This window comes from Aristolochia californica, unplaced genomic scaffold (genome assembly GCF_029961685.1).
Source record: "Aristolochia californica isolate CCGP_79_NKW_82.1479 unplaced genomic scaffold, dmAriCali1.0.hap1 SCAF_5, whole genome shotgun sequence".
Taxonomy (NCBI): Eukaryota; Viridiplantae; Streptophyta; class Magnoliopsida; order Piperales; family Aristolochiaceae; genus Aristolochia; species Aristolochia californica.
Window position 1 is genome coordinate 4,018,986 of NW_027182214.1, and position 143,867 is coordinate 4,162,852.

Consider the following 143,867-nt stretch of genomic DNA (forward strand, 5'->3'; position numbering starts at 1 on the left):
TGATAATTATTTAGATTTTGGAGTTTGTCAAGGTTACTAAAAAAATAAAAAAATAAAAATTCGAAAAGAAGAACATTATTGTGTTATAACATGCCCATGAGCATTTATAACTAGAGAATTTTAGTAAACTACCCAATTAAAAATCTTATTTAGGAAAATAATCAATGTTGAAACTTAATTAGGAAAGTACCCAACTTAGACTAGTCCATTATTGCGTTGGACAATCAAAAGTGATACATCGGCTTTGACTACCAACGTGTCGTCACGTCATCTGTCGTCACCTCATCTGTCATTTGCGACATCACCAATACACACCACATCATTGGACACATCACCGATGAATGCCATGTCAATTACTACATTATAATAAAAATAAATTTTATAATTATTATAAAAAATATTATTTTATTCTAATTCACACCTATCATTATCGATTTAAGATGTTTTTACTTTAAAATTTATTTTATTTTTTAAAAATATTATTTATTGGTACATATTTTATTACCTTCTATTTATTATAATAAAATATAAATTTATATATTAATTATTAAAATATTCTTATATTTAATTAACACTTTTTTTATTGATTTAATATATTCTATAATATAAAATTTATTTGTAAACAATTAATTTATTTTTTAAAATCTTATTTGTCGGTGCATGTTTTATTATCTTCTATTTATTATAATAAAAAATATTAAATATATTTTATTTCAGCTTCCGACGAAATCAGAACTCAGAGAAGTGATGGTAATGGATTTTATGTAGAATTTCCTACAACCGGTCGGAAGTCGGTCCTTGGAAAATACTAGATAAGGCGGCGGAAAATCGCTGTTCCGTGAAGAAACCTGAACATTGCTTTGTCTTTTACTTATCATACTTTCATGGAGGTTTCGTTGAAGTCTCTCCAGTATTGTCGTTAATAAAATCTGTCTTAGTCCTTGAAGCTGGACTTTTCTTCGTCAAGACTGTAAGATTTCTTTTTTTGGCAAAAATCAACCAGAAACACTGATTAGTCGATGATGATCAGAAAGTGCGGCTCCTCGACCTCTATATAAATCCTGGTTGGGGAGCATTAAGGCTATCATCAGCAAGGAAGAGTTGAGCCAGCTGTCTTCTTTCTTTCGAGTTGATAACAATGGCTCGGAGTCTTGCTCTTCTTCTCTTCCGCGTTGCATTCATGGCTTTTCTGCTTGGGAACCCATCTGCAGAGGCGGCCATGTCGTGTTCCCAGATGGCCTTGGCCGTGGTACCATGTTTCGGATACATCGTTGCAGGAGGAAACGTGCCCACCGAGTGCTGCTCTGGCCTGAAGGCCATCAAGGCGGCGTCCCCCACGACGGAGGAGTGCCGGAAAGCTTGTGCCTGCATGCAACAGACGGCCGCGTGGATTCCAGGCGTCAACTACGATCTCGTCAACATGCTCCCACAGAAATGCGCGATTTCCGTCCCTTTCAAACTCACCCCTTCCACCGATTGCTCCAAGTATCTCATTATACTTCTTCCCCCCTTAATTTTTCAACATCTTCGCAAGCTTCCACGTGATAATTGTGGCAAAATGCCTGACTTTTCGATATTTCCTCCATTGTTAATTTCTTACCAGCGCTTTCACTTTGGATCAATGCAGGGTGAACGGGCACTGAGGCTGCAATGGGAGAGAGATTCTGCAAGCTTGAAGCTTGGATAAGTGATCATCGACTGGACTGATAACGTACTTTTCTCTATATCAGTGCAACAACTGTTGCATTTTGCTGTAATAAATAAATATCCTCTCAATGTAGTTTTTGTCTTAAAAGAATGAAATAAAGGAAAGGCAGTGTGGTAGTTAAAGACCTTCCAGGCTTTAACTTAATAAAATGGATATGGATTCCCTCTCATGAAATGATAAGGTGTTGTGCTTATTTCACATGCAATTACTTAATCTTTACTTGATGCTTCCAATATGCTTAGTAAGCTCCTCTTTTTTCCTTTCTCTTCACTCATCTTTGTGATAAGCAAAAGGGTGGATTTATATGAACAAGAAAGAGTAGTAAAAAATACATTTTGTGGTTGACTCTCTCTTGCCCTTGAAAATGTTAAATGGATTGGAAAATGAATTTTCTAGTTCTCCAAGAGTAAACCATAGAAATATCTAAATTGGGAACTAAATTGGAAAGCATTAAAATGGTTCTTAGTCACTCACCTCTTACATCCTCCTCGTATTTTTATTTATAAAACCTTTTAATTTTTTCTATTGTAGACACAGTTACTATAATTTTTTTTCCATTGTTTCTTATGAAAGCACTAATACAAGAAAATCAAACAAATTAGAATATATTCTTATTAATAGGTACTTTTTTTCAATAAAAAAAATTATGTTAGGTGTGGTGAAGAACAATCTAGATGCAATTTTTGCTCCTAATTCACCTCCTTTGTTTACTCCCTATATGTTTGCATTTATACTTTCATTTAACTCAATGTGTAAGCCAATTTTACAATTTATTTTTGTGTACAAAGATCGAGGTACATGTGGAAATAATCACATACAAAGTATACACAAGATTTTTAGGTGACTCGCCATCCTTATGTGGATTGCTAGTCCAACTAAGATGTTTAAGTACCTTGAAGTTCCGCTAAGCTTGGGTTACCCCACGACATTGCCTCTAAGAAAAATTACAATCTACCCACATAGCAACTTAAGCCACTCAATTGATTACAACAACTAATTTATAATAACACACCTTCACTTAGATTAACAATTGCAAACTGGGCACATAGCCTAGATCCACAAAGGGATTTTCTAACAACTAAATAGGCTACACAAGCCTTGGGGTTTTTCAACAGCTCACTAGGCACACCAACTTTGACCCTCAAAGGGATTTTCAACACCACTTGCTTAAACAATGTCTTACGGCCTATAATAGCTTGTCAACTTCTACTGTTTACCTAAACCCATGTTTGTATTGGCTAAGTATCTGACTCGGAACTTCGTAGTTAAGCGAGCCTGGGCGAGAGTAATTCTAGGATGGGTGACTTCATGGGAAGTACTCTTGCCTAGGATTTTGACATGGTATCAGAGTTAGGCACGCCACGGCCCGCGTTCGTATCCCGCACCTTAAACGGCTAGTTTTTTCAGGTTGTATTGGCTAGGTATCTGACTCAGAACTCCAAAGTTAAGCAAGCTTGGGTAAGAGTAATTCTAGGATGGGTGACCTCCTGGGAAGTACTCTTGCCTAGGACTTTAACATGGTATCAGAGCTAGGCGCGCCACGGCCCGCGTTCGAATCCCGTGAGAAGCGGCTCCAGAATGGGCGGGGTGGGTATCATAGTGGTTTCGTCTACTCTTGTTAGAGTTTGTAGTTTGAGTTAGGTACTTGCTTTTCGCACCTTAAACGGCTAGTCTTTTCGGGTTGTATTGGCCAGGTATCTGACTCAGAACTTCGTAGTTAAGCGAGCCTGGGCGAGAGTAATCCTAGGATGGGTGACCTCTTGGGAAGTACTCTTGCATAGGACTTTGACAGGAGGGTTATGACATAAGTCTACAAACCTAATTCTCCTCCACACTTCTCTCCCCAACGTGATCTATTCTCTCCCTTCTCTCAACCGTCCTCTCTCCTCTCCTACTTCGCTTCTCCACTTATCTTCTCCTTTGTGAAATCCTGAAAATCAACATGTAGCTTTACTACAACAACTTTTGAGCATCTGCACCTAAGCTCAAACAACTTCTCTCATACAATTTTCAGCAGCTAATGCACCTTCTCAATCTCAATACTTCAGCGACCATAACTTCTTAACTTCTATAATTCACCCACAATAACTTTGCTACTTCTCCAACTTAGCCCCAATAACTTCTCTCAATTAATTCAATGTTAAAGATAGTCTTGCCTACCTAAGGTTTTGACCCAGTTTTCAAGGTTTACTTGTTTACAATATAACTCGATTTAAATTGCCTCTCAATAGGTAAATTTAACAATCTATGTTCAAGCAAATATGTACTCTATCTCCTAAGTACCAACTCAAGAAAGTCTTGCCTACCTAAGGTTTTGACCCAGTTTTCAAGGTTTACTTGTTTACAATATCACTCGATTTAAATTGCCTCTCAATAGGTAAATTTAATAATCTATGTTCAAGAAAATAGGTACTCTAGCTCCTAAGTACCCACTCAAGAAAGTCTTTAATAACTGTTGGATTTAGAATCACATGACAAGGTCATCAACAAGGTGGTGAGAGAGGAGAGAGAAGAAGAGGAGAAGAAAAAAAGAGGAAGAAGGAAGAAAGAAGAAAGGAGAGAGGCAACTGAAGAGATGGAGAGGGAGAGGGAGAGAGAGAGAGAGTTTGGGAGAAAAGTCTAAGGACAAATTTGAGAGAGAAGATGAGAGACTTAATGGTTTACCCCATGCCTTGAGCCTCTATTTATAATTAAGGAGGGAAGTTTACAATGACTACCATGCCCTTAGGGCTACCATCTCCTATAAAGAAAAGATATAAGTACATATACATCATCTTCTTTAATTACACCTTTGTGTCATCCTTATGAGGAAACATTTAAATTACATCTTTTATCACCTCCTTGACATGGGGAAGTATTTACATCGATGCCACTTTGAAATGTTTTCTAACACCCCCTCAAGCTAGGAAGAGAAAACATCATAGATACCTAGCTCATCGCATATAGTGGTTAAAATTTTGAATGTGACTAGTTTCGTAAGAATGTCTACTACTTGCCTTTGTGATAAAACATGTCTGAGAGATAAAATACCAACTTGAAATCTCTCCTATATAAAGTGGCAGAGTACCTCAATGTGTGTTGTCCTATCATGGAAGATAAAATTCAAAGTGATATGAATAATCTTCTAGTTGTCGCAATATAATTCCATAGAAACTCCGTTCTAGAATCTTAATTCTATAAGAAGATATTTGATCTATAGAAGTTCACTGACACTGTGGGTCATAGCTCTATACTTTTCTTGAGTTACCCTTAAAACGTAAGTAGTCTCTTTATTAAGCCTTAAAGTTATGAAGTTTTTTCGCCTTTAAAATTGAGCTTTAGACAATGACCATTTTGACAGGTGTATGGAGCTTTGTTATACAGCTAGAAGTGATTTTTTTTCTCCTACATTGTGTTTATTCCAAGGTGGATCTATATTCCTTTTTTATCCCCAGTTTGAGGGGGGAGAAGTAGATGAAGAAGTACAAGAAAAACGTATTTTATTCCACATGTTGTAGTAATTTTTATATGACCAAAATATCCAAAAATGGGGTGAACAGAAGAAGAATTTTGCATCTATGAAGAATTTGTTTAACAAAATAAGATTGAAGACCAAATTCTTTTTTCCTTGCAATCTAAAGTTATAAACTCCAACTTGAAGGGGAGGTTTGAATAACAGCTTTGGAAGAGTCTTACATGACTCTCATATTAAGAAGTCTCACAGAGCCAGAATTAATATAATAGAGTCTTACAGTAGTTTTTTATAGAAAGAGGTCTAATAGAAAAGTCTCAATCAAATATGTTTCAGTTATGTTAATCTTCTATTTATGTTTAGTTATTCAAATGTTCTAAGACTTATATTGTAGTGTTTTCCTGGGACAAAAATAGTTTAGTTATAATTGGATTCTACTTATTTCCTCCAAGGTTTTTTTCTTTTTCACTAACTTTTTAAGGAATAATAATGATCAAATTCTCCTTTTCACTAACTATTTCTATGAATAATAATGATCAAATTCTCCTCGTCTTTTCTGAGATTCCAAACAAACCCTAACATACAGGAGGTACGAGGACTACAACACAAGGACGCCGCCTACAATAAGAAGGTTCATCAAGAAGATGTTAGTTGTTCATTCAGCTACTGAAGAATGGATTAAATTTCATCTGGGATCAAGACTGAAGAAGCCTGCATAAAGCAGTATCTCGTTAATCTGCCAACGTTGGTTGCACCCAAAAAGGGAAGACCATTCAGACATAAAATTGTTATAAAAATCTCATTTCCTGTAATTGTAGATCACATAAGAAATTTTGACTGAATTGAATCTCCAAAACTTCATCTACATCACCTTTGGAATAACCCGTTTGATCAAATGCAGCCTGGTCAGACACCCTTCATGAGGTGTACCATCTCTTTTCTTCGATCCTTCAATTGAGCAGTCAAATTAACTTTATTCTCTCGTATCCATTCTGATGGAGCCAGCTCGCCCGCTCTTTGGTGAAGCTTCTCCTTTTTCTTCTCAAACCTTTATCTGTCAAGTATTTCAAATGTCTATGTGAATAGACCCAGTAGACGCTTTTCTTTCTCCTGTGTTTTTTTTAAAAATATATATATATATTAATAAAACAGGAAAAATTACAAAATTTGAGGGAGAATTTCCCTTACAACCAGCAATTGTAAGATAATTCCCTATGGCAAGTACATCTGCCGTCGAATTTGTAGATCTCGAAATGTGAGTCCAATAAAAAAAAACAATTGAGGTAATATCTAAAATTTCTTTAAAAGTATCCCAGTGTCTCCATGAAGAGAAGACACTTTCTCACACTATCCAATCACACTTTTGAATCCTTTTCATTTTGGAGGGGCCCACTATATCTATCTTGGAAAACACAAAGACCAGAGAGGAAAACCTATAACTCAGCAATCGTGTAGTCTGAAATACCAAGGGGGCCGGCTCTCCTGTTAGTTTAGATGGTAGCTATTCAGTCGAACAGCTTCAGCTTCTGTCTCTGTTACCTTCGTTAATCTACAGCAATCATTGCTTCCATATCAAGCAGTTTTGGTACCTGCTTCAGTTTATTCTGTAATTAACTAGGGTGACATTATATTGAAAGTTTGCATGTAAATCCTGTTGAAACAGGACCCAAGCACAAAACTTTCAAATGCTGAATCCAGGAATCTACCATTACTAGATTGAAAAAGAATACTTGCTAATAACAGTTGAGCAGATGCCTTAGACTAAAAAAATCCTTTTGACATGCCTCTGATTCGTCGTCTTCTTTTTGTCTTTCGTTTGAAAAAATGAAAGTCTCAACAATTCTCCCAGTAAGAACATCATTTCAACCCGTGCATCTCTCTATGCTTAAAAAGATGTTTCCCGTCTCCTCATGGAGTTCCATACTAAGTTGTTCTATGCTATGTTGGTGGTGGTGTTAGTAATCCATTCCACCCATGCCAGAAGCCATTGCGGGGGCATCTTCATCTTTGGGAAGTTCAACACCCACAGCCTCAGTTGTAGTCAACAGAGATGACACACTGCAAAACAACAAGAAACATACAATCAGCTCAAGTAGATTGTACCTCATGGAACGTTCCACAGCTTTAGTAAGGTTAATAAACACCTGGCTGCATCCGCCAGCGCGGTTCTAATCACCTTCAATGGGTCAATGATACCCGCTTTCACCATGTTGACATACTCACCTGATCAAACGAACCAAATTAAAATATCAAACTCGTTGCAGACAGACAGTATCAGTGAAACGAAACACAAATGTAATGAATCAATTAGGCGATCCTGATAGTGCACACGGAAGGATCACCTTTGGCAGCATCATATCCAAGATCAAAGTCATCTTGCTCCAATATTTGCCAACAACTACTGCCCCTTCCACTCCGGCATTAGATGCTATAGTGTGCACAGGTGTCTGTCACTCAATAAAACCATGCATCAGTATGTGTGTAAGAAACAACAGAGCACCTTTTAAAGTTTTGCAATCACATGATAAAGACAAGCCTTGAGAGCATTCTGGATAATTTGAACACCAATCTTCTGATCAAAGTTAGCAGTTTGCAACTTATCCAGCTCTTTTGATGCATAAAGAAGAGCTACACCACCACCAGGGACTATACCCCCCTCAACAGCCTCTTTTGTTACATTAAGTGCATCAGTAACTCTTATCTTTTTTCTCCCCTACTTCTGCTTCACTTGCTCCTCCAATCTGCAAAAATTCATCATGGAAGAATGAATTGAATTACTTCTACTATAGAACAAACCAAAGGATACCACTGCTAAGAAACATATGGCAAACATATATCAGACCTTGAGCACAGCAATCCCCCCTAAAAGCTTTGCTAATCTTTCTTGCAGCTTCTCCTTGTCATAGTCTGATGAGCTATTCTCAATAGCTGATCTCAGCTGCAAAATTTGTTGACATGCCAAAAATCAAAAGGTGATAACAACAAAATGCTATCCACATTTCCATAAATGAACAGGATGAACTTATACTTGCACTAGCATTTTATACCACATGAAAAACAACATTTTCTAAATGCCTTTTTAACTATTTAGACATTCTAAAAATATTTAATTATTTACGAGCCTGAACTACTCTATATGGACACCATTTTAACCACTAAGTCTAATATAAAAAAAGAATAAGTCAGTGAATGAGAGAGTAGGACAATACCTGCTCACACCTTTCTTCGATGGCTCTTTTCTCACCAGCTCCATCAAGAATTATAGTGTCATCTTTAGATACAGTAACCTGTCAGCAATTTAATTTCCAATCAGAAAGTCCCTTTTTTTCTCTCATATAGACGGCATCTATAACAAATGTTTCTAGCAGGCATTTTCAGGTAGCAACAAGTATTGACTAAGAAACACTCATGGCATAATATGGTCCTCACCTTTTTGCATGCACCCAGCATTTTGGCTTCCACTTTCTCAAGGTTCACGCCAAGCACTTCATTTATAAGCTAGAATAAAAAGGAAACAAGACAAGTCAATTAAATTCTGATATGCTGGCAGCAAACCTAAAAAAAAGGAAGAAGAAGAAGACATACCTCACCACCTGTAAGTATAGCAAGATCCTCTAGACTAGCTTTCCTGTTTTCTCCAAAACCAGGGACTTTAATGGCACAAACCTACAATAAGATGATGGTCTATTAAACATAGTTGTATCAGAAGACCAGTGACTGGCAAGCGAATGAAGCTCCATGAGTGGGAAGTACCTTAATTCCTGCACGAAGCTTATTCAAAATGAGAGTAGCCAGTGCTTCACTTTCAATGTCTTCTGCAACAATTAACAAAGGCCTTTGCTTCTGAGATCACAGAAGAAATGTCGGTTAGCTCAAACTTATGAAAAAGTAACCTCACTTATGTTGGATAGGGGGTCCATCAGTAAGATAAAATGAAGTTTGAGAAACACCATTACCTTCAAAGCCAACTCCAACACCTTCACCACTGCATGGAGATTTGAAATTTTCTTCTCATGAATGAGAATTAGTGGGTATTCCAACTCCTGCAAAAACAGGAGATTCATAAGTTCACCAGCGAGATTCATAAGAACTCCAGATGAATAAAAGCCCCAAGAATTCATAACATTACTTTAGCACATAGAGCAAGAGTATCGACAAAGAGAAAGCTAATCAGAAGACAAACATTTTTCATAAAAATTTAAGGGAAAAACTTACACATTTTTGGTTTTTCTGATTGGTGATGAAATAGGGAGAGATATACCCCCTATCCAATTTCATTCCCTCCACAATTTCTAGTTCATTGTCAAGAGTTTTCCCATCCTGAAAAGTTTTAGTTTAATCTTTTTTTATCAATCTTTCCTATCTACAAATGTTAAAAACCAAAATCAAAAGGCTAAAATTCAACAAAGCATAAATGCACTCTTTCTAGGAAAAAGAAGGATTATATGTCAATAGAAAATGTCAAGTAAAAAACTATAATGCTACTGACAGCAATAGTGATGACTCCCTCTTTGCCAACTTTCTCCATGGCTTTTGCTATCAGCTAACCTATCTCTCTTTCCCCATTTGCTGATAATGTACCAACCTGTTCCAAAGCCAGTCGATGAGAATCTACTTAAACCCTACAATTGAATTCAAAAGAAAAGACCAGACATAATAAGAATCACAGAGAAGCACCAGTAAGTACCATGAAGAAAGAAACAAAAGTTTAAATGATATAAACCTGTGCTATCTCTTCAGATGTGCTTATCGTTCGAGCTCTGCTTTTTAAGTTCGTCACTACTACATCAACAGCCATTCTGATTCCTCGCCTCAGATCCATTGCATTCATTCCGGCTGCTACAGACTTGCATCCTTCGGTAAATATAGCACGAGTAAGAACTGTTGCACATGTAGTACTTGAGAAGAAATCAACAACATGTTCGTTATTCAGTTGCAAAGGATTTACATGCCTGGGTGTTTTACAGTTCAAAAAAAAAGGATTTACATGCCTTGACAACAAGGAAAACCACTCGTTCAAGGAGACCTATACTCGCTTAAGAAAATAATTTCAGTAATTCTGCAATACATCAATACTTACCATCTCCTGCGACATCATCGGTTGCACTTGCTCCCACATTCTTAACTTTGTCCTTGAATTCAATACTCTTTGCTACTGTGACACCATCTTTTGTCACTTTGGGTCCTCCAAAACTTGATTCTATGACTACATTACAACCCTTCATGCCAATAAATCCAACTATCAGAATATAGCCAAAGCCAACTCACAAACCGCATGAAAAAGTGAGCAGCTGGGTGCAGCAAGATAATTAAAACAAGACAAAAAGGGTAAATTATCTTACTGAGAACCAAAGTTATCAAATGAAGACATACAACAGAGCTTTTGTCAGAGTAGAACCTAATACTGCTATTTCTGAAAATCTCAGGATCTCATATGGGATGGCAAACCAATGAGTTTCATAGTTAATGCAACTAAGAAAAAAATATTATATCAACGTGATAACATCAACAGCGAATGAATGTCAGACCCACAAAATAATTTAACTGATCCTTTGTAAGAGCCAACCACAGGAACTTAGTCTCCTTCCCAAAGTATCAATCATATGGATGCTATTAGCCAAAAGGGCACACAATCAAGTTCACCAAATTCGAACTACATAAAACTAAATGACAGAAAAAACACGAAGAATATAAGAACTGAAAAACTCCAGGTGTTATCCATCAGATGAAATAGATAAACATAACTATTGCAACACCGTTACTGTTGTATGAATAACGGAAAAATAGGAACAAACAAGGGTTATATAACAAGAGAATTACATAAATACTTACGGTGGTTCGGCTGAGCCTGCGTCCACCGGAGGGGATAAATCTTTCACTAATGATAATCAGGTTACATAATCCTTATTTTTTTAATATTAAACCCTAAAATTATTTGTATCAAAAAGACACAAATACCCCTATACAATTATACCCCCAAACCTTACATGATACGAGTCATATATTCAACACTTACCAAAAAGAGAACCATTGCTGAAAACTATCAGTACCTTCGGTCCCATAGTGACTTTTACAGCATCTGCGAGGTCTTCAACACCTTTGAGAATCAACGCACGCGCTTCCACGCCAAATTTAATTTCTTTAGCTGCATAATTCCTCTCCAAATTAAATGACTTCCCATCTAAGAACCAACATAAAGAAAACTTCTGAAATTCCAAAGTAAGCTAAAAAGATAAAGAAGGGGCTGAAAAATGAAACCACGAGAAAGTGCAAGACGGAGAAATAAATATTTACCTGCTGGGTACCATGTCTTACGCTCCTGAAAAATCACAAATTCAACCAAAAGGTGAGAAAACCAAGCAGGTTGAGGAAAAACTCCAATAGCAGAAATCTCAAACAAAGAGAAACGAGGGCAAAGCAGCCCGCATGTTGGTGGAGCCAAAAAATAAAAGCTCAATCACACTAAGAAAAAAAAACGAAAAAGAAATAACGACAAAACTTAGGATCATTCCTATACTAATGACAAAAGTTTTACGATCATACATGGCTTCTGATGCAAGGCTTGCCGCAGTACGATACATGACGCAAAGACTATGGTGCAGCACATGGAGATACTTCGGTTCGAAAACGAGAACAGAAAATGGACAGGAGAGTAAATAGGAGGGTCCGCCCAGAGAAAAAGAGAAGTCTAAGAGCGTGGGTTTAGGGTTTTAGCTATGGACATGGGATAAAGAAAGAGGTGCATCCTTCGTGGCCTTACAGGCCATTAAAGTGAGGCAGGAGCCTTTCTCCACACTGCAACATTTGTCGCTTGTAGTAAAATATTGATGCAGGAGAGGCGACACTCGTCTGGACCAGTCAACGCTAACCCAATGCGTAGCTAAAATGTTCTGTATTTTTGCTGGACCTAGACATGGAGGCAAGGGAGGGTATAGTCTGCTCTTCCAACAATGAAAACAAAAGGGAAGAAGATGAGCCATTGCACCTCCCCCTTCCCTCATTGCAGTGACAAGGGAAGGTAAAGGATTACTCCCCCGTTCTAGAAAAGATGGTGAGGGAGGGGCAGAGCTCCCCTCCTCCCTCATTCACAAATAGCAGAAACTTCCCCTTCACAATAAATTTTGTTTTGAGGTAGGTTCAATTAGACCCGATCACTACAAAGGATTGGTATTTATACCCTTCCCTTCATATTCATCTTCTAATTGAACTAATTTTGGTTTCATATTTTCCTACTTTTTAAGTTCTTCTAACATCAATTAAAGGAGGGTTTATTGCAATTACACATTCTTTCAATAAACTCATATCCTTGATGAATATTGGATCGTAACTCTTCACTTTAACTTGACTTTTTCCCCTACATTAACAAATATAAATATGAATAATTATTAAACTAAGATAAAAATAAACTCGACAAAATAATCTCATTAACTGATCCTAATCACAAATTGTGATGAGCAATATAAAATCATTAGGTCGTTTATGTTTTAATTTGTTCCTTTTTCGTATGTGACTATGCAAAAAAACTCCTATTAAGCACTTCATGTTTGACTCAAAACTTAAATTACCGCCTCTTACAAATTTGGAGTAATGTTCCCAAAATTTCTCCACTATTAGGACCGACAATCGCAAGAGAGAGTTAATAAAGAGTTTGATTGGTTGGAAACGGGTTATCTTCGTGAAAAGAGGACGAAAGAGGTTACTTGGTGTTGGAGCTCAAGTTTTCACAAGAAGGTAGACAAAGAGATAAAACAAAATGAGTTAGAAATTTTGGATGCCTACTAAACCCACTAATTTTCATTAAATAGATGCATTACAACCTTCTACTTATATTTCAACTCAAATACAACAACTTCTTATAGGCTCTTACTCAAACTAGGTGATTTCCTAATTGAGAGAGAATGGGATATTCTTTCTTATTCGCACGCCAACTACATTCCCTAAAGATGGTTCTACCGCTTAACCCACACATCACATTTGTTAAGAATAATTGCACATAGATATATGATAAGTGAGATCCTAAACTTATACATGGAAGAGGTCTTATAACTTCGCTAGTCATTTTTGGATAAATTTTGCCCCAACTTTTGGCTATCAAATACGAAGTCAAACAAAGTTTTGGGGATATGGTTTACATTAACAACATTTTTGGCTAATAGATTAATGGAAGCACAATATTCCAAGTTTACAAAAGAACAAATCCCAATCTTGGATTGTTGAGGTTTGAAAATATTAGCTAATTCTCAAACAATGTCCTCCTCGAGGACAAATCAAATAGAGCAGATTAACAGAGGGGTCAGATTTCTAAATATGAAGACACATTAAAGATCCATGAGTAAACCAATGTTTTGGCATAAAATTGGATGACGGTAAGTAGTGAATAGATGACTAATGAAAGAGCAACATAGACAAAAAAAAAAAAATGATTCCACAATGAAACTAGTGAAAATGTATCACATGTGTCTGCTTTTTTTATATAGGAGAAACAAAGAGCTCCCCCCCCCCCCCCCCCCCCCCCAATAGGTGTCCGTGGTCACGGAGCTATGTGCGAGCTAGGCACACATGTAATTGGGTTGGGTAGATTCAAATTCGAATTTTGCATAAGAATCAATTCCAATAGTTTTAAAGTGGATCTCTATAGATTATTTAAGGTAAGTGAGATAATGCCTAGTTTAAATTTAAATAAAGGGATTGACCCTATCGTTTATGTGGCGAGTATGTATTGGGTAGATGTAGATAAAGGATAAGAGTTAATCCTTTTATGGCTTTTAAATAAGCTTTGTAAACTCTTGTAATCCATCTAATTTTTGTGCAAAGGAATTCTCCTTATATTTCAGAGTTTTTTTCATCTTCTTGTTCCATAAGGCTAACTTGCCTACTATCGTCTGAAGTAAGCAAGGTAACACATTGAGGTTTTAGGAGTGATTCATAACTCAATCTAGCGGTGTGACACTAAGGGGGGGTTAGTCAACTTGAAGGGTAAGATGAAGATCAGTCGCATTATGTCGTTCATCAGTTTACGTCGTTAGTGGAGCGCCAGAGTTCATGTCATCTAGATGTTTGAGATGAAGCGGAACATCATCTCCACATTATAAAAAATGGAATCTGGTTTCCGACCCTTTTTGCCAATCATCTGGATGAAGGAAACGCGGGGGTTTGAACCCTTGACGTTTATTTTTTCCCCCTCTCTCTCCCCGCACCCCCCTCTCTCGTTCTCTTCTCATTTTCATTTTTTTCTCCCTCTCCCGTACCCCCTCTCTCGTCTCCATGCGCCCCCGACGTCTTTGCTCCCTCTCTTCTCTCAGACTCTCCTCTCCGGCCTCCGTCTCTCGGTCTTCTCTCAGACTCGCCCTCTCTCCTGCACCCTCTCTCTCTTCTCTCGGACTCGCTCTCCGTTGTTCTCTCTCGCTTCTCCCTCTCTCTTATCCCTCTCGGCCTCCCTTTCTTCTCTCTCTTCTCCCTCTCTTTTCCCTTTCTGCCTCCCACTCCCTTCTCTCTCTCTCTCGCTATTCTCTTTTCCCCCAAAATACCTTCCAATTTCGTTCGATTTCCCCCATTTTCGCCATTCCGATTTTGTTAAATTTAGGGTTTAGGCGATTTCCTCCATTTCCCCCATTCCGATTTTGTTAAATTTAGGGTTTAGGCGATTTCCCCCATTTCGATTTTCCCCAATTCCCCCATTTCGATTTTCCCCAATTTCCCCATTCCGATTTTGTTAAATTTTATTACTATATTAAACTTCATATTTAAGTCTCTAGTAAATAAAATATAATTAAAGTATGCATTTGATTAATTAATTATTTTTAATTTTGTGAAAATATATTATTAATTAATACCATGTAAAAAATCTATCTTATGTTATTAATATAATATTTATTTATTTATTAATCATATTTATTTTTATTTACTCTATTGTATTAGTGATTTAATAGTGTTAATTAAAATATTTTTAACTCAAGCACTTAGTTTAATTAACTCATGTTTATAATTAATAAAATCAAAGGTTTTAAATTTAATGGAAAAATATTTTTAATTAATAATATGTAAAAATTTATATTGTGTTAAAGTTAGTATTTGATAGATTTTTCCTGTTTAATCATGACTTTTTTATGTTAAAGAGCACCATATATTATCAATAAATTAATAACTAAATATATTATATTCATTTATGTTATTTTTAACGTTATTTATTTATTTTTTATGATTAATCATGGGCACAGTTAATTGACTCACGTAATTACTGTATTAATGTACAATAAACAGTAATCTTTAACTAATATAATATATAATTAAATTAATTAGTAAATTAATATATTTTAGTTATACATTAAATTAGTTATTTGTGTAGTAATGTTTATTTTACCTAACTTAATATTTAAGTATTATATTTTAATTAAGTATACTTTACAAGTTACTAATTCTCTTATTTTCTGCATTTTCCTCATTTGGGAGCACTAACATTGGAAATTGTTTTCTAGTGGACATGAACTTGTCCACACTAACACCCATTTCGAAGATTAAGTTCATGTAGATGTATGAAATGAAGATGAAGATCAAATTTTATGTTTGTTGACTAACCCCCCCTTAGCGTTTATTTCTTATTTTATTTTCTCTCAATGATTCTTTGTTGTTATCTTAGTTATGATGATTTCTTTCCTCAAATGATGTAACTCGAAGAGCAAAGAAAGAGAAAGAGAAAAAAAGGGAGAAATTTTTAGGAAGCTCTTTTCAAATTAGTTTCTCATGAATTGAGATTCTAAAAAAAGGAAAACTTCCAAAGTTTAAACACTTACTAGAATCATTCCACAACCTAAAGTAACTTCTAGATGGAAGCTCAATGTCCATAATTCTAAAAAAAAAAAAGATAACTTGAAACAGTTGAGTAAACAACCAACGGAAAGGATCAATCTATGTCCGCTACTCTTGACAATAACAGATGGTTTGCGTATGATGCAAAGTAGTGTTTTTGTTGTAGTCTTGATGTAAAAAAAATGAGGTAAATTTATCCAGCACTTTTCGGACTTATAAAATCAGCATCTTTAACGATCGGTTAATGAAGAAAAAGATGGCAATATGCATGGATTTGTATTATAGCTTAACGTTTGCATGGGGATTGAAGAAACCTTTGATTTTATCTTCATCCATGCTGGATTTGTGGGGAAAAGAGCACAACAACGTAGATATTTTTCAAGCCTCAAAGAGAGGAAAAAAACACAACCAAACCAGCAAAGATTCTTATCTATTGAGCAAGGAGAGAAAATGGATTAATGGAATCCTAAAAAATTACTTCTTTAATACCAAGTTAATTCGGAACTCCATGGCTGTAATGAGTATATTTTAAGGTAAAGAAAGAAGAAGAGAAGGAAGGAAGAAGAGAAGAAAGGACAACTGTTGAGAGATGGGAGATCAAGTGAGTGAAGAGGAGAGAGGATTAGGGTTCTTGAATGAATGCCTAATCCTCCCCTTGCTTTTATTTATATTAATCAAAGACTATTTATTACATGCATGTTCTTCACCCTAATTGGTGGAAGATAAAGACAAGAGATATTAACTTTTTACATCAATGTCACTCATAGAGATTCATGTCTTCTAACATTGCTCTTTTGTAAGAGGGCAACAACCATGTGTGAAGACTTGTTTGTGCTTCTTTCTTGTGGCACTTGGTCACTATGCACTTATTAAACAATAGTCTCACATGGATTAGTGAGAACAAAAATCTTGAGTTTATTAGTTATGAAAAAGGTTTCCTAAGATGGCTAGTCATTTTGGGATAGGGTTTGGATCCAACTTTACAACATTGCTCCTCTAGTGCCACCATTATTGGTTGTAGGTGGATCTTTACTACTAAACAATCCATAGATGGTGTTATGGAAAGGTATAAGGCCCACCTTGTCATCAAGAACTACACTCATACATTTAGGGTTGATTGTGGTGAGACATTCTCTCCTATTGCTCGCTTAAATTATGTTTGTATTTTAATCTCCAAGGCAACTAATAAATGATGACCTCTTCATCAATTGGACGTGAAAAACGCATTCTTGTATGGTGACTTGAATGAGAAGATATGCATGGAGTAACCTCTTGGATTTGTTGCTCCAAGGGATCTAGACAAGGTATGTCATCTACACAAAGTTATTTATGGATTAGAGCAAGGCCATTAGGCTTGGTTTAATAAGTTTAGTCATGTGGTGATTGATTATGGATTTAAGAGGATTGGTTTTAGTCAATCTATAATTAATTTACTAAGGTAGAAACTGGATGTGTGATATTGATTGTTTATGTAGATGAGATGGTCCTCTCAAGAAATGATGATTAATGGATTAACACTACAAAACATCAGTTAACTCTACATTTTTATATAAAGGATTTGAAATTTCTTCGCTATTTTCTTGTATTGGACGTAGCTCGAAGTAAAACATGTATTCTCCTTTCTCAAAGGAAGTACATCAATGATATGCTTAGTGAAACTGGCTTGTCGGGAGTTAATGGATCAGTTTTGGGGTTGAGTTAGATTGGAGGGCCGGGCAGGAGGTGAAGGCCAAACAGAAGAGAAGATCGCCCATACGGTAAGGAAGATGGGAAAAAGGTGTTGCCATCTATCTCAACCTATTTCCCAAAGCGTTCGAAATCCAAACCGGCTTAGAGAATCACTGGCTTGGTTTCCCCAAGCCTGTTGAAACTCCTTTGGAATCTAACCTAGACTTATTTGAGAAGTCCACACCAATGTTGAAGGACAATATATGTTTATGGAGGTTACATGGAAAATTGTTATATGTTAAAGTTACTAGACCCCACATTCTCTTTGGTGTGAGTATGGAGAGTAGGTTCACGGAGAACCCACCCTCAAAGCCTGACTCGTTGTTCATGGACAGGATATCTTTATTACATATAATTCAGTCTTTTATGAGGAGTTCAACGGTAAAATAAAAGTCCAACGGTAAAATGGATATCTATGCCATAAATAGTATCCATTCCACGTCAAACTCATCATTAGTGGGCCCACTAGGAGCTACCTTGCTCTATGGACCACAATGGAGCGTCCGAACACCAGTCGCGCCTCTTTTCCCTCCGTGCCACTGAGAGCGCCTCTCCATAGATCTGTTTTGTCCTTGAATCCTCCATTCTTTCTCAGGAGAAGGTTTTCTTTCTATCTCTGATCACTAGGGAAGGTTCCTGATCATGGTTCGAGAGAGAGTCAGAAGAGGTGTCTTGGCTCCTGCTCAAGAGGTAAGATGATAAAATTTTGAAATTGGATTGGTAGGGATTGATGTTGTAGTCGTTTCGTTTCGAAATTCAGGAAATCTTTGTAGAAAACATGAGTTTAAATTTGATAGTGCGCCTCTATTCGATTAGGAAGGGCCGTTTCTTTTTTCACTTTGTAGATTCCTCCATCAAATTTGTAGTAATTTTATGCGATGAGGGATTCTCAATGCATCTTCATTAACCAGTACATTTAACTTTTAATGAGACTGCATAAAAATTGTTCGCTTACTTTTGCTAGTCCTCGAGATCCACTCATATCCATATCTTTGTAGGTTAATCAGTGTTTTACGGTATGAGGAGAAAACGACAAAATTTTATTGGCATGGTTTGTTGGTTTGGCCGTTGTTGTGCCCCATTTCCAGTAGCTAGAATTGGGAGCATTCATGAATTGGAGTAGTGTCGGTTATCAATTTAATCATTAAATTATTGGGAGGGAGTTGGTCGCTAGTTTATTTGGTTCAAAATCCCTTCAGGGTATGAGGTTCAACATCCAAAACAAATAGTAATGCTTCTCGAGTTGCTTATATGACTTTGTTGTATACGCTTTTGTGAACATGGATTGACTTATGTAGGGCTTGGGCAGAGCAGAAGTTTTCAGTTTGTAGACTTCTCCAGTATTTTTGTGGTAATTTTATGTGATGGAAGATTCTTAATGCATCTGCAATAACAAGTAAATTTAACTTTTAAGATGGCTGCATCAAAATTGTTCCTTACTTTTGCTGGCCCTTGATAACCATCCATATCATTGCTGGTTAAGTGTTGATGGTATGAGGAGAAAGTAGAGAAATTTTATTGGCATCGTTTGCTGATTTTTCCATTATTATCCCCATTGTCCAGAACAACTAGAATTTGGAGACATATCCTATCATTTCCTGTTTGGTGATTGAAGGCATCCATGAAGAAGATTACTGTCGGTCATTAATTTCATCATTGAATAATTGGGCTTTGCCTCAATGGCCATATCGGGGGGGGGGGGGCTGGGGCTGGCGGCATTGGTCTCTATTGTGTTTGGTTCAAAGTCCCACCAGGATGTGAGGTTCAACATCCCAAAAGAATAGTAATGCCTCTCGAGTTTCTTATAGGGCCCTGTTTTATAAACTTTGTCAACATGGCTTGACTTATATTGGGCTTGGACAGCAAAGAAGAAGACATAAATCTCACATAATCATTTAAGTCTTCTTGTATCCAGATGATCAATTCCTTGGAGCAGCTAGTTGGTTAACGACGATTTGATTACTAAACAGAAGATGATCTAGAATATGTTGAATAGTCTTTGTGATGTCTACAGAATCCTTGCTCAGATGGCCAGACAGGAGCTTTGTCCAGTTGACCAATTTAGGTATCCAATTTGGTGGAACTTGATCCAAGATTTTCTAGCCACCTTTTTTGTGGCTCTGGGGCTTACGGTTTGATGGTAAAATCACATTTAACTCTACCTTTCCCTTTTTCTTCATGAAATCCTCTCTTTTCATTTTCATCAAAAATAGAAAAAAATGAATAAAGAATAACTAATGGCAAGATATTCACGGTGGTTCCACCTATTTGGCAAATTCTATGCGCTATCTGAAGCGCCTTTATTTGCGTATTTAGTTTCAGTCAGTCGCTACTTGTTCGGTCTCCTATGTGAGTCTTTCTAGTGTCAAGAATGGATATTTTGAGTGTGAATTCTGAAGAAATACCCAGAATGGGAAGTAGTTCTCTCTCCAACTTGGCACAAGCAGCTATCAGTCTTTTCCTGCTTTCTTTGATGATGCAATATAATTATTTCCATCATCATCATCATCATTATCTTTGCAACCTAGCTTCATCACACATGTTAGATTTTTTTCTAACATTCTAATCTATCATATACCAGATTATTGCTAGGTCATCCTTTTTAAATTCTCTTTATAACTTCTACTGTTGTCATTATTCACATATCTGTTTGGTAGTTATTTTTTCATGCAATCTATTTGCTTAATACTCTTGTTGTTCTTTGATACTATTGAGCTGTCTTATCCAGAACCAAGTTTAGAAGAAAGTGCTTTACAGTGCAGAACAGCTGTTTTTGGTGCATGCTTATATTTTATTTGTTGAAGTTGCAAATGATGTCTATACTTCCATTCAAAGACTGATCCCTATTTTTCAGTTGGTCTGCAGCATTATTCTACAAAAAGTACCTTACAGTATTAGTTCTTCAGAGCAACTTTGGAATGCATGTAATTCAAGGAGACCAATTTTGTACTTCCAGAAACATCCCTTTTGATTCCCTTACACTCTCTTATCTGCATGAGCTTGAATAATGTATTGTTTCTAGCATATAACATGAATTTTTTAATTCAGTAACTGTTGTAAATGGTATTCTCTCTTTCTCTCTCTCCTTTGAAACCTATATAAGTTGAGATGATTTTTGTTAAAAAAAAAAAGTTAGTCTTTGTTATGCAAATTGTCATCTGGTCCTGGTTTTCATTCCCTATTATTTATATATCCCCTCAATCAAGTGAGATGGAAAGGAGGCTGTTATGAAGATGCATGTATCATTTCATGTGGAGGGTGCCAATCTGGTTGAAGCAACTTACTTTTATGTGATTAACTTGTTAAGTTGGGTCCAAGGTGAGTACCTGCTTTGATACCATGTGAAATTGGGTCCAAGGTAAGCCCTCTTTTTGTGGCTCTACAAGTAGATAGTTTTTAGGTATAGGCCCACATATGAGTACCTACTCTGATACCATGTTAAATTGGGTCCAAGGTCGAAAGGGAAAAAACCTTTATTTTATGGGCCTGGGATGGGGCTTAGCCAACTGAGCTATTTTGCTAAGTTGGGTCCAAGGCCCTATCCCAAAATGACTAGTCGACTTAGGAAACCTCTTTCCCAACTATTAAACTCAAGATCTTTGTAGTTTTTTTTGAGTGTTTAACATACATCCGACGTTGGGATGCGACATTGGGAGCTGCGAGGGGAATCGTTCGTTCTCCAACCACAGACAACGACGACAAAGACGACGCCGGCGAAGCCGAAGGTAAGGTTGTCGATGGGGGAAAGCGTTCCCAATCTCTCACATCCTCTAGACCCCAATCGAGTGGAAGAAGATGGAGATCCCAACCAAGTGGAAGAAGATAGTGACGGAGAATGGCACACGGCAAGGGGCCGAAATTCCGGGAAAAAAGAAAAATGAAAGGAAGAAGAAATAGCGTGGGTCGTCGGAAATTCAGAAATCTCGCTGGAGCTCAAACCAAGGAGAACCGAAAAGGTGATACGAATTACAATGAAAAATGGAAATAAGCGATCTTTCGTCTCAATCCCGTTGGCTGCAGCCTTGGATTTCGCAGTTTGTCTCGTAGATGAAGAAGTGTTGCAAGTTCCTTGGCTTCGGGAGATTAGAGTCGGAAAGCTCTTTTTCTCCGTTTCGGGTTTTCGACAAAGAGGAACGAGGACGCTGAAAGTCGTCCAAAGCAAAGGTATGTTGATAATGGCCCGAGTGTACCTCCTCGAAAAATTTGGCACATCCTTCTGTTGGAAATTTTTGAGGGAAAAAATACTAAGCTTCATCCCATCGAAATCGCCCTTGAGACCCCCATCCATTCATCCCGTCCCTCCCAAAAAAGACGACCTTCAGTTCCCCCCTCTCTCATCTCAGAAATCCATCCCACCTTTGAATATTTTGATCCCGTCAGGCCAGAAATCCCCTCCCCACAAAAACCAAAATATTGCCATACATTTGCCCTCTGATCTCTTCTCGATCGGATGTAAAGCTTTCAAATCAGCCCTCAAGGTGAAGACCAAGTCCGTCGAATGGACAAATGAGACCCTTGCGTACTAGTTTCGGAATAAAATCCAAATCGACTACCTCCCGAAAATCTCCTGGCTGAGCACTCGGCAGTGGCTGGTCTTTCTTAACTCGTGGGAGGAGGTGAAGATAGCCCTTGACGAAAGCTTATGGGAGGCCGAAACTGAGATAACAGTGTCAGAATGGGAGGAAACCCCCAGAAATCTTCCCCTTGGACAATGGATATCCGTCAAGGGACTTCCAATAGAATTGTGGTCGGAGGAGGTCCTGCGACGAGTATTCTGTGCTTTTGGAACCATCATAAGATGGGACGACGACACGATGGAGAAAAAGAAATTGGACATCGCCAAGGCGTTCGTTGCCCCAAACATGGGTTGGCCTGAATCTCTCTTCATGGAGTTAATTTTTGGCGGCGATTTCGTATGGCTTGAGATGTCTTTCGGAGCCATGGAGATTTTGCGATTGCCGGAGCTTCGTCGGACTCAAAGGAGATGAACTACTCTGGAGCCCAACTCACCCCCAAGCCGAGTCAACACAGTCTTTAACTCATCGGATTTAGGTGAGTCAAGCTCTTTACCGAGTTCTGGATCAAACTCGGGCTCAAATTCAAATTCCTGGGGAAGTATTTCGAAATGAGATGACAACTCGCTTTTCGAAATACAAAAGGCATTTCAAATCCGGGGAATCATAGACCCGAGTCCCGATGACTCCAACAAGTGCTCGTCAATGGTACATCTCGAAAAATACTCCCGGTGTATGTGTCTTCCCGAAGACTCCTGCGCGAGCCTCCAGACACTGAAGAAGGTGCCTAAAATAAACGAAACATCCCTCTTTGAAGCGTCATCTGCCATCTCTAAATCAAAATCAAGGAATGACGATGAAAATCGGGAGGACGAAGTTCACACATCTTCCGGTTCGCAGTGCAAAGAAGGGAGTCTCCAAAAAGACGATCCAAAGCCCCATCCAGGTACGGCTTTCGAAAGTCTGACTCAATCAATTTCAAAAGAGTTTTCTTCGAATGGTGCAGATAGACCGTCTACAGGCTCAACGTTCAATGAAGGAGGGTGTGCACTTTTTTCAAGGCAATTTTCAAATTTTATAGCAGAAATTTCAAATATTGCTTCGGGAACCCCCATTTCAACTTTCTCGAACTCCCACACCTCTACCCTCTGTACACCTACCCCCATCTACTCGAGCCCAGAAATACCGCAAGCCACACTACTCTCCTCCTCTGCTTCCCTATCCCATGGCTCCAATTTCCAATTTCAAAAGAGTTTTCTTCGAATGGTGCAGATAGACCGTCTACAGGCTCAACGTTCAATGAAGGAGGGTGTGCACTTTTTTCAAGGCAATTTTCAAATTTTATAGCAGAAATTTCAAATATTGCTTCGGGAACCCCCATTTCAACTTTCTCGAACTCCCACACCTCTACCCTCTGTACACCTACCCCCATCTACTTGAGCCCAGAAATACCGCAAGCCACACTACTCTCCTCCTCTGCTTCCCTATCCCATGGCTCCAATTCCCAAGGAAACCACCCCTCAATTAGCGCAACCCTACCTCTCCCCCAGAAAAGTCTTCTCGATCCCCCATCCTCTTCCTCAACCCGCCATTGGAATCTTCTTTCTCGAGATCATAACCGCTCACAACACAATTTTAATTTTGATCTCGAGCATACACTCCAGAACATACAATCTAGCCAAGCTAGCCAATTCACTACTTCCGAAACTCTAACAGAAAATTGTCAAGTGACATCTCTCTTTCACGACCTTTCTACGAACACAGGTAAGGATTCGGATATCTCGGACTCCACCGGATTGGGAATAACAGAGCCTGCTCACTTACCCCCTCAACAAGAAACAAACACTAATGTCTCCAGAATTCCAACGCCGGCTAATCTCCACAATCAGGACAACCCAGTTACTCCCCAAACCCCTCTCTCTCTTGGTAGACCTGGCCGTGTGGTCAAGGCACTCCAAGTGGAAAGTCACAAATATGATGCGGAATCTTGGCAGCAAATGATGGCTTTGGCCTATCTTATGGGAGCAATTTTTAGAGGCCCGTTACCTGGAGACAGAAATGCATCCGAAGTCATCAAGTATGGTAATAAATGATCGTGCTTTCTTGGAATGTTTGAGGAATTGGGGCTTTCTGGAAGAAGGGAGTGATCTCTAATTTTATTTCTCAATTCAAGCCATCCATTGTGATCGTCCAAGAAACAAAGTGTCAAGATGTTATCGTATATAAGGGACGAGATTGTAAATATCTATATTTCTAAGGGTATTCTTGTAATTTCTGTTTTAAATCTCTATACCTATGTATCGAACAGAAAATCAATGATGGTTCTTCGATCCTTCGTTTCGAAAAATAAAACGGATTTTCGGAAACTTTGTCATGGTATCAGAGCTTCGTTCCGCGCCCTGATTTTTTGTTTTTTCAAGCTTTTTCGGTGCCTTCGGCGGTCTTGGTTCGGTGGTGGAGAAATCGGCTCGGCGTTGTGCTCTCAGAGGTGCGTTATCTTTCCCTCTTTCTCGGTTCTCGATTTGTAGTGGATTTCGGAGGGTCTTGTGGGTTTTTCTTTTGGATTTCAGAGGTTCCTCTCTCGGATTTAGCGAATTTCGGCAGCTCCTCTCTCGGGCATTTCGGTTTTTGGTGTTCGACAAGACCATCTTCGTTTTTGGCATTGGACGGTTCGTTTTTGGTGTTCGACGGGGTCATTGGCTTCGTTTTTTTTTTGGTGTGCGACGAGAGCAAAGGTCCACTCCAGGACGTTTCTTTTGCTCTGTACACGTGTTGCAGCGTCTGCCGCGACCCTTTTCTACCGCTGCAGCCACGAAAGAGTGGCTCATATTCACGTAGGGGCATCATGTCATCTGATAAGGTAGACCAGTTCCCTATCTGTTTCATGGGTAAAAATTACAGTGCCTGGAATTTCAGTTTCGTTTATTTGTCATGGGAAAGGAGTTATGGGGTGATATAGATGGGACTGATCCCGCACCTCGGGAGGCTGAGGCTTTGTCCAAGTGGACAGTCAAGGATGCTAGGGTCATGACCTGGATCCTTGGCTCCGTTGAGCCTCACTTTGTGTTCAATTTGCGGCCTTATAGAACTACGACTGACATGTGGAGTTATCTCGCCCAAGTTTATCATCAAGACAACTCGGCTCGGAGTTTTCAATTGGAGTATGAGATGGCTTATTTCACACAAGGCAGTCTATCCATCGAGGAATATTTTTCAGGTTTTCAAAACCTTTGGGGCTGACTATGCCGACATTGTTCATTCTACTGTTCCCGTTATAGCTCTCTCTGCTATTCAAGCAGTGCATGAAACAAGCAAGAGAGATCAATTCTTGATGAAGCTCCGTTCCGATTTTGGCATTGCACAGTCTAATTTGATGAATCGTCATCCTGTCCCCTCTTTAGCTGCTTGTTTCAGTGAACTCCTCCGTGAGGAGCAACGTCTAGCCACTCAGGCTGGCATCGAACATTGGGCTGACGTTAGTGCCCCTGTCACTGTGGCTTATGCAACCCAGGTGAGGAATAAGGGACGAGACATGCGTGTTGTTCATTGCTATTGTTGTAAAGCTTTTGGTCATGTTTACGGGATTGCCCTAGAAAGTTTTGTAGCTACTGCAGGAAACCCGGTCATATCATCACTACTTGCTCCATTCGAGCTGCGCGGAGGCCGAATACTGCTTATCCTGCCTACGCTGGTGCCTCTAGTTCTACGGCATTGCCTGCTGCCTCACCGGTTGTTCCTCTTGCATTGTCTGCTGCCTCGCCGGTTGTTCCTGCTACACCTACAACTTCCGCCCCACCGACCACACTCACTCCTGAGATGGTATAACAGATGATCATTTATGCTTTCTCTACTTTTGGGCTCTCAGGTAATCCTAAAGTTTCTTCTAAGCCATGGCATTTTGACTCCGGAGCTTCTAATCACATGACCAATACTGTTGTTTCTCTTTCCAATGTCCGTAATTATGATGGCCATAAGAAAATTAACACCGCTGATGGCAGTTCTCTGCCTATCAGTGCTGTTGGTGATCTTTCCTCTTGTTTAACTGATGTTTTTGTGTCTCCTGACCTCACCACAAATCTTATTTCTGTTGGTCAATTGGTCGATAATAATTGTAATGTCCATTTCTCTTGATCTGGTTGTGTTGTGCAGGATCAAGCATCCAGGACGATGATCACGAAGGGGCCTAAAGTGGAACGACTCTTTCCTCTTTAACCTAGTTTTCCTTTTCTTTCTTTTGCCTGTCATGTTGTTAATTTTGGACCTAAGATGTGGCATAAACGTCTAGGCCACCCCAACTCTGATGTACTTCGAAAATTATTTAATTCAGGTGTTTTGGGACATAATGTGTGTTCTTCTCTTGATCTTTCTTTTGAATGTCCGTCATGCAAACTTGGCAAAAGTAAAGTTTTACCTTTTCCTTATAATGCCTCTCATGCTTTACAATGTTTCGATCTTATTCATACTGATGTTTGAGGAATTGCTCTTGTTGTTTCTCATGCGCATTACAAGTACCTTGTCACCTTTATTGATGACTGTAGTCGGTTTACTTGGTTTTACTTTTTTCGGGCTAAGGCCGATGTTTTTTTAGCATTCAAGCGTTTTCTTGCGCTTCTATAGACTCAATTCTCTGCCAAAATCAAGGTCTTGCGCTCTGATTCTGGCGGCGAATACATGTCTCATGCGTTTCAAGACTTTCTTCAAAGCACAGGGATCGTCTCTCAACGCTCCTGTCCTTCGACACCGCAACAAAATGGTGTTGCTGAGAGGAAAAATCGTCATCTTCTTGATGTGGTCCGCACCCTTTTACTTGAATCCTCTGTTCCTTCTCGTTTTTGGTGTGAAGCGCTTTCTAATTCGGTTCATTTGATCAATCGTTTACCTTCTCCTACATTACATCATGTTTCTCCCTTCTTTAAGTTGTTTGGCCGTTCTCCTTCATATTCTGCTCTTCGGACATTTGGTTGTGTTCGTTTTGTGCATCTTCCTGCTCATGAACGACATAAACTTACAACCCAATCAGTTAAATGTGCTTTTCTTGGTTATGTTATCCCTCAAAAGGGTTATGTTTGTTATGATCCACTTGCTCGTCATCTACGTGTTCTCGGAATGTGGTTTTCTTTGAAAATCAATATTTTTTTCAATCTCATGTTGAGCAACCGTTTGCCTCTTTATCTCTTCTACCTTGCTTCTCTTCTACCTTGCTTTGATGATTCTCCGCCAGTTGTGAACTGTTCAAACCTAGTTTTATGTATGGCAAACGTAGTGGCCACGAGCTTGGTTCTACTTCCTCTGTGCCCCCTCCCGATCTTGTCCTGGCGCCTGATCCTCCTCCTGCTCCAGCTTCCACCGCTCTTCGCCAGTCTACTCGCCCTTCTCGGCCTCCTCATTGGTATGGTTTCTCCTCCACTGTATCTCCTGTCACTTCTTTATCATCTATCTCCATTCCCACTTGTTACAAACAGACTATGGTACATGAGTGTTAGCAGCATGCAATGCAAACAAAACTTTAAGCACTTGAGGAGAATCACACTTGGGATATTGTTCCTTGCCCTCCTCCGATTAAGCCTCTTGGCAGTAAATGGGTTTTCTCAATTAAACTTCGCTCTAATGACTCTTTGGATCGGTACAAAGCTCGGCTAGTAGCTCTGGCAAGAAACAAGAATATGGGATTGACTATGAGGAGACATTTGCGCCGGTTGCCAAGATGACCACGGTCCGTACTATATTCGCGATTGCAGCCTCTCAATCTTGGCCACTGCATCAGATGGATGTGCACAATGCCTTTCTCCACGGTGACCTCCAGGAAGATGTATACATGAAGCTCCCCTCGGGTATGCCTACTCCTCTCCTGATCAGGTTTGCAAGCTTCGTCGTCCTCTGTATGGGCTTAAGCAAGCCCCCCAGGCTTGGTTTGAGAAATTTTGTGGCACCCTGATTCTCCACCGGTTTACACAGAGTCAGTATGATTCATCTCTATTCTATCATAAGTCTACTGCGGGCATGGTCAATTCTCTTGGTTTATGTGGATGACATCATTATTACTGGCACTGACTCTGGACTGCTTACCAAGCTGCAACAGGTGTTACATGCCACTTTCCATATGAAAGATCTTGGCCAGCTCACGTACTTCTTAGGCCTGGAAGTCCATCATCGGGCCACTGGTATTTTCTTAAACCAACATAAGTATCTTCAAGATATTATTACCTTGGTTGGTTTAGAGGACACTTTTTCTGTTGCTACTCCTATGGAGGTCAATGTCAAGTACAGGAAAGATGAAGGGGACCTTCTAGATGACCCTACTGTCTATCGGTGCTTGGTTGGGAGTCTCATCTACTTGACCACTACTCGCCCCGACATCTCCTATGCCGTTCATCAGGTCAGTCAGTTTATGTCCTCTCCTCGTCATCTCCATATTGTTGCCGTTCGCCGTATCATCCGCTATCTTCGAGGTTCTCCTACTCGTGGGTTATTCTTTCCTACAGGCTCCTCCCTTAAACTTATTGGTTATAGTGATGCTGATTGGGCTGGGTGTCTGGATATCCGTCGCTCTACTACGGGTTGGTGTATGTTTTTAGGTGATGCCTTAATTTCTTCGCGATGTAAGAAACAAGATCTTGTTTCTAAATCTTCTACTGAAGCTGAGTATTGTGCCATGTCCACCGCTTGTTCTGAGATTGTATGGCTACGCGGTCTTCTTGCGGAGCTTGAGTTCCCTTAGACTACTTCTACCCCTTTTCATGCTGACAACACTAGTGCTATTCAGATTGCCACCAACCCTGTTCTCCATGAATGCACCAAGCATATTGAGGTTGATTGTCATTCTATCCGCGATAGCTTGGATAGTCGGGTGATTTCTCTTCCTTACATATCTTCGGATCTCCAAGTTGCCGCTGTCTTCACTAAAGCAATGACTCGGCAGCGACATCAATTTTTTGTTGGCAAATTGTTGTTGGTTGATTTCCCAGCATCAATTTAAGGGGGGATGTTATTGTATATAAGGGATGAGATTGTAAATATCTATATTTCTAAGGGTATTCTTGTAATTTCTGTTTTAAATCTCTATACCTATGTATCGAATAGAAAATTGATGATGGTTCTTCGATCCTTCGTTTCGGAAAATACAACGAATTTTCGAGGCCCGTTACCTAGAGACAGAAATGCATCCGGTGTCATCAAGTATGGTAATAATTGGTCATGCTTTCCTGGAATGTTCGAGGAATTGGGGCTTTCCGGAAGAGGGGAGTGATCTCTAATTTTATTTCTCAATTCAAGCCATCCATTGTGATCGTCCAAGAAACAAAGTGTCATGAGATGTCCGATGCTATTGTCAAAGAGCTTTGGTCCAATTCTTCTATTAAGTGGGTGACTGTCAATGTTGAGGGTAACTCGGGAAGTATCCTAGTCGCTTGGGACTCGACGCTATTGGCTTCCTTGCACGTGTTTGAAGGCCGTTTCTCTTTGGGTCTGCAGTTTAGAGACCTCTCCTTGGGCAAAATCTGGTGTGTAGGGGGTATAAACGGTCCGACCAGATGCCGTGAGCGTGGCTTATTTTGGGAAGAATTCAGTAATCTCTTCCAGTCTTGGAGACTTCCATGGCTCTTCGTTGGTGATTTCAATGCCATTCGATACTGCAGTGAGAAGAAACCGCCAGCCAATCGCATTTCTACTTCTATGCGAGGTTTCTTTGATTTCATTGGTGGGTGTGGGTTGGATGAGATCCCCCTCTCGGGAAAAAATTATACCTGGTCGAATAACCAACAACAACCTATTTTGTCCAAATTAGATCGGTTTTTGGCCTGTCTAGTGTGGCTGCAACTTTTTGGGAATGTCTCAGGTCGGGTTTTGAATAAGGTGGGATCAGACCATTGGCCAATCATGATGACCACTTCTTTTGAGAAATGGGGCCCCTCTCCTTTCCGGTTTGAGAATTCATGGTTATCTACCAAAAATTTTGAAGCTCGTATTGATGAATGGTGTGCCGAGGGACCAGACATGGGCAGGCGGGAGTGGACTTTTCCTCTAAAGCTTCGGTTTATAAAAAAGAAAATTAAAGAGTGGGCCACAGAGCATAGCACTTCTCTGGCTACTGAGAAGTCTTCCATTATCTCCCAAATTGCGGACCTTGACTTGGCGGAGGAGCAGAGGTATTTATCTCTAGCGGAGTTCTCTACCTGAATCTCTCTAAATTCAAATCATTTACTTCTCCATCAAGAGAAGGTTCGTTGGAAACAACGTGCCAAATTTAAATGGCTAAAGGAGGGAGATGGCAACACAATTTTTTTTCATGCAGTAGCTTCGGTTAAGCGGAGGTCCAACCGTATTACTTCATTATGCATTAATAATGAGGTAACATCGTGTAGGACTTCGATCACTAATGTGTTGCTCAAGTTTTTCATAGATTTATATTCGGAGGAATGTTATTATAGACCGAAACTTCAGAATATCAGGTTCTCTCGCCTATCTCCAGCAGTTGCCTCTTTTCTGGAGTTGCCATTTTCATTGGGAGAGGTCGAATGTGCTATTTTAGGCATGGAGGGTGATAGGGCACCAGACCCTAATGGCTTCAATGGGGATTTCTTAAAAAGTTTTTGGCCTCGTCTCAAGGGGGATATCATAGCCATGGTTAATGGATTTTTCAGCAATGGGATCACGTTTCATAGTATTGGTGCTTCTTTTATTGCATTGGTCCCGAAGAAGCAAAGTGTGGAGAAACCAGAGGATTTCAAGCCTATCAGTCTCATTTCTAGTGCTTATAAGATAATAGCTAGAATCTTGGCGCACCATCTCAAAGCTCTCCTTCCATCACTTATTCACAAAGGGCAAGGGGATTTTTTGAAGGGAAGGGAGATTCTGGACTCTACTATGGCTGCTCACGAACTTATTGATCATTTTCAGCGCAACAAGGATCCTAGAATTGCCCTAAAGTTAGATCTTGAAAAGGCTTTTGACAGAGTAAATTGGATCCTGTTAGATGAGATCATGGAAAAGATGGGTTTTGGCAACAGATGGAGATTCTGGATAAGAAGTTGTGTGGGTTCGGCTTCATACTCGCTCCTCATCAATGGCTCCGTATGTGGTTATTTCAAAGGGACCAGAGGTATTAGGCAGGGAGATCCCCTATCCCCTATCCCCGCTTTTATTCAATATGATTGGTGGATTTCTATTTGCTATGTTCTACTCGGCTGGTAATCTTGGGTGGCTCCTCCCTACTAGCTCCAGTTCAGCTTATAATATTCCCATCCTCCAGTATGCAGATGATACCATAATTATTCGGAGTCGGCACCACTGATTGTGCACGAAAGATTAAAGCAGTGTTGGGGCTTTTTGTGGTATCCTCTGGTCAAAAAGTAAATTGGGGAAAGACTTCCTTAATGGGCTTCAATGTTAACCTTGAGCTTCTCAGTGAGATGGCAAGTATATTTAGATGCACAATAAGTCACTTACTTGGAACATATCTTGGTTTATCTCTTTTCAATGGTCGTATTTGCAAGAGGCTTTGGAATCCGGTGGTGGAAACAATGGAATCTCGCCTGGCATCATGGAAGGGACGACTTCTTAGTAAAGCGGGGAGGCTCATCCTTCTCAAGTTCTGCATAGCCGGTATTCCCAATTATGCCCTATCTTTCATGTCTTGCCCTGTTGCAATTTGTAAGATTAATGGATAGGTTAACGAGACGTTTCCTATGGAGGGGATCGAGTGATACTTTCAAGTACCATCTGGTTAGCTGGGATGAAGTATGCATGCCAAAGTATATGGGTGGCCTGGGAATCCGGAAAACTAGAGATATGAATCAAGCTTTGTTGCTGAAATGGCTATGGAAGTTTAATTCTCACTCCTCAAATCTTTGGAAGGAAATGGTTCTCACAAAGGTGGGTGGGGATCCTCACTGGTGGATGTTTGGTGGGAATCGTAGAGCCCTCTCCCCAATATGGAGGGCATTATACCTTCTGCTTCCAAAATTCCATTCGGCTAGTAGATTCTATGTAGGCAATGGTAGATCGCTCAAGTTTTGGGATGATTTGTGGATTGGGCAAGAGCCCCTGCAGGCTGCATTTAGGAGTCTTTATCTTCTCACGACTCGTAGAGAGATATTAGTAGCAGAAGTTTTTGAGGGGGGATGTGAATCTACATCCTAGAAGAGGTCTCTCGGATAGTGAGGCTCTGGAGGCTAGTCGATTGATGGACCTTATTGCTTCGTTTAAAATTCGTCCTTTGGAGGCTGACAAGCTCATTTGATGGCCAGACAAAAAGGGTTCCTTCACGGTCTCATCAGCATATGGCTTTTTAAACAGCGGTAACTCAGCTTGGAGGGTGAATGAAATCAAATTTGTATGGCATTTATGTGCCCCTCCAAAGGTAAAGTTCTTCATGTGGAGTACCTGTCAAGGTAAAATTCTCTCGACAACTGTATTGAGAAGAAGAGGTCACCCCTCAGTGGATCTCATATGTCCATTATGCAACTCTGAAAATGAAACTACTAGCCATATTCTTCTCCATTGCAGCTTTTCTTGGAAGGTGTGGATCAGCCTTCTTGGAAAGTTTGGTTTTCAGTTCTGTATGGCGGTTGATCTGCTTTCGTTCAGTAAATCTCTCATGGGTACCCCTATGCCGAGTCTTGGAAAGATGATGCTCTCTGCATGTATTAGTTTTATCCCGTGGGGTCTTTGGAATGAGCGAAATAGACGACGTTTGATGCAAAAAGTGAATCTTTAGACCGAGTTGCGGACAGAGTGGTTGGACAAATATCAACTTGGCTATTAACCAAGAAAGCTTTCTCTCCTTATCTGGGTTCCTCTATTCGTGAAAATTGGAGAAGCTTGGCATTGATGCACATTGGGAAAAAGCCTCCGGTCATGAGAGAATGGTCTCCTCCTGATCCTGGTTTCCTAAAGTTAAATTTTGACGGTTCGTCTCTTGGCTACCCTTGTATTTCTGGTTTCAGAGGAGTTATTTCAAACCATTTCGGTAATCAACTCTTCACTTATGCCGGACCCCTTGGTATATCAGACTCTATGTCTGCTGAATGGCATGGTCTCCTCTCCGGTCTTCGTATCTTCAGAGATAAATGTAGGGGGCCTCTCCATGTTGAAGGTGACTCCAAAGTGGTGATAGGTTGGTGTGAGAACGCATCTTCTCCTCCGTGGAGGCATTGGGATACTTTTAAAGAAATTTTAGATATTACCTCAATTGTTCCTTGTATTTGGTCTCACATTCCGAGATCCGCTAATTCGGCAGCTGATGTGCTTGCTAGGCACGAAACTACCCTACAGTCATTGGTTGTAAGGGACGTGCTCCCTCAAATTTTGTAATTCTCTTTCGTTTTATTAATACATCTTCTTAAAAAAAAAAAAAAAACTCTAGATCTTTGTACTCACTAATCCATGTGGGATTATTCCTTAACACTCCCCCTCACGTGTAGACCATCTTTTGTGGCTCTAAAGTGGATAATTTAGGAGTAGGCAGTTTAGGTGTAGGCCCTCTTTTGTGGCTCTACAAGTGGAGAGTTTTAGGTGTAGGCCTTCTTTTGTGCTCTACAAGTAGATAGTTTTTTTAGGTGCAGGCCCACATATGAGTACCTGCTCTGATACCATGTTAAATTGGGTCCAAGGCCTAGTCATTTTGGGGTAGGGCCTTGGACCCATTTTAACATAACTGTTACTGAATGGGTACAAGCAACCAGGTCTTGGAGTTTAGTGTGTGCATTTGAAATTTAAAAAAGAAAAGAAGAGAATCGGTACAAGCGAAATTATTTATGAAATTGTTATTGAAGTAAAAAGGAATTTAAAATAAAAAGAAGAAAAAGGCATCTAATGTCTTGATAGTGCGGTTGGGGGTTTGGAAATTCATGTTTTATTTCACTATATGTTTATTGGTATGGGTCAAGTTATTCATGATTTTGGGATTTGTACTTTAGGACGAACTCCAATTCTTAAGTTGATATGTATGGAGCTCTTTTCAAAAGTTTTATACATTAATCACTCACAGTACGTGGATGAATTATCCCTTCCCTGCAATATATATACACACGGTTGATCTAATATGAAAAACCATTTGGTGCGAAACATGCAAAACGGATAGTTGTTTCTCACCAAATGGCTTTTCGTATTGGATCAGTCCTCTATATATTTGTTTGTATATATGTATGTATTCCCACTAGTTGTGTTAAAAAATTTCATTACATCTCCTATAGTGTTTCTTTGTTTCACTATGGGACATGTCCTCGAAGATTTCTTCATGTTTTTGATGGGATTGTGGAATGTAGTTGACATTTTGACATTAAGTGGGTCCATACGCAGTGCAATGCTAATTTATTGGCTTATTCTTTATCAAGACATGGAGTGGACCTTCCTGATCTTCTCATTGTTGTCTCTTTTTCTATTGATTTTTTTTTAATTTTGGCCTATTGTTAATCACTTTATTGTTGTGGTGAGAGTGGCTTTTCCCTCTTTGTATTTTCTACATTCTTTCTCTGAATGCATCTCTCACCATTCTCAAACAAAGAAAAAAAGAAATCTGGATAAGATTCAACAATGACGAATATTTATCTATTCAGGCTTAAGAGGTGTGGTGGGGACACCAGTGTGCCACCAGCCACCCGAGTTTACACTCGGAGGCATCGGGCCCCAGGACCCACCACATTGTCGTTGGGTGATTCTATATTTTTTCAATTCATTTAATTTATTTTATTTGTTTTTATTTTTTGATTTTATGAGATTTATCAGTTAGTAATTTATCTCTTTTTGAATTTTGAATTTCAGTTTTTCCTTTATTAATTGGCTGTAATCGGATTATTGGTGGAGATTAATTATGGATTAAACTTTTCCTTCTACTGCTCTTCCCTTCCAGATCTCTCTCTTCTTCCTGTCTAATCTTTTCTTTCTTCTTCTTTTCTCTTTCTCTATTTCTCCTCTTTTCTTCCCCAATTTCACCATCACAATCATTAAATCATGCACGTTCCCCATTAGTTTGGTTTCAGAGAAGAAAAATACTTTCGCTGTGTTCTCTTCAGCTTCGGCATGACCAACTCGATTCCCTCTTTGAATTGCTTCTCAAAACCATTGTTCAGCCCATGCCAGCTATTGTACCAGCTTTTGTTGCTGACTATTAGTCGTCAATGCCCTCCAGGTCCTTGCATCACCCCCGAAAGTCCCATAATCATCCCGGTGCTACAATCTTTGTTATGTAACTAGTGTCGGCCCATATCACTTGTCTGCTGTCATTGACTGACAACATCGCCATTGCCGGCCGACAATATCACCATTGCTACAGAAGAAGTTCGTCGGAGCCATCGTCAATCGCCATTGTCTGTCGCCATTGTCGGAATCGGGCCTCCGGAGTCACCAACTGTGTTTTCCTCTTCTCCCTCCCTCTCGTAGGGTCTTTGCTCTGCTGAGCTTATATTAATCAGAAAGTCTGGTTAATCAAAGCCCTAAAGAGGAGTCTGATGCACATGTGCGATTATCGCACGTGTGACTTAAGTGACCCGCATGTGAAAAAAAAAAGAGTCATCATTAGCTCCAGTTCCAGTTCCAACCCCAGTTCGCTGTCTACATTGCTTACGTCGCTTCGGTCCTTCCCAACCAGCCTACCAGGTTATGTTGTTCTACTCTCTGGTATTACACAGTTTGTCTTAGATTGCATTAATATCTATTTTTGTGTTGGTAGTTAGTTACCAACGTTAATTAGACCTTGAAATTTGCACCACAAAATTTGTGCCAAAAAGGGAACCACATTTATTTTTGTGTGCATGTTATACCTATGTGCTTTCAATTCTAATTGTTAATTTTGAAGCTTGGCCAATCGGTGCGATCTACATCACTACTTTAGTTTCATTCTTTCCTTCAACTTATTAGTCCATGCATTCTTGTTTTGCTTCTTTGTTGATTTGAATTATGACTTAGTCACAAAACGAACCATAAGCAAGACACTTTAACAAGCGTAGAGTTTGTTTGGGTTTACTTGCAGGAACTCAATAGTACATGTAGTGGTCGCATCATGTCGAGAAATGCATCATCCTCCGTTGTAGACACCAAAGATGATACCCTCAAACATATTTTGGAACAACTTGGCATCATTAATAATAGGTTCACTGCCCTAGAAATTTGGCCAGCCAAAGGGAAAAGCCCTGTAGAAGTTAGGTCTCCTAGGGGTTATGATACCAAAGATGAGGACTTCCCTTATGCTCGTCCTTACATATTCCCTCCTAGGAATCATGCATCCTACCCCCAACACCATGAGGAACCCGTAGACAAAATTTCGAACCACATAAGAGTTGAGGCCCTTACATTTGATGGTCTTTTAGATCTATGGATATTTTCCACGTGGGTTCGTGAGATGGACCGATATTTTCGAGTGGTATTACTTATTTGAAGAAAGAAAAGTCAGGTTTACAAAAATAAAATTGATAGGCATCACTCAACTTTTTTGGGAAAACGTTGAAAGGGATATCACGAGAAGACGCGAACCTCCTATTACTCTCTAGGAGGAAATGAATCTCAAGCTTCAGACGAAATACCTTCCCCCTTCTTATAGAAGCACCCTTCTAGATCAATGGCACAATTTTAGTCAGGTAAATAAATCAGTCGCCGAGTACATTGCTCAATTTGATGAGTATCGAATGCGGTGTTCTATTATGGAAGTTGAGGACATCACTTTAAGCAGGTTCCGAAAGGGCCTAAATGATGATCTTAGACAAGAGATGATGCTTTGGTGTGTCACTATCATGGAGGATGTTTACGTACTTGCACATAATTACGAGTTAACCTCCAAATTTCCATCTACACGAGGGTCAAACACCCGTACAATACCTTTTAGGTCTTCCACCACCAGTCCACCTTGTTGTGGAGATAGGCCCTGGTTTGCAAGGTATTGTAATCTTCATTTTTTTAATAGCTTATACATCTTCATTAAAAAAAAAAAAGGTCTTCCACCACCAGTCCTCAAGTCTCAAGAAAGTCAATTTGAGGAGCTCCTCCTTAGAGACTGAGTTGCAATCTGGACACCCCTCTTTCAGGGGTAGGAAAAGAATTGTCAAAATTCAATTCGTGGATTCAATGTCACAAGTTTCGAGGATTTGACACATTACATCCAATTGTAGCACTCGAGCCTTTCTTATCGAGGATCCAGAATTCCCGGAAAAAGATCAGGAAAACATGGAGTACGAGCTTGATCCTGTCGACATTGATCACCTAGGTGAGACAGGTGAGGAAAATACAACCATTGTGAGTTGTGTCAGGCCTGCTCACACTACCGTCAACAGACTAAATGTTGTCCAATGTACGTTGACTCAGCCCAATGAGTCTGACAATTGGCGTCAGGTTAATATCTTTTACACTTACATCAAGTATGGAGAGAAGGGCTGCAAGGTCATCATTGATAGCGGCAGTTGCGTCAATTCCGTTTCATCCAACATTTGCCCACCTTGGCCTAAAGAAAGTTCCACATCACAAACCCTATCGAGTTTTGTGGGTTAATGACACCTCCATTTTAGTCGAGGGTAGGCGTTTGGTTCCCATTCAATTCCTCGAATACAAGGAAGACATTTGGTGTGATGTAATTATCATGGATGTGGGTCACATTATCTTGGGTATGACCGAGATGTTACCATTTTTGGGCGCTCAAATATTTGCTCCTTCTTGTTTAACGGAAGGACCATCCACCTTAAACCACTGTCACCAAAACCTGTTACGCAGGATAAAACACAATCGAGCTCCCAGAAGAAAACCTTGCATTTCGTCAGTCCCAAAGATTTGGAACATAAAATACTGCATGAGTTTGCAGTTTTTGTAATGGTAGCCCTTGAGGTACCTGTGAAATCCTCAGGCGACCCCCGCCTAAAGCTGAGTCCATCTTACGAGAATTCTAGGATGTCTTTGTCGAAGAGCTTCCAAATATATTACCAACTATGCATGACATCCATCACACCATAAATTTGGTGTTAGGAGCCACACTATCAAATCTACCGCATTATCGAATGAATCCCATTGAACATGGAGAATTACAATGGCAACTGAATGAACTCCCTCCAAAAGGGATTCATCAGGGAGAGTTTAAGTCCTCGTGTTGTATCGGCCCTACTCACACCAAAGAAGGATGACACTTGGCGAATGTGTGTAGACGATAGGGTCATCAACAAAATCATTGTGAAGTATCAATTTCCAATTCCCCGGCTAGATGATATGATAGATATGTTGATGGATGACACTATATTGTCAAAGACCGACCTTAAAAAGTCATTACTACCAGATACGGGTCTGCCTGAGAGACGAATGGAAGACAACCTTTAAGACAAAAGATGGGTTGTATGAATGGATGGTTATGCCATTTGGACTGTCGAATGCACCAAGCACTTTAATGCGCATGATGACATAGGTACTTTGACCATTTCTTGGCAAGTTCTTGGTGGTCTATTTTGGTGACATCCTCATTTATAGCCAAACTAAAGATCAACACCTTGACCACCTCCGCCTAGTTTGCCACACACTCTGGAAGGAAAAGCTTTATGCCAATCTCCAGAAATGTTCCTTCCTTACTCATAAAGTAGTTTTCTTGGGCTCTGCAGTAACTCCTGTTGGTATCACTACAAATCCCCAAAAAATAAAAGCAATTGTTGAGTGGCTGGAACCTTCTATCATTCATGAGGTTCGTAGTTTTCGCCTCATTTTACTGATGATTTATCAGGGGATTCAGTTCCATCATGGCGCCCATCTCAAATTGCATGAAGAAAGGAGAGTTTTAGTGGTAGAAAGTTGCCTCTTGTGCTTTCCAAAAAATTAAGAAACGTATGACAAAGGCACCTATTATGAGATTACCTGATTATTCTAAAGTTTTCAAAGTCAAATGTGATGCATCAGGTATCAGAATAGGTGGAGTACTGAGTTAAGAGCAACATCCGGTCGCGTATTTTAGTGAAAAACTTAATGACATCAAACAAAAGTACCCGACCTATGATAAGGAATTCTATGCGGTTGTACAAACTTTATGTTAGCGGAGTCACTATTTCCTTCCGCATGAATTTGTCTTGTACTCCGATCACGAGGCCCTTTCATATCTCAATTCTCAAAAGATACTTAATTCTAGACATGGGCGATGGGTCGAGTGATGCGAACCAAGGTTGGTTTTACACTGTTATATTGTGGGACCCACCATGGAGTCACAAGCTAGTGGGACCCACCAACAAGGGTTGGTTTTACTCTGTTATATTGTGGGACCCACCATGGAGGCACAAGCTAGTGGGACCCACCATGAAGGCACAGGCAAGATTTACTCTACTACAATGTGGGACCGACCATGGAGGCACAAGCTGGTGGGACCCACCATGAGATTTCGTGGGACCCACAAGGATAGCCACGAGTTGTCAATCTATCCTAGAAGGGGGCAGGTGGTTAGAAGATCTTGTGGGATCCACAAGGATATCCACAAGTTGGCAACATATCTTGGAAGATCTCATTTGCATTAGATTAGGATTCTATTTACTTCAAGTTACCGTAAGTAGTTTTCGTTAATTGAATGTATTTAGGGAAAGTTACCACGTCCTCCATTATAAATAGAGGACTTGTACACAGATTTAAAAACTTTTGATCATTATTGAAATTGAGAGTTATTCTTCTTGAGTTCTTGATGAACTTTTCGAACATATCAGGGTTTATTCCTTTTGGCGTTCAATCCGACTTATCAAACGGATTTCCATCCCCGTTTGTGGCGTCTTCACTATACCAAGGTTCTTGCTTTGGTAAGCAACGGGTCGCGGTTTCCATCCAAACTTGAAAGGTCTTGGGGACGATTACCAGATTTGGTATCGGGTTTCGTCACAGGTTGACGTGGTTCGTATCAGTTGGTATCAGAGCTTTGGTTTATCAGGTTTGTCTATCCTTTGTTTCGTTTATTTTATCAAAAAAAAAAAAAAATCCGAAAAAAGTACTATTGATTTATTGCCGAGAAGGAGAAACAAATTAGAAAAAAAATTCCGAAAAAAAAACAAAAAAGAAGAACGACTGATTAGCTGTTGCCGAGGAGGAAAAAGGAAAAAAAACGAACGATTGAAGCTAGTCGTTGCCGAGAAGGAGAAAAAAAAAAGTAGAAGAGAACGATTGATTTAGCCTTGGCCGAGAAGGAAGAGGAGAAAAAAAAAACGAACAATTGTTTCTCTGTTCGTGCCATTGTCGAAGGAGTTTCTTCTGCGCCGTTACTGAAGAAGAGAAAAAAAAAAAGAACGACGACGCTGCCGTCTCGCGAAAAGAAAAAAAAAAAAGGAGAAAGAAGAGTTTTGTGACGAAGAAGCTCGGCGCCGTCGCTGAAGAAGCCTTCTCGATGCTGTCGCCGGAGAAGGAGAACTTTGTTCGTTGCCGTTGCCGTTGCCGAAGAAGATAACAACAAAAAAAATCTCCCCGACGAAGACGACAACCACTAAACCACCGAGCTCTCGGCTGGTTCTTCTAAGTTTGACGTTCCTTTATCCTCGGGAAATCACTGGTTCCCGTCACTAATCTTCAGCTATGGTTTCGGTGTCGTGAGGAAGACGAAGATTGTCTTCCGCACTGTTCGGTGTGGTGAGGAAGGCGAAGACAGCTCTGTTCGGTGCCATGAGAGAAAAAAAAACGACGTCGCCCGCCATATTTGGTGCCGTGAGGGAAGATCAACTGGCGACAGATTTCCCGAACTTATCGACGCCGCATTGTTCGGGATTCGGCAAGAGGAAGGTTGAAGACGACGCTGTTGCCCGATTAAATTTTTTCCTAAGTTAGGAAAAATTTGATCAGCTCTGGGTCGCGCCTCTTCAACTCATGAGCTGAGTTCCGCGCTAGACCGAGCGGACTGAACCGAGTCAACCTAGGCCAACTCGGACCGGGTGAACTCAGATCAAAGAAAAAAAAAATAAAAAAAATAAAAAAAAGAGTGCTGGACCCAATATTTTTTGCATGTTATTCTAACCTTGTTTGCAGATTTTCAATCATGCCGCATGATCAAGAGATTTCATCATTCGGTGGTTCGAATCTGCCATTGCAAGCATTAGTGGGGGAGATGAGACGGATGATGAGGGAGGAATTAAAAGATATACATGGGAGGTTGGATAGGGCAGAAAAGGGAGCACAACGGGTGCAATCATCATTTGTTCCGAATATCCCAAGGGGGAACAAGTTGTACCGAAGGGAAGTTGAGGATATGGGTGAATTTGATGATTTTGAGGAGGAGTCTGAGAGGATGTCAGTGGGTAGCCATAGACGATATGATCGGAATCGAGAAGCTAGGAATTGGGTAGATCACAACTTGGGAAGTATCAAGATGAAAATTCTTGCGTTTCAAGGAAGAAGTGATCCTGAAGCATACCTCGAGTGGGAAAAGAAGATGGAGTTGGTTTTCGATTGTCACAACTACTCCGAATTCAAGAAGGTAAAACTCGCTACAATTGAATTTACTGATTATGCTATTGTGTGGTGGGACCAGTTGTGCATCAGCAGGAGGCGGAATGGAGACCGTCCTATTGAAAATTGGGATGAGATGAAGAAAGTGATGAGACGACGATATGTGCCAAGTCATTACTACCGGGATCTATACCTCAAGCTGCAAGGTCTCTATCAAGGTAACCGAAGCATTTATGATTATTATAAAGAGATGGAGATGGCTATGATTAGAGCCAATGTGAAGGAGGATCGAGCGATGACAATGGCCAGATTTTTGAATGGTTTAAACCGAGAGATTGCTAACACAATCGAGATATACATAAACAATTTTTGGAAGATTTGGTACATATGGCAATCACAGTTGAGAAGCGACTCAAGAGAGGTGGTACACGGCCAAGACCACAAAATTCAAGTACAACACCTTTGAGGTCAAGCTACCCAAAGAAAGAAGAAACTTCATCCACCTTCAAGGCCAAACGAGAGCCCAAAACAGTCACCACTACCATGGATTCTCAAGGTAAATTTGTTATGGTCCCTAGCCATGGATCTAGTAACTCGGCGAGTCAAATAAGGATCCAGCACTGTTAGAGGGTTTCTTAACACGTTTTTGTGAAAAGAAACTCTCTTTTTCTTCCCTCACACGTTATAATTGAAAAGGAGTTTCCTTTTCTCAATTATAGATGCACTAATGCAATCAAGAGACTGTTTTAAGGATCCAATTATGAAACCCCACTTTATACCTCACGTCAATGAGTAGGGTTTCTGAATTCATGCAACTACCAATGCTGAATGTAAAGAGGGCAATCTCTAGCTCTTCTAAACTCGAAAAAGATAGATAAAAATACCTCTTGAAGACCTCCTTCAATTCAGGAGCTCGAAAATCCCTTTCTTGATACTAAGTCTCACGCAAATCCTCCTTCCCTCACTGCTGGTTTGTGGAAGAGATGGATGGCTATTGCAGCATGGAAGAGAAGGCTGATTACTCCTCCTTTTCCTTCCAAGATCTCCTCAAAGACTCCCCAATGGATGCAGGAAACAACCAAGGATAGTTCAAGCCAAGAACCCTAGGATAGGGAACCTAGCAAGAACCTAATTACTCTATTTTACTCTAAATCCGAACTTACCTTATTTCTCATTCCTTACCCTTTAAATAGGGTCATTCACGCTAAGATAGGTTAGGGTTAGGTTTATAAATCCCAACTATACCCCTACCTTCAAGTCTTATTACATAATCAATCAAATTCGAAATTAAAAGCAACATAAGTAATAAAAGTAAAATTAGGTGACTTGGTGAGTCATTGTCTCCTCCTCTGAGTGACTCGGTGTGCTATTGAGTCCATAACAAAATTATTCCCTATTTCGACTCATTATAGTAAGATTGCATGTTGCAAATGTCAGGGGAGAGGACACATAGCTAGTCAATGTCCAAACAAGCAAGTTATGATGATCCAGGAAAATGGTGAAATTGGTTCGGAAGATGAAGCTGATCTAGATAACATGCTACCATTGGAGGACACCCCCATCAGAGTTGAGGAGTTACGAGCAGATAATGGTGAGATGTTTGGACTAGTCGCACAAGGTGCCTTAAGCTTGACAGCTAAAGAAGAGGAAGTAGAAGTACTGCAAAAGAATATCTTTCACACTCACTGCCACGTGAAAGAAGAGGTATGTAGTGCTATTATCGATAGCGGTTGTTGCACTAATGTTGCTAGTACTTCTATGATTGAAAAGCTAGGGTTCACAACTCTTAAGCACCCTCGTCCATACATGCTGCAATGGTTGAATGATAGTGGTGAAGTAAGGGTTACGACATAGGTTGTTGTAGTTACAAATTGATAAATATATGGATGAGGTATTGTGTGATGTGGTACCAATGCAAGCCGGAGATCTCCTCTTAGGAAGATCGAGGCAATTTGACAGATGTGTGCAACATGACGACTTCACCAACAAGTACTCATTTGAGCTCAATCAGCAAACAATCACTCTATTTCCGATAACACCTAAACAAGTATATGAGGATCAAGTGAGGGTGCAACAATCGAGAAAGATCGACCATGCCGAGGATTTGAGGACAAACAACTGATACGAACCATGTCAACATGTGACGAAACCCGATACCAAATCTGGTAATCGTCCCCAAGACCTTTCAAGTTTGGATGAAAACTGCCACCTGTTGCTTAGCAAAGCAAGAACCTTGGTATAGTGAAGACGCCACAAACGGGGATGGAAATCCGTTTGATAAGTCGGATTGAACGCCACAAAGAATAAACCCTGATAAGTTCGAAAAGTTCCTCAAGAACACAAGAAGAATAACTCTCAATTTCAATAATGATCAAAAGTTTTTAAATCTGTGTACAAATCCGTGGAAAGTCGATTTTACTAGTCAGACTTAAAAAGGGATGTCGCAAAACTGGTTGGATAGTGTAAGACATGTTAATTGGGTAAACATAAGAAACAAAACACTGGGTTATATACGCCCTTACTAGTCCATACATGCCCTTGGCAAGACCTCAACATTGATTTTGTCTTAGGTCTACCACGTACCTTTTGGAAAAATGACTCCATCTTTGTTGTGGTAAATTGTTTTTCTAAGATGGCTCATTTTATCCTTGGTGCTTAAATGTCCAATGCATCTAGAGTCGCTCGATTATTCTTTGATGAGATCGTCAAGCTATACGGTCTTCTTCAGATCATAGTCTCTGATAGGGATCTTCGCTTCATGAGCTATTTTTGGAAAACTGTGGCACTTTGTAGGTACACAATTAAAATTTTCTACTGCTTACCATCTACAAATTGATGGTCAGATTGAAGTCGTTAACTGTAGTTTAGGGAACCTACTTCGATGCCTTGTTGGTGATCATCATCGAACATGAGACTTAATTCTTCCATCTGCACAATTTGCATATAACGACTCAGTGAATAGGTCAATAGGTATGAGTCCGTTTCAAGTTCTCCATGGGTATCATCCTTGAAAACTTTTAGATCTCATACCAATGTCTCCCCATGCTAGGGTTTCTGAATCCGCCATTTCATTTGCATGTCGAGTCCAAGAATTGCATGCTGAAGTTAATAAACATATTCATGCAAGTAATGCCCAGTACAAAATGTATGCTGATATACGCAAAAATGCTAAAGAATTTAATGAAGGTGACTATGTCATGGTTCGGATTCGACCCGAGAGGCTACCTTTGGGGCACACTTGAAAGCAGCAAACCTGTAGTGTAAGACCATTTAAGGTGCTAAAAGCAACAAGCCCGTAGTGCTTATGTTGTTGATTTACCACTTGAATCTGGCATTAACTCCACTTTTAACATTGAGGATTTGATAGCTTATAGGGGTTCTTCATCCTTTCTTGATGATCCATTTTGTCCGACCCCTTCTGACTCTACCACTTCGTTTGATACAACACCTATTCTCATCATCGCTGCCCCTTTGACTCCTTCCCACCTTCCCCCCTTCCCCCCTTCCCCCCTTCCCCTACCACCAGCACAAAAAGATCATATTGATGCTATTTTAGATGAACAAGTGGTATTTACCAGCAATGATACAGTTCAACGTTTCTTGGCACGTTGGGCGGGCCGTTCAGATTCAGACAACACTTGGATTTCTCGCGAAACACTACAACAGTTGGATTTGGATTTGTTTGAGTATTATCAGAGCCTCCAGGAGCTACACTCGACGGGGTCGAGATTCGCCTACACCGGGAGAGTTGGTGGGGACACTAGTGTGCCACCAGTCACCCGAGTTTACACTCGAAGGCATCGGGCCCCACCAGGACCCACCACATTGTGGTTGGGTGATTCCATATTTTTGTAATTCATTTATTTTATTTTACTTTGTTTTTATTTTCCAGATTTTACGAGTTTTATCAGTTAGTCATTTATCCATTTTTGAATTTTGAATTCCAGTTTTTCTTTTATTAATTGATTGTAATCTGATTAATAGGGGAGATTAATGATGAATGAAATTTTTTCTTCTACTGTTCTTCCCTTCCCGATCTCTCTCTTCTTCCTCTCTAATCTTCTCTTTCGTCTTTTTTTTATTCTTCTTCTCTTTCTCTGTTTCTCCTCTTTTTTTTCCCTAATTTCACCGTTAGAATCATTAAATCACACACGTCCCCCATTAAGGTGCTTCGTTAGGGTCTTGTTTTTGTGACCTCTATTAATGGTTTTTAGTTCGTGATGTAAAATTAATATTTCTTTGATTGTCTCTTTACTGCTGTTTTTTTAACCCTTATCAAAATGCAGACCATAGAGAAACTTGAGAAAGTTGTTAAAGATGGCAATTCTTATGAAGCCCAACAGATGTACAAGTCCACAGCTGCAAGGTTTTTTTCCTTCTTTCTTATTGCATTTCTTTTATAGCCAAGTGCAGTGTAGCATGATATTTAAAATATCCATTTAAAAAATATTTCTCTTTGAGACAATGTTCCTGTAATTGGAACTCAAGATCATATGAACTTGAGGCACTGTGCCAATAAAAAAACACTTGTTGTGTCTGACAGATTTGTATCAGCTCAGAGATTTGCTGAAGCCTTGGACATCTTCCAATCAGGTGCTTCTCTCCAGCTGAAGCAAGGGCAGGTTATTTTCATCTAGTTTCTTTTCTAAGTTTTAGGTAACTGAGATCAGGAACTGAAAAAGATGGATACTAGTCAATATTTTACTTTTTACTTCATAAATGTACCTGGGATTAGTGTGTTTGGAAGCAAAAATCTTAAACTTCTAAATTAAGCAAACAAGGACTCCAATGTTAGCAGCATAAATTCCAGTAGCATTTGAAAAAATAATTAAGAGTTGTTTCTCAAATGTCTAGATTTCCAGTTCCAACTGAACGGATAAAAGACAGTTCCAGAGCTCTCTCTCTCTTTGTTTTTTAGTCTCACATGTACACAAATTCCGGATATTATGTTTTCTGGATTTTTCTAATGGAAAAATACATTGAACATTCCTATAATATAACTTAGATTATTACATCGCAATAGTGCAGTTGGAGACATTCCACTCCCATTACAGTATTTTGTTATTCGTTTTTCCTGTTTGATTTTTGTAACAGTTTCAACATGCAGTTGCTTTATCTATGGGTGCTGAACTACATGCAGGTTACGTGTGGTGCTGAACTTGCTGTTCTGTTTGTGGACACACTAGTAAAAGGGAAATTTGGGTGCAATGAGGACATGCTTGGTACGTCTTTTCATTTATTATAACCTACTTATAGGCAAAATGATATTAACTGATATTTGTTTGAAACCTTTGGAGGTTCATCCCTTTTTCCAATGCTCAGTTTACTACTTATCCTGTACATGCTAGACATCATAAACTGCTTGGACTCAGTTTTTTTTTTTTTTTTTTTGTGTGGATACTGATTGTGCCCACTACACTCCATACACCTTGTGAGAGTTGTACCCAAGACCTCACTCTAGAACCCTTCCATGTGACCATTGAGTGAATGGCCCAATCCAATATCCAATCAAATGTTTGGTCTTGGAGGTAAACACAACAGACTATGTTTAAGACCTTGCAACTTTGTTTCCCATCGAGCTGCTCATTTGTTGGCTAAAGAGGGGTGAACCTTCAGACTCTCATTGTAAGAGGTTTCTCCCCTCCTATTATTGTCTTCTTGTTCACCTTTGGCGCAATAGATTTTGCTTTTTCAAAAAACAAAAAAAACTTGTTCAAAAGAAGGTATACCTCTTCGTAGGTTATTTATTTTGTAGGTTGAAAGATTTTTCTCCCCTTGTAATCAAGTTTACTTCTGTTTAATATAAAATGTATTGCCACTACCAGAAGATGAACTGGTCTTGTCCTCACTACAGTGAGACTCTGTGGAACACTTTGTTGGCTATTCTTCCTTGGTGTATTGGACCTGGTGAAACAATCAAGTTTTCATGGCAAATCAGACTCTGCTGGCCAGTTGTTGGATCGGGTTATTTGCATTACTCTCTCTTGGCCTTTCATGTGCTTAGGTTTCTCTCAATTTCAATCAAGCTACATTGGAGAAAATTGGTTCTTTATTGTCATGTTTGGGTCTTTTACACTTACCTGTTGCTGCTTTGATCCCTCATCCTATTGGGGTTTTCAAGTTAAAACTTTGATGTTAGGGTTCACGGAAACTTGGGTTCTGCTTGTTTTAGTGGGGTATTTTGGAAATTGGATGGAAAAGTTATTCTCTCATACACTGGGCCTTCAGGTGTTGGTGACTCTCTCTTTGCTGACACTTGCGCTCTCCTTGATGGCATAAGATTGCCATGGAGTGTTCCAATCTCTCCTTTGGTGAAGGTGATTCCATCGTGTATGAGGTTGCCTTCTCAAAGGAAAGAAAATTTTGACTTATTACTACAGCTGTCTATTTATGGAGCCATACTACTAGATCACGTAATTCTCTGGCCGATGGTCTCACTAAGGAAGGTGTTTTGCTTGGAGAAATGGTAGTCAAGGGTTGAGTAGTTGTTCGTCTTGTTTGCTTTATATTATTTTATTGCTCTGTGTATTAATTTATTCTTTTATGTTTTGTTGTCTCATCCCTTGGGAGGGCTTCAGCTTTTTGATCCTCTCCTGCCTCATTGAAATTCTCTTTTTGCCTTTTCAAAAAAAAAAAAAAAAAACAAGCCCACAATAGTTTAAAAAATAACTAATATGTACTGCATAACAACTAACTGTGTTAGTTGTCCATTATCAAATGACAATCTAATTCTTTTGATCACCACCTTGCTTGGCCTTATTTTTGTTTGAAAATGTGGTGATTATATTTTAGATTTTTGTTCACGAAAATGTTATTTTTAGATCAGTTCTTTTGTTAGAAAGTCATTTGCTTGGCAAATGTGTCCAGCTTTTGGCATATTTGGATGTTTTCCTCCCTTTCCTGTAATTTAACAATTTTTCAGATTTTGACACAATCGTTTACATCTATAGATCGAATCAAGAAAATCTACAAAGAGTTTCCACAGGTTTCGCTACCCCAACAGGTTGGTGTTGATGAGGACATGCAAAAACTTTCAGAAGCCTTGGGAGCAGCAAAGATTCGTGTTGAAGGCTGTTCATCATTCTTGAAGGCTGCACTAAGGTAAGATGCTTATGCCTTGACTTATTTGAGGTGAGTTGATTGCGACGTCTGATCAATTGAAAGCCCCAATATTATTTTTTTGTTACTGCATGCAAGTTTAATGCATAAGATTGTTCTATTGGTCAAAGTTTTTCTTAACATTCTTCTTACTTGTCTAAAGCATTAAAGTTGTTTATTCATATGCTAAGACATATGAGCATCTAGGATGCATGTTGAAACTGTTGTCTGAATTATTATTTTAAAAAAATTCTATTTTAGTTGATTTGGAGAAGATTGGCATCATTCTTTCTCGTACTGTAGTGGGATTATTAGCATTACTTGCCAACATAGCCACATTAACATTATTCAATCATTCTTGTGCCAACATAGTCTCGCTCGAAATCTGGACCTGCGTGTACGAAGCCTAAGCACATCGAAATTGTAGTTGTAGAACTATGAACGAGGAACTATCTTATAGAGAAACATAGAAAATCGTCAAGTTTCTCATGATATTAATTGAAGCTTTTATTACAGTATGTGGACAAATATTGACAATGGACCCTTTGCCTAAGATTCGCAAGGTTTATTCCCTCGTGCTCAAGCATGAACGACAGAAAGATGTATTTGATAAAAGGAGCATAGTTCAACCTGAGGCAGCAACTTTTGCAATCAGGAATTCAAGCAAGAAAGGTGCTTGTACGAAATGTAACAAAGATGGTCACAACGCTGCAAATTGTCGGGCACATATTGCGTATGGAAGGGTCATACTATTGATTTTTGTTAAAAACTCAAGAATGTAGAATCAATTAAGCACATAGAGACTTGCTCAGTAGCCAATTCCTGGAGAGATCGCTCATGGAGTCTCACGTTTCGCCGAGGATTAAATGATGAAGAAACTTCGGCTTTTTACTCTCTCCTCTTCAGACTCAGCAGTATTACTCTTCGTGAGCATGCAGTTGATAAACTGACATGGAAGCCCAACATTAATGGCCGATTCACAATTGCATCGGCCTACTCTCATATCAGAAAACAAAATTACAGCACGCATGAGCACAAGGCTAACCTGGTATGGAAGCTTTAAGTGCCTAGTAAAATCAAATTCTTCGTGTGGACAGCCATCAGGGAACAGATCCTTACCTCTTACAACCTCCATAAAAGAGGCCATAGCTTGTTTCTATTCTGGAGAGCACAAGGCTTCCTGCACCGAACGAGGTATATGGGAAGTAGACAATGACATAGCAAAGGACTTGAAGGATGGGGACAAAAAATCAAGTGACACATATTTGGATATCGGATGAGAAGTACAAGATCGTTTACCTTTTCGTAGACTAATAGGCAGGTCCAAATAAGAGACAACAGGTTCTGCAAGCAATGAGGAAGCTGGTGGATCATGAGGAGAGAGCTCTGTAGAGGTAACTGTTGGAGGCACTGCAGGAGTACAAGAGCGACGACTGTAAACACGAAGAGGTAATGAAGAACTCGATGATGCTGGTATATCCAAAACTGCAATAGGAACAGGACAATCCGAAGGAGATTCAGGTGATACAAGAAGCTCAGTAGATGATGAAAAATATGGAGTATGTTAAAAAAAGGTCACATCGGCTGACACATGTTTTTCGTCGAACAGGATCATAACATTTGTACCCTTTTTGTTTACGAGAATATCCCAAAAAAACACATTTGATAGACCGAGGTGACAACTTATCGACCGAAGTTCCAAGCATATGAACAAAACAGGTACATCCAAAAATACGAGGAACCACACCAAACAATTTACAATTGGGTTTTAAAACCTGAAGTGGAACTTGACCACTCAAAACAGTTGAGGGCATACGATTAACCAAGTAGCAAGAAGTTAAAACTGCATCTCCCCAAAAAGATTTAGGAACATTCATATGCAATAATAGTGTCCTTGTAACCTCAAGGAGATGTCTATTTTTACATTCAGCTACCCCATTTTGTTGTGGTGTATAAGGGCAAGATGTTTGATGGGTAATCCCATGAGACTCACAAAATACTGAAAATTTATGGTTAAGATATTCCAAACCATTGTTAGTACGAAGTACATGAACACATGCACCAAATTGATTTTTTATTTAATTGAAAAAATTGAGGAATACATCAAATACTTCGGACTTCTCCCGTAGGAGATACACCCAAGTGACTCTACTAAAATCATCAATAAACGACACAAAATACTTAAAATCAAATGGGCTAGGAACCCGACATGGACCCCATACATCAGAGTGGACTAATTCAAACAACTTGGTGCTTTGACTAGAACTAACTGGGAAACTGGACCGACGATGCTTTCCCAGCTGACAGGATTTACAATCAAACGAAATATTGGCCAGCAGAGAAGGAAAAGACTGACGCAACTTAGCTAGTGAGGGATGTCCCAAGCGCAGATGCCACAAGTAAGAAGAATCTGTAGTAGTGAGAGCTATAGCTCGAGAAATGGATACATCATCCAGTATGTAGAGCCCTCCCTTCTCATGTCCTGAACCAATCGTCCTCTTCGTTTGCAAGTCTTGGAAAACACAAGAAGTAGGATAAAAGGTTACTGAGCAGTTTAAGGATTTAGTTATATGACTCACAGACAAGAGATTAATTGGAAACTTTGGTACTAATAAAACAGAATCTAAGGATATTTGTGGAGTAGTGCGAACTATACCCTCCCTCTGAATGGGAGAGGTGGACCCATCAACTAAAGTAACTCGACGATATGAATGAGATGGACTAATGGACTGAAATAGAGAGGGCATACCCGACATGTGTGTAGAGGCTCCTGAATCAATGATCCAAGAGGGAGAATGAGACACATTTAGTGCATTCATACCTGTACTAGCCATCGTGGCACTCGTTGAGGAAGAAGGAGGAGTCTCGGTAGTCTGAGAAGTAGTAGATGAAGCAGTCAGTTGACCCAGTCGCTGTAATAACAGCTGAATTTCCTCGTACGATCCAGTGTATGAAGAGGTGTCCTTATCTGTCACTATAGAATTGGCCTAGGTAGGTTTACCAAATTTGTCCCAGCATTTCTCAGAAATATGATTAGTCCTATCACAATAAACACATTTTCGATCCCCCTGACCATTTCGGCCACGACCATGGGTTGTGTAAGAGCGACCTCTACCTCTATTATTACCACCATGAAACTGATTGTCGGGCTTACTAGTAGAAGATCGAAGGTTAAGAGCAGCTACTTCTGAGAGCGCTCCACCTGACTCATTCTTATTTTCAACTGCACTTTCAGCTCGAAGAACTCTGTTAAAAGCTTGCTCAAGAGTGGTCACATCCTCATTAACCAACAATTGGGCTCTAATAGCATCATACTCTTGCCCCAAACCATCCAAAAACCAGGCTACTTGAATCTGATTTTCTTTCTTACGGATGTCTTCAACATTCGTAGTAAAAGGATGAAATGTACTAATCTCCTGTAGTACTCCCCTCATCTCAGTGAAATAATCTGTCACTAATCTACCTCCACGCTTCATATTAAAGAACTTCACATATAACTCATAGATCCTTGACAAATTACTTTCTTGAGGTAAAATGGAAGCCAATGTAGTCCACATTGCCTTAGCAGTATTGCAACCCAAAATTTGATTATTAAATCTGTATTCCATACTATTTACCAACCAGGTCATTACTAAATTATCTTCTGCCACCCAATCTTCAGTAATAGGTACTAGGGGATCATCATTTATATATTTTGTCATTCTTCTGGCCCTCAAATACGTCAAAACTGATCTAGACCAGTTTACAATTCGATCCATTCAACTGGATCGTAGTTATCTGAATAGATTGAGAGAATTTCACATATGAGTTCTCAGCAGTCCTTTGGACAGCAACCTGTGTGCTGGGATCAACCATTAAATATCACCAAACACCACACTTCAGTACACTAGAGCATCAATTAACCAAAAGAAAACACTTTCCCCAAATTTTAATATTTGCGTAGTCAAGTGGGCCCCACACTGAATTCAATTAGGGCAATATAACACCCAATTCATTCAATTTAGAACCAATAGTGATCAATTCCAGCAATTGAGACCATACATCAATGAAAGAATGACCTAATTGCAAGAAATCAAGATGGTGTAGGCTATATGGATGGTGATGCAAGCATTAGGTTGACGACGCAGGCAGATTTGAGAAGTTTCCTCAAATCGGGATCATTAAACACTTCTAAATCCCAACATTCAGTCAAATAGAAGCAGTAATCATTAGCCAATAGGCTAAGATAGGCACAAAAAGGAAAAAAACGAAAACTTTACCCCACCAGTCCAGAAATGTTGGAAAAACCTTCAAGGATATTGTTAAAAATGGAGAGAAGATCCACAAAATCCAAAGAAACTTGCCCAAGAAGTGCGTTATTGCTTTGATACCAATGTTAAATTGGGTCCAAGGCCCTATCCCAAAATGACTAGTCACCTTAGGAAGCCTCTTTCCCAAATAATAAACTCAATATCTTTGTACTCACTAATCCATGTGGGACTAATTCTTAATACTCCCCCTCACGTGTAGACCCTCTTTTTTGTGGCTCTACAAGTGGATAATTTAGGAGTAGGCAGTTTAGGTGTAGGCCCTCTTTTGTGGCTCTACAAGTGGATAGTTTTAGGTGTAGGCCTCTTTTGTGGCTCTACAAGTAGATAGTTTAGGTGCAGGCCCACATATGAGAACCTGGCTATGATACCATGTTAAATTGGGTCCAAGGCCCTATCCCAAAATGACTAGTCACCTTAGGAAGCCTCTTTCCCAATTAATAAACTCAAGATCTTTGTACTCACTAATCCATGTGGGACTATTCCTTAACAGAGGCTACACAACCTCTGATCGTACTTGTCCCCTTTGTGGTGTGTGCGACGAAACAGTCCAACATGTTCTCTTACATTGTGATTTTTCTTGGCATGTCTGGATGAAGATATTTCAGAAGATTGGACTCCATATGGGGCTACATCAAGACCTTTTTGGCACCTATGAGATGGTTATGGGGATTCGCCTTCCTAGGTTGGGCAAGATAATTCTCTTGGCATGCCTTGCGCATGTCCCATGGTGCCTATGGCTCGAGCGAAATAACTAGAGATTCAACTCCAAGGCTAGCACCTCGGATAATACAACTTCTCAGGCAGTGGGCCTTATCTCGAGTTGGTTACATACTAGGAAGGAGTTTGCCTCTCTATCGGGTGTTTTCCTTCAGGAAAATTGGTGTTTGATCGCGCATATGGCGGGCCCCTGCAGGAATCCACTTGCGAAAACTCAATTTTGATGGCAGTGCTTTAGGTTGTCCTAGGCCGGTTGGAGTTGGTGGTGTTTTCAGAGACAACAGTGGAGACCCTATTCTATCCTATGCTAGGCCGGTGGGTATTGCTGATTCAAATACGGTTGAAGTGAGTGCTCTTCTATTTGGTCTCCAAATCTTCAAATAGCGTCTCCATGGCAAGCTGCTTATCGAAGGAGACTCAAAGACTGTCATCAGCTGGTGTTCAAAAGATAGCTCCCCCCTTGGCGCCACTGGCCAATCACTGATTGTATTGCTGACATTGTGTCATCCATTCATTGTAATTGGAACCTCGTTCCTAGATCAGCTAATTCTTTGGTTGATAACTTGGCAAAATTCGGAACCTCCCAGCAATCTCTTATTATTTGGGAAGGCTTCTCCCCTTGTAATTTGCTTGTTTGAGATCTCTCTTAATAAAATTCAGCATCATTTAAAAAAAAAAAAAACTAAACACATAGAGAAGAAGAAGAACATCTCCAACTCCTTCCCTTTTAATCAGGAGCAATGCTAACAAGTCCTGCAAATGCTTAATAATAGCAAGTCCTCTATGGCATAGTAATAATGGCTCTGGATTTAATCTTGCGACCTATTACTTGTCCACCAAACAAGTTGTGTTCACACCCTGCAACAAAATGGGTTGGCAGAACGTAAACATCGACGCCATGTTTAGGGGTAGCAGAACGTAAAGATCGATGCCTGCTAAACATGGCTCGAGCCTTGCTTTTTCTAGTCCATCTTCCTAAAATATTTTGGGGGCATGCCATTTTAACTTTTGCTTATTTCATAAATCGGACACTTACCCCAGTTTTGCAAGGTCAAACACCTTATGAACAATTATTTAATACTGTACCCACTTACTCCCGTTTACGAGTATTTGGATGTTACATTTTTCTTGGGTACCCTTATGGACAAAAAGGATATAGAGTATATGATCTTGAACTACATAGAGTGTTTGTCTACTGAGATGTTACTTTCTTTGAACAAAAATTCTCTCTTGAACACATTTCCGTTGCAAATAAGAGTCCCATGATTCCTCCTCCCATAACATTTGCTTATGATGACCCTATACCAGACACACCTACTCAATTAGAAAGTCATGAAATTGCAAATGTTGATAATGCTTCTTCCCCCCACATGCCTTCTCCCGCTCCCATGCCACTCCCTGTTCGTCGCTTCTCTACCAGACCAATTAAGCGACCCAACTTCCTTCAAAATTTTCATGTGGAAGCGATCTTACCGTCACGACCTGAACAATCATCTGCCTCCAGAGTGGTCACCACATCAGGTCCAGCTTATGAACTCCCTTAAGTTCTTTCTTATGCCCATTTATCCATATCTCATAAACTTTTTGCTAATTCATTAACCATTACCAAAAAACCAACTAGTTTCTTACAAGCCATGAGGGATCCTAAATGGCGTCAAGCCATGCATGATGAAATTCTAGCACTATAAGCTAACCACACATGGACCTTTATCTCTCTTCCACTTGGTAAGAAACCCATTGGATGTAAATGGGTATACAAAGTAAAGCTCAAATTTGATGGCATCATCGAGCGTTACAAAGCTTGCTTAGTCGCTAAAGGATAAAACAAGGTTGAAGGACTCGATTATTAAGAGACGTTCGCCTCAGTTGCTAAGTTTGTTACTGTACGTGTTCTATTGAGTTTTTTTGCTATTCAAAGATGGCATCTTTACCAACTCAATGTCAACAATGTGTTCTTACGTGGTGATCTTGATGAAGACATATACATGTTCCTACCTCCAGGTTTTGGACAAAAGGGGGAGACTTGAGTGTGCAAACTCAACAACTCATTATACGGCTTGAAACAAGCTTCTAGACAGTGGTTTTTGCAGTTATCCACAACCCTAAAGACTGTTGGGTTTCATCAGTCAAAGGCAGATTATTCTTTATTCGTCCAATCCCACAAGGGAAGTTTTACGACAATATTTGTGTATGTTGATGACGTGGTTTTGGTAGGTAACAATCTGCAACAAATTAAAGATGTGAAATAATTATTATCCAATCAGTTCAGACTTAAGGATCTTGGTCATCTCAAATACTTCTTGGGCATAGAAGTAGCAAGGTCTTCAAAGGGGATTTCCCTCTCCCAAAGGAAATATGCCTTGGAGATATTAGAAGATGCTGGATTTCTTAAAGCGAAACCTTCAAGGTTCCCAATGGAGCAAAATTTGGCTCTTACACAAACTAATGGAGAACTCCTAAATGATCCTTCATCATACAGGCGTCTTGTGGGAAGATTGATCTACTTGACCATTACTAGACCAGATCTGGTCTACACCGTCCATGTTCTAAGCCAATTTATGGAAAAATCACGTACACCACACTTTGAGACCACACATAAATCCTTAGATACTTGAAACAAACTCCAGGACATATCCTCTACATGTACACTCCAATTAAATGCATTTTGTGATGCAGATTGGGCTCGATGTAGGGACACAATAAGGTCAGTAACATGACATTGTATATTTCTTGGACAATCACCAAGTTCTTGGAAAACAAAGAAGCAAACAACGGTGGCTTGATCAACGGCCAAGGCAGAGTATCGTTCTATGGCTACTATATGTTGCGAAATTACCTGGTTGAAGAATGTTTTGAAGGACTTGGAAATCATACATACTCAGCCAGTCATGTTGTATTGTGACAACCAAGGTGATCTACACATAGCCTCAAATCCAGTCTTTCATGAGCGAACCAAGCACATCGAAATTGATTGTCAATTAGTTCGTGAAAAAATTCAAGCAGACATGATCAAGACAACGCACATATGAACCAACAACCAAACTTCAGACTTCTTCACTAGAGCGCTGAGTTTGTCCCAATTTGAGGCATTACTCGACAAGTTGGGTATCATTAACATACATTCTAACTTGAGGGAGAGTGTTGAAGATTTGAGATTTGAAGATAAGATTAAATCTTGTAGATAAAGCAGATTGATAATTTGAATTTATACGGGATACATTCCCTTATATACATGTAATCTGATAATGTATCTATCAATCGGAAAATAAAAATTTATTATGGCATCATTCCTTCGAAGACTCCAAGGAATGAAGGCAGCACATGCAAAAAGATTCAACTTCCCCAACCTTGGAAGAGCAGAACTAGGAAGCATCCTACTGGTAGGAATCAGATCCGCAAGTAGACAAACTTGTAAACCGATCTTGCAAAGAATGGAGGTCCACACAAGCCACAAGAAGGGGCACAACAAGAGGAGATGGCTGATTGATTCCTCCATTGAGTTGCAAAGCGGGCAAAGGAGATCAATAGAGGGGTGACTTTGACACAATCGTTTGCATCTATTGATCTCCATCAAATCAATATAGTAATGAATGTGACCTGACTTGATTCAGCTTGTAGAATCCTTCATGGTAGATTTTTGTCACCTACCCCAGCCTTCATCTGTCTCTTTCTATTCTCCCCCTCATGTTGCGAGGTAATGGCAATGATATCAGTTTGAAAAAAACAGTTGTAGTAATTATCGGACAAATACTCAAAGTGTCCCAAGGATAAATACTCAATCAGACATAGATTCTCAAAAATTAAAAAACTTGGGTGATAAAGCAGAGTCAAAACCAACATCAAAGGATTTCGAACAAAATAGTGATAATAATCATTAAACAGGGTAATGCCTATTACTCAAAGGATAGCGATAAAAACCCAAAGGGTACCAATAAAAAAGTCTCAATGGACTTAAACACACTCATATATAAAAAAAAGGACCAACCAAAGCAATGGACCAAGGCCTAAGAGGGTAAACGAGAGTAAAAAAGGATGGTAGGAGAAAGGTCACCGAGTAAAGGGTAATAGGGGATTAAAGAAAGAAAAATAATCAACACCGTAATAAGAAGACTGTAACGGTAGAACTGAAATAATTGAACAAATTTGACCAAGTATGACCCAAGAGGGGAGATAAAAAATAATTCCTCTAAGAACATGATGATTGAGAAAATTTTAAAAAATCTCCAATAAAAAAGTTTTGAGATGGAACATAATAATGGAAACTTTCTAAACATAGACTTTCTAATGACGCCATGGGGGGAAAGATGAGGTGGAGCACCATCCAATGACAATCTTGGAGTCTCCCTCCACTATAAGGGGACTATTGAAGCGGTTATGAAAAATTAGCAAGCAGTGATTGAGTCAGCAATTTCGAGAGGGCCATAGTAAGAGAGGATGGCAGTGCCCCCTGGATAAAAACTCACCCCACCAAACCCATCCAAACTCGGGTTCCCAATGGAGCTACCATGAAAGTTTAGTTTATAATATCCGGAGGGAGCGCAATTTGGCAGGGGGTAGTGGGGACAAACATTTGAGCGATAATCTTACAATTGGTGCAGATCGGGGCACAAGAGAGGCAGACAAACTCTTTCCAGGTGCGGATCCAGGTAGATATGAGCCTAGTGGCAGTGAAGGAAACCTCAGTAGCAGAGCGGAAAGTGCAGTCAAATCGTCTGGAGTTCCTTTCCTTCCAGAGGCACCGAGGAATGAAAGCGATGCAGGTAGCCAACAAAAGCTTGCCCAGGCTGGGTAGGTGGCTTCCAGAAAAGAAACGATACATGGTGCTTAGGTGAAGCAGGATGCAGAAGCTGAGTCCCATGCTGTCGATCATGTAGGTCCAGACCTTCCAGGCGAAGTCACTGTGGAGGAGGAAGTGAGTCATAGTTTCAGCCATCGTCCCGTAGAAGGGGCAAAGAGGATCGGGAGTGGTGTTGCCATGTTTGATAAGGTTGTCTGCAGTAAGGATCTTGTTGTGACAGGCACTCCAAAGGAAAAACTTCACCTTGGACGGGGCCGAGAGGCGCTAGGCAAGAGCAGCCGGATGTGGGGTGGGAGGTTGTGTCCATCCCATAAGATGACGGTAGTCCGAGGAGATTGAGAATCGCCTGCTGTCATCAGGGAGCCAAATCATCCGGTCAGCCGTCTGAGGGTGAACCATAACACTACCGAGACTATCAATCAAGCCACAAACAGAAATGGCTTCCTCATCAGTAAGGCCATGTTTATGGTCGATGTGATATCCCATGATGGTTGACTTTCCCCAATTAACTTTCTGACCAAAAGTGATCTCAAAAAGGCCGAGGAGGGCCTTAATGTTGCCGACCTGGTCAAGTGTGCCGACGCCGAAGCAAATGGTGTCATCCGCAAATTGGAGCAGGGGGATGTAAAAGCAACTCTGTTCGGAGACGGCCTCTAACCAACCAATGCTGCGGTCAGAGTAGAACAAAGGATAAGTACTCAGCAATGCTGTTGAAGAGGACTGGGGAGAGGGGATCTCCCCGATGGATGCCTCGAGTGCCCTGGAAGAAGCCACAAACCGTGCCATTGAGGAGCAAAGAGTAAGAGGCTGAAGAGATACAACTGCAGATCCAAAATCTCCATTTGTCTCCGAAGCCCAAACACTGCATAATGTCGTCTAGGAGAGACCAACCAACTCGATCGAAAGCCTTCTCGAGGTCCAACTTAAGGACAAATTGTGGCCGGCCCATCTTGGCAAAATGATCCACAATTTCATGTGTGGCCATAGCCGAGTCAAGTATATCACGGCCTTTGATAAAGCACTTTGGCCCTGGTGGATGATGGTAGGTAGAACAACCTTGAGACGATGAGCCAGGATGCGGGCGATGATCATGTAGGGACTTGAAACAAGATTGATTGGCTGATAATCCTGAGGGTGCTCCACACTAGTTCTTGGGGACTAGAGCAATAAGAGAAGCACCCACACTCTTAAAGGTGATTCCACGAACATAGAAGCTTCAGACCATGGAAATGATGTCCGACCTCACAGCAGGCCAGTAAGCTTTGTAGAATTCCCCGTTGAATCCGTCAGGCCCCGGGACCTTATCCCGGGGAAGTCCTAGTACAACATCTGCCATCTCCAAGTCAGAAAAAGGAAGCTCAATGAAACTCGCCAGAATTGGGAAAATTGCGGAGAAGTGAAGGCTGGAGAGCCTGGGCCAGTGGTGGTGTTCCTCTCTGTAAAGATCTGCAAAGAAACTAAGAAAATCATTAGTAATGGAGGTCCTATCCAAGGTAACCTCGTTGTCAGTAGACAAGGAGGTGATCCAGTTAGTCCTCTTGTGGGCCGAGGCGATGGCATGGAAGAACTTTGTGTTAGCATCACCCTCGGTCAACCACTTGAAGCGGGCTTTTTGCTTCCATTGAACCCTTTCAGAGTGCAGAATAGATTGAAACTTGCATTGAAGAGAGATGTGGTTAGAAAACTTAGCACGAGTAAGACATCTTTGTTCCTCAACCATATCAAGAGCAGCAATTTGAGACTAGAGAGGATTTCTGAGAGGAGGCAGATTTGAGCTTTACTTTGAGACACTTCAACTTGAGGGGGAGAGACCAGTCATCATAGTTAGGGTCCCCAAAGCTTTCCCACCATGAGGCGACATTGCCAGCGAAGTGCATATCCAACAACCAATAATTATCAAACCTGAAAGGTGCAGGCCCCCATTTATCAAGTTTGGTACAAATCTGAATAGGCCAGTGGTCGAAGCCAGAACGACTCAAAACCGACCCACAGGTGTTGTTGTAAAGTCTGAGCCAGTCACCAGTGGCAAGGAACCGATCAAGCTTGGAAAGGATTGGAGGCCTCTGACAATTGGACCAAGTAAACGTCTTGCCAGAGAGGTTGATTTCTTCCAACTCAAAACTGTTGATAAAGTCAGCAAATTACCTCATGGTTGAGGTAGTTCGGGAGGTAGGGGGAGACTTCTCATTACAAAAACAGGGCGGCATTGAAATCCCCGGCAAGGAGTCATGGAATGGGCCAATGAGGCAGAAGGCCATAAATCTCATCCCAAAAAGAGTGACGATCTCGGTATTTGGTAGGGCCATAAATGCCGGCAAGCCCCCAAGTGAAACTAGTGCATCTGTCACACAATTTAACTCCAATAGAGAAAAGCTAGTCACATGATCTAAGACTTAAACTACAGAGGAGTTCCAGAGGAGAAAGAGGCCACCAGAAAACCCAGTAGCATTGATGGCAAGCCATTCCAAATTATTACAACCCTAGAGTCATGCATAATGGAATTGGAAGGGTTTAGATTCTTGGAGGATTACAATAGATAGGTTACTTTTGGAAAGAAGATTCTGAACAGTAGCACACATTCTAGAGGATCCAATCCCACAAATATTCCTAGAAAGAATAATCATTTTTTGACTTCTCTGCAAACTCCTGATGTGGTCTTGTCACCCGAAATGTTATCACTGTAAACCACTCCCATTCTTCGAGCCAACTCAGAGATACGACCCCAAGTTTCATCATCAAAACTGGTAGCGCTCATTCTGCGAGCTTGTGGTTTCTATCATCTGGAGAGGGAAAGGAAGGTCTCCATGAATCATTTCCCTTGACTTGCGAGGAGGGCCACTGGGCTCCCCGGGAGGAGGGGGGGACTTGGCCAGAAGTGCGGCGACGACGCTGGTAGGTCACCAGATGAGAAGGTGATCTAGTAACAGGTCGCTTGGGCTGGCTGGTCCCAGAGGAGGAAGATGAGGACTCACTGCCGAAAAGGAAGGGGGAGGTGGGTCTGGGAGGGGCTTGGCTCATAGGTAAGAGGTCCATCTGGAGGGGGAAAGGAAAGGTCTCCATGAATCATTTCCCTTGACTTGCGGGGAGGGCCACTGGGCTCCCCAGGGGGGGGAGCGCTTGGCCAGAAGTGCGGCGATGACGCTGGTAGGTCACCAGATGAGAAGGTGGGGGTTGCTGGTGCTGGTGCCAGGGAGATAAACTATCTCCCACGAGTCCTCCAAATGTGATACCAAGCCAGAGGTGGGATTGATCAGCATCAAGATGCAGGAAAGTCATCCCAGAGTGAACGTGACTGGGGTTGATGAAGAGCCTGGCTCGGTCAAGTCGTTGGCGTTCAGCCATGCTATTGTCCAGTCTAATCAAAGTACCAAAGTGATTGGCATGAGACTGAATACACCGCTCTCCTAGAGTTCAGGCGGAAGGCCCATAATCTGAATCCACTGACCAAGGCCACACTGATGCAAGGAGGGGTTCCAGTCACGGACTGAAGCAATGGGAGTAGAGATTGCAAGCCGAGTTGCCATCCAGCGGGGGGGGGGGGGGGGGAATCGGGTTGGTATAGGTGTGTGAGATCCTGGCAGCCGCCTCAAGTGGGGGCGCCACAGGGCGGGAAAAGAGATGGCCAAGTGTCAGAGGGAGGGAGGGGGGGGGGGGGGGGGGGGGGGTCCTGGTATCGATGTGATGCCAGGTGTCAGTGTGGTCTCTGTGGGGGGTCAGGTGCTGATTTGAAATGTGGGGTAGATAGTCTGAGACATAGCGGCAGAATGCTGTTCGGGAGCACGATGGTGGCAGGGGGTGGGGGTGCCTAATGACCAGGTACATGGTTGCTGGTGCTGGTGCCAGTGAGATAAACTATCTCCCACAAGTCCTCCAAATGTGATACCAAGCCAGAGGTGGGACTGATCAGCATCAAGATGCAGGAAAGTCATCCCAGAGTGAACGCGACTGGGGTTGATGAAGAGCCTGGCTCGGTCAAGTCGTTGGCGTTCAGCCATGCTATTGTCCAGTCTGATCAAAGTACCAAAGCGATTGGCAATGAGATTGAATACACCGCTCTCCCAGAGTTCAAGCGGAAGGCCCATAATCTGAATCCACTGACCAAGGCCACACTGATGCAAGTAAGGGCTCCAGTCACGGACTGAAGCAATGGGAGTAGAGATTGCAAGCCGAGTTGCCATCCGGCGGTCATCAATTGAGCGGAAGGTGACTATCCACTCGTCCGGGCAGTTGATATGATGCCAGGGGGTTGTAGTTCAGGCACATGTGGCATTGGAACCAGTCTAATATGAGCTGGCCCACAGCCGGTGGCGTGCTAGAGGAGACCAAGGCAGCACAGAGGAGGCGGTCAAAACCCTGGCGAATCAGGTTTGGAGGGATTGAAATGGTGTCATGGTTTTGTTCCAGGGGAGGAAGTGTTTGATCTTTGTGGAGTTGGGGATGAAAGGAGGGGATTAGGAATCAGAACTGATTTCTGGGCGAGGGGGTCTGCCGGGTCAGGAGTGGGGCAAGTGGGAGCAGTTTTCTGGATTGTCGGTGTTAATTGGGTCCAACGCCTATCCGAAAATGACTAGCCAACTTAGGAAACCTCTTTACCATCTAATAAACTCAAGATCTTTGTACTCACTGATCTATGTGGGACTATTCCTTAACACTCCCCCTCACGTGTAGACCTTCTTTTGTGGCTCTACAAGTGGATAATTTAGGAGTAGGCAGTTTAGGTGTAGCCCCTCTTTTGTCTACAAGTAGGTAGTTTTAGGTGTAGGCCCTCAAATACATCAAAACTGATCTAGATCAGTTTACATAACTCGATCCATTCAACCGGATCATAGTTATATGAATAGATTGAGAGAACTTCACATCTGAGCTCTCAGCAGTCCTTTGTACAGCAACCCGTGTGCTGGAATCAGCCATTAAATATCACCAAATACCACAATTCCACAATTCAGTACATTGGAGCGTCAATTAACCAAAGGGAAACACTTTCCCCAAGTTTCAGTATTTGCATAGTTGGGCCCCAAAGCTGCCTCTCTTTCAGAAATCTGTTTTCTCTCCAAATCACCTATTTTTCAGTCGGGTTTGGGAGCAAAGGGGGCAAAGGGGGGTAGTCTGGTCGGGGAAGGTCGGTGCTGGACGGTGATGGGCGTGGAAGAAAGTGGGAGATGGCGCGGACTAGCTGACTCCAACTGAAGCTGAAGTTGGTTGTTTCTGGGATAGTGACACGGGCCATGGTTGTGGTGCCTTGCTGTGCGAAATTTTGCATTCAACACGGTCCCACAGCAGATCGTACGAAAATAATATCGTCAAGATCCGGACCAGAGCTCTCTGGTTCTGGGCGATGTCATCATATCTTCAACAGTTGCTGCCGAGAAGGCAGTGAGGAAAGAAGCGCCGACCGACAGAGGAACAGTGATGAAAGCACGATGTTCCCCTGTTTTTACTGTAATATGGACATTTTCGGCATTCCGGAGGGTCACGTGAGTGATTGTGACTACTGTAAGACCAAAAGCGAGGTGGAAAGGTGGTTCTCGGGGTCGTCTTCTCTGGCTTCGGTGGTCCAGATGGTGGCGCTGCCGTCGTCACTGGTTGCACGACCACTATTCAAGCTCTCCTCATTGTTGTTGCTCTCGGAATCACCAGAGAAGTGATATTGAGAGTGTCGAACAACATTCTTCGTTGCCGTAAAGGGGGGGGGGGGGGGGGGGGAGTTTTGCTCCCCTTGGATCGCCGTAGGAGGTGGGGGTCCCAATCGAGAACGACGACTATCTTTCAGCTTGTCTCCCAAAAAATCACGACCAGATCTGGTTCTACGAGCAGCTGGACTGCTCGTCGATTTGTCGTGAGGACTCGTCGGCATGTCGGGCTGCTAGTCCTCGAGCCCTGTCATCTTCTTGTCGAATCTCCCTCCGATCTGGTCTCTCCCTTCTCTCTCGCTTCTCGCTTCTCTCTCGTCACAACATTCTTAGGCGCACGTTAGTGCCTTCGAGCGCTCGGCGCACAATACGATACGACTAGTATTACTAAAAAAGTTAAACCATGCATTTACAAAAAACAAATATTAGACTTTGTCAAAAAGGAAACTAAACTCATATAGAGAAAGGCTTCTCTTAAGGAAGCTAGTGTGATGTGAGATTAAAGAAATAAAACTTTTAATGAAGGAAAAATACTCAAGTTGGTAAAATCTTGATTAGAGTTTTTTTAAAAAAAAAGGAAACTTAACCAACATTAGCAACTCAAAAAGTGAAGCAAAACAATTTGGCTTAAATTTGGATTTTGAATGCAACAAGCTACCAGTATGACATTTGATTCTTCTAATGTGGATATCTCTCTCTAGAAAGATCAAATTGAGAAATGGTTTATTGGACAGAAAGTAGACTCATATAGCTTTCCTTTGAGATATAATTCTCAATATAAAATTCTAATGTGGATACCGTTCAAAAAGTTGAGGCTTTCTGTTGCTACTCGAAACTATTTTGCTGCTTGACCTTTGCTGCTTCAAATGTTGATTTCTCTTTCTAGAAAAATCTGATTTCAACGGTTCTTCTTGAGTTGGAAACTAAACTCAAAGATCTTTCCAACGGTATAAAATTTGTTGTATGAAAAGATACTGGTAAGAGAATAAAATTCAATGAAAAACAGAAATTGGGAAGAATACTAAAGAGAAAAAGGAGAAACTCTTCTTTTTTCTTTTTCTCTTTCTTCTTCTTATCTCTTCCTCCCTTTCTTCTCCATCTTCTTCTCGTTTTTCATAGCAGATCTTTGCCTGCTCTAATACTATGTTGATTTCCAGGGCCAATAAATAAACTCAAGAGATCTCAAGTATAGGTGAGAAGAGAGGAACTCTAGCTCTAGGGAGAGAGGAAAGAAGAAACCAAGGGAAAGAAAGAAGAGGAAAGGAGAGAGAGGTATAAGGATGAATTTGAGCTAAAAGGAAGAGGCTTGGATGTTCTATCCCATGTGTTGAGGCTGTATTTTAAGTTGTGGGAAGGTGTTTACAATGATTACAATGCCCTTAGGGCTACATGCTTCAAAAGGAAAAAGACATAAGAAGACATACATCAGCTTGTATACTTACAATTTTATGCCATCTCTACGGAAGTTCTCCTTATTTACTATTCATGCCACCCTTACACATGTGAGTGTCTTTTAACAGATAGATCTACATTAGACCCTTAAATGGGTTATTCTAACATGCTTATCCATGCAATTAGCTTTGAGTACATTTTATGATTCTTTGCTCCATATGTTATGTCTGGATCGGAAATTGTGTTTCAGTATAATTCATAGTGTAATTGTTACTGTCGTTATTATTCTTATTATTATTTCTTCTGTTATTTTTGTTGGTATTTCCTCTACTACTACCACTTAACTATCTAATCTAGAGATGAAATAATATGACTAAAATGCAGTCCCATGGGGAAGTTCCAGTGGAAGTGCTAATCAGATGTGATCTATAGATAAAGTCGTATGTACATGAGGAGGTTCATCCTGTGGTAATAGCTGCAGACATTGATTCTGAATTTCTGCAGGCATTACCTCTAAAGAGGAACTTTTGTTTTAGCTGCAAAAGCATTATGTGTGGGTGATTGTTACTTTCGCACTTGCTTAAAATTCAATGGGATAAGTTACTGCATAACTTTAAGAGGCACTGAATGATATTCCTGTGTCTTAGTGTAATACTATGTGCATTTTTTGCTCAGGTGGTCCGCAGAATTTGGTGCTCCTCAGACTGGATCTCCTGAGCTACATGATATGTTAGCTGAATATATCTATTCTGAATCGCCAGAGATGGTATGCTTCAAGAAGCTCATTTTCTTGTCTTTCAAATAATTAGTTAAAAAAGATAAAAGTGGATTAGACATTTGCCTCAATGGCCACATGTGGGAGTTTCTAGTGTGAGGTCTTGGATTAAAGCCTCATTGGGTGTATTGGGTATTAAAAAAAGTTTCAATTGCGATATCACTGATATCTGGTATTGTTTTTTGGAATTCATCCTTCATTTCATGTTGAGGCTTTACTTGTTTATTGGTGGTTTATTCAACTGGAAAAATCTATGTATCTATTCTTGCAGGATATGGCAAAGGTTTCACTTCATTTCGTTAGAGGGAACCATCCAGAAAAGTTCGCTTCTACATTAGTTAATTTTATGGGCAAGGTTAGCACCATGTCTGAAGTTCCTTCCCCCCTCTCCCCCCTTCTTCAAAAAAGAAAAAAGAAAAAAAAAGTAGTGGTCATGTTTCGACTACAAAAAAGTACATTTACATTTGGATCCAATTTCGTTCAGAAAACTTCACTTCAATATGTTAGTGGGCTTGGCTGATTGCAAGGGGCTGTAAATTTTGTACCGTTCACATGATAAATATAATTCCTAGGCAGCCAGTACATTTTAACATGCATTTTTTTGGTGCATGTCTTTATGTTTCATTTTCTGCTCCACGTTGACTCCTTGACGTTCTCATTATAGTTTACAGTTTTTTGTAAGAATATATATATCTTTCAGATTTGGTGCACCTCTAGTACATCTATGAGATAATATATCAAGCCTCAATAAAACAAAGTTAGTGAGCATTGGAGAAAGTATATGAGCAGAACAAGGAAACAAAGTTATGTGAGATTTCAGCTGCTAAAGAAGGATTGGTTAGAACTTGTAGAAGCTCTACATGTAACTGAATTTGTTTTGTTCTTTATTTTTTCTGAATTACATGAGCCTCATTGCACATCATACCTCTTGGTGGGACTTGAACTCAATAGCTCATACTAGAGGCCTTCCCATGTGACCATTGAGCTAAAGGCCTAGTCTACCACACGTAACTGATTTCACAAATAATGAGATTTGGTTGTTTTTTATTTGTCTATGACCTTTATTTTTCACCTAAATTTTTTTCTTGAGCTATATATTTAAAGTTTTTAAAAAATTTCCTGGGATAAAAAACATACGTTGTACTTTCGTGAAGAATATTTTTTATTTTTCAATTTCAGATTTGTATTTCTTTTTTTCCCAAATCACTGTATATAGGTTTATGGGTATGGTTGGAGTCATGATATACAATGTAATATTTGCTTATATATTACTTATTCTCAGATTGTTATTTTGCAAACCTTTCACATTACAATTCATGGGTCCACGGCTTGGGCATACAAATGACCCGTCTCTGTCTCTGTCTCTCTATATATATACACACACACACACATCTGTGTTAGTGTATGTGTATATACACATGCATCCATTCTTTCTCCCGTTTGGTCTTTTTGTTATTTGTTAGTCCCTCAATAGGTGACTTCTTTCATATCTTTTTGCTATTCCTTAGTGTCTATAGTATGTACATTTCTAATGTTTTCTTTCCTGGTTTTTGCCACATCTACATTAGATATTCTCATCATCAGAACCTTTCTTTTTCTATTAATTTACTTTACTATTGTCCAGCATTCTAATAAAGCATGTTTGGTCTAATAACTGTGCTGGAGGTTTCCCTTCTCTTTTCAGAATGCTAAATGCCATTTTCTACATAAACAATCCCATTTTATGACAAAGACGGTGACAAAGAGGCACATATCACACACAGAATACAGGCATATACTCCTAGATTATGTATCTGTCATCTCTAAGGCTAATCTCTCTCTTCTCTCACTCTCTCTCTCTCTCTCTCTTTCGGGCAACACACACACACTTTTGGTTGCTGGCTATGTAATGATTGTGATGATTGCAATGCTTTACCATTAATTTATCAAATTTCTACATTATTTTATGAAAAATTCCTGCATCCACATAAACTTAACCTCTCAAAGTTATGACTCATTTTCAACCAAAAAAAGAAAAAGAAAAAAACCAGGTTAAAGCTTATATGTTTGGGTTTTCTTACTTTTTTCACCCTAAAGTAATTTTTGTGATTTTATAATTGACCGAATTTAATCTTCCAGTGCTATCCAGGAGAAGATGATCTGGCCATAGCACGGGCTGTCCTTATGTAAGTTAATTCTACTGGTTTGTTAACCATTGGTCTATTTTTATTTTTAGGGGTAAAAATTCTTCCTTGTTGTTCTCTATTTCTTTTTTGTAAGATGGTCTTTTTTTTCCTATAAGATTTCTTATTTTGCTTGACTCTAACAGCGGATTGGCCATTTGGTTCAATGGCCACATGGGGGTTTGTAATGTGAGTTCTGGAGTTCAAGTTTCACTGGGGTGTGGGGTGTATTGTCCTTGTGTAATCAACATGTGAAGGTATAAAATTTGGATCTAACAAAATATTGGTGTGGGATAACAAATATTAGTCATTTCATAAACTGAGTCAAAGCACTTTTACCTTCAAGTTAAGTTCTGTGTATTTTCGCACATATATAACTGAAGAAAGTTGAAGTATGCATTATATGTGGTCTTTATGTAAATGTCATGAATCCACCATTTGAACAGTCTGGATGCCATTATTATTCAGAATTCTTTCCGTGAGGTGGCATATGTTTTACAGAAAAGTGCAATTTTTTCCCCAGTAATGTTAAGTTTTTAGAGACATGAGTTCACTCCAATTTTTCTTTTTTTGCTTCTTAATATTTTCTTAAATTAAAAAAGAAACAAAGTTCATTTACAATTGGTTGTCTATCATTGAAATAGGTTTGGGAAATTGGTTACTCATAGAAGGTCCATTCTAGGGTTGCTTCTGTATAAACCCACTTGCAATTGTTCCTTCCTATGGCTGATAGTGTACCCGCACTGGCTGTTTTCAACTGTATGAACGCACACTTCACAGATCTAATATCATGGAGTTGCTAATTCTTTTTGTTTTTTGTGTATTTCTGCTGGTAGGTATTTGTCCTTGGGGAATATGAGAGATGCTAATTATATCCTGGATGAGCTAAGGAAACAATTGAAATTAAAAGACCTTGAGTTCCCTCGTTCAGATCTCATCAAGTTCATTCTCTATCTGTTGCAGACGTAAGTTACCTCAGTCTTTGTCTATCATTGTGTCATGTAAGCTTCCGGAAGTGTCTCTACTTATTTATTTACTTCGAGTGTTGAATCCTAATACCCTAGTGGAAGTTGAACTCAATACTCTAGTGAGACTCGAACCCTGTACTTGAGTGGACTTGAGCCCAATACCTCACACTAGAACCCCCTTGTGGCCCTTGAGCCACCTAATCCACATGGGGCTATATTTACTCATAATTAGAAATCAGTGGAAAAATTATGCTAGTTTGCTGTGAATCTTTGGTTGGTTCATGGATTGGATTGGGTTGCCATGATTAAATTAGTACTTCAGATCTAATAAGGATTTTGGACCCATTTAAAAGCAAAGGTATCTTGTCTCAGAAATGATTCTTAAAGTTTTATGGTTTCTACTGAAAAAAATGAGCACACCAATGTCTAGAAAGGGGACATGGTACCTAAGAACTAACGAAACTCTAGTTCACTGTGTAGGTTCATGATAATTTCAAGGTGCATTGAGGTAATTACTAGATTAAAGTATTGATATAGGCAGCTCCTGGGAAATACTTATGAGGAGGTGGCATTAAGTATTCTGGTTGCAAAAATCCTTGGGAATCCATTGTGGACACTCCCTATTCATCATGAGTGTAACTTTTTTAGTTTTTTTTGTTCTTCTCTCAACTTCCTTTTCCTGGAGCCTCTCTCTTAAGCCCCCTCTCGGATATGTACACACTCACATGCATGCATATGGAGATGATCTGAAGCCTCTATGTCAACACTTTGTGATATGTTTTGGCATCCAAAGAATTTTCTACTCTTTTGTGTCTCGTGGTGACATAGTGGTGAGGATGGTTAGTGTGAAGTTGGGTCCAAGGCCCATTCCAACATGACTAGCAACTTAGGAAGCCTCTTTCCCAACTAATAAACTCAAGATCTTTGTACTCACTAATCCATGTGGGACTATTCCTTTTTTTTTTTTTTTGAAAAAGATGTGTATATATAAACAAGAAATTACAGAAATTACAAAGAGGAGAGCATCTCCCTGACAACCAGGGATTGAAGGGTAGCTCCGTTTTTAGCAAGCGCATCGGCTGCCGAATTTGCGGATCTCGGAATGTGAGACCAAATACAAGCTAATAATGAGCAAATTTCAATAATCTCCCAAAAAATGTCCCAATGACTCCACGGGGGAGGGGATGCGCGCTCGCACCATCCAATGACCACCTTCGAGTCCCCTTCGATATGGAGGGGACCGGAGCACTTATCTCGGAAAACGCGGAGCCCATTGAGTAGACCGTGAAGCTCTGCCGACGTAGAGTCTGTGATTCCTAAAGGACTGACATATGAGTAAAGTTGTTTACCTAGGTGGTCCAAGATAACCCCGCCGAATCCTGAGAGCCTGGGGTTACCCAGAGAAGAACCAGCAAAGCTCAACTTAAAGTAACCAGGATCAGGAGGGGTCCATTTCTGCATAGTCCGGGCATTTGTCTTCAAGTGCAACATAGTCAAATTAAACCAGTTATCACGGATAGGAGTCCCCACAAATGAGGAGAAAAACTTCTTCGTCAGAGCCAAGAGGAAATATGCCCTACCACTCGGTTTGCCACCCGATCCGCAGATTCGATTTTACCTTCAAACCTTCTACGGTTGCGCTCATTCCATAAACCCCACGGTATAAAGCTAGCACAGGCCAAGAGCATCACCTTCCTGAGACTAGGAAGGGACATACCAAGAAGCGATTTACTGAATGAGATCAAATCGGCCGCCATACAGAATTGAATCCCCATCCTGCTGAGAATGGATGTCCACACCTTCCATGAGAAGATGCATTGAAGCAAAATGTGACTAGTGGACTCAGCTTCAATATTGCAGAGAGGACATAAGGGGTCTACTGAGGGATGACCTCTTCTTCTAAGCACGTCAGCCGAGAGAATCTTGCCGTGACAAGCACTCCACATAAAGAATTTAAACTTAGGAGGAGCACATAGACACCAAACAAAAAAGACCTCATGATTCTGATGAGAAGTATTCCAACCATTGTTGAAACTGAAAGCAGATGATACTGAGAAGATGCCTTTTTTCTCTGGCCACCAAACGATCTTATCTGCCACCAAAAGACGAATATTTACAGCAGTTACTGAATCCATCAATCGACTGGCCTCTAAAGCCTCGGAGTCCGAAAGTCCTCTTTTAGGATGAAGGTTCATACCACACCCCTCGAAAGCATCGGCAACTGATATATTCCTATGGGTGGATAGGAGAAACAAACTTCTGAAGGCAATCTGTAGAGGCTCCTGCCCCAACCATATATCATCCCAAAATTTAAGAGCTACCGTTTCCAACATAGAATCTGCAAGCAACTGAAAATTTTGGAACAAGTAGATATAGTGCTCTCCAAATTAGAGATAGACCTCTCTGATTTCCCCTTGACGTCCACCAATGAGACATACATCCAAGCTTGGCGATAACAATTTCCTTCCAGAGATTTGAGGATTTGGTTCATATCTTTGGTTTTCTGAATCCCCAGCCGCCCAAATTTTTTGGCAAACAGACTTCATCCCATTTGACCAAGTGATATTTAAAAGTATCACTCGATTCTCTCCATAAGAACCTTCTTTTGAGTTTATCCATTGTCTTATATATGGATGCAGGACAGGGCATAAAAGATAGAGAATAATTTGGAATACCTGCAATGCAAGATTTGACAAGGGTGAGCCTCCCTGCCTCACTAAGCAACCGCCCTTTCCAAGTTGTTTGCCTGGATTCAATCCTCTCAATCACTGGATTCCAAAGCCTTTTACAGATATGGCCGTTGAATAATGGCAGGCCAAGATATGTGGATGGTAAATTGCTTGTTGAACAACCGAATAAACTAGCAGTCTCTGCAAGAAGCGCAGGACTAACATTAAACCCCATAAGAGAGGTCTTCCCCAATTAACTTTTTGGCCTGATGCTACCTCAAAAAGACCCAAAATTGCTTTAATCTTCCTAGCTCCCTCAATGTTACCGATCCCAAATATGATAGTATTGTTTGCATATTGGAGGATAGGGACATTAAATGCTTCTTGAGGGCTGATCGGAGGAAGCCATCCAAGGCTAACTGTAGAATAATACATAGAAGAGAGGAATTCACCGATCATGTTGAAAAGGAGGGGGGAGAGCGGATCACCTTGTCTAATACCTCTAGACCTTTTGAAGAACCCACAGATTGTGCCATTTAAAAGGATAGAATATGAGGCCGATCCCACGCAACTCCTTATCTAAAATATCCATCTGTCTCCAAAACCCATCTGACCCATGATCTCATCAAGGAGAATCCAATTAACTCTATCAAATGCCTTCTCTAAATCAAGCTTCAGCACAATTCTAGGCTCCTCATTCCGCTGGAAATGGTCAATAAGCTCATGTGCAGCCATAGTGGAGTCTAAAATTGCTCTTCCTTAGCACCTTGCCCTCTATGTATGACGGCATGAAGAAAAGTTTTTAGGCGATGAGCCAGAATTCTAGCAATGATTTTGTAGGCACTTGAGACGAGACTGATAGGTTGAAAATCCTCTGGCCTCTCGACATTAGCCTTCTTCGGGACCAATGCAATAAATGACGCACCGATACTGCGGAAAGTGACCCCATTTCTGAAAAAACCATAAATCATTTATGAGATGTCCTCCTTGAGCCAGGGCCAAAATCTCTTAAGAAAATCACCATTGAAGCCCTCAGGGCCCGGCGCTCTATCACATTCCATGCCTAGGATAGAGCGCTCTATTTCCGCGGCCGAGAAAGGAAGCTCTAATAAAGAGGCAGCAACTAGAGATAACCGAGAGAATCTGATGTGCTGTAATTTTGGCCTATTGTAGGATTCTTCTGAGTATAGATCTGTAAAATACTTCAACATCACATTAGTGATATCGGTCCTACACGACGTTACCTCATTATTAATACATAATGAGGTAATTCGATAGGACCTACGTTTTGCCGAAGCCACAACATGAAAGAATTTAGTATTGGCATCTCCTTCCTTCAGCCATTAAAATCTAGCTCATTGTTTCCATCGGATTTTCTCTTGATGAAGGATAAAATTGAGTTTAGAGTTAAAAGAGACTCGGGAGGAATATTCCTCCAAAGTCAAGTACCTTTGTTCCTCAGCAAGGTCCAAATCCGCAATCTGAGCAAGAAGAGAACTTTTTAGCAGCCAATGCAGTACGGTGACAGGCGGCCCACTCCTTGATTTTACCTTTTAAGAAACGAAGCTTCAGAGGGAAGGACCCCATTTCTCAAAAGAAGTGGTTACCATGATTGGCCAGTGATCTGACCCCTCCTTGTTGAGAACGCGCCCCGAGACATTTCCAAAGAGCTGCAACCAGTTAGGACAAGCCAAGAAAGGATCCAACTTTAATAAAATCGGTTGCTATTGGCTATTCGATCATGTGTAATTTTTCCTGGATAATGAGATTTCATCCAAACCACAACTGCCAATGAAATCTGAAAAACCTCTCATAGAAGCAGAAATACGAGTGGCGGGGGGTTTCTTCTCATTGCAATACCTGATTGCATTGATGTCACCCGCAAAAATCCATGGGAGCCTCCAAGATTGATATAGCTCGCATAGTTCTTCCCAAAAGAGAGTGCTCTCACGATATCTGGTTGGGCCGTACACTCCCCTTATACACCATATCCTGCCGAAGGAGAGATCCCTGAATTGGATGCCTAGGGAGAAAAGACCTTCAAACACATGGAGGGAGTCCAAAAGAGAAGAGTCCCAGGCCACAAGGATACCCCCGAAATGGCCTAATGCGTTAACAACCGCCCATTTAATAGAAAGATTCGACCAGATCTCCTTAACGATAGTGTCAGACATCTCCTAACATTTTGTCTCTTGTAAAATAACCATAGAGGGTTTGAACTAGGAGAGAAAATTTGAAACCATTTCCTTCTTCCGAAAACCACCAATACCCTTACGTTCCAAGATAACACAATCATATGGAACTGAGAGTTTGTACTCCCGACGAGGTGTTGTCTCTAGGCAACTAGCCTCTGTACATTGCTCCAAAAATCCGCGCGAGACTCATCAGTTGTTGCCATGTCTCGTCGTCATATTTAGGTTGCTCGACCTGAAGTTCTTCCACCAGATGATCGGGTCTACCAGGTGAGGGAGTCGGGAGCTGAGGACTATCATGCCTCTCAGGCGTTTGAGGGATGGTCAAGGGCTTATTTCCTTTGTTAATCTCTTTCTCCAGGCGTCGCCGTCTTCTTTGATATGTATCGATGACAGGGGGGACGCTGCCTATTCAGGAATTTCAGGTTCCATTGGTGAAGGGAAGGACGAATTGGGCGATGCCGTTAGTTCTGACCTTTTAGGGAGAGGGGAAAGGATTCTGGAAGAACACTGGGTATCGGAATGGGGATTATGGTAGCCTTGGTTGAGCAGGATTTTAGGGAGAGGCGAGGGAAAGTAATTTACCCCGAGAGTCGTGGGGGAAAAAATGTTTTTTTTGGAGCCTGAACTTCGCTTGAAAACATCGGTATGCAGGTCTCTAGATTTCGGGCTCCAAGAGGACTCTTGGGAAGAGGAGGGAAAGGAATGGGAGGTGAGGTTTTTTCGAAAGAGGGGGTTGGTCAAGTTTGAGAAATGAGAGGGAGAAGGTGATTTCGGGGATGCAGGGGTTTCGGGATTTGGGGAAGACGTGTGGGAAGGTGGAGAAACTGGGGATGACGTGTGAGAAGATGAGATTTCGGGAGTTGAAAAGGTAGCTTTTTGGGATATTTCTGACGAAAGGTCAGAAGAAGTTGAAGGTGAAGTGATGGAAGATGGGATTTCGGAGGCTGAGGGAGCAACTTTGGGGGTGACATCTGACGAAAAGATGGAAGAGGACGTGGGGTTAGGGGAAGACGTGTGGGAGGGGGTGAGGCCATCCGGATTTGGGGGGCATCCGACGAAAATGCGGCGGGGAAAAAGTTATTTCTAGCGCTGATGTGCTTTGAGAAGTGTGGTGCCTTTGAAATATCGGGAAAACCAACCTTCATTTTTCCTCGGGATTCTCCTTTCTTATTTGAGTTTGAATTTAGGGAGGAATCAGCTGGCATTTCTCGGGATTCTCTTCGGGATACTCCTCGGGATGCTCCTTGAGAAATTGAACATTGGGGGAAACCAGCTGGCATACGTCGGGATTCACCAGATTTTGAATTTTGATGGGAGCCAGCTGGCATACCTTGGGATTCTCCTCGGGATAGAAATCGGTGACAGCACTTTGAAAGTTGAGATATCATCTGATATATTAAATCTCGAAACGCTCCCCGAGGCGTTGAAATCTGCAGACGAGTCTAACTCGGAACTCGGCAGCGAGGTTGAGTCGTCTGAGCATGATGAGTGGTTGTCTGAGTTAACTCGACTGGGAGATGATTCGGACTCGGCGAGAGGTCATCCCCTTCGTGTCTGGCAACGCTTCGGCGAGTGAAGAATACCCACTTCGCCGAACGAGACTTTGAGCCAGACGAAGTTTTCGCCGCAAATAAGTTCCAAAAACGATTTCCAGCCCACCGGGAGGATGGAACAACGAAAACCATTGCAACCTCCATGTTACGCCGCTCAGTAGTGTCTTCTGCCCTTTGATTGTTTGCCTGAACATCTCAAAAATTCGGTGCAGAATCTCCTTCGACTAGAGCTCAATCGGCAGCCCCTTGACGGAGATCCACTGACCAAGGGGACGGCATAGCTCGGTCTCCTCCCAATTCATGACATCCACAGCCGACTCATTTTCCTAGACTTCGGCATCCAAGGCTGTCGCTATGTCCTCCCTCAAGTTGAGAGAGACCAACCATCTGCGGGAGCCTAACCATGAAGTTTTGGGTAGGTAATCCGACTCTAGCTTGTCCCGGAGCCATGCTGCAAGAGAGTCCACCGTCCAGGCTTCGGACTTGGTTTCAACTATGAACACTGATTCCATCTCCCTTTTGCCTGCCGAGAGAAGATCTGGCGATAGGTGGAGGGAAGGGTTTTGGCTGTTGGTTGTGCCTTTCTGGGAGGGAGACGAAGCGCATCTGGCAACGAATTTTTGGGGAGTACTTGGTAGAGGGGGGTAGTGCAATGGGTCTTTCTCGGGTGGAGCAGGGCGGATGATGGAGGGGCTTTCACCAGTTTTCAGAGGTTGACCAGCGTATATCCCTCCCATTTTCAGGATTTCCTCTCGCAGTGGTTTCCAGCAGGGCGTGCTTCCGAAAATTTCTGAGAGATGTATCAGGGCCTTTATTAAACGCCCTCGACTCTGTATGATTTTTAATTCCCTTATTCCCTTTTTCTGGAACACCGAGAGGGAGAAAGATATATCCCCCACTCTGATCTCCCGGAGTCGTGGCTCTCTCACCGTGTCACCGTCCTCTAAGCAACGGGCGAAATTAGGGACCGCGGCCAGAGGGATTGAAACGAAGGATCGTCGATTGCCATTTCTGGACGTTAATCGAAGAGCCATTCCGAGTCTGCCTGGCTTCATCTCCAAGGTAATTTATGAGTCGCCGAATTTCCACGATTCTCTTCGTTTCCCCTTCTTTTCCGACTTCTTTCCTTTCATCGTCGACCAGCTTCCCTCTTCCTCCGTCATGACATGGTTGAGCTTAGAGCTCTTCTCAACAGTGTTGAAGGAAAAGGCAGTCTTCGTTGTCTTGGAGTTTGCTATCGTGTTTGTCCCTTTCTTTGGACCAATGGGAATTGGAAGCAAGAGTTCAGAGGCGAGCGTAGTTGCCGAAGGGAAAAGAGGCGTGTTGGGGTACCTCCCCTCCCAACGACGACGACTCATTCTCTCCTCAAAATCGCCCTCTTCCTTGTGCCTCCTTCTCCTCTCCTTCTTCAGTTGACCACTTTTCAGTTCTTTGGTGTGGGACTATTCCTTAACACTCTCCCTCATGTGTAGGCCCTCTTTTGTGGCTCTACAAGTGGATAATTTAGGTATAGGCCCTCTTTTGTGGCTCTATAAGTGGATAATTTAGGAGTAGCCCCTCTTTTGTGGCTCTATAAGTGGATAATTTAGGTGTAGACCCTCTTTTGTAGCTCTACAAGTGGATAATTTAGGTATAGGCCCACATATGAGTACCTGCTCTGATACCATAATTATCCACTTGTAGAGCCACAAAAGAGGGCCTACATGTGAGGGGGAGTGTTAAGAAATAGTCCCATATGGATTAGTGAGTACAAAGATTTTGAGTTTATTTGTTGGGAAAGATGCTTTCTAACTAATAAACTCAAGATATTTGTACTCCCTAATCCATATGGGACTATTCTTTAATAGTTAGGATTAGGTGGTACCTTCTCATGAAGGTATGTGGAGCATGAAGGATGGAGCCACGAGTTATGAGAAATCCGCGGATATGATAGTGATCATGTAGATACATGTGGTTGCACGGATAGCTTTCAGAGGAGTTTTAAGAAGATTTCCTGACTAGGAGTCAAAGAGGAGCTTGCAAATTTAGATTTGCGGCATCCTGCAAATTTAGCTACTGCATGTTGCAGCTACTTGCAGGTTTGGATGTGATTGCTGGCTTTGGGTGTTGACTGAAACTGATAGGTGATGTCAACCTTGCTCTGCCTCACTCTCTCTCTCTCTCTCTCTCTCTCTGTATCTCTCTATTTGTATCTATATCTATCTATCTATCTATTTATCTATCTATCTATATTTGTATCTCCCTATATATGTAGATATTTATATTCATTAATACATCTAATATATATATATATAGCGAGAGAGAGAGAGAGAAAGAGTTCTTGGTATTTGTTCATCTTAGGAAAGTCTGATACGTAGGGATTTTTCCATTGCTAATTTGTTTATTTTGCAGGATCCATGTATGATAAATTAAATTATCTTTTTGTTAGTATTATCTGAAACAGTGCTGATGGTTTTAACTGTTTACATTTGAAATATGTGCTTTTCTTGTGAAGGAGAAATAAATGGGTGTATACTTCAAAAAAATATTTCATGCAGGTTGGAGAGAGATGCTTTGCCACTTTTAAGGATATTGAGACAAAATTTCAAGTCAAGCATAGAGAGAGAACCTGCTTTTAATGAGGTGGTGCTTCTTATCCTTGTTCTCCCTCCTTATGTCTCTAAAAACTTACCATTACTGGGAAAAAAATTGCACTTTTTTATACAAAGAAGAAAAAGAAAAACTCGGAATAAGGTATAATTTTAATTTTTCAATCTTTTCCAGCTCATGATCTTTTTAACCCTGGACCAATGTGCGATTATTTTTAACACCCCTGCGCGTGTCGGTCATTTTTCTGCGGCTCCTATATGTGAATTATTTTTGGGTGGAAACTCATGCACTAATACTTCATTTGAATCATGTTAGAGTTGAGTTTAAGTCTATCCCAAAATGGCTAGCCGACGTTCGGAGGCTTCTTTTCCACATAATAAGCACAATACCTTTTAATCTTGGATTAATTTATTTTTGACAAACCTCATAACTCATAACTGTTTTAATAAGCTATGAAATTTTCAAACTCTACTATTAACTATTTCATCATTGTGAACATTCGTAGTTTCTCTTGCATTATTTTATTAAGTATTTTTGGTTTTGAGGAAGCGATCACATATGTTTACTGTATCCTAGCTTTTGATTCTTTAGTTGCTAGATGAAATTGCGGAGAGATTCTATGGAGTAAGGCGTACAAGTGGGCTTGGCATGTTTGGTGATTTGTTCAAGGTAATCAATTTCCAAGATTCTTGATAGAAAAATGAGTGATTTTATGTTACTTGTTTGCCTGTATCTGGGTTCTTCATACTTGAATGCTTAAAAGTTTTTAGGTGTAAAACTTTTACTTACAGTGTTTTTCTTTGTTTGCTGAACACGTCATTTTAGTTTAGTTTTTTAAACAATCCAATAGCTGTATGTTTAGATTATGCGAGCTATATTCGTGTAATCACCTTTTTTTGTTACATGAGTATTTCTTTTGAAATGCACAAACTATGTAAAAAGTGAGAGCACGGATATTTGGAGTAACTTACAACAGTGAAATCAGCTCATCAAATGACTGAAAGATGTATTAGGCCTTGAATTTTGTTTTCAATTGGTGATAATTAATTTTGGTACGAAAATGTGTGCTTACAATAGAAATGGTTAAGTGCATGAAAATTGATCATTAAACGTTCTTTCTGTTGAGGTAGTTCTTATATATGGTTTTTTATTAGCAAATAGAGAAAAGGAAAAGATAAAGAACTATGAGAAGAAAAAGGGAGATCTAGAAATAATTGCAGCGTGAAGAAGAGATAAATCTTAGCAAATAGAAGAAAGGAAAAGATACAGAATTATGACAAGAAAAGGGTGATCTAGAAATAATTGCAGCGTGAAGAAGAGATGAATCTTAGAAAATAGAAGAAAGGAAAAGATAAAGAAATATGAGAAGAAAAAGGGGGATCCAGAAATAATTGCAGCATGAAGAAGAGATAAATTAAGAGTCAGAGTGACAAAGAATACAATGAGACTTCCTGCCATTTTTCTGAAAGATGAATTAGGTAATTGTTGAATCTCTTAACCGTATGGCATCTCAGGCATAAATAGTATAAAGAAGTGTTTGAAGTAGTCTAAGAAAACCATCTTTGCGCTTGGGGCAATGACGCAGCTAGTGAGGTATTAACCGAGGCGCGTCAATTGCTGGTTGAAAACTATTTCCAAACCCCCTCTTTGGTTTGGGTTCAGCCCTGGCCATCGAGAATTTCTGGAAGGGCTCCCTACCAGGGTAAAGCCCTACAAATCTAAGGACAGAAATTTCCAAAAAAAGTAGTCTAAGAAAACCCAGTTGACCTCGAATAGATTAGATAATAGATATCCATTACAAAAAAATAATTGGTATTTTTTTTTGGTAACTAAGATAATAGATAAATAAAGTGCTTTGTTTCCCTGAATATTTTTTCCGAAAATAGCTGCTAATAAATGTATGCTGTTTTTGTTTCAGTCTATAAGTATTGATTTTGGTTTATACATTTTCAAGAGCAATAGAAAATTCTAATTTAACTTGAGAAAGAGGAAGATTGAGTACATGACGTGAGTTGACCCTAACCTTGTTTTTCAATCTGTCATTACTTCTTCCAAAGCTTTAATTCTATTAATCTTGATGGCAATTTTTTCCTTTTGAATATGATTTTTTTATGGGTATTCAGTTCCCCTGCCACATTGAGAATAGAATTTGGCTGATGCTTTAGAAGTGGCTGAAACATAAGTTTTGTATGATTTGGATTTGTTAAATTTCTGGAAAAGAGAAAAAACTTATTGACTTGTTGTAATATGAGTACATGAGCCCCTATTTATAATAGAGGAAAGTAGTAAAGTCTAACTATATTTAAACTTCTCTTGTCCCAATTATACCCAAGGTCTAACACTTAAAAATAAGTCCTAGTATAATTAAACAACTGAACATAAATAGAAGACTAACATAACTAAAACACCTTTAAATTGAGACTCTTCTGTGAGACCTCCTTCTATGAGACTCCTATAAGATTCCACCATAATAATTCTGGCTTTGTGAGACTTCTTTCTATGAGAGACATGTAAAAGTTTTTCATATTTTATCTTCAATAGGATCTTTCTTAGATTAATTTGCAAATGTTTGATATAAATATACTTGAATCTCTGTTTTAGAACCCGAACTTGACCAGTCAGTTGAACTGTGTTCTACCAAACCTGGTCCCTTGTCCGGTTTATGGGTCTAAAATTCGGCTGACTTGCCTAGGTTTGCTAGTTAAACGGGTGACCTAGCAGGTGAGCCGGGTTGGTGTCCTCCATTGTGTTGGGAAGAAGATCGCACAGAGATGGGGGAAGGGCAGCCAACAATGAGGGCTCTGACGGGAATTGTGGTGATACCCTTCCCATTTTAATCAATCAATATCTGCTCCCATTGTCTTATGGTGGCGACAGCAGGGAGAAAGGGGGCAGCCCCTCCCCTCCCCCCTGCCACTGCCAGCAGAGGTCCTTACCCTGTTTGGTAGTGGCAAGTGGGAGGGGTAGGGGCTGAACCCCCTTCTCTCTCTGTAAGAAGCGAGGGGGGGGGGGGGGAGTTGTACCTTTTTCCCCCGATAGTCAAACCTAGTTGAACCGGGTTGAATCAGGCCTACTCACCTCTCAGGGTTAATGACCGGGTCAAGTTTTATTTTTTATTTTGTACTTTTTTTTAATGTTGAATACATCTACACCCCCTTTAACCCTTGGTGAGGCTTGAACCTAAAACCTCACACTAAAAATCCCATTATGATCATTGAGCCAAAGGCCCAAGTAATGACAGGTTCGAGTTTTATAACATTGACTTGAATACTTATTATGGTGGTTTTGCCATGTTTAAGTTTTATCTTGAAATGTTGAAAGTGCCAAAGGTGATTCTCTACTTGCACTAAAAATTATGATTACTGAGATTGTAAATTTAATTCAAATCGTGATGCAGGTTATGGGAGGTGAAGGTATGGCATGAAGGTTGTCTCTCTCCCTCTGGTTCAAAGATTTTCCCCCTTCTAAATGTACTGCTCCGAAAGTAAAAATCGAGCGGTTTTCCAAGAGTTCATTATTAATTACGAAATGAGCAATGCAATGTGTTACTGGATGGTATTTGACTCCAGTCACCATATCTCAGCTTCTTTTCTTTGTCGGTAGAAGCAACTTTTTTTTTAAAACAAAAACTACATGTTGTAAGTGCATATTTATGACAAAATTCTTTGATTCAAAGGGTGCTTTATCCCTTGTGTGAATTCCTAAGTAATCAAATCATGGACTCAAGTCTTGTTTCCACTTTCACTCCTGATCATGTGAGGGAGCTACCTATTGATCTGTCAAGCTCCATGCAGCAGATAGAGGGCTTCCTCCTGTTGATCCCGCCTGGTCTTAACTCTGCAGGTTGGTGCCCCTTTGTTAACGTACTGGTGTACTTTCCTCTATATGAAGAAGACAATAGAAGAACACCTAGTTCCCATTCATATATGTACTAAAAGAACAAGCGTTGAGAGAGTTTTTAGCAAAATCTCAATCCTCCATTGGCTGGATTCGTGATTTGGCAACTCAGGAAAACCAGAATGCCAGAACAAAAACTGTCTACAAGGGGCAGTAATGACATCGACATTGTTGACAGCTACGAGAAATCGTTTGATCAACTAGATTGCAACATAATCACAATTAATAAAGTTTTAGATAATTTTATCCTATTAAATGGAAAATATATGAATAATGGTTATTTTGTACTTGATTATTCGATTATTTGAAAATATACAGATAATTTTAGTAATGTGAAAGATGTCTCTAGATTACGATCGAGACGACTATGGTGGGGCTGGTGGAAGGGATGATATACGCCCACAAGGCGGGACTAGAGGTGGCGCAGTTCCTGGAGGCGATCTCGACGGGGGCCGCCGGATCGAAGTCGTTGGACCTGTATGGGGAGAGGATCCTGAAGAAGGATTTTGAGCCAGGGTTCTATGTGAATCACTTCGTGAAGGATTTGGGGATTTGCTTGATGAAATGCCAGAGCATGGGGGTGTACCTGCCGGGGCTGGCATTGGCGCACCAGCTCTATGTTTCGTTGAAGGCTCACGGTGAAGGAAACTTGGGCACGCAGACTCTCATTCTAGCTCTGGAGTGGCTCAACAACACAAGCTTGGACAGTACTGGGAAGGCTTCCCAGTGAATTTGCCTCTCTTTTTCAATGCTTTCTCCAGAGGATTAATTGCAACATTTCTGTTTCTGAGAGTTTGGAAAGATTGTGAATAGTTCCACTCGGATGGTCTCTGTTGTTGGGAAGAAGAAAAATAAAAATTTCAAGCATGCACCCATGTCGTACTCCTGCTATCCACCCACGATATGCCGTTCTTCGCTTCGATGACACAAATTCAGCTCCTAGTTTCCCTCGCAACCAGCGACCCTCTGAAACTCCCTCCCGCTGCTCTAACCAAACAAGACTACCGCATACACTATCAAGCTTGCGGCCACTTCATCCAATATTGCTCCGACCACCATCTCATCTTGCTGGCAAAGCAGATATGCACCCATCTATTCCTTCTGAATGTTATCCAGACAACTTCCTTGGGTTGAAGCTCCTTTTGCTTTACGCCAGGTCTGGCAATATATCAGCAGCACGTCGTCTATTCGATGATATTTCTCTTATAAATATTCTCCTCAATGCCATGTTATTTGCTTACCCCACCATGACCAACACATTGATGCTATTAATTTATTCTACTCGATGAACTCCGCAACACAGTCAAACCCGATGGTTTCAGTTTGACTTCGATTTTGAAGTCCCTCTCGTCTCATACATGGCCTTTTCTGCGAGCACTGCAGGGAAAGAGATTCAAGCCTTCTCTATCTGATATGGATTTGACTCTGACGTATTTGTTTCAAATGCTTATGGGTGGTATCCACCCTGATCCTGTCACGTTTACTGTAGTACCGGCGGCTTGTGCCCATGTTGGTGCAGTAGTAGAAGCTCAAAAGATCTTTGACAGTATGCCATTGTATGAAGTTGAGCATTATGCATGTTTTGTGGAACCCTTAGCCGTGCTGGGATGCTTTCTGAAGCAGTGAACATGTCTCTATGATGCCCATTCAACCAAATGTAAATGTGTGCGGAGCATTACTAAATGGTGCAGCAATTACTCGTGATGCAGAAGTTGGAAAATTTTTCTTATGATCACCTGCAAGAGATTGAACCCAAGAACACAGGGATCTGTATTATTTTTGCAAATTTACTTACATGAGCCTAAAATTGGGAAAGTCCCGGGTTGTAGCTAGATTAAACCACATATAGTAGGATGATGTTTGTGCCCAGTGATACATTTAACTGGAAGCCAGAGGAGATATATGAGACTTTAGACAATGTTGATGAGGGAAGAAGGTTATGCCTCCATTGTTGAATTTGATGAGGAGATCTTTTTCACTTACTTGGGAAGGCCATATTTAGCAGTTCTGAGCAGCAATATTGTGTCAAGATGATCTTGTAAAGTGAATAATGGAAAGGGTAGCTTTTGAAGATAGTTAATATTACACTATAAAGGTTTCTGTATTAGTTCTGGTGTGCTTCTGCTTAGTTCAGAAGAGGTCTAGCTCCTTCACTTAAAAGGGTTCTGCAGCTCTGTTGCATCTAGTGTAAACTGCGTTCTCCAACAAAGATAGCTCAAAATAGAGAAACATTATAATTAAAATTAGTGATTTAATAGTGGTAATTAAAATATTATTAAAATAAGTATTTGATCACTTATTTTGGTTTAATTATCTTATTTTTATAATTAATTAAACTAATTATTTTTAATTGTGAAAATATATTATTAATTAATACTATGTACAAAATCCATCTTGTTTTGGTTATATTTTTTATTTAAAAATATTATTACAAGTTACTCGTTCTCTTGTTTTGGTTATATTTCTCATTTTAGGGTACTGACACTAGAAACTGTTTTTCAATGCATTTAAACTCGTTCACACTAACACCCAACTTGAACTTGAAGTTGAAGTTAAAGTAGTTGTAAATGTTGACTAACCCTCCTTTTGTAACAAATACGTTTACAGAGAATTATATGTCAAGAAAAAAAGAATCAAGGGTCACGCTACAGAATGAAGCAAATCAAGTGATTATATAGAAAAAAGTTTTTAAATCAAATTAAATCTTTTGAGTCTAATTTCTTGAGTAATAAACCATTTGTAATTCTGAACTATAATTTTGGGAGATATCTATATCCGAAATAGCAAAAGCCAAACAACAAATCCACAGAATAATCCAATGGATGATCGAGTTTTTTCTCCTCTTCCTCTTCGATCTCTTTCAACCACAAGATTGCACGAACCATAAGAAGAGGAGAAGAAGAAAAACTGAAAAAGGGTACCTTTAAATTGGTACCTAATTGGACATAAAAAAACTTCCTTCTTGAATCTTTTATTACCTCTTGATTTCCTTTGTTTTGTAGTTTGACCCTTTGTCAACTCCAATGTAAATATCTCCTTAAATATAGATTAGATTAACATGAAATTTTCTCCTTCTCAACTAGACTTCGATACCTTTCATCGAAGTATAACTTTTCTTACACAAGTATACTTCTTTTGTGAGAAAGAATTTGGTAGATTTTGGACTATTTAATCTAGTTGAACTGAATACTCTTTCTTCTTTGCCCAGCATGACCATTGACTCTTATGAGATTGATATATCTCTATAGAAAACTCAGATTAAGAAATGGTTAGATAGGTAAAAAAATAGACTTACTGAAATTTTTTTGAATGTATAATCCTCCATATAAAGTATCATTCTTGATGGAATAAAACACCCCAAAAATTAAAACTTTTTGCTGCTACTCGAACCTCTCTTACAATCTGACCTTTGTGGCTTCAAATATCGATTTTTCTTTGTTAAAAACTTTAATTACCAAATTTCTTTTTGCGTTGGAAAATAGACTCAAAGATCTTGCCGTCAATATATAATTTGGAATATGAAAAGTTCAATATGGAGGTATGAACGCCAAGAAAACAACGAGTACTGTGATAGGAAAGAAAAAAAAAAAAGATAGAATATGAACCTAAACTACTAGAGATGATTCATAAAAAAATGAATATAATTGACTCACAGAACCCTCTTTTATACCATGTTAAATTTAAGGAAAAGAGTAAAACTTCACTAACTTGATGTAATTTAAGTATATTGAACCTCTATTTATAATAAAAAAAACAAGTAAAATTCAATTACAATTAAACTACTTTTACCCTAATTACTAAAGTTAAAACACTAAAATATATATTCTAAAACAATTAAACAAATTGAACATAAATAGAAGACTAACGTAATTAAAATACCTTTAACTATGACTTTTTTGTAAGACCTCATCCTGTACTTAAAACTTTTTACTATGAGAGTCATATAAAACTCTTCTATATCTACCCTTCTACATGCAAGTTGTGGTTGAAGAAAATGGTCAATTATCTTATTCCTTAAGTGATACAACTTATGAGAACAAAGAATGTCAAAGGTAATATAATGATTTTATCATATTCTCCTTTGCTTGGTTTAAATATACATAAACAATATGATTTCATAACATTTATTAACTGAAGTAAGCTATCCACATAATAAACATTTTAGAACAATTACATAAATTTTTAATGTTCCTTCTTGCAATGGATGCCATGATCAAATCACTGAAAAGAGTGTAAACATGGAAAGCTGCAGGTATGCTCTGATCTATTGATGAAGTGGGACAACGTGAACACCTGATAAACAGCAACTAATTCGAATATCAAGGATTCTCTCACATACCACTGGACCTGACTCTCCATTTTGGTCGACTGGCCAGTTGCATTTCAAGGATATCCGAACTCGGCAAAAAAAAATTTGTTTTTCAGCAACGGGGCCCCAAGCCCTCGTAGTGAACAATAGAAGAGCACAAATTAGGCATTGCATTCTCAAGACAATAATGAAGGATGCGAGACCTCCATAAATTTTAAATCAACTCAAGCAGTAATATTCTCAAGGTCAGCTCCCTTGTCCATTCTCTTCAGTATTCCGGCAATGACCTGCACACCACCAAGATCCAAACAAAACTGAGCTTACTGTTCAAATCGATTAAATCCATGAGATTAAATCAGGTTGAAGAGCAGCATTCTACCTTCCCAGGTCCCAATTCATAGCTTTTCTTGAGGCCCTTGTTGAGTAGAGTTTTCACTGTAGTCTCCCATTGAACAGGTGAAGTCGCCTATTAGTGTAGATTGTTAGTGATTAGCATTCTACACCTAGTTTTTATTCACCGATGTTTCTTTAATTGAACGATTTCTCTTTTTCCGGACATGAAAATTATTTAAACATCAACAGTCTATGAAGACTTGAAAGATATTGACAATGCTGATCACAGTTTACCACCTGGAGTGCCAAGATATTCTTAATAGACTCGGGGTCTGCATGTGGCTGAGCATCCACATTGGATATGACTGGTATCCTAGGGCTTCTGATTTCTGTTGCAGCCAAGACTGCTTCTAATCTTGAAACAGCGGGGTCCATGAATCTGGTATGGAAAGCACCAGCAACAGCTAGTCTAACCTGCAAAAAAACAAACAGACAACTCTACTTTCAGAATTATCATAGCAAAAACCAAGCCTCCATCTATATATATATATATATAATATTTAAAATTTATTGCTTTGAGGTTGCAAACAAGTAACAGAGCATAACATACACAAAGAGGAAATAAGAATACTAACCGTCATGCGAGCCTTAAATGACTTAGCGTTAGCTTCTACAGCTTCAATACCTTTTAGACCCCCAGAAACAGCATAATTTCCCTAAGATTATGAAATGCATTTTATTTTTAGCTCTCAGAAGAAACAACTATGGAAATCAAAAAGAACTTAAAAAATGTCTAGTCAAATGTTTAATCTGAGGGAAAGCTTACTGGGCACAAAAAGTTTGCAATCTGGACTTTATCTATCTCTTCTACTTCTTTGTTAGCGGCATCACATAATTGTTGTACCTTTTCTGAGTCTAGCCCTATAACACTAACCATAGCACTACTAGCAGCATCGGCAGCTTCCTGAAGAAAACAACAATGAACTTTTAGCAACAAAAATGCTTATTGGACCAACAAATATCTGGGAGAAAGAAAAAACTGAAGCCAGTGTTGCATGTCCAACCTGCATAGCTTCTCCTCTTAGCTTGACAAGCTTGAGCCCATCCTCAAAGCTTAACACAGAATGAGCAAATAAGAATTAGCGCATGAGTTCTGAGAACATAGTAAGAGTAAAGAAGTTCAAAAAAATTCAGAAACACTTTGTCATTAATTGTTTTTCAATAGAAACCTTGCATAAAACAGAAATTTATGACATCCACATGGACAAAGCACACCCATGCATATGCACATTCGCTACCATGAGATTGTGTCGATCTTTCAAATGTGAAATTTTTAGTGAAACACTGAGTATTCTTTTATCTAAATTCCAATTGGCAACAATCTGATGATGGCACAATTTATTTGGTGATAAAATACGAGGCATGGCAGCTGAAATTTGGTTTCACTTCATGAATAGTGAATATTAACATACAGTTTGGTATGCTGATACCAAATTGCACTTCATGTCCAGTTATGCGCTATGAAGTAGTATAATTTGTCTCTTAAGAAAATTCATCAATATTTAAACAAGGATGCAGAAACAATACAAAAGCACTAAATATTTGAGCTTTGAGAATAGTTTCAACACTAAGTTGTCGGACTGAAGGTGCTTCCCTGGATACCTGAAAGCTCCAGCAAAGGCAAGGGCAGTATATTCTCCCAAGCTCAGCCCACATGTGACATCAACGGAATCAACTATCAGTTGACCCCCCTCACGAGCACGCAGAAGCTCTACTGCAGCTAGACTTGTAACATAGATGGCTGGCTGTCAAAAGGATCACTATCCTTTCAGAAATACATCATAATTAAATTTTACCAATGACCATTCTCAACAAATGAGAAACAAATATGCACTATTATATTAAACAGGAAATTAGCACCAAAGAGTCCTAATCAGCTGTTATTTAGACAGTTTACAGAAACAATAATAACTACACCACCTGCATCTATAAAGATAAAATGCATACAATTTGGACTGTCTTTTTCCACATAATTTGCTGCAACTAATCAGTGCAGCCAAGACTCCAATCAACTACAAGCCTCAAGTTATATATACTTGAGAAGTATTTCACAATTCTAAATATCAAACTTTTATGTTAGAGAAGCACCAAACACAAAATACCAAGTGGTTTTTAAGTTGTAACCACACAAATGGTATCTTTGTTAAACTCAACACTTGAGTGTGCTCAAAACTTTTTTGACATTCGTAAACCACTTGAAGTTATTATTAAATATAACTCAAGTGCATATGAAAAGACCAGTTGCAAGAAAAGAGATACCTGGCTTATCACTGTTGAATCCAGTTTTTCCTTTGGTCCATTGGTGCAGACATCCAGCAGATCGAAACTAAACTAAGCACAACATGTGAAAATTCTCATAAACATGAGACAATACAAAAGCTCTCTGGAAAAAGTTAATTCATTATAATTCCTACCCAAGTATGTCATTTGCCCTCCGGAATAACTCTGCTGCAGCAGGCACAGTCTGAGCCTCTGTACCCATTCCGATGGCTTGAGCACCCTGACGTATGGTGGCAAATCTCAGGTTCACAAGTCTTCAATTGTTTCAAATCTTTAGATATTCAATTTGATCAATGCCTGACTATTAAAAATAATCAAATTGAATAACTACAGAGAAAACAACATTTCAGAGTCATGTCCTTCCACAAAGTGGGGTTAGCTGATGATTGCTTTTCATCCTAGTATAGCAACAGCACGCCCTCTTGATATCAACTGATTATTATTGACGAATTATTATCAAGTCATTTGCCACAACTTCAGGTCACAGCAAACTGAAAACGACCATTTTCCCGTGATTATTCTATTATCCTCAATCGAAAGAAATAAAGCTTTTAACTAAAAAAGGTAAAAGTACTTTACAATTTGTAGTGTAAGACAATGAAACCAACTCACGATCCACTAGTAGCACGGTTAACAGTAATAGCGATCTGCAGGATAACGAACTAAAGTAGAAGAAACTGAAAAGATTACAAGCTTAAATCCGCAGAGAAACTTCCGCCTGTACCCGTTAATTTTGGTGTGCTTTAAAATAGCTCGTTAGAAAAAATTTAGTACTTAGGCCAAGTGCTGCTACAACTGTCCATGCCCGGTGTATTTCGCTATACTCGTTAACTTCAAAATTCCGGAAATTTGTAAAACTAGTATACATCACATCAAGCATCGAAATTACCAGCAGGAACAAAAATTGAGTCAACAAAGTATTAAATTTAATTCTCGCACACCTGGCCTGGGAAGAGAAAAGCAACATTAGGTTTGTAATCCTTAAACAAGGCATCATCGACGACCGTTCGGGATCCCACAGAGACGCTCATAAAGATTCTCCCTTTCTCGAAATTTCTAGACAGCAGCAGTCTCCGATTTCCATTACCGGAGACGCCCAATCTCGACGAGGTAAAGATCTTGAAGGAATGTGGCCCATTACAAGAGATTTTCTGCAGAGACATCGAAGGCAGGATGGTAGAAGTCATGGCGGAAACGGCGCGACAAGAGAGGACTGCAGGATAGAGGACGACGGAGGTAGAAAGGAAGTCGGGGATGGATTTATAGCATAGAGAGGAGCAACCCAGCGGAGTTCACGAAGCATGGACGATACCAAAGGAACCTGGAGACGACAATGAATGAGAACGAAAAACGGCTAACGGCGGTACTCTCAATCCAAGGGCTGTAAATGGATCAGCAGGCCCATCCTAATTCGAAGTAAGAATTACTGTCGAATTTCGATAGAACCTTCTTGAGCCCATTAACCCTTTGGATGAGCCAGAGCCAACGAAACAAACTGAAACAGGTTTATGTGGATGAGCCATTAAGCCCATTAAGCCCATTAAGCCCATTAAGTCGGACCGAAGTAATAGGGTTATGTGGGTCCCTACGGTCGTTGGTTTTTGCTCTTTCTTTGAATATCAACCTATCAACGGGCTTACCGAGTCTCCCTTCCTTGCGGTTGGGCACTGGGGGAAAACGATAGGGAGGAGAAAGGGCGAGGAAACGATCTCATCTGAGAGATCAAATAATGGATCAGGTTTTGAACAAGGTTGGAACGTACTGGTTCAATAAAAAAGCCAACAAAGAGCTCTCCTCCGTCAGCGACGACATCAGCGTATGTTCACCAGTTTATGGTTGTTTCCTTAATTTTCGGATTCTTTTCCAATTTTTAGGTTTTTGGTTGCATTTGGTTACTTGAGTTATTGGATTTGTTCATATTACGCAAAATTAATTGTTCAATGTGCGTATTAGTTTGGAATCACAAACAGAGCTCACAAATGTTTAATGTGCGTAATAATAAACACTGAGAGGGAGAGAGGGAGAGAGAGAGAGAGAGAGATTATGAGTTCTGGCCATGTAATGTGAGGATTCTTGGGAGATAAGCTTATTTTCTGGGAATTCCAGTACATTTTAGTCGTGATAATTGAATTTGAAGATCTGAGGATATTTTTTGCTCTGCTCACGGATGGGCATTTGCTTTTTGAATTATTTACTCTGTTACCAAGCTGATTTTGTTTAATGTGAACTTGACTACTACATTGGACTTATAACCTCTTTCTCATTATGGACTCCTAAACTGCTGACTAAGAAACTTCAACATATTTTTTCGTTTTATAAAGAGATCCAACGTGTTAGTTTTTATTAATTTTTCACAGGTTGCTGTCAACTGTAGAAAAACATTCCAAAAAAAATAGAAATAGATAATTAAAGCAAGACATTGCATCATAAATGTCAGGATAATTAGGAACACAAGTGAAACAAAAAGGCCGCTCTGTGTTCTCAGCTTCCCTTGAAATGATTTTGGAGCATTTTTCAGGTGGATTGAACCTTTGGCTAGTCATCTGGGACCTTCTTCAAATGAGATCATTCATTCAAGTCTCACATTTGTCTTAGTCTATATACTTGTATGACCGATATGGCAAAAATATCACATTTATTATCTCAAGTTAATAAAGTGTTAGATTACTATAACTTTCTCAGATGAAATTGTGAGTCTTGGAGAGAGGATTTTAGGATCACCTGGTCATGACGTGGGAATCAATTTAGGGACATTGACAGTCTGTTTGTTGGATGAAAGATTTCCATGTACGTTAAGTTCCACAAGGTCCAGTGGCTCATAGAATCTCAGTGAAAAATTGTTGCTTGTCTGCCTATTTGTTCTCATACTTCTTTCTATGAGTTGCGTTTTTGTCAATTTTCAAATTTCCTTGTATGATGATCTAATTTTCCAGTCTGACAGTATCAGTCACCAAGCTTTGACTTGTGGCTTGTGATTCCATATAATAAAGTTGAGAGGAAAAAAATCTTAGTTGCATTTTCGTATTTGTCAACATGAAACATTTATCAGTTGGGAACCATTTGTTATTCTTATCTATTTTTTTGAATTTCCTTAGTTTGTTATTCTGACTATAGTTGTTCTTGAAATTAGTCATTGTCGAACAGCATCCAAGGAGGCACGTCATGGCTGGTTAATAAACTGAAAGGTGAAGTTTTATTGGCCATTTTCTTTTCATGTATCCTGTTCCATTTTTTTCCTCATACTTATATTATGTGCCTTACGTGTCTTTTAACCAAAAGTCATCATATTATAACCTATGTTACTTGTACCATTCGATGTTTAAAAGACTCAACAGAAAATGTGTAGAACTGGCCCCCTTGCAAGACCTAACTATTTTTTATCTCTTGAAAACGTAGTTATTCATGAAAAACACTGGAATATATTATCACTGTGATCATTTTGAGGAGAAGAGTATTTTTCTTAATACCAAGGGAACTATTCAAAAAATTAATACCTAGGGAAAAAAAACAAAATGGAAGAAGTTCAAAAGTTAGCTTGGTGAAATTAAAATAGAAGTTCTATCATTGCTGGTGGCACCAGAAGTTTTCTTCTTCATTATATGTTACTTGTCTCGTTGTACCTGGAAATTCTTAATGATGCTGTCATTCTTGTTAATTAGCTGTAGTTAGAGAAAAATATCTAGTATCTCTAACACTACCATGAAAAGTATTGAAGCTCTACTTTGTAATTTCCACACTATTGTTATGATGTTTATCCAACTTTTTTGCTTGGCCATGGATATTGGAAGGGTACTTGGAGGGAGGGAATTATTTACTTCATTTTTAGTTGCGCCTGAGTGGAATGGCATAGCATCCAATGTCGCTTTAGTTAGTAACTGATTTTTGTTTCCGTTTTATTTCCTTCATATGCAGGGAAGATGCAAAAGCCGTTACAGGAGCTACTAAAGGAGTATAATCTGCCAATAGGCATATTTCCTAAGGATGCTACTAACTATGAGTTCAACGAGGAAACAGGAAAGATAACCATTTATATTCCTTCCATTTGTGAGGTGGGATACAAGGATTCCTCTGTCCTGCGTTTTGCTGCCATTGTGACTGGATATCTGGAGAAGGGAAAGTTGGCTGACATTGAGGGAATTAAAACCAAGTTCATAATTTGGGTTAAAGTTACTTCAATTGCTATTGAAGGGTCCAAGGTTCATTTTACAGCTGGTCTGAAGAAGACCAGGAGTAGAGATGCCTATGAGGTTCTCAGAGATGGCATCACTATAGAGAAGTTTTAACCTTCTGTAAACGGTACTGTGATTCGATTGAAACCCAATATTGCATGTATCAATGGGTATTAGTGATTGTTTGTGGTATCTATGAGTATATCTGAATATTTTATGAAGTTTGTGGGGGCATTTTTCCTTTCAAAATGTTTTGTAATTTATGGTGATTATCTTAATCATATCCCTAGTTTTATTTGTGATTGTTTTTGTTTCTTACGTTCTAATCCTCTCGGATTCTAAACTCAAATTTAGTTGTTTATTTCTCGGAGAAGAACAATAATTTGTTGATTATTGTAAATTAAGTACACTAGGTGTCACGCGGTTAGATTTAGGCTAGGTCCGTCTAGCCAAGCAGAATATCTACCCCATGCGGTCTAGTCCTTTCCAAGAACTAGTCAGCCTCCTTAAGCCTCAGATCCTCCAATTCACACAAGAAGTTGCAAGCCAAATGGGACAACGAAAAGACCAAGATATAGAAGAGAAAAACCTACTTTGTATTGAGAATACAAGATTACAAAGGGTGGCCAAACACTCTTGAAAGCCAAGGTTAAAAACTCTCTCTATACACTAAAAGAGCAAAGAAGGCTAAAGATTTTTCGACCCCTTTTACAATGGGAGAGGCCTCTCTATTTATAGTCTCTCCCCTGGCCTTTAGAAATCTCTAAAAACGCCCAAAAATCCATCAGATCCCAAAAATTTGGTTTCTGGTGACAGGGGCGCCCAGGTCAGGCGGGCGCCTGGCAACCTGGTCCTGAGGAAACCCCATTTCACGCGTGGGCGCCTGGAGTCCTGCCGCACGCGCGCTTGCGCCTGGTGTCCTGCTGCGGGCGCCTGCGCCTGGAGTCCTGGTCGCGGTCTGGCAACCCCATTTCGCCCCTCCTGGATTCATGGTCGCGCACCAGCAACCCCATTTTGCCCCGCTTGGAATCCTGGTCGCGTGCAACCCCATTTCGCCCCGCCAGGAGTATCTGCTGGCGTGCTGCCTTGTGTCTGAGCTGGCTGCTGGGGTTGTTGTGCACCTTGTTGCTTGGCCATCTGTTTGGCAAGCTCAAGTGTGTCTTCTTTTGCTGAAGTTGATGTCGGGCCAACCATATGTGTGCACCCCTCGGGTCATGCCATTACACTTAGCCTTGGCCATTGCTGCTATTGTTGTGCACTGACTTGCACAGTCTTCTGCCTTGGTGTCTGGCCACACCATGGATTCATCCTCCGTCTCATACTCCCACCGCCATAAGGCAAACGCCCTCATCTACAACCCCTGGCGATAATCGGCTACCTCCTTTTCAAACTGCCATAACTCGGCAGCGTCTTGTCATGTTGCCTTGCTTTTCGGTTGACCTTGCCACTTGACCAAGTATTGCGTCCTTCGGGGCTTGCCCCTTTGGCGTTCCTCTCGGTCAGCAATAATATACTCTACCCTATTGTCAAAGGTAGTAAATATATCCATGGGAGCTCTTGGGTCAACTACTCTATCCGGGTCCGGGTCTTCAAAATAAGGTTTAAGGTACGATACATGAAAAACATTGTGGAACTTAAACCTTTTCGGCAGCTACAATTTGTAGGCGAGGTTGCCTACACGTTCAATGATAGGAAAGGGTCCTTCATATTTCTTCAAAAGACCTTTGTTCTTACTTCTTAGGTGACGAAATTGTTCAGGTCTGAGTTTGAGAAGGACCTGGTCACCGATATTGAAAGAAGACGCCCTCCTCTTCACATCAGCATGTTTCTTCATCTTTTGAGCTACCTTATGCAATAAGACCCGTGCCAGCTCCGTTTTCTCTTTCCACCTCTTCGCCAGCTGATGAGCTGTTGGACTTTTCCGTGAAGTGTCTGGAAAGAGACCCATGGGAGCCAAAGGCTGTCGTCCTGTCGCCAACTCGAAAGGACTATGCCCGGTTGATTCCAATTTCTGTAAATTGTATGAAAACTGGGCCACGTCTAACAAGTCTGGCCAGTTTTTCTGATTTGCTTCAACAAAATGGCGTAAGTACTGTTCTAACAAAGCATTTACCCGCTCGGTTTGACCGTCACTTTGAGGATGAAAACTAGTGGAAAAACTTAGAGATGTTCCCATTAGCTTGAATAACTCGGTCCAGAATTTTCCTGTGAATCTGGGGTCACGATCACTGATGATCGTTGTGGGCAACCCCCAATGCTTCACCACATGTGCCATGAATGCTCTATCTGCTCCGTCTGTTGTACAATTACTTGGCACTACTACGAATGTCCCATATTTCGTAAATCTGTCTACCACCACCATGATAGACGCCAACCCATCTTTCTTTCGTAATCCAGAGATGAAGTCCATTGAAACAGACTCCCACGACCGCTTTGGAATAGGTAAGGGTTTTAGCAAACCCTTAGGCTTGCATTGTTCGATCTTATCTTATTGACAGATAAGACACGTGCGCACAAACTCCTCCACATCATTCTCCATGTCTGGCCAATAATACTGGCTAGACAACAAGGCCAACATCCTTCTTTGACCTGGATGTCCTGCCCACAAGGTATCATGGCATTCCCTCAAGAGGTCACGTCGTAGGTTATCGTACTTAGGCATATAAAGTCAATTACCTTTGGTCTTGAACAATCCGTCGTCAAGCCAGAATCTTCTCGTCTCTCCCAAGGCAGCAGCTTGTACAATGTTGTAACCCTAGGTATCTTGGCGAATTCCAATGTGAATCTTGTCTAACAACTCCATACCAACTGGTGTAATTGTTGCTAAGTCTTGTAATCGCAAAGTTCCATATTCTGTTTCTGTGCCAAGATGGTCTTCCATGCGCGCGCGCTTGCTTTGCGCAAAGCGCATAACTCCTACGCCTACGCTTGTGCCGCACACCTCTTCATGTTCAACTGCTACCGCACCGTGCGTGGTGCGTGTGAAGCAAGTGCCAGCTGCTGTAGTATGCGGGAATTCAGCCGCATGCGTCTTCTCCTCTACCGCATGCGTCCATGATGCTGGTGCTTGCTGTGCCATGTGCGCTAAGCTCTGGCTGGTCTCTTCCTCATAAGAGTTAGGTGCGTCCACCTTCCTGCTCAGTGCGTCGGCAGCACCATTGGCCTTCCCCGCTTTGTACATCATCTCGAAGTCAAACTCGACCAAGAAATCTTGCCACCGGGCCTGCTTTGGACTGAGCTTTTTCTGCATAAGAAAGTAATTAGAGGCGACATTGTCAGTTCTTACAATAAATTTGGAGCCTAAAAGATAGTGCCTCCAAAGACGTAAACAATGCACTACCGCCGTCATTTCTCTTTCTTGTACAGTATACCGTTGCTCAGTTTCATTGAGTTTCCTACTCTCATAAGCGACTGGGTGTCCTTCTTGTTCTAGCACACCCCCAATGGCATAGTTTGAGGCATCAGTATATACCTCAAATGGCTTGCTGAAATCAGCAAGGTGCAACATTGGTTCAACCAACATGGTATCCTTCAGCCGCTGGAATGCTCCTTGGCATGAGTCCGTCCATTGCCACTTTTGGTCATTCTTTAGGAGATCAGTCAAGGGATCTATTATAACTGAGAAGCCCTTGATAAACCTCCTATAATAATTTGTTAGGCCAAGGAAACTCCTAAGCTCACGCACCTTGGTAGGGATTGACCAATCACGCACAACCTCCACCTTCTTACTGTCCATCCATATCCGTCCTCCCCCTATCCAATGTCCAAGAAAGGACACCTCTTGCAACCCAAAGGAGCACTTCTCTTCCTTGACATACAGCTGATTATGTCTCAATTTCTTGAACACTTTTCGAATATGTTCTTTGTGCTCTTCCATACTCTTGTTGTACACCACAATATCATCCAAATACACCATGACAAACTTGTCTAAGTACTCGAAAAATACATCGTTCATGAGAGTGAAGAATGTTGCTGGTGTGTTGGTTAGGCCAAAGGGCATAACCATGAACTCGTAAGCCCCATATCTCGTTACACAAGTAGTCTTCCCCTCGTCTTCTTCCACAATCCAAACTTGGTAATAGCCACTTCGCAAATCCAGCTTGGAGAAAACTCTAGCCTCCTTCAATTGATCAAAGAGATAAGCAATAAAGGGAATAGGGTACTTGTTCTTTATGGTTACCTTGTTGAGCGCCCTATAGTCGATGCATAGTCTCATACTTCCATATTTCTTAGTCTGAAATAGTATAGGGGTCCCATAAGGTGCTTTGCTTGGCTTTATGAACCAAAAATCCAGCAGCTAACTGAGTTGTCTTCGCAATTCGTCCAACTCTTTGGGCGCCATCTGATATGGTGCTTGTGCTGGCTTTCTTGCTCCGGGCTCAAGCTGTCAGAGTGGTTCCGTCCACTCTTGTTAGAGTTTGTGGTCTGAGTTAGGTACTTGGCTTTCCGCACCTTAAACGACTAGTCTTTTCGGGTTGTATTGGCTAGGTATCTGACTCAGAACTCCGAAGTTAAGTGAGCTTGGGCAAGAGTAATTATAGGATGGGTGACCTCCTGGGAAGGACTCTTGCCTAGGACTTTGACATGGTATCAGAGCTAGGCACGCCACGGCCCGCGTTCGTATCCCGTGAGAAGCGGCTCCAGAATGGGCGGGGTGGGTGTCAAAGTGGTTCCGTCCACTCTTGTTAGAGTTTGTGGTCTGAGTTAGGTACTTGGCTTTCCGCACCTTAAACGACTAGTCTTTTCGGGTTGTATTGGCTAGGTATCTGACTCAAAACTCCGAAGTTAAGTGAGCTTGGGCAAGAGTAATTATAGGATGGGTGACCTCCTGGGAAGGACTCTTGCCTAGGACTTTGACACAAGCTCTATGCGATGGTCCACCCCTCTCCTAGGTGGTAACTTCGTTGGAAGTTGTTCAGGCATGACGTCTCTATACTCATGCAAAACGGTTTGTATCTCCTTAGGGGTAGGCAGTGCCTCATCCTGCTCCATAGCACAAAGAGAAGCAATGTAAGTAGCACATCCCTGCTTAAGACCTTTCTTAAGCTGGAGGGCTGATAGCATTAAATCCTTGTTTGTTGCATCTTTGTTCTCAACTTCAAAAATAGTACAAGGACTTTGCTCGTCCATAATTCCCACTACCCCTACATGTGGCATTACAAATGCCTTACAAACCTTGAAAAACTTCATTCCCAAAATTACCTTGAAATCGTCCATGCCAACAATGGTAAAATTCAGAAATCCTACCCACTTGCCTATCACCACTGGGACATTCCTGGCAATGCCTTGGACTTCATGAGCAGCAGAATTTATAGCTTTCATTTTACTCCCATCTTTCTCTCCTCGTATTCTTAGGCGCCTAGCCTCCTCCTCCGAAAGGAAGTTGTGGGTAGCACCAATGTCCACCATTGCTTTAATAGTATGTCCAGCAAGTGTTAGAGGGATAAAAGAAGTTCTCTTGAGGGTCTTACCGGAAGTGGAGCAGCCTTCTCCTCCTTGGAACGGACAACAACATTGAGAAGGGTTAGAGAGCCCATCTTAGGCTCAATTCCTCCATTGTCCATTTCTGTTTGAGCAGCATTGAGGAGTCTCTTTTTAGGACAATCCCTCGCATAGTATTCTCCCTCGCATATGAAACAATGGACCTTCTTCCTCTGTTTGTCCCCTCTCTTCTTCTCTTTCGGCCTAGCCTTGGTGTCCTTTACCCATGACTTCTTCTCCCCTTTCTCCTTCTTCTTAAAATTTGTTTTACCATTATTTTCCTTAGACACCTTGTTAACCGAATCATTCCTCCTCTCGTATTCAGTTAACTTTTCATCCATAGATAACGCTGAAACTAGTGTCTTTACCTCTCGCCTTCTCAATTCTTGCTCAGCCCATGGACGAAGGCCAGTAAGAAAGGAAAAGAGGCGGTCCTCATCCGTCATGTTGGAGATACAAAGCATAAGAGAAGTGAAGGATTGTACATACTCTTTAATAGTACCTTTCTGCGTCAATGCACGTAGTTCCTTCCTTGCTTGGTACTCGACATCCTCCGGAAAGAACTGCCTCCGCAGCTCCTTCTTGAAATCTTCCCAAGTGTGGACGTGGTCCTCTCCCTCTTGCTCATCTCCCATGCGTCTTCTCCACCAAAGAATAACATCATTGAATAGGAACATGGCAGCTGTACTAACCTTAGCTTGCTCGTCGGTGAGCTTGCTTGCATGGAAGTATTGCTCCACTCGCCATAGAAAATTATCTATGACCTTCGCGTCTCTCCTTCCATTGAAAGACTTCGGTTCAGGCACCTTTATCTTTGCTTGTGTGTGAACAACCCCTCCATTTGCTAAGGCTCGTTCGCACAAAGTGAGTCTTGCCCCAAGCTCTCCAGAGAGTCTTTGACGTCCTTCCCCAATCGTTCCCTCTCCATCCTCATGACAGCCATGGCCGAATGGACGTCCTCCTCAAATCCTCTCAACCAAGTCGGAGTTGGCTGATGCTCCTCAATCGTCTTTTGAACGAACTCCTCCCAGTTCGTACAAAGGTTCTCAACACTGTCCAAATGATGTTCAAGAGTAGAAAAACGAAAGTTAACATCACTTACTTGATCTTTGCCTCTTGAAGCATCTTCTCCACTTGTAGAAGTCATTGATTGCAACGTACGATCTGATACCAGTTGTCACGCTGTTAGATTTAGGCTAGGTCCGTCTAGCCAAGCGGAATATATACCCCGTGAGGCCTAGTCCTTCCCAAGAACTAGTTAGCCTCCTTGAGCCTCGGATCCTCCAACCAATACTTTACACAAGAAGTTGCAAGCCAAATGGGACAACGAAAAGACCAAAATATAGAAGAGAAAAACCTACTTTGTATTGAGAATACAAGATTACAAAGGGTGGCCAAACACTCTTGAAGGCCAAGGCTAAAAACTCTCTCTATACACTAAAAGAGCAAAGAAGGTTAAGGATTTTTCGACCCCTTTATAATGGGAGAGGCCTCTCTATTTATAGTCTCTCCCCTGGCCTTTAGAAATCTCTAAAAACGCCCAAAAATCCGTCAGATCCCAAAAATTCGGTTTCTGGCGTCAGGGGTGCCCAGGTCAGGAGGGCACCTAGCGACCTAGTCCAAAGGAAACCCCATTTTGCGCACGGCTGGAGTCCTAGTAGTGTGGGCGCCTGAGAAAACCCCATTTCGCACGCGGGCGCTTGGAATCCTGTCGTGCGCACGCGCTTGCGCCTGGCGTCCTTCCTCATGCGCGCCTACGCCTGGAGTCCTGTTGCGCACTCACCTACACCTGGCGTCCTGCCTCGCGCAACCCCATTTCACCCCGTCTGGAGTCCTGGTCGCGTGCGGGCAGCCCCATTTCACCCCGCCTGGCGTCCTGCCACGCGTAACCCCATTTCACCCCACCCGGAATCTTGGTCGCGCGCGGGCAACCCCATTTCGCCACGCCTGGAGTCCTGGTCGCGCGCCAGCAACCCATTTTGCCCCGCCTGGAATCCTGGTCGTGCGCAACCCCATTTCGCCCCGCCAAGAGTGTCTGCTGGCGTGCTACCTTGTGTCTGAGCTGGCTGCTAGGGTTGTTGTGCATCTTGTTGCTTGGCCATCCATTTGGCAAGCTCAAGTGTGTCTTCTTTTGTTGAAGTTGATGACGGGCCAACCATATGTGTGCGCCCCTCTGGGCCGTGCCATTGCACTTGGCCTTGGCCGTTGCTGCTATTGTTGTGCACTGGACTTGCACAGTCTTCTGCCTTGGTGTCTGGCCACACCATGGCTTCATCCTCCGTCTCACTAGGTCTCTATTATAATATAGAGAATATATAGAATCTAAGTTAAACTAAGATACTTAAATCCTAGTTACACCCAAAGTAGACTCTTAAAAGATAAAGCTTACAACCATGAAACTACTCTAACAAAGTAGAAATCTAATAGTATTAAGCTTTCTCCTTGATTGAACCTTCTTCCCATGAGGCTCCTTTCCATGAGAGTTTTGTAGGACTCCTCTATTTTTGTTTTTCAGTACTCCCCTCTCAAGTTGGAGTTGTAACTTTAACCTGCAAAGAAAAATATTCTTAGTTTGTTGTCTTCTTTAGTATTGAAAGCTTTGGTTTGAAAAAAATCTTTGTAGGATTAAAAATTTTCATCTTGTGTTCTCCCATTTACTTGGATGTTTTGCATTACTGGTCAATAAAAAATTTTATACCATAATATGTGAAATTTTTCATTGTAGGTTGTATTAAATACCATCAAATATCACCAAATACCTATATTTTGTATTTCTTCTTCTACTTCCTCCCTTCAAGTTGGGGATCACTTTATCTTTTTCAAGAGATCCAACTTGTACACAACAAATATTAGAGAAGACAAAACACTCTTAGCCAAATGACAAAACTCTATACACTGATCAAAATTGTATAAGTCTAAAAAATATCCACTCAATTTCAAGTGCAGAAATTTTTTTGTTAACTGTACGTTGTAGGTAATGGGTCTATAAACATTGTTTCGAAGTGATGAATAATAAAAAATGATAAATTGAAGAAATACTAGAGGCTTAACGAGCTACTAAAAAAATTCCGGAGGATTAAAAAAATGACCTTTTTTAAAAAAAAATCTATGAGAGACCACAACAATAGAACCATAACAATACTAAACAAGTTGGACCAAGTATGTTTTAAAAGAATTTTTAGGGGGTGATCTAAATTTATTGGAGATGATGATACCAAAGATAGGCAATCGGTGAAGACAAGCTAATCAGCACCAGAGAGAAGACCCTTTGCATGGTGATTTTGAAATTAACTTATGTAGGCTTGCATGTGATTAGATCTAAATTAGGAGTTTCACATCCTCTTCAAACTCTAGTTTGCCATGACAATGTATGTGGGTTTGATACCCAATTTGAAAAATAATTTCTCTTAGCATGGTCTTTTCAGTATGTGTTGCCCCTCCCATTTGGAAAGGGACCCCACCTTGATAATGGTTTATAGTAGCAAGAGTTGTTGGTTTCCATTTTGGATCTTTCAGCCCGCCATTGGAGTTGTAAAATGAATAGAAGGTTGAAATAAGATGAATAAAAGAACAAATAAAGCTTTCGATGACAGAAGAGTGAAAACAAAGCATGAGATGTGAATCATATAAATTTTTAATGTCAATTGGAGTTATCATCATGCTTTTTTTTCCATGTTTTTTGCCAGTTTCTAGCTATGTTGTTGGAGTCGCAAGATGGGCTACTAGTCTCAAATACGACCACCTATATATGTGGGTTGACCAAATCAACTCAGAACCTATTTTGACACCATGATGAAATTTTGGGAGAAAAAATAATTCATTGATTATTGTAAATTAAGTACCCTGGATCTCTATTTATAATAGAAATCACACAAAATCTGAGTTAAATTAAACTACCTATATCCCAAATATAATTCTTAAAAGATAAGTCCTACAACCATTAAACCACTAAAACAAAGTAGAAATCTAATAATACTAAAATTCCTCCGTGGTTGAACCCTCTTCCCATGAGATTCCTTTTCATAAGAGTTATGTAAGACTCTTCCATAATTGTTCTTCATTATTAGCGACTTGAGTTTTACTTTGTCTTCTCCTACTCATGGAGTTCTATAGTTTTCTCAAACTTTTGTTCTAAGTGGATTTGAACCATAGCTTCAATAATACATATAAAAGTTGTTCAAATATGACTTTTATATATACTTCAAATAGAAAATTAAAGTGATTCACATGCTATATTTTTAAATGCCATCATCTTATAATAACTTAACCACACATGTTGTAAACAACATGTTTAAGTCAAAAGTTGTCATTGTTGATCGAGGGTTGACTCCTCTCCATATTTTGATGATAACAAAATTTAATTGAGCTAACAATTGCAAAGTTAACATTTTAGAATTTTTTCCATCAAGAGACACAAAAATCAAGTTCTATGCAAAAGAACCGGTATATGCATCTCAAGACTGTTAGGAAATTAGATGCCCTGATTCCAAACTAACGAGAGCAATAATAATAATCAAGGTTCTCCTACATCTTGTCTTCTACCCTTGCAGTAATTCACTAAGAAGATAAAATAGTTTACAAGAGAAATCATACACACTTAAAACTCAAGATGCTCCTCGAATGATGATAAAACCCTAATAGTAGTGCCCGAAATATAAAGAGAAAATTAGGGCAACTACAATACAAAAGTGAAATCTTCAAATTACCCTTAATGAAACAACAGTCAATATAACGTGGACCTTTCGAGGGCTCTACCTCCCACACCAACTCAGCGTAGGGCATTGATTAGGCTCGAAAACTTAACTAAGACCTCACACTCCATCAATGTGTCAAATCATCTTGCAGAAGCACCCACAAGTAAAGAAATGAAGAATGAAAGTTTAGAGTCCAATATATCTAGAAAATCTCAAGAACTCTATCCGTGTAAGAAAACAGCCCCAAATCGTCAAAATTGAGGTACAAATGAATTTTTTGGAGCTATAAAGCATTTTACATTCATAACATGTTTTACCGATGCATATCTAACTTTTAAACATGTTAGAATAACTAAGGACAAACATTTATCATGCTTTGAAGCTTAGATTAAAAACTTGGTTTTGGCATGATCGATCATTGTCTGCCAATGATTGATCATCCAGAATGTGCATTGGTTTTAAATATAAAGCATGATCGATCAATTAGGGTCATTGATCGATCAAAAAGATCTTGGGTAGAAAGTGGTATAAAGTATGATCGATTGATTCCTTTGGACTAATCAATCAATCATGTCCAAACATTGAAAAAATTATAGAACATGATCGATCATACAAATAGTGTTGATCCATCACATAGAAGTGTTGAAGAGTAGGTATGGAAGAGTCTCACATGACACTCACAACAAGAAGTCTTATAGAGCCAAAATTCTTATGGAGAAGTTTTACAGGAGTTTCACAATAGGAGGTCTCACAGAAGAGTCTCGGTTTAAAGGTGTTTTAGTTATGTTAGTCTTCTATTTATGTTCAATTGTTCAACTGTTCTAGGACTTATAATTTAGTGTTTAACTTTGGGTATAATTGGGATAAGGGTAGTTTAATTGTAATTAGATTCTACTTGTTTCTTCTATTATAAAAAGGGGCTCATGTACTCAGATTACAACAAGTTAGTGAAGTTTTTCTTTTTTCCAGAAATTCAACATGCTATTTAAGCAGGTTCTATGAGCTGACTTAGTCATCCCATAGAGATAATGTGATCATTTTCTGATCTATCATCTCTAGTAGTTTAGGTTCGTATTCTATCTTTTTTTTCTCTTTCCAATCCCGATATCAATTGCTTTCTTCACGTTTGCACCTCCATATTGAGTTTTTAATATTAAAAATTATATATCGATAGAAAGATCTTTGAGTCTACTTTCCAATGAAAAACAATTTTGACAATCGAAGCTTTGTATAAAGATAAATCAATATTTGAAGCAACAAATGTCAAACTTCAAGAGAGGTTCGAGCAACAGTAGAAATCATCAAGAATAAGACTTTTTATGGAGATTTATATTTCAACAGAAATATCTATATTTCTATTTTTCTACCTTATCAAACCAATTCTCAAACTGATTTTAATTTATTTCTTGAAAAAACTCCTATTTTTAATTATTATAATATTGGGGACATTTTCTTAAAATAATTTCACCAAGAAATGTACATTTCTCGGCAATTTTGAATTTCACCAAGAAAAAACTCCTATTTTTGTTTAATTTTTTGGAATATTGGGGACTTTTTTTAGTGAAATTATTTTGCCACGAAATGTACACATTTCTAAGCAACTTTGATTTTCAATTAGAAAAAGGCCCTATTTTTGTATATTTGTTTTCAAAATATTGGATACTTTCTCTTGGAGAAATTATTTTGTCAAGAAATGTATGCCTAGTTTAGTTATTTTAAATTTCATTGAGAAAAGTAGGTCCCACCATTAAGTTGGAATCTTTTTGTAGTGAAATTCAAAGTTCGCCTAGAAAGGTATACATTTCTCAACAAAATTATCGATGAAATTATTTCTCTTAGAAAATCATCCAGAAAAATCAAACTTCTTGTAATGACACGAGGTGGATGGTTAGTGTAGGTGAGGGACTTGAGTGGCTAGATGAAGTGGCTTGGATGGTGGCAATGTGGTAAGGTTGTAGTCCAATGGTTGGTTGAACTATAAGGGGGGTAAGGTGATCTTCTAGGCTTGGATGGTGACATGTACCAAGGACTCTTATTGTTGTCGGGGGTTGTCCTGCTTTGTGGAGCACTTGAGCTGGCAAGACTCGATATGTCATATAGGAACTTCTTAATTGGGGTGAGTCACCTTGTGACCTTTTCATCTTCAGCCAACCACCTAGTAGTGTTGAAGCAATAAAGGGGTTTTGTATTGATTGAATGATTACAAGGCTCATTGAGCTTATTGTTTACTCCTTCTTTTCTTACATTTTACCCACAACTTAATTGGTGCCTCTTTTTAGGGCATTCTTTGGACATTTTTGCCCTAATTTATTGCATGTTGCCACTCTTTCTAGGGATTCTTTTGACACTTTGGCCCCTTTGCTTGGAATCACTTTTCTGCTTCTCCTCTGCTTTATCATAGACTCTTTTGTTCGACTCAGATAACATCATATAGACTTCACACCTTCTGGTTATGGTTTATTTGTGCAAGATATTAAAGCAGGTGACTGCATCTTTGTCTCCTCGACCACTACAGTTCACCACCAACCTGCTGCCATGGCTCAGGGTAGGGCAAAGTTTCTCAAGATAAGCCAATGCATGGGATGTCTCCAACGCTGGGATTATGCCTTCAAGAAGGGACAGCCTCCTGTAGGCTGCATTCAACAAGATGAAACATTCTCAGTCATTAAGCGAGTCCTATCATGGTTTCCGTTACGTTCTGAATCCTGCTTACATACCTTCTAGAGCCTCTCGGTCAGTGACAGCATAGAATTCTGCACGACCAATGTCTTTGAGAAAGCTAAGCTCTGGTCCTGCTCCTGGGTATTCCAATCTGAAGAAGAGCTCATCATGAGCATCTGAACTACTTTTTCCGATACTGCTATTTAGAGAGATAACAGAGAGAGAGAGAGAGAGAGAGAGAGAGGTTGTCGTGCTGATGGCTACTTACCCTACACCAATGGAGTGAGGATTCAGAATTTGCCCTTCCTGGTCTTGCAGCAAATAACTCATTGTCCCATGGTAAACTCCGACATCTCCAGTTGACAGAGTAGCAGAATGCCTTCCAGTGTCTAAACCTAATCCACCAGCCTCCACACCAATCAATCTCACTTCTTCATCTTCCACAAACTCATGGAAGAGTCCCATTGCATTTGAGCCACTTCCTACACAAGCCACAAGCACGTCTGGTTTTCCACCCCATTTCTCCAGTGCTTGTTTTCTTGTCTCCTTCCCAATCACTGATTGGAAGTTCCTCACCATGGTTGGACATGGGTGTGGCCCTGCTACTGTTCCAGACAAATAGAAACTGGTCTCTAGGTTTCCCACCCAATCACGGATGGATTCGGAGGTTGCATCTTTCAAATTTCCTTCCACGCTCTTAACCTACGAAGTAGAAATTTCATTTCCCTTTAGTACATATTTCTCTGTTTTTTTCATAACAAAAAAAGGATCAGGAGGGAAGACTAAGTATCTGGAATCAGTATAATTTAACTCAGCTATCCAACACCAAGTATGGCATCTAATCCGTCCTTGCAATGCATCCTGCTGATAAGTTGCAGCAAGAGCTTGGTGTTGATGATTTGAGGAGTCTTTAATGGGTATCTTCAGGTGACAAAAACATTCGAAATGTTAAATGAGTTGCAGAGATAATACCTCAGCACCTAGGAGCTTCATATGGAGGACATTGGAGGGCTGCTTGTCCATATCTAGATTGCCCATGTAAACAACACATTGCAGGGAGAGGCGAGCACAGGCAGCAGCTGTTGCAACCCCATGTTGCCCCGCACCAGTGGCCGCAACCACCCGTCGTCTTCCCATCTCTCTAGCAACCATGGCCTGCCCGATCGCGTTATTGATCTTGTGCGCTCCTTCATGATTAAGATCTTCTCTTTTTAGGTATATCAAAGGGCCCTCGCCCTCGGCGTTCCTGTAATGCTTTGTAAGCCTTTCTGCAAAGTATAACGGGGTCTCTCGTCCTACGTAGTCCCTGAGTGTGTCCGCCAGCTCCCTCTGTATAACGGCATCCAATTTTCGTAGTTAGTAGATAGTTAGGTCCGAAGCTCGTCACAACGGACAACGTATTCTTTTACAAATTCATGACCTATGGATAACGTTATCTATGGTCTCGGTGGGTGCCTTTAGATTCCATAGACTTCGACGCTGCCTATTGATATTTTTAGCTTTTTCAACCACACATGATTGCACGGTGCCTTAGATTCCAAATAATTGGCCACCGACTACTGATATTTTTAGCTTTTTCCTTCCCAAAAAGCTAGAATGATAAACATGCTTCCTTATCATTACACGAAAAACATGAAAAAATTGACAAAACATAGAAACTACAAACACAGTTCAAATAGAAATATTGAAGACATGATTTTTTTTAACTTTATATAACTTCCGAAATGTAATTCAAGAAAAGATTTCAGTTATTCTCGAAAAAACTCCAGAGGCCGAGATAGAGTTACAATAAACTTTCGATTATTTAAATCCAAGAATCGTTTCATCTCTGTTACTGAAGCCGGTTTTAGTGGAGAAAGAATTTCCTGTTCATAAAATGAAACATAGAAAATATTTGCATCCATTAATGGAGAAGAATGGAATAAGATCTAGGCGCTCTTAGATGGATTCAGTAGTAAGTAAATTTTGAATTTAACCCGGCCAACCTGAAATTGGGTGTCGGTGGCAATGGTTTTAAGCTGTGCTTCCAACTCGCTCAAGCAACTGATTAGAGTCTCCGGGACGTACTTGCCTCCATGCTTTCCGAACTTCCCTTCTGTAGATTTCTTCAAGTTATTATCCAGTTGAAACTCCTTCGGGGATGAAGCAGTTAGGTTCGCTTCAAGAGAGGATTTGTTCACCCTTATGCTCATCGCTGGTTTTGCAAGTGAAGGCTGCGAAGCTGTGGTGGTTCCTCTGGCAAATGACTGTAAATGAGGAAAGTCGGCGTACTGGGCACTCATGCTTGAAGTCGAAACTGGGATGGGAAAGAGAGAGAGAGAGAAGCGAGAAGCTAAAGAATGAAGATCGTCGTCTTAACTGGGTATGATCGCATTCACCTCTAATGGCAGATACTTATATAGAAGTTACTGGAACAGCCAGGACTAATTAGTTCCAAATCGGATCTCCAAAGCCCATTTTTTTCACGAGGAAACAGGTTGAAGACGATAACTACCTACCACAATTAATATCTGACTAGGACTTCCGGCTGGCGATATCACCACTTCAATTGCAGATAGTACAGGGAAACCACGTTTTAGTCGTTGTCATCGCCAATTGAATGTGACTTTACCATGTTGAAAACTTTTTCTTTCAAATTCCTCGTTGTGTGGATTTTTTTTCTTGGAAATTTTAGGATATTACCCAACTTTTTAAACATAATTACATAAATAACCAATTTTTTAATATATTTATAAAATACCCAACTTTGACCGGTCAACTACATATGTGTACATTCAAAAGTGACACGTAGGCTTTAACTGATTACGTGATGCTATATCATCATGATACATCAACACCACCTGATGAGTCGAACAACACGTCATCATCCATGTAGGATGATATGTCATTAAATGTTTTGACACTATTTGTTTTTTTCTGATACGTCATCTTGCAATGTCATCACGCACCACGTAAGCCCTCTCTCGACCTTATTTTTGTCGTTCGCTCCCTCTTTCCACTCGATCTCTCGATTTTCCTCTCTCCATCATGCCTTCTCTCCATGCCAGCTGCCACCACTGCTCCCCTGTTGCCGCCACTTTGCCACCGCTCCGTCATTGCTCCCCTGCTGCTACCACTCGGCCTCCTGTCAATTGCCCTCTCTTCCTTTCAATCCAAACTTCATCTCAGCCACGTCTCTCACTCTTCTCTGTTCATTCTCTCGTCGCCACCTTTCTCAAAACCAAAACCTATCATTTCATCTCCTCGTAGCTCCCTCTCTCAAAATTGAAGCCAATCACTTCCTCTCAGTGTCCCCTCTCTTAATATCCTATCATTTCATCCTCTCACCTCCCCCTCTCTCAAAACTGAAGTCATACTCACCCTCCAAAATCGAATTTCAGAAGTTGATTTAGCAATGATTTTTTAGGGCTTTTTTTAATTGAATCTAATTAGTGTGTTTAATTATCATATTGATTTTAATTTAGGTATTTAATTATTGTATTATTTTTGTGTGATTTACTGTTTAATTTCTAATTTTCTGTTAATGAAATTTATGTCAATTACAAATAAATTAAAGTTATTGCTAAGTTTAATTAAAACTTGGTCGAATTGATCTATGCATTTATTAAGTTTCTATATTTTAGTTTATAGATTCCTATGCCATTGAATGTTGTATTTGATTTCGGTAATTTTAGCAAACTATTCAATAATGATGATTTTGAATGTAAAGGCTCTATGCCCTAAACCCTCAACCCTATGCCCTATGCCCTATGCCCTTTGTCGGTTTCATATTTATGAAATTGCAGTTTACTCTATTGAGATAAGATTTGCAGGATTTTCAATTGGTAGTTGTTGTTAAATAAATTTGAAGTGTCATGGAATGATCATGCAATGTGGTGAGGAGATTCAGGTGTTATAAATATCCACCACATGGGTTATTTTTTTGTTAATGTTTTTCTTTTATTTGTCCTTGTTACTAGGATGGGTCCAAAGTCTAATTAAGAGTAGATTGGGTAACCAAGGGTGGGTTGAGTCCGATTAAGAGTAGGTTGGGTAATAGAGGGTGGGTAGAGTCCAATTCAAACTAGGTTGAGTCACCTGCACGGGCATCCATTAGCCAAACAAACCCGACCCACATCACTCACAAGGTATGGTTCGTAGTGACTACGAAGTCAAATGGGGCTCTACTAGAGGCGTTCTGTGAATTTGGACTTAGGTGTGTTTTTGCATTGTTATGACTAGTCATCTGCTATTGAATTAGTTTAATTAATTTTTAAATGTTATAGAACATTATTGAATAATTTTGAAGTGCTATGGAATGATCTTGCCATGTGGTGAGGAGATTCGGGTGTGATAAATATCCACCACATAATTTTTTTTGTCTATGTTTTATTGTGTTTCCATGTGTCCCTAGTTACTAGGACTGGTAGAGAGTCTGGTTAAGAGTAGGTTGAGTAATGAAGGGTGGGTTGAGTCCAGTTCAAACTAGGCTGAGTCGCCTACACGGGCGTCCATTAGCCAACGAAACCCGACCCCCCATCACTGACGAGGTACAGTTCATAGTGATTGCGAAGTCATATGAGGCTCTACTAGGGGTGTTCAGTGAATTTGGACTTAGATGTGTATCCTACATGTTTGTTGATTTTTACTACTCTTGATAGGGACAATGGTCTTTTTCCTCTAGCTTTTGCTCTTGTTGAATCAGAAAATCAAAGTAGTTGAGAATGATTTTTAATTTGTCTAGATTATTTTGTTATTCTAGGAAGAAGTCCATTTACTCTTAAAAGGGTTTGATAAGGGCGGTTCAGAAATAATTTCTACCTCCAGGATGTTTGCATCATTTTTGTATACATCATATAGTTGTCAATTTCAAGAATATATTCAAAAATGATACTTTGACTGCTCTCATATGGTCTACAACAAAGAAACAAATATTATGGAATTTGATCATATAATGGAGTTGATTGGGCAACAAAGAGACTGAACGAAAGAATTATTGACAGAAGGAGAATTGAGTCCCAAGTTTTGGTCATGGGCGCATGATGGCAATGTTTGCTTTGGTGTAATAACCACCAATATGTCTAAGAGTTTCAATATTGTTCTAAAAGGTGCTAGAAGTCTTCCAATTCAAGCATTGGTGGCATCAACATTTTATAGATTGAATAATTTTTTTTTGTGAAAGACATGAAATTGCGGGAAAGATGACATCGATCTGTACTCCCTCTGTTGATGCTTCTCTAAAAAATAAGGTGGATAAAGCAAGAAAATGTTGGGTGTGCCAGTATCATGATGGTGTGTATGAAATCTTTGTAGATCAAACTTGCAGAATATGACATGTACATGCACCCACCTTCAAATGGAAAAAAAAATCTTTGTACCCATTCCATTGTCGCGTGTGGAAAAATCAATTATGATTTCAATCAATTATGTGGTTCTTGGTATACAACGGAGGCACATAGACAAACATATGCAATTGGATTCTCTATTGGCCTAATACGGGTGTATGAGTTATTCTACCTATTACAAGGGAACAACCTGGTCGACCACGTTCAGTTCATATACGTACAAAAATGGATAAAGGAGAACGTGGTATCTATGTTGGTAGTAGATGTAAACAATCAGGGCATAATGCTAGAAAATATCGAAACTTGCCAGTTAACACCCCAACAAGCACTCCAAGAAGTAACAATTCAAGGTGAACATTTCCATTACTTGTGAAATTTAAGTATTACTATTGATAATTGTCTTTTATTTTTTGGTATTCTATATGTATTATTCAATCATTTTAAAATTTTACTTTGTGTAGTCATTCTTAGTGGAAGTTGTGGTTAGTTTTATTATTTTTCTTGTGAAGATTGTTTTCATTTTTTTTTATGGTTGGTTGATTGGAGTGAATATCGTTTTTAGAGTTGTGACAGAGGAGCATGGATGAAGATAGAAGAAGAGCAGAATTTGAGGGCAATGATAGGTGATTGTTTGTAGCACACCATGATTGTTTTGTATTGTAGTATATTTCTTTTTTTTATTTTATGTTTATTGGTATTATATAATCATAGGTTCAACTTTATGCAATATATGTTTCATGTCAGTTACAGATTGCAATTGCAAACCTTTAAAAAAACTCATTTGAGTGCAGAGGTTGCGAGAATAAAACAGACATTGTACAAGTATGAATGATTTTTGGAGTTGTTTTCTTTTTATTTTATATATTTCATGCTTTGGAATGCTCTAGTAACTTTTACTATGATGTTGATGTTAAGAATCTTTAGTGTCAGCGAATTCTTTTTATTTTATTTTTTTGCTGCTACTTTGGGAAGTTCCTCTTAGCTTTTGTTTATGATTTTGTAAGTAATTTTGGGAACTTTTGAGGTTTCATGTTGCAAACGGTTGGGAATTGGAATATGGAGGTGTGCTTTTTAGGTTCTATTGAAAGGATATCAGAGAGAATTTTCATTTATGGTTTATGAATTATCTTTGGGATAAGGCGCTTTGTGCTTTTGTATTACTAAAATTTGAAACAATCATAAAAGTATTTGTAATCAAGGTGAAATTTAGAAAATGTTGCAACAAAGCTTATTTATTTTTTCAATGTTTTTATGTGATTCAATATGTTTCACATTTGGTGGTATACGCATCTGTAAAAATGTGGATGTAAGGAAATGGACAAAATGAGTTATGATTTCTCCTTGTGCGCTTATTATATTTTGTTATATAGTTTTAAGTTAAAGAAGAATTTTTTTATGGTTGGTTGACCGTAGTAATCAAATTAAAAGTGTTGATCAATTTAAATTGAATTATTTTACTAATTAATACATAATTAAATTTTATTATAATAATTAGAAGGTAATAAACATGTATCGATAAATAAAATTTTAAAAAATTAAATTGAGTTTTTAAAATATTTTTAAGGTTTGAAAATTTATTAAGGAAAGGTATGAAATAGATTAGAATATAATTTTTTATAGGTTAATATATATTTTATAATTTGTTTAAAAAAAGAGAAGGTAATAAAACACATACCCAAAAAAATATTTTTCTAATAATTTTAAAATATAAAAATATATTTTTTAAGATATAACTATATGATTTTTATTATTTAATATATTAAGTTTATATTTTACTCAAATAAATAGAAGCTAATTGACAAAAAAATTAATATATATATATATATTTAAAAAAATTAAAATATCTTAAGTCGATAATCATAGGTGTTAATCATATTTGAAGATGTTTTTTAATAACTTATAATTTATTTTATATTTTATTTTAATAAATTAAAGGTAATGAAATGTGTTCCAACAAAAAACAATTTTGAAACTAAAAAAAAAATTACTAATTATTTTTAAATTACAAAATGTCTTAAATTGATAATAAAAGTTGTTAAATAGGTAAGAGTAATATTTTTTAATTAATTAATCTACTTATTTTATATTTTATTATTATAAATATAAGGTAATACAAAGTGTATTGATAAATTTTATTTTTAAACTCTACAATAAATTTTCAAATATTTTTTCAATTAATAAATACTTTAAATAAATAATAAAAGGTATTAAATCAGTAAGAGTAAAATGTTTTAATTAATTAACTTAATTATTTTATATATAAGGTAATAAAAAGTGTACTGATAAATTTTATTTTTAAACTCTAAAATAATTTTTGCAAATACTGTTTCCATTAATAAATATTTTAAATTGATAATAAAAGGTGTTAAATAGAGTAAGATTTTTAATTAATTAATATACTTATTTTATATTTATTATTTTAAATATAAGGTAATACAAAGTGTACCGATAAAAAAAATTTCAAACTCTAAAATAAATTTTTAAATATTTTAAATTAATAAATTTTTTAAATCAATAATAAAAGGTGTTAAATATGTAAGAAGTAAGTTTTTTAATTAATTAATATACTAAATTTATATCTTATTATAAGATAAATTAAGTTTTAAACTCTAAATTATTATTTTATAATATTTTTTCAAATCATAAATTTTTTATATATATAATAAAATGTGTTAAATTGGTAAAAGTAAGTTTTTTAATTAAATAAAATACTTAATTTATATTTGATTATTTTAAATATAAGGTAATAAAATGTGTACGTATAAATTAAAATTTTAAACTCTCAAATAATTTTTAAAAATATTTTAAAGCAATAATAAAAGCGTTAAATAAGCAAGAGTAATATTTTTAATTAATTAATATGCATTTACAATAATTTATTATTTTAAATATAAGGTAATAAAAAGTGTATTGATAATTTTTTTTTAAACTCTAAAATATTGTTTTCAAATACTTTTTCAGTTTATAAATATTTTATATCGATAATAAAAGTGTTAAATAGGTAAAAGTAAGATTTTTTAATTAATTAATATACTTTTTATATTATTTTATTTTAAATATAAGGTAATAAAAAGTGTATCAATATATTTTATTTTTAAACTCTAATATAGTTTTTCAAAAAAAATTTCTATTAATAAATATTTTAAATCGAAAACAATATGTACTACATGGATGATGATGTGGTTTGCCATGTAATATTCTAAACTAACCCCGATGGTTTTTGTGTCATTTAATGATGTGTCTTCCTAAATGGATGATGATGTGTCTTGAACATGACGTGTCGTTTGACTCATTGGGTGCTGATGTATCATGATGATGTGGCACCACATAATCGGTAGAATCCTACATGTCACTTTTGATTGTACACATGTGCAATTGACGAGTCAAAGTTAGGTATTTTTGCCAATATGTTAAAAAGTTGGGTAATATCCTAAAATTCCCCTTTTTTCTTTTTCTTTTTTGCGTTTTTTGAGAAGCACTTTCACTGGCTTTAGGGTTTTTCATCAAGAGAAGTAAACAATTATCTAGCAGAATTCAAACTATGCCAATTTTCTGCTAGCAAACCAAGAAATTCGTTATAAGAGATTATAAATACTTCCAACGAATTTCTAAATTCATCGATAGACCATCAAAATTATTTTTTTACCAGTAATTGAAAATTTAACTGGTAGAAGGTATTTTAAAGAATATATATAATTATTATCTAAATTATATTTTTCATTGTGAAGATGAAAAATATATTAATAAAATATACAAAATTATAATCAAATTAATTATAAAAATATGTATAAAAAAATATATGAAAACTAAAAAAATGTAAAAATTCTAGAAAAATGTATATATAAAAAAAACAATACAAATTGTACAAAAAACTATAAACAATTCGAGGGCAGGTTTGGGGGAGGATCCAAAGATGAACAACTTTTAGTCTGCCTTTGTAGAAAGAATCAATGCATCTCATTTTGAAGAGCCAACTACATAGACTTCATCTTTTCCTCGTAGTCGACTCATAAAGAGTTTAGTCACTCTTTGGTTGCTCAGTGAGACTCTTAATTCTCGCGGTGTACATCCCACAGCTACTCATAAGTCCATCTCAATTGTTTCTGAGTTTGATACAAACTCACTGAAGTCTAAAGCAACTCGTCCCCGAGATGCATGTGAGAAGAGGATGGTCCAAGCATCTTGGGTACAAGTGGTTGAGCCAAACCCATCGCCTTGCCAAACCTAACCCTTTGTATGACCTACACGATGGCACACTCATCAACTGGTTGACGAGCCTCCTATGCCTCTTGCACTATCTATTGCATGTCTTCCTATTCAGAAGAATAAGTCAAAGTTATAATATCACTTTTTGTATTGAATAAAGCATATAAATGATAAAAAAAATTAAGTTATTACTTACATATTGTATTTCGAACCATTCAGTCCACCCATACTAACTGATGGGTGATCCTGAATTGCTAAATCTCTGAGCAATTATCACCTCACAAATCTGTTATATTAATAACAAAAATTTTAAAAATACTTCAATTTAAATACATAACATCTCCTCTCATATGCACTTAAAAGACTTTGATACAATAGTATGTTAACATTTTGTTTTCTAACTTCTTGACATGTACATGGGAATGACTCTGTAATATAATATTACATATTAGAAAAGTAAAAAAAATAAAACTTCTAAAAAACCTTTTTAAATCTAATTACCTGAAACCTAGGTCCCTCAAATACATTATAGCATAGCCATTGCCAATCCTCTAGGGAAACCCCCTATATAAGGGGTCAAAAGTGTAAGTAGGTGACCCCTTTATGCCTATGCGAGGCGTGCGAGTTGGTCCAATGTTCTTGAAAAGTGGCATCCTATATAGAATACAGGATGGCTTGTGCCATCATATTTCTTTGTTTATAGACATCAAACTTATCTTATACTTCGATTCTAGCATAGCCATTGCCAATCCTCTAGGGAAACTGATGTTTAGAGACCTACTTGTGCGGGTTCGTAGGAGACAAACCATCTTCCTAGAGCCTCTATCTTTGTTGGGCAGAATACTCTTACAACATTTTGTATCATTCTTCCTTGAAGATGTCTCCTTTTGAAGTTGTATATGGCAGACCTCCCTTGATCATTTCATCATATGTGAAACGCACCACACATATCGTTGCTCTAAAAGCAATCTTGCTAGATCAAGATTAGACCTTGAAAATAGTCATGCATCATCTTGCCTTAGTGCAACAACACATGAAGAGTCAACATGACCACAAACACAAGGAAGTCAAGTTTTTCCTAGGTGATTCAACCGTATCGACAACAATCACTAGATGCTAGATGGAATCATAAACTTGCTCCAATTTTTTTTGGACCTTTCAAAGTGCTCCAAGGAATTGGCAAGTGGTATACTGTTTATAACTACTAGACGAATCTAACATCCGTCCGGTATTCCACGTCTCTCAACTAAATAAGCGACTCGGAGAATCACCAACCATTTCTACCAATTTGCCATCCATCGAAGCCGCAACAACCACTCTTCCATTGGAGATATTGAAGAAACGTTGAGTATGACATGTCTCACGCTTACACGGTACTCATTCAATGGGATCAAACCCCACTGGAAGAAGCCACGTGGGAATGTGTGAGGATGATTTCCTTCTTCACTCTCTGAATTTTCAACCTTGCGGGTAAGGTTGATCTTCAAGGGGGTGGAATGATAGGAACCTCAAAATTCCGAAAAGTCAAGGAACAAGGAAGAAGAAGCAAGAGAATAAGGTAACACACATGTCGACCCATGCACATGCATGAGGGCATAGGAGCTCAAGGGCAAAAGAGGAAACAAGGTTAAAAGTGAAGGGAAGAAATGGGAGTCCTCCCTTCTTTTGATGGATTCTTATAATTTCTACTTTCCTTTGTTAAAAAATCTCTAAAATATAAAATTGTAATTGATTTAGAACTTTCCTAGATTCTCTCATTTGATTTTGTATTCTTCCCTTGATTGATGTAATTCGAAAACCTAATTAATTAAGGAATTTCCCTAAACGTGTAATGGAAAGAGTATAAGTAGGGGTTTTGGTTGAAGGAAAAATCGATCAAGCTTGTTCTTTCTCTCTCTCTCTCTCTCTCTCTCTCTCTCTCCTAGAAGAACCTTAATTCTTTCTTTGGGGATTGAGAAGATAAGACATTGCGGAGGTTCTTATCAGTTTTACACATTGAGACCAAGACTAGTTATTATTCAACCCTTTTAGTGGAATTGTAGTAATTTGCAAGGGATCTCCTTTGGTGAAATCAGCATATATAGAGGAGGAAGAAGGAGAGTTCGAAAATTCAAACATGATGAATCAAAAAAAAATCTGGAAAACAGCACTCTTGAATGAGCTTTAGATGGTAGAGGACAAGGTTGAATCAAATGAACAAATACTTGATGCAAAGGGATGCAAAAACAACACTAACAACACATTGAATTCGGCAATCAAGCAAGAGAATAAACTCAGCCTATAGGCATACGAGTATGGCTTCCCTTATTTCTTTCTTTTTTATTTTCCTTTTAGAGTTTAAACCAGAACGCTAATTGGCCAACAATCATTGTTAATTATCCAAGGAAAAACGAAATAAAAAGTGGTATGAAAGTGGTCCGAAACACAATTGAACTATGGACTACTTTCCAAAACAACTCCTCAAACCGTAACTTAGGGTTCAATGGATTAATTGATCAATTGCCTTTTCAGAAAGACTGAACTCAAGGAGAACTTTCATAGGATTTTTTGAAATTTTATTGAAGAATTTGTGTCATAAAAAAAAAAAAAAAAAGAGCAAGCCATGAACCACACTATCAACATGGGCCTATGCCTTGGAACTTGAAGAAAAAAGTTTTTTGTTTTGTTTAGAATTGACTTGGCTTGATCATGAACGAATTTATAACTTTCAAAGACATCAATTTGATCCCTCATAATGTAAAACATAGAATAAAACTTAGCTGATTGAAGAGAGACCATACTAATTGACTTCAACCTCTTCCTTTCTTCAAGTTGATCGAACCTTGTCTTGCTTGAAGGATGATTTTGAGACTCATTTTCTCTACACTTGCATAACATGGTTAGATTTGATTTAAACCGTAGAATTCTAGCTTTGATACCATGTTAAATTCCAGGGTTTCATCCATAGGAACTAGATTTAAGAAGAAGGAGGAAGAAAGAAGATAAGAGAGGATGAAGAGAAGAGAACTTGTGAGAGGCACAAGTTGCAGTAAAGATTAGGGTTTAGAGAAGAGCCCAATGATTCTCCTCCCCCTCACTATATTACTTATATAGGTGGGCTTGAATTCCCTAGTACATAAGCAAGCCAAAAAATAACTTTCAACTTATAACCAATTACAACTTATGCCACTCACTCTCATAATTACATGATATACCACTTTAATGTCATCAACAATGTCCCAAATATTACTCAGTTTAAGTATTTTCTTATTTTTTGGATGATCATATGAGAATTATTTGGTTATTTTTTATGAAATATACAACTAAAGAATTTACCATCTTTAATTCGTTTTATGTCATGCTAGAAATTCAGTTGCAGAAAAACATCCAAATATTCAAATCAGACAATGCCAAAGAGTAATTTTCCTCTCAATTTCAAATCCTACATCAACAAAACGGTATTATTAACAAGTCTTCACGTGTTTACAAACCCAACATAATGGTATGTCTGAACGAAAAAAATAGACATATTGTTGAAGTAGGCAAGACAATTATGTTTGCTATGAATGTCCCTCGATTTGATTGGTTATATGCGGTTCTCACTGGTTTTTTTTTAATTCAATGCATGCCCTCTATTGTTCTACATGGCCAAACACCTTTTTTCAAGTTGTTCCATAACTCATCGCCTTTCCTGTTGCCACCTCGAGTATTTGATTGAACCTCCTTCGTTCATAATTTTAAGTCCCCATCACAATAAATTTACCCCCAAAGCAATTAAGTGCAGTATTTTTGGTACTTCGAATATCATAAATGGTATGTGTGCTATCCACCAATTCTAAAGCTAGACTTTGTTTCAGCTAATGTGACATTCTTTGAAGATGAGTCATATTTCACGGCTAGTTCTCCTCTCGATTTTACACCTTTTGCAAGGATGCCCAAGCCTAATGTGCCAGTGAATCACCAATTTTCATATGATGAGTAGCCACATGAGATTCCTCTCTTTGACTATTGACCACCCACCTATGGAGCCTTATGATGTCCCTGAAGTAATCTCTCCCCCCTCTTCTCTAGTGTGATTTGGACCACCTTATGAAACCAGACCCATTGCCTTTTGTAAAGAACCTCATACCACTATTCTTAGAGCTCCATCCACTTCTCATCCCATCTCCAATTATGTATCCACTCACCATTTGTCTCCCAATTTTGTTTCTTTTTTGTTTGTAGTATCATCTTCCCGTGTTCCTAAAAGTTATACAGAGGTTTCAGTTGATCCAAGGTGGAAAGCTGCTATGGATGAAGAGATCCAAGCCATGTATAGAAATTCAACTTGGACTTGACAAATCTTTCACCCACAAAAAAAGGGGTTGGTTACAAGTGGATCTATACAATCAAGTATAATCCTAATGGCATGATGGCTAGGTATAAAGCAAGGTTATACTCAATGTTATGGTATTGACTTTCATGAAACATTCTCCTCAGTAGCAAAGATGAATTCAATTCGTGCTCTTATTTCTCTGGCTGCTAATTTTAGAAGGGCTATACAACAATTGGATGTTAAGAATGCATTTTTTAAATGGTGATCTGGTAACAAAAGTTTATATGAGTCAACCGCCTAGTTATGTGGTTAATGTGGAAAAGTCTTTCGATTAAAAAAGACTAGCCCCTACTAAAACAATCCCATGTGCCTGATTTGATAAATTCACCAATGTAGTTACTCAGCTTGGGTTCAAATGATGCGAAAGTGAGCACTTAGTGTTTACCAAAAACACAATACATGGAAAGATTCTCATGGTCGTATATGTTAATGATATTATCATTATTGGTAGTGACTATAATGGTATTTAGCAAGTTAAGAAAGACTTGAACAAAGAATTTCAGAATTTCAGACCAAAGATCTAGGACTTATCAACTAGCTTTTGGATCTAAAAGTCCTTCAATCCAATTACGAAATTGTTCTATCATAGAGAAAGTATGTACTTGATCTCTTAAAGGAAATTTGGATGTTTGGGTGTAAACCAACTTATACACCAATGGAAAATGTTAAACTATGTGCTGAAGTTGGAAGTCATGTTGATGTTGGTCATTTTCAATGGTTGGTTGGAAAATTAATCTACCTCATTGTTACAAGACCAGATATACCATATTCAGTTATTGCTATCAGTCAATTCAAGCGACGACCTTAGCAATCTCACTGGATGGCTTTGGAGAGAATTTTTCAATATTTGAAGAAAAATCCAAGTCAAGTATAGTGTTTAAATCCCATGGACATACTAACATTGAGGGCCTTGCAGATGCTGGTTGAGCAAGTTCTCCTAATTATAGGAAGTCCACCTCAAGGTACTATATGATTGTAGGAGGTAATTTGGTCATTTTGCTTCAAAAGAATGTTAAGTCATCTTGAAGAAGCACACATAAGAGAAGAAATAAAGAACTGAGTATTAGAGTCCAAGTAGCTTAAAATTTTACAAGACTCTACACTAGTAAAGAGAGCAGACTCAACCTTTCAAAATTGAGGTACAACTTTAAATTTTTGGAACTTTATGACACTGATTGATCAACTTAACTTGTTAGGCCCAACAGTAAAATATTGACCAATCATACCAATCAATCAATAAGCCATTTCTGAAAAAAGAAATATAGTTGTTACATTCGATTGATCGATCATTCACTTTACATTAATCAATCAATGAGATGTCAACCTTTTGTAAACAGGCAAATAACGACTAGTTGGACTTGGGAGCTTATAAATACCCTACCAAATGTGCCTTTGAGAAGTTAATGATTATTTATTGGTATACCTACAACATTCAAAGCATTTCACCATGCAAATCCAATCATAAGTTTAATTTTTAGAGAGAGAAAAGCATTATTTACAAATTCTTTCTACTCTTCTCAAAACCAACTCCTTGAATTCACTTAGTCAAGCTCCAAATCCATTTCAAAGTGTACATCAAGGTTGGAGACTTGGATAATTAAAATGAGAAGGTTGACTCTCCAAGAATCAAAGGGTGTAAGCTTTTCTTGTCTTTGTAATTTTTCATCTTACTTGAGAGGTTCATCAAGAACCTTAGAATCTAGATACGAAAGTTTGCTAGGGCTAAAATCCAGCCAAATCTCATAAGAGATTTCTTGTAATCATGTATTTTAGCATACATGTGGTCTAAAAGAGAGTTGCAATCTCTTTTATGTAATTCCAGTTAATAGAGCTAAGATTAGTAAAATTTTCCAAGCCCAAGTTCTTGGGCGGTGAATACTAATAAGGGAACATTGATAAGAGAACATCTTGTGTTATTCTGGCTCAACCACTTTGTTTGAGAAAAGTTACAAGTTGGTGTTATATCAATGCGGGACATACCCTCCAAGAACCAACTAACAAATATTTTTACGAAGGCTATTGCTACAAGATCCCTCTGATAGGTGTCCCAAGTTGGGAATATTTAATGTTTTTCACCAGCTTGAAGGGGAGTGTTAAAAAAGTATGAGTGACATTCTATGTAATTAAGTGAAGGAGTGGTATAGAGTGTAACTATGTCAAAGTTTAAGTTCTTTTTCTCCATCGTGTTTAGGGCTTCCAACCCTTCCATCTATAAATATGAATTAAGGGGGGGAGTTCAAGATGTGCTCTCTTTTCCCCCTAAAAAACCCTAGTCTCATCTCTTAAATTTGTCCCCACTTTTCTTGCTTCCTTTGCCTTCTCTTCTCTCTTCTACTTCTTCTAAACCCTAGGCCTTCTAATGATGAAACCCTATATTCTAACAATAGCTCTAAACACCAAACAGCTTGTTTCTCCATAAAGTAGACTCACAAGATCATTAATTTGTACTTAATTTGGTATGTAAAGCTCTCACCTTGAATCTTTTTTGGTTGTTTTATTTTCTTCGTTATGCTACAAGACCCTAGTCAACTCCAATATGGACATCTCTTTACAGAGTGATCAAATTCACTCAAAACTAGTTGCATCAGAAAATAAACTTGAATATATTTTACTCAAGTATAATATTGCCACATAAAATATGCTTCTTGTGTATAACATAATTTGATAAATCATCAAATTTGTAGACTAGTCGAATTGGTCTCCTATTCAGTTAATGGTTGAGACAGAAAAGGTCCCAAAAAAGTGCAAGGAAGAGTTGAAAGAGAGATGTTAAGAGGATTGGAATAAAAGAGAAGTAGAGGAAGAGAAGGATATAAGAGTGACAGCTTGAAGGAAATGAGAAAAGAGATGAGAGGTGCTATGGCACAAATTAGAGAGGGAAAAGAAAGACAATAGAGATTTTGAAAAAGATGATTAAATCTCCATTCAACCAACACCATCTGTTTATACTTTTACCATTGCATTATTGGGGAAACTCCTCAATCAATTAGGATCCCCTAATTATATAAATCAAGGAAAAATTACATAAGTTAAAGAGAGATTCAAGTAAATTAATAAATAAAATAGAATTATATATCTAGAGATTTTTCAAAAGGAGGAAAGTAACACTTTTTAGATCAACCTCTTAAGATTCTAGATTTATCCTTGAGTTGTCTTCTCATGCAAAAACCCTTGTTACCCTTCAAGCTCCACATCTCTCATGCATGTGTGTCACCTAGAAAAAGTGTATCACTACTAGTTTCCTAGGTGTGGCCCTTCCTTCTTCTTATGTCCCTCCTTGCTTCTTCCTTGGTTCTTGTCTTGGGTTATTTTGAGGAAAATTGAGTATTTTATCTATGTTAAGGAATAGTCCCACATGGATTAGTGAGTATAAAGATGTTGAGTTTATTAATTGGGAAAGAGACTTCCTAAATAGGCCAATCATTTTGGGATGGGCCTTGGACCCAACTTCACATGGTATCAGAGCAAGTACTCATATGTGGGTCTCCACCCAAATTATCGTAAAACCACAAAAGAAGGTCTACACATGAGGGGGAGTGTAAGGAATAGTTCCACAGGGATTAGTGAATATAAAGATGTTAATTTTATTAGTTGGAAGGAGGTTTCCTAAGATGACTAGTCATTTGGGATGAGCCTTGGACCCAACTTCACAATCTGGTTCTCTCTCCACTTCCTTTGTCAACACCTCGACATTTGCAACTCATAAGATAAGTGATTTGAACCTTCCTATTACTCTTTGTAAAGGGGCTTATAAGTCCACTAGATATCCTATTTCTCAATTTGTTTCATTTGATTTCTAGTCTGGTCCGTTTAAAATATTTGCTTTATCTTTGTCTTACTATTATATCCCTAGTGGAGCAATTTCTGGATGTATAGATGGAAATCATGCACCATTAGGGTACATGGGTATTTGTGACCCACCTCTAAATGTTGCAGTTGTAGGATGCCACTGGGAATACACTATGAAATATATTGTCATTTGCTCTATTGATTGGTAATGAAGCCAAACTGTTGGCCAAGGGGTATACTCAGACATACGAAGTAGATGTGTTTAAGACTTTCTCTCTCGTACATAGTTTGACATCTAGTTTGATCCTTAATTCTATGGTTGTGAATCAAGGTTGTCCTTTATTTCAGCTACACAATAAAATCATTTTTTTTGTGTGGTGATTTAAAAGAAGAAGTCTATATGGAGTAAGCTCCTGGGTATATTGCTCATGGGAGAATGAGAAAGTATATAGGTTAAGAAAAGCAATTTATGGACTCAAGCAGTCTCAAAGCATAGTTTGACAATTTCAGCAATGTAATTTGACAATTTCAGCAATGTAATTATGTTGTTTGGTTTTTATAAAAGCCACAACGATCATTCACTAGTTGTGGCATTGATTGCTTATGTAGCACATATAGTTCTATCAGGAAATGACCAAAGGGTTTAAACAAGTAAAGGAACATCTGGCTAAGCATTTTAAACTAAAGATCTGGGGTTGCTCAAGTATTTCCTTGGGATAAAAGTTGCTTGAAATAAGGTAGGGATTATCCTAACCAAAAGAAATATGTTATCAAACATGTTATAGGAGAATGTTTTACCAAGGGCTAAACCTATAGAGATACCTCTAAAAGCAAGCCATGATCTCCATGGCAAAAGTAGTGTTGAACTTAAAGATAGAACTATGTATTGGAGGTTAGTTGAAAGCTAATTTATGCTACAGTTATACATCTTGATATCTCATTTTCTGGAAGTATGGTTAGTTAATGGAGAGTCCACATAAAATGCATTTGGAAGTGGCTCAAAGAATCTTAAAATATTTGGAGGGGCATCAAGAAAAGTTTTGTTATTTGAGCCATATGGTCATTTGCAGATAGAGGGATACTCACACACAAATTATATAGGGTCAAATCTAGATAGGAAGTCCACCACTAGATATTGTGTATTAGTCGGTAGAAATTTGATTAGTTAGAAGAGTAATAAGCAAAATATGGTAGTCTATTATAGTGTAGAAGCAAAATACAAAACAATGACTCATACAATAAGTGAAATTATGTAGGTTATGTATGTATTACATGAGTTGAACTTTCCCACTACAGAGGACATTACTATGTATTGTGATAATGAAGCTCCAATATTCATTGCAATTAACTCAATATTTCTCAAATAAACCAAATATGTAAAAGTAAATTGTCATCTTATTCAAGATGTTGTGATAAGGAAAGTTGTCACTCTCAATTGACCAGCTCAATAATACATTTACCAAGGCTTCAGGTTTAGGTTTCCTAACTCCAAACCCCAACCCTAAAACCCGAACACAACCCCAAAACTTGGAACCCAAAAAAACTCGAAAAGAACCCAAAATGTCAAACCTGACCGGATAACCGTCCCCATAGTCCGATCCTCATAACCCCAATTTAACCCCGACCCATCTCCATCTTGTCCTCGTAAATCCAATCTATCCCCGTAGATCCGACCCGTCCTTGCCATATCCCCGTAAATCCAATTCATCCATGTCATATCCCCATAAATCTAACCCATCCCCGCCTCGTCCTCGTAAACCCGATACATCCCCACCCCATCCTCAATGCGTCTCTTCCCCATTTTATGTCCCCGTCTCGTTCCGTGGGTCGAGTTTGAGAAAACTCATCCCCGACCTAAAATTCAACTATTTTTTTCCAGCCCCATTGCTTGATCCATGGGGTGAAACCCAAAACCCGAACCCATGGTTTTTGGCTCGGATCGGATCAGGTTCGCCACGAAACCTGGCCAGATGCTCACTCCTAAAGTGGGGTTGATTACACATTCCCTACCCCTCCCCCCCTCCCTACCCCTCCCCCCCTCTCTCTTTTGCTTCCTCTATTCTTCAATTTTCTACTTTTTCAACGGGAACTATGGGGACCACCAAAATCTGAAAGCCCACCCCCCCCCTCTCTCTCTCTTTTTCTTCCTCTATTCTTCAATTTTCTACTTTTTCACCGGGAACTATGGGGACCACCAAAATCTGAAAGCCCCTCCAAGGAGGCGTCCAAAAGCAAACAAGACTGAACGAACAATGAATTGAGAAAATCTTGCCACGAACTACAGTTATACAAATGAATTCCCCTCCTAAGCATGTCCAGTATCAATGCAAGTAACATTCTGAAAATCAACAATGACTTTCCAGATTCTAGAGTAAAATCCAAATTTGATTTTAATTCACCAAATGAAACCGTGGCACCTGAAAAAAAGTATTTAATCAACTGACTTCTGGCATCCATGCATTCGTGAAGAGATGATAACAAATATATACACAACGCTTAGTCTCATATAACCTTAACTGTTTTCATAATGTTTAACTTGAACGAAAGATTGAAGAAGGCAAGGTGAGAGCAAACTGTTGACGACCACCAGTCTGAACAGCATAAAGTCCCTGATGTCGCGATCCTCTTTGCTGCAATTCTATCACATCATATTGTGTTAAAGTGCCTGAGAGCGGTCTGGTTTATCTCTTCTGAAGAAGCCTGACCTAGATCCTTCAGCTGCTGATTCAGAAGCTGCTGTGTGAGCTGACTCTTTCTTTAGAGAAGATGGCATGCTTGAAATCTCCTAAACAAAGGGCAATTTAATCAACTTTAAGATAATACAGAACACTTATTGGACAGTTATAATATAATCATGCCATCACTTGCAGACAGGTGGACGAATAAAGAAATTTTCTCATTCATTTTTTAGTTTTTTTCCTTAGTTCATTATATTCTTTAAAAGGGTCCACTTCAACATTAACTCCTAAAATTCCTCTTAATATGCCGTGTTGAGTAGAGTTCTCTTGAGGATGAGGATCTAAACTATAATTTTTATCGGTTTCTGTAAATTCACCTCCCAATAATTTACATGTCAACAAATTCAATTCATTGAAATTTTGCTTATTTTGAATCCCTTTTCTTCAATCCTCCAAAGGGTTTACTACAATACAACTGTAAAATTTTAATTCATTAGAATTTTTTTCTTAATTGGTATCCCTTTTAATCTTCAAAGCATCCAGTACAATACAACTGTAAAAATTCTCTTAAGATGCCATGTAGGCTTAAGGCCCACTTTACAATGAAGAATTGAATTAACATAGGTTTATTATGTTAGTTAATTCCAATTCATATTTGTTCCTCTAGGACTTCCACAGTTTCTTCTCATTATTGGAAACTGATGTGTAGAGGTTCAATGAACTAAGCTTCAATGACTGTTCTTCTAAGAATATAACTTTAATTGTAACCATAATTTTGCTTGTAAACTTGCAATAATTCAAGTCAGAGGATTCTTTCTATATGTATTCACTGCCCTTTGGCTTATTCTGTTTAGGATGTCATGCTGCAGAAATTCTTCTTTCACCTGTCTTTCCCAAACGCTTACTGGTTTTGGTCAGTAATTTAAGATACCACTTCCAAGTCCAGGAAAGATGTTATGCGGATAGCTTTTGCAGTAGCTTGGACTCAGTAGGGAGAAAGAAATAGCAGGACTTTTTAGAATAAAGCTAGATCGATTTATAGGGTAAATGAGTATACACTACACTTAGTTTTGAGTTTGTAAGTACCTTCCAGCATTTTCATGGTGAGGTCCTAAGGGAGCACTGGAAAGATACGGCTGCTTATCCTTATTGAAAAAGTGTCTCAGTTGTTCAAAGGTCCCCTCCTCGAGAGGGTGAGTTAAAATTCAATCTTGAAGGGAGCAGTAGAGGAATCCAAGCCCAACCAGAAGTGGGAGAGTCTTTGGTGACTTTCAAGCATGATTATTCATGTATATTCTGATCCCTTTCGTTTTTGTGACACTACGATGGCAGAACTTTGTGCTCTTCTTCATGGATTATGATTGTATGGGCAGTCCTTGTCTCTCATTAAGAGGAGATTCAACTGTTATGATTAGTTGGTTTTCTTCACATAAAGATTTCCATGGCATTTACTTTCTTTCCACGAGAGATCTGAAATTTGTATCATGGTGTTTCTATTGCCTATAAGCATGAATTCTGAAGTACAAATTATATTGTCAATTCTCTCACTAGGAACGTACTTTCTCTACAACACATTATATTGTCAATTCTCTCGCTAGGAATGGAGTTTCTCTACAACACATTATTTGGGTGAGACATTCAACTATATACTGGCCGATTTCAGGTAATTTTATGTCTTTGGCTTCTTTGGCCTCTACCCTCTTTTGTAATTCTCTATATTTTTCTCATTCTCATTCTTTAAAAGAAAAGAAAAGAAAAAAGGCCTCCTATCTAGAGTTGTATGTGCTCCACGTCTCACGCTAGTTGTTAAATATATGGGAGAATAGTCTCACATAGGTTTTGGCTTGGAAGAAACACAATGCTTACTTGTTGGGATGAGGCCTCTTAACTTTCACTGTCATTTTGAGATGAACCTAGACCAAACTTTAACAATATTCATCTCATTTACATGAAAAAGTACTCATTCTATATTTATGTCTCATAAAAACTGAATCCAACTTAGTAAATTGCTAGCCATTGGAAAAATTCATTTACCAGTGCAGAAAGTGGACAGAATGGGTGGCATGATGTTTCTAGCACTACACAATCAAGAGGCTGTCTGCTGAGCAGCTTTTATCATTTGCAGAGGGAAGAAAACAGACAAAGAAATGTGGCAAACTTTTATGAGATGGCTAAGATCCCATCCTTCACAACGAGCAGATCTTGAATTTTGTATCTCCTGAACTACTGAATTTATAAGCTTCAACTTTATTGTCATCGCCAGGCCTTTCCCCTGGGGTTGAAACCCACGGCAGATGTAGTTTTCTTCTTATAGAATGTAATTTTCATTTGAATGCTCAGCCACCAATTTTCTCTGACAAAATTAAACAAATGACAAGATACCTTATTCTTTGTTGTAACTTTGAAATTTGAAGTTTGTATTTTTTTTTACACATTAAGAAAACCAAAAAAGTTAAGACAGCTGAAATGGACAAATAAACAGAAAACATCTAAGTCAGGTGAAATACTTGAGCACGTTTCCAAATATTTCCCAGCAATCATATGAAAGATAACTCTGTTGCTAAGGTTTCTATATTTAAAGGGGCCTCAGTGCTTTTTTTTGTTCCCTTTCATGTTCAATAACACTGAACCTTACATGTAGTTATGAAACCCTGGTGTAAAGAATGAATGGAGAATGTGAGGTATCAACCCTTTCACCATGCCAAACTTAAGCCTGGAGGCTAGATTTCTTCTCTAGTTTCTCCTTGAAGAGCAACCAAAGGTTTTTGTGGATAATAAATTATGAACACCTTCCCTCACTGACAGAATAATCAATCACTCTGTTGGTCTCTCATGTGGTGACAGACTTGCACAGACACAAGCATACATTCAGAATGCTAACACAACAAGAAACTAACCCATGTCCTAGCAGAAATAAATGCAAATGTGTCTCAATATCCAAACAAGAGATTCTTGTGCAGGTATCATGCATTCAAAGAGTGAAAAGAGTAGGAGTTGGTGTTGAGTCACCAGAACATGACTGAAGTCCTAATACAACATTCCTAAGATTTAACAGGCTTTAAATGAAAAGTTAGATCTTCCATTCACAGAAATGATTTCTTTGCTTCGCAATTTGGCATTTACAAAATCCATACTAGACACCTTAATCTACCCACATGACAACATCCTCTATGTCACAGCTTGAAAATTGTCTATCACCTCTCCATCTGATAGTAGATCGTTTCACCTTAGACCATTCCTCTCACTCCCTCAGTGACTCTCTTGCAGCCAATTACCAACAAAAATGCCATTTTCTTTTCACCCGAGGAGAACGTGCTTTTCCTCCCTGGTAAGGCACCATGCCTGTCTGTTTTTGGTATAACAGCAACTATGCCCATTTTTTGTTGGCTTAATAACAACTCTGTAAATGGAACTCAGATAAGCCAAACAAACATCTCTTTGACGAAACAATTTTTAGTTCCAAAGTTGAAGCTTAACAGTGAAATAATTTTGAAAGCTTTACCTACAACTAACAATTCCAGCAATCTCGATGAACTTGATTTTGCTTCCAAGACTGCAACAGTCATAACTATTAATGACCACAATGTCTAAGCTTGTTATCTAATTCCAGAGTTAGCTGAACTTAGTTAAAATTAGATTTAATGTCCAGAAGATAACTGAACCTGTTTAAATTAATGTTAGAAAAAAAAAGTGACTAGACTAGTTGCAGCTGCGTCCACATTAATTTTGTCATACATATCAGGCAACCAAGAAATAAAGAAAATAGTCACAACTCTGACTTGAGTAACTGAATGCTTACCTTCATTAGATGCAACCTTAAGTCACAAGGACGAACACCCTCCCCAATGCAAACCATGACAAATTGTGAATAATGGAATAAAACATCAGCAGCAGCTTGCTTTTTCTCTTCAATCTGCAATTCATTACAACCTTGTATGGTCAGATGATAATTACAGATCATTTAAAAAAAAGACGATAATTACAAATAATAGAAGACTCGGCAACCGTTCTTCAGATTACTACAGAAATCTACTCCATAAGTTCAAACGAAACGATGAAGTACAACTGTTTCTAATTTTATCTAAAGGTGATGAATCGCTTCGAATTACACAAAATCACCCTTGCAGGAAAAGACACTCCAATGTTTTGTAAACAATTGGATCTTAGCTACCCCTCCATCACAGGAATTGAGAAACAATTGCTCGACTCTAACATCTCTATATTTAGAAACTCAAGTATATCCGGGTGATAACACTAATTATAAGAAGAAGGCTAGGAACAATTCAGACCCAAGCAAAAAACACCGTGTTGTGGGAGGAAGACAATGAAGAACGAAGAAACAAAGAAATTTACGGTGATTCGGCAGTGTGCCTATGTCCACCGGAGCGACGGCCGGAAAGTTCACTGATTTTCAATTAGGGTTACATCATAAGTATTTATACTAAAACCCTAGACGTATTTGTGTCTTAATTACACAAATACCCTTATACATAAATACCCCCAACCTATATGAGCTATATATACTTCAACAATCTCCACCTTGGCGAATATTCATCCCTTAAGAAAAAAAAAGCATAACTTAGGACTCCACCTGGAACAACAGGTCGGGACCGTCTCTCATCCAGCAACTGAAGACATTTATCAAGTCCAAGCAATGCTTGAACTTATTTGTAGTAACAGGTTTTGTCAACATGTCCACTGCATTCTCGGAAGTGTGAACTTTTTCAAGCAGTAGTTCACCTGATGAAACCAATTCCCTGATCCTGTGAAACCTCACATCTATATGTTTGGTCCTCGCATGATACACATGGTTCTTTGCCAAATAAATGGCACTTTGACTGTCACAATGCAACTGAACTCCACCTTGCTGAACACCCAACTCCTTGACCAACCCTGTAAGCCACAAAACCTCCTTGGAGCCTCAACTACTGCCATATACTCTGACTCAGTAGTAGATAGTGCAACTATAGATTGTACCATAGACTTCCAACAAATAGGTCCTCCCACAAGAATAAATACATAACCTGTGGTAGACCTCCTGTCATCCAAGTCCCTGCACAGTCTGCATCCACATATCCCACAACTGAAGGAACACTTTGTTGTCTACTGAACATGATGTCATAATCTGTAGTACCCCTCAAGTATCTGAAAATCCACTTGACTACATCCCAATGTTGTCGACCCAGATTTGAAAGAAACTTGCTAACCACGTTGACAGCTTGTGCCAAATCTGGTCCCGTACAAACCATAGCATACATCAAACACCCCATTGCACTGGCATATGGGACCTTTATCATGTCATGAACTTCATCATCTGTCTTTGGGCATTGAGCGGTAGACAATCTAAAATGATTCACCAAAGGTGTACTTACTGGTTTTGCATTACCCATGCTAAACCTGTCCAACACCTTCTCAACATAGCTATGCTGAGATAGCCATAATCTCTTGGAAGCTCTGTCCCTACGAATCTCCATCCCAAGAATCTTTTTGGCCGCACCCAAATCCTTCATGTCAAATTCTCTGTTCAACAAAGTCTTCAACTTGTTGACCTCATACTCTTTGCAACAATCAACATATCATCCACATAAAGTAACAGAAAAATAAAAGAATCATCATCAAGGTTTTTCACATATACACAACAATCATACTCACATCTTTTGTAGCCAATCCGGATCATGTAAGAATCAAATCGTTTGTACCACTGCCTCAGAGACTGCTTCAGCCCATAAAGTGATTTCTTCAAATTACAGACCAAATGTTCCTGTCTAGGGTGACTAAACCCTTCTGGTTGTACCATGTAAATTTGTTCCTCCAAGTCACCATGTAGGAAAGTTGTCTTTACATCCATCTACTCCAACTACATGTCCGAATGTGTTATTAACGCCAACACTGCCCTGATGGAGGTGTGTCTGACCACAGGGGAGAAGACCTCATCATAGTCAACCCCTTTCCTCTGTGAGTAACCCTTTGCTACTAAACGAACCTTGAATTTTCCCCCTCTTTTTCTGATACTGCTTCTTTCTTCTTATAGACCCATTTGCACCCTATCGCTCTCTTCCCCTTGGGAAACTCCACCAACTCCCATGTTTGGCTTTTATGCAGAGACTCCATCTCCTCCACCATAGCACCCATCCATATACTTTTCTCTTGGCTTTGTACTGCCTCCTGAAAAGTAGTAGGATCCCCGCTACTAGTAATAAGCGCATAAGAAACCAAATCTTCAAAACCATACCTGGTAGGTGGCTTGATAGTGTGTTTGGGTTTGTTTGTGCCTATACGGTGATGATGTTGTTCACCTGAGCTAGAACTTTCTGCATGTTGAGTACCCTTTTTCTCTACCATGATTCTCTAGCTCCACCTGCACCACATGCTCATTGGTGTTGCAATTTTTTGGCACTTGTTTCTCTTCTTCCTGAATACGCTACAACATGACTTTTTCATCAAAAAACACATCTCTACTGATCACCGTCTTGTTGGCCTTCTGATCCCAGAGCTTGAAGCTTTTCACCCCTTTCTGATAGCCCAGAAAGATGCACTGTCTAGACTTCGCATCAAGCTTCGACCTCTCCTCACTAGAAACATGTACATAGGCTGGACAACCAAACACTCTCAAGCCAGAGTAGTCTACCTCACTGCCTATCCACACCTCCTCTGATACTTTCCCATCTAGTGTTGCTCTAGGTGATCTGTTAATTAAGAAACATGTCATATTCACTGCTTCTGCCCAGAAGTTTTTTGCAAACCGCAGTCAACCTAAGACATCGAGCTTTTTCAGCTATAGTTCTATTCATCCTTTCCGTCACACCATTCTGTTGTGATGACTTGCTTACTGAATTGTCTCTTAATTCCATGTTGCTCACACAACTCCTTGAACTTTGAATTTGTGTACTTAGTACCATTGTCTGACCTAAGGCATTTAATCTTCTTCCTTGTCTGGTTTTCTACTTCAGCTTTCCACAACTTGAACTTGGCAAACATTTCTGACTTGTGTTGCATGAAGTACACCCAAACTTTTCGTGAGTAGTCATCAATAAAGGTCACAAAATACATGTGTCCTCCTCAGGATGCTACTCTTAGTGACCCCCAAACATCTGAGTGAACATAGTCAAGAATCCCCTTCGTCTTGTATGTGGCTGCCTTGAACTGCACCTTATTCTGTTTCCCATAGACACAAAACTTACAGAAATCAAGCTTGCATGTTTTGACACCCTTCAATAGATTTCTCTTATGAAGCTCTATCATCCCACACACTCCCATATGACCTAACTGCATATGCCACAAGACTGTACAGTCTGACTCAGACTCTACAGTTGCAACTCTACCTACAATTGTGATACCTTGCAGTATATAGATATTGCCAGATATTTTCTGCCCCTTCATCACTGTTAAGACACCTTTACTAACTTTCATAATTCCACTTACAGACTTTTAACTATATCCATTACAATCTAAAGTGCCCAATGAAATCAGATTCTTTCTTAAATCAGGTATGTGTCTAACATCACACAACATTCTAACCACACCACAAACATTTTAATTTGTATACACCCTATTCCAACAACTTTGCATAAAACATCATTACCCATCTTAACAGAACCAAAGTTTACTAACTTGTAGGTGTGAAACCAATCTTTATTTGGCATCATGTGATAAGAGCATGCCGAATCCAGAATCCAAGAATCTCTGAGATGATCTGAACTGGATGAGACAAAAAGCATATCTCCATCACCACTCTCTGACTCTTCTTCTTCCACTACATTCGCAGACTTTGATGGACCCTCTCTATTCTCTGCATTCCCTTTTTTTTTCTCTAGACAATCCTGTTTTATGTGCCCCTTTTTCCCAGACTTAAAACACATGATATCTTTCCTCTTCCTGGATTTAGACCGAGATTTGTTGTTACTCGATCAACTCCGAGACTTGTTTCTTCACGTTCCTGGTTACCCTTCACCACAAGTCCTTCACCTTGTGAAATCTCATCACTGGCTTTCTTCCTTTGATGAAAGCCTAATAGAGCACTTGTGATTTCCTCCAATTCGAGAGTTTTTTTTCCCCACATCAGAGTCCTAACCAAATTTTTATAATTAGGAGAATTCGGTAGGGAATTCATTAACATTAACGCCTTGTCTTCGTCTTCAAACTTCACATCAAATCACTAATGAGCTGATTGAAAACGTTGATATGCTGGCTCAGATCCGAGCCCTCTATCATCTTAAGACCATACAGTTTCTACTTAAGATAGAGCTTGTTCGTCAACAACTTGGACATATACCGACTTTCCAGTTTCAACCAAACTTTCGCCAGTGATTCCTCATCCATGACATGATACATCACGTCATCAGCCAGACAAAGCCTAATAGTCGCCACAGCCTTTGCTTCCATTTCTTTCCAATCCATGTCGTCCATTCCTGCTGGTTGTTTTCCGTATAGTGCCCTCAACATGTCCTGCTGCACTAACAGGTCTTTCACCCTCTTTTGCCATAATCCGAAATTCCCTGTTCCGTCGAATTTCGTCATGTCAAATTTTGCAGAAAAAACCCCAGTCAACGTAGCCTAACTTGGGCTTTCTGTACGAAAAATCCGGATTTTGAGTACGGTGTGAGAAACCTGGGTGCAGAATAAATCCTCAGCGTACGCACCTGCAGCCCTCGAGGGATGCGCCACGTCACAATCTCGGTGTCAGAAAATCCCGACGTCAAAGACGTCAGACTTTTCAAAAAAAAAAAAAATCTACTCGGGTTTCTTCTGTCTACGATTTCTCAGAGAAATCGCAGACCTCGACGGCTTCATCTTCGGCAACATGTCACCGGCAGAGTTTTTTTTTTTTTTCTTCTTTGTCCCGAGCGACGTTCTCTCTTCAGATTTCTCATAGCAGCCCCGCAATCTCCGACGGCGTCCTCGGTAGTGGCGATGTGAGGTTATCGTCGCCGAACTCAGGGATTGGATCTCCCTGCGTCGTCGCCAAATGCCGGAACTCGATCTCTCTGCATCGTCGTTGAACGTCAGAAACCTTCTCTCTGTTTTTGGAGTTCCTGAACCAGAAACCTTCGTCCAGAAAATCCTCCTCCTGCAGCTCTAATACCACTTATTGTGGGAGGAAGACAATGAAGAACGAAGAACATAGAAATTTACGGTGGTTCGGCAATGTGCCTACGTCCACCGGAGCGACGGCCGGAAAGTTCCCTGATTTTCAATTAGGGTTACATCATAAGTATTTATACTAAAACCCTAGACGTATTTGTGTATTAATTACACAAATACCCTTATACATAAATACCCCCCAACCTATATGAGCCATATATACTTCAACACACCGGAAGGTCCATGATTCGGTACTTGTAACATTCAAAACAATATTCTAATGATACATGACGAAAATGATTCATTCGTTCTTATGTAATGACTGACGAAAAAGTCTCCATTTTGTTTTTCTATGCAGAGGCGGTTCTTTTAATGTGATTTTTTGGGTTTCTTGTAGAAGAATGACAACAAAAGTAAATAAAATTTTAATAGCAACGCTAACTAGTCCGAATGTAAAACAGATTATTTTGCTCAGGATGCACATAGACTGTGAGGTGCGGGGGAGAAGAAGTTGAGAGATGGAAGAAAAAACAAACTCACCTCGTAATCTTCCATGATCGCCTGCACCAAATTCTGCGGGTCCTCTCTCAACAAGAAGATAAACAGTAACAATTACAGAAGTCTCTTCTTAACAGAAATTAAAGAAGGATGCGCTTACAGCAATGGAGCGTTTCCCTGATGCAATCGGCAAGTGCTTATAGAACAGAACACCTACAGAAGGATGGCTGATTGACAGCTTTATTTTCTTTTTCAGAATTGGGTCAGGGGAGCGTTCGTGCCGCCGTACGAATATCGAAGTAAAATTACTAACTAATAATCTTATTACATATATATTACATAATCTATTAATCTGATAGTTGTTTGATCGGACGGCTGCCATAGTTGTTTGATCGGACTGCAGAGATAACCGTTTCATATATTTTGCACCAAGATATATATGTGTGTCAAAAACCTTTCATTGGAAAATTCTACTAATATGCTCTATTAACTTAAAACTGCAAAGAGATTTCATGCTTTCTTTAAACCAATTGTAATCCCCAATTTCACGATTTAATATTTCCCCAAGAAAATCAATACAAATTAAATTTTGGCTCTAGTTGGCACTCCTTTTCTAGATTTCAGGCTTGAGAAAGCCGATTTTTCTAGTTTTAAGGTACTAAATAACCTCTATTAAAAAAAAATTAAAAGAATAAAATCAAACTTACAACTTTCTTTTAAAAAGATAGTCCTTCTTCTATTGAGATTTAAGCCTACAAATTTTTAAGAAATGCTAGGAATGTTGAGTGATTTGAGAGAATGATATGATTTTCCAAGATAAACAACTTTTTTTTCTCAAAATGGGTTTTTATTAAAATTTTGAATGAATAGGCCTTTGAAATGTTTTGAATTATCAATAAATGCTAACTCTTTAAGGGTGTATTTATATGTTTCTGATCCAAACTAGCTATTCTTTTACTGTTTTCAAAAAGCTATAAAAAGTGTTGATCTATCATTGAAAAGGTATATCAATCAATCATGTAAAACAATTATATTTTTTGTGTTCCCTAGGCCTATTGATTGATTGATCAGGGCATCATTCAACAAGTTTTTTTATTTTTACGAAAATTCAATGACCGATCTACCCATTACGATTGATCGATAATATTTTATAGAAGTAGCTATGTTGAGTTTTGTATGATTAATCATGCAATAGGAGATGAACGATCATGTTTTATAACATTTTTCAAGCAAACATTCGATATGATCGATCATGTTTTATAAGTTCTACTTGTCTGCATTTTGGATATCAATCAAGCCCATGTAGGTTAATCAATCATACCATATATTAGTGTAACTTTTTTACATTTAACCATGATATAGGCTACTCTAAGAGAGTTTACCATTGTAAAATATTCATATGCACTCAGTTAATACACATGGTTTTGAAATATTTCATGCCCTAATAGTCCATAACATAATTGTGCTGAAGAATCTGAGTTCGGTTAGGTATCTACTTACATAGATAGAGTTCTTGAGATTTTTTAATGATGCTCAAACTTTATTCTTCAAATCTTTGTTTGTCTCATTGGTGTAAATTCTTCTCCATAGCAACAATCTTCAAATGATTTTTTGTTTTGATTCTTGATTGGGTAACTTGATTGTTCATTCTTTTGCCTTATCAAATGGAATTGCATAAGAAGAGGCCGAGTTTCCATTATTTGAAGCTTTGAACTAGTTGTTGATTGTCGAGGCTTGAAAAGGATATATCGGAGGGGCATTGCAGAACTTCCAGAAATGTTGGGACTCAAAGGAGCGCTCATGTAAGACCAGAAGCATGTGCTAATGAAATTGAATTGCGGTAGCCATTAAAGACTACCTTTGTCACCTCCATTCTAAACGTCGTAACGACTTTCTTTAGAAAAAAATAAAAATGGCCTTGATGTGTAGAATTTATGGGTTTTAGAAATTTTTAAAGGGAAAGTCGATTGATGAGATTGGCAATTTTTAAGTTATAAAAGTAATAAAATATGAAAAAAATTAAGTATTTTAATTTTTAATTATTTATTTACTAATTATTTTTAGAAAATCTGTGGGCCACATTTGAAATTTAGACGTAGGAGAAAGTTGTCTACCTAAAATATAAGGGTATAATTTTTATTTTATTTTTGTATTTTCTACTTTTCTTATAGATACTGAAATCTAAATAGGAAGGTTTGCTAGAGCTAGAATCTAGTTGTGTAATTTTAGGGGGAGATTTGTAGTTGTGTATTTGAGCATTACACAAGCTTAAATGAGAGTCGACATCTCTTTTATGTTAAATGTTAGTTAATAGAGCTTATTAGGGAAATTTTTCTCAGGAATGGTGTCAGAGTGGTTCCATCCACTCTTGTGAGCAGTGACTTTTTGCACTTAACCGACTAATCGTTTAGGTTGTATTGGGCAACCTCTTAACATCGGGAGTTCTGGGGCACGCCACATCCCACGTTCGAATCCCGTGAGAGGCGGTTGAGAATAGGCGAGGTGGGTGTCAGAGGTGTTTTGTCCACCTCACTTGAGTAGGTCCGCCTTCCGCACTTAACAGACTAGTCTTTTAGGTTGTATTGGTTAACCTCTTGACAAATGGTTCTTGGGCTGTAATTAGCAATATGGGAACATTGATAACAAAAAATTATTTTTCTTCTATTGTGGTGTTTAAATTGTTTCATTATTTTTAAAATTTGCATATAAGCACAATTATTCTAATTTTAAAATTTAAATCAGCCCCTCTTGAGAAGCCACCTAGGCCAATAAAATTTACAACTCAATTTCCACTTATTATTTAAAATTAATTTCTATATTTTATAATTTAAATAAAATAGTACTAATTTTAAATTGGTGAAATAATTAAATTTTATATATTCATTTAATTTATTTATAACATTAATTAAAATTTTACTTAATTTGATGCTTTAATTTTTTATTTTTTATATTAAATTATTTTTATTAAATTTATAATAAATATAAGTGAATAAATAAAAGTAAATAATTTAGGTTTGTATTTAATTTTTATTTAAAAAATATACTTATGTGTAATTGAATTTTCATTTATTATTGTTTAATTTTAAAGGAAAAGTAATTTCTATATGATATAATTTTTATTTTTTTATTTTTATGGAGGATTACTGCTATGGAAAGGAGTTTCCTCCATTGGAGCCAAGGGTGGTACCAAACCTCAGGTTATTCATAATTCGTGCATAGTGAGATCTTGACATTGATAGTATTATAGTTTGCTAAGTAGCTCTACTTCCTCCCAACATACTCCTTCATTATAATACACTATTTTTTGTATATTTTTATTTTTAATTATTTCTTGCATATAATTTTATAGCTTTGACATAATTTTTGTGTAAATTTTTGTATATTCAGTTAGATGAATAAAATTCTCAATTATTTTTGTTTGATTTATATTTATTTTATTAATTGTTTTAATAAATAAATAAAAATTTCATGTTAAAATAAATAAAAAATTCATTTTAAAATAAATAATCATAGATAAAAATTCACCAGAAAATATTTTTGTAATAAATAAATAAATAATTATCAATGAAATATTTCATCAACAAAGGATTATTTTTCAAAGAATATAAAAATTTACATTTTAGTATTTCCATAAGATTAAAAATTACTATAAGAGAAATATTTGTGGAAAATTATTTTTTATAAAAATTTGAAAGACTATTAGAGAGTTTTTTTGCCCCAATACATTTTAACTTATTTAATAATTAAGTTTGAAATTTTTAAAAAAATATGAAAAATATTTTTTGGCAAAAGATTTTGCCAGGAATTTTTTTTAGAAAATAAAAAATAATTTTTGATGACTCTATGTCGCTGCCTTTTTTGTGTGGCAAAATTAGCTTTTTACCTAAATTATTTATCGTCGGCGGGTTAATAATGAAAAAATCTTGGGCAAAAAATCACCAAAAATAGTTTTATTAGCAAAATTTGTTTATTTCCTCATAAATTTATTTTTTCCAATGAAAAATTAATGTCTTATATAGATTGTTTATAAAGAGTGACCCGACTAATCAAGTTGGGTCAACCGGTTTACTAGTTGAACTGACAAGCTCGATTGAGTTATCCAGGTTTGATTATTCTTTGGATTTGGATGACCTTTAACCCGACAACAAGACCAAGTTTGATCCTTGTTGAATTTATGGAAAACCAAAATACTTCATTGACCTTATTAACTTATTATAATTAGAGTACATGAACCTCTATTTATAATAGAGGGAGGTAGTAGAGTCCAATTACAATAAAACTATGTTTGTCCCAATTATACCCAAACTTTAACATTTAAAGATAAGTCCTAATATAATTACATAACTCAATATAGATAAAAGACAAATATAACTCAAACTAGAACTCTTCTAAGACGTGACCATAAGATAAATATGCATTTTATGAATCCTTGATCTTCCAACTTATGTGATAAGGATGCCAGCTTGTGGTAATCATGGTGGGTCCTAATTCTTAGGTGTTTGGGCCCATTTTGTGGGTCTTCCTTGGTCGTGTGACCCATATTATAATACTCTTAGATATGTGGGTCTTCCTTGGTTGGGGGTGAGTGAACAACATGAACTCCCAGGTTGCTGCAAATTATGTATAAAATTCTTTTTTGTATAAAATGACACATCTTCCAATATACCTTCATCTTCCAACACTACCCCTTACGCTGTTGCATCCTTTCATGAGGCCCTGTTGGCATAATATAAGTAAGAGTAAAAATCACTCCTAGCTGGTAAGACATTGCTCCATACTCCAGTCCTAATGCTGAATGTAGGGCACACTCTGTCTTCTGTAGGTAGTGTGTCTATCAGCATTGCTCTGAAGTGTCCACCACCATGCCCCTCCATAGGACAACGACTCTCATGTAGTATGAGTAATAAAAGCCATTATAGGGGAGGGGGGGGGGGGGGGGGGGGGGGGGTGGTTATTTATAATGTTGTGCCAATCCGAACACTGACTCTCATGGTATCCCAACCGTGATATTTTTTAGAGTTAAATTTATCATGGTGTCCCAATCCGGGCATTGACTCTCATGGTGTCCCAACCATGATATTTTTGAGAGTCAAATAAATTATGGTATGAGAAAAGGTACTGAGGCCGCCTCTTCTTTAATAATAATGTCTCATCCAAAGAGACATAGTATCAACAACTGTAACGTGACCCGACCATCTTCCAACACATATAACATGAACCAAAATAATAAACCTTGTAGAAGGTTCCATGAAATAATCATAATCCGATATAAATATTTTTTTCTTAGATGCATAAGCTTCATCTTTTGTGCTTCCCCTTTCTTGAATATTTTGGTTACATAAAACTTTCCACAATATATGGAATAGAATGCATATTTCTTGTACTTCTTGTACTTCTCCCCTTCAAGCTGGGAGGTAATGACAGTGATCCTAGTTTGAACCAAATATCATAGATACAACAATAAGCCCAAATAACATATATGTAGTAATAAACCCTTAAACCATGGAGAAGTGAGATATTTTCCTGATATAACAACTCAAACAGTGACACAAATACATTTCATCCAAGTATAACTTTTCTTCATAAAATATAATTATCAGAAGATAAATAATCTGATAGATTTCGGCTTCTATCATATAGCCGAACTAAGCACTGTTTCTCCTTTTTTTCCAGCATGACCATTGACTCTTCCAAGATCAATATCTTCTTATAAAAAAATCAGATAGAGAATTAATTAAATAGGTAAGAAAATAGACTTATAGATATTTATTTTGATTTATAATTCTCCACATAAAGTCTCGTTCTTGATAGCATATAATACCTCGAAATTTGAAGTTTTCTGATACTGTTCGAACCTCTTTGGCAATCTGACATTCGCTTATTCAAATATCGATTTCTCTTTGTAGATAACTCTAATTGGAAAAAATCTTTTTTCCTTGGAAAGTAGACTCAAATATCTTTCCGTCAATATATAATTTGTAATATGAAAATATCAGTATAGAGGTGAAAAACACAAAGTAAACTACGGGTGTAGGGACTAAAAAAAAATAACTACAAACCTAGACTTAGGGTTTAGAGTTTAGAGAAAATGATCTCATTATCTTTGTGGGTTGATCAAGTCGACTCACAGAACCCGTTCTGATACTATGTTGAACTTTTGGAAAATAAAAATACTACATTGACCTCAATAACTTATTATAATTAGAGTACATAAACTTCTATTTATAATAGAGGAAGGTAGTAGAGTCCAATTACAATAAAACTATATTTGTCTCAATTACACCCAAACTCTAACAGTAAAAGATAAGTCCTAACATAATTAAATAACTCAATATAAATAAAAGATACACATAACTCAAACTAGAACTCTTCTAGGACATGACTATAAGATAAAAATGTCTTTATGAGTCTTTTTTGATCTTCCAACTTATGTGATAAGGATACCAACTCGTGGTAATCATGGTGGGTCCTACTTCTTATGTGCTTGGACCTATCTTATGGGCCTTCCTTGGTCGTGTGGGTTTGGGCCTATCTTCAAACAATTCTATTTTGAAAAAAGAGGAGTACATGAAATTAAAAATTAAAAAAAATGAATTAAAAATATTTTTAAATATTTTATTGTAGATTTTAAAATAATATGAAATGGCTCACAACTCCCCTTTAGCTTTTCTCCCTATATTATACACGAAAGACACAAAAAAATAAAAATGGGAGGAGTTAGGGTAGGAGGGGACTTCCCATCCCCCTAGTCCATTCAACAACAAGACTTCCTCCTACTGTGCTGAAAAGTGAAGAGCAAGTGGGTAGAGAGAGAGAGGCAACCTCCCATCCTCCTCCCCTGTGCATTCTGGACAGAGATCAGCCCATGCCAGGTAAACTCCAAGAAATGTCTTGCCTACACACAGAATGCTGCAGTTCTGGACATTTTTTCTATCTATGGTTCTCCTGCTTGATCATCATACATGAAAGCAACCTAAGAATATTGCCAGAAGGAGGAGAAGAAACTGCCCACGCAATCTTCCAATCCATCACTCGCTCTCTTGTATCAGGAAAAACCAAAGAGCAGAGAAAGATTCTTTGAGCTCAAAAGCCATGTGTGGTGGAGAACAGAAAGAAAGAAGATGATGCCACTGCCCCAATACATATCCACACCAGAATGGGATTATCACTCTCGCGTGTGTTGAGCACACAGCTCACTCGTTATCATATTCCCGTGTTGAGCTCACGCCGTTGGCATCAATGTCGAATAGATTCTGCTCTTCTTCCTTCTCCTTATCTCCTTTATTATCGCTTTGAGGCCACTCTCACTTCCCTGCTGTCCTTTGGTTGCTTAAATACAAGAAACGTTCTTTTCAACCTAAAGCAAAGTGGAGACTGACCTATCCGTGATGTTGATGAATTCCAATGGTCTGAATTACAGTTACAGAAGAAGGTCTTCCTCCATCGGCTGTACATGATTGGGGGAAGGATAGTTCAAAGAAGACTGGGGCAGTTGTGAAGGCCAAGTTCAATTTGGTCCAGTCTGGCAACTGGGTAGGAAAACCAGTTGAATTCTGGTCCGTTTCAATGTAAAATTTTGGTTTTTTTTAAAGAAACACTTAACAAATTTCTAAGACCAGAGTTTGTTC

At 39.0% G+C, this 143,867-nt stretch overlaps 8 protein-coding genes, 1 non-coding gene and 1 pseudogene across 14 annotated transcripts; 6 read left to right on the forward strand and 4 right to left on the reverse strand.

The window, feature by feature from the left end:
- Window positions 1–6,870: 6,870 nt before the first annotated feature.
- Window positions 6,871–12,023, reverse strand: LOC137965766 (chaperonin CPN60-2, mitochondrial-like; annotated as a pseudogene).
- Window positions 12,024–18,217: 6,194 nt separating this feature from the next.
- LOC137966158 (protein GET4-like) lies at window positions 18,218–82,153 on the forward strand. Of its 4 annotated transcripts, none has more exons than XM_068812692.1 (12): window positions 18,218–18,383; window positions 45,856–45,935; window positions 46,113–46,191; window positions 46,710–46,791; window positions 48,520–48,670; window positions 66,190–66,280; window positions 66,561–66,644; window positions 68,408–68,454; window positions 69,288–69,416; window positions 78,374–78,458; window positions 79,017–79,094; window positions 81,823–82,153. In XM_068812692.1, exons 1-12 carry the CDS (start codon window positions 18,336–18,338, stop codon window positions 81,847–81,849), a joined length of 981 nt encoding a protein of 326 aa, XP_068668793.1. In that variant the 5' UTR covers window positions 18,218–18,335; the 3' UTR covers window positions 81,850–82,153. The 4 variants fall into 4 exon arrangements, with proteins under 4 accessions (XP_068668793.1, XP_068668794.1, XP_068668796.1 ...); XM_068812693.1 differs by having other exon boundaries at window positions 79,024–79,094; XM_068812695.1 differs by lacking the exon at window positions 69,288–69,416.
- Window positions 79,984–80,135, forward strand: LOC137966782 (U4 spliceosomal RNA). Its single transcript, XR_011116273.1, has one exon. It is a non-coding gene; the product is annotated as a U4 spliceosomal RNA (small nuclear RNA).
- Window positions 82,154–82,689: 536 nt separating the features above from the next.
- On the forward strand, window positions 82,690–83,052 carry LOC137966393 (probable 3-hydroxyisobutyrate dehydrogenase-like 1, mitochondrial). The gene has a single exon (XM_068812977.1). The coding sequence runs from the start codon at window positions 82,690–82,692 to the stop codon at window positions 83,050–83,052; it is 363 nt and encodes a 120-aa protein (XP_068669078.1).
- Window positions 83,053–86,563: 3,511 nt separating this feature from the next.
- On the reverse strand, window positions 86,564–90,625 carry LOC137965944 (uncharacterized). Its single transcript, XM_068812349.1, has 10 exons — window positions 90,246–90,625; window positions 89,439–89,524; window positions 89,284–89,350; window positions 88,627–88,769; window positions 88,029–88,077; window positions 87,791–87,928; window positions 87,600–87,680; window positions 87,262–87,438; window positions 87,011–87,097; window positions 86,564–86,918 (listed from the first exon to the last, which is right to left on the reverse strand). The coding sequence occupies exons 1-10, from the start codon at window positions 90,489–90,491 to the stop codon at window positions 86,856–86,858; spliced, it is 1,137 nt and encodes a 378-aa protein (XP_068668450.1). The 5' UTR covers window positions 90,492–90,625; the 3' UTR covers window positions 86,564–86,855.
- A 320-nt stretch (window positions 90,626–90,945) lies between these two features.
- Window positions 90,946–93,770, forward strand: LOC137966459 (uncharacterized protein At5g01610-like). The gene is made up of 3 exons (XM_068813076.1): window positions 90,946–91,120; window positions 92,435–92,489; window positions 93,217–93,770. The coding sequence occupies exons 1-3, from the start codon at window positions 91,034–91,036 to the stop codon at window positions 93,585–93,587; spliced, it is 513 nt and encodes a 170-aa protein (XP_068669177.1). The 5' UTR covers window positions 90,946–91,033; the 3' UTR covers window positions 93,588–93,770.
- A 12,042-nt stretch (window positions 93,771–105,812) lies between these two features.
- On the reverse strand, window positions 105,813–108,655 carry LOC137966044 (tryptophan synthase beta chain 1-like). 2 transcript variants are annotated; one of them, XM_068812502.1, is made up of 5 exons: window positions 108,295–108,655; window positions 107,282–107,638; window positions 106,578–107,011; window positions 106,366–106,460; window positions 105,813–106,281 (listed from the first exon to the last, which is right to left on the reverse strand). In XM_068812502.1, exons 1-5 carry the CDS (start codon window positions 108,589–108,591, stop codon window positions 106,106–106,108), a joined length of 1,359 nt encoding a protein of 452 aa, XP_068668603.1. In that variant the 5' UTR covers window positions 108,592–108,655; the 3' UTR covers window positions 105,813–106,105. The 2 variants fall into 2 exon arrangements, with proteins under 2 accessions (XP_068668603.1, XP_068668602.1); XM_068812501.1 differs by having other exon boundaries at window positions 108,286–108,655.
- A 10,662-nt stretch (window positions 108,656–119,317) lies between these two features.
- Window positions 119,318–119,800, forward strand: LOC137966395 (uncharacterized). Its single transcript, XM_068812980.1, has 2 exons — window positions 119,318–119,524; window positions 119,603–119,800. Exons 1-2 carry the CDS (start codon window positions 119,318–119,320, stop codon window positions 119,798–119,800), a joined length of 405 nt encoding a protein of 134 aa, XP_068669081.1.
- A 4-nt stretch (window positions 119,801–119,804) lies between these two features.
- On the forward strand, window positions 119,805–121,001 carry LOC137966396 (uncharacterized). Its single transcript, XM_068812981.1, has 6 exons — window positions 119,805–119,864; window positions 120,043–120,130; window positions 120,238–120,394; window positions 120,538–120,559; window positions 120,664–120,666; window positions 120,783–121,001. Exons 1-6 carry the CDS (start codon window positions 119,805–119,807, stop codon window positions 120,999–121,001), a joined length of 549 nt encoding a protein of 182 aa, XP_068669082.1.
- Window positions 121,002–126,346: 5,345 nt separating this feature from the next.
- LOC137966656 (uncharacterized) lies at window positions 126,347–136,511 on the reverse strand. 2 transcript variants are annotated; one of them, XM_068813342.1, is made up of 3 exons: window positions 136,282–136,511; window positions 130,460–130,573; window positions 126,347–126,764 (listed from the first exon to the last, which is right to left on the reverse strand). In XM_068813342.1, exons 1-3 carry the CDS (start codon window positions 136,294–136,296, stop codon window positions 126,639–126,641), a joined length of 255 nt encoding a protein of 84 aa, XP_068669443.1. In that variant the 5' UTR covers window positions 136,297–136,511; the 3' UTR covers window positions 126,347–126,638. The 2 variants fall into 2 exon arrangements, with proteins under 2 accessions (XP_068669443.1, XP_068669442.1); XM_068813341.1 differs by having other exon boundaries at window positions 126,347–126,767.
- Between the last annotated feature and the right edge of the window lie 7,356 nt (window positions 136,512–143,867).

What these genes read in the sequence shown, in the direction of transcription:
- LOC137966044 (XM_068812501.1), bottom strand. Translation starts at nt 108,591, where the DNA reads ATGAGTGCCCAGTACGCCGACTTTCCTCATTTACAGTCATTTGCCAGA. An exon ending in TGAAGCTCCTAGGTGCTGAG is followed by an intron (nt 107,012 to 107,281) that starts GTATTATCTCTG and finishes TCTACTTCGTAG; the next exon opens with GTTAAGAGCGTGGAAGGAAA. An exon ending in TGACCGAGAGGCTCTAGAAG is followed by an intron (nt 106,282 to 106,365) that starts GTATGTAAGCAG and finishes TGTTGAATGCAG; the next exon opens with CCTACAGGAGGCTGTCCCTT.
- LOC137965944 (XM_068812349.1), bottom strand. Translation starts at nt 90,491, where the DNA reads ATGACTTCTACCATCCTGCCTTCGATGTCTCTGCAGAAAATCTCTTGT. An exon ending in GCCTTTGCTGGAGCTTTCAG is followed by an intron (nt 88,078 to 88,626) that starts GTATCCAGGGAA and finishes TTCTGTGTTAAG; the next exon opens with CTTTGAGGATGGGCTCAAGC. An exon ending in AGAATATCTTGGCACTCCAG is followed by an intron (nt 87,098 to 87,261) that starts GTGGTAAACTGT and finishes CTACACTAATAG; the next exon opens with GCGACTTCACCTGTTCAATG.
- LOC137966393 (XM_068812977.1), top strand. Translation starts at nt 82,690, where the DNA reads ATGGTGGGGCTGGTGGAAGGGATGATATACGCCCACAAGGCGGGACTA.
- LOC137966459 (XM_068813076.1), top strand. Translation starts at nt 91,034, where the DNA reads ATGGATCAGGTTTTGAACAAGGTTGGAACGTACTGGTTCAATAAAAAA. An exon ending in CCGTCAGCGACGACATCAGC is followed by an intron (nt 91,121 to 92,434) that starts GTATGTTCACCA and finishes TCTTGAAATTAG; the next exon opens with TCATTGTCGAACAGCATCCA. An exon ending in GCTGGTTAATAAACTGAAAG is followed by an intron (nt 92,490 to 93,216) that starts GTGAAGTTTTAT and finishes CTTCATATGCAG; the next exon opens with GGAAGATGCAAAAGCCGTTA.
- LOC137966158 (XM_068812692.1), top strand. Translation starts at nt 18,336, where the DNA reads ATGGTTCGAGAGAGAGTCAGAAGAGGTGTCTTGGCTCCTGCTCAAGAG. An exon ending in TTCTTGAAGGCTGCACTAAG is followed by an intron (nt 48,671 to 66,189) that starts GTAAGATGCTTA and finishes TTTTTTGCTCAG; the next exon opens with GTGGTCCGCAGAATTTGGTG. An exon ending in GAGAACCTGCTTTTAATGAG is followed by an intron (nt 78,459 to 79,016) that starts GTGGTGCTTCTT and finishes TTGATTCTTTAG; the next exon opens with TTGCTAGATGAAATTGCGGA.
- LOC137966395 (XM_068812980.1), top strand. Translation starts at nt 119,318, where the DNA reads ATGGTATGTCTGAACGAAAAAAATAGACATATTGTTGAAGTAGGCAAG. An exon ending in CTTTCCTGTTGCCACCTCGA is followed by an intron (nt 119,525 to 119,602) that starts GTATTTGATTGA and finishes AATTAAGTGCAG; the next exon opens with TATTTTTGGTACTTCGAATA.
- LOC137966396 (XM_068812981.1), top strand. Translation starts at nt 119,805, where the DNA reads ATGAGATTCCTCTCTTTGACTATTGACCACCCACCTATGGAGCCTTAT. An exon ending in AGCCTTATGATGTCCCTGAA is followed by an intron (nt 119,865 to 120,042) that starts GTAATCTCTCCC and finishes TTTTGTTTGTAG; the next exon opens with TATCATCTTCCCGTGTTCCT. An exon ending in GATGAAGAGATCCAAGCCAT is followed by an intron (nt 120,131 to 120,237) that starts GTATAGAAATTC and finishes CATGATGGCTAG; the next exon opens with GTATAAAGCAAGGTTATACT.
- LOC137966656 (XM_068813341.1), bottom strand. An exon ending in TAAGGTTGCATCTAATGAAG is followed by an intron (nt 126,768 to 130,459) that starts GTAAGCATTCAG and finishes CCCTTTGTTTAG; the next exon opens with GAGATTTCAAGCATGCCATC.